Source organism: Alosa pseudoharengus, unplaced genomic scaffold (genome assembly GCF_046254945.1).
Source record: "Alosa pseudoharengus isolate Yale_2024_CS ecotype anadromous, Long Island Sound unplaced genomic scaffold, YU_APseudo_1.1 YU_APseudo_1.1_scf_4, whole genome shotgun sequence".
In the NCBI taxonomy this organism is placed as follows: domain Eukaryota; kingdom Metazoa; phylum Chordata; class Actinopteri; order Clupeiformes; family Clupeidae; genus Alosa; species Alosa pseudoharengus.
Genome location: NW_027468774.1, coordinates 42,383,734 through 42,499,919, shown reverse-complemented (window position 1 = coordinate 42,499,919; position 116,186 = coordinate 42,383,734). Strand labels below are relative to the sequence as shown.

Here is a 116,186-nt window from a genome sequence, read left to right as displayed (position 1 = left end):
CCTCAGCCTGGACCATTCTCCCTGGACAACACACACACACACACACACACACAAATGCACACACACACACACACATATACATATACATATATTTATAAATCTCAAGCCGATGAAGGCAGAGAGCAGGCTCCTGATAGAGGAATGTGTTATGATGACCTGTTCTGCACGGTGCTGAGTTAATGATTATAGCAGACCATGCCTGTGGTTAGCCCTTAGTCAGGAGGAGGAGCCAGGGCTAACACACACACACACACACACACACACACACACACACACACACAGCTTTCTTTAGGACATTTTGCACTTTATGAAGCATAGATAGAGATAACATGGGTGGTGCTGTAAACATGTTTTGGCTAATCTTGAATGTTGATAATCAGTGATCGAATGCTAAGTTTTATTATGTCTTGGCTGTTGGCTTTTTGGCTGTTGGGAGTTTGTGTATCTCTATGTGTGTGTTTATGTCTATGTTGGTGTCCTTGCGTTTGTACATGTCTGTGTGTGTTAGTGTTTGTGTATCTATGTGTGTGTTTGTGTCTGTATAAAGTCTGTCTGTATATGTCTAAGTATGCTGGTGTGTGTGCTTTGTGTTTGTATGTCTATGTGTGTGTTAGTGTTTGTCTATGTGCATGTTTGTGTCTGTATATCTCTGTGTGTGTTAGTATGTTAGTGCGTTTGTGAAGGTATTTGTGTGTGTGTTAGCGTGTTTGTGTCTGTATATCTCTGTGTGTGTGTGTTGGTATGTTTGGCCTTCCTTGTCTGTCTCCGGGGCCTGGCTTGGCTCCCCTGCTGTCCGTCCCTGTAGACGCTAAGAGGAAGTCTGGCCTGCCGGGTGTCCTTGGGAGCTCCTGACAGCCCTGACAGCACTCAGCCATAAACTCCAGCCTGGACATCGTCTTTGGGAGGATCCCACACACTCTCTCTGTCTTTCTCACTCCCTATCTTCCTCTTTCTCTCACTCACTTTCACTCTCTCTCTCTCTCACTCACTTTCACTCTCTCTCTCTCTCTCAAATTCAAATTCAAATTCAAATGTGCTTTATTGGCATGACTCAGAAAGTAGTGTTGCCAAAGCAGTAACATGACAATACAAACAGATAATATTTGTTTTAAGGGGGGTCATAGAAAGGAAACTTATAATACTAAACTAACTCTCTCTCTCTCTCTCTCTTTCTCTCCCTCTCTCACTCACTTTCACTCTCTCTCTCTCACTCACTTTCACTCTCTCACTCACTCTCTCTCTCTCTTTCTCTCCCTCTCTCACTCACTTTCACTCTCTCTCTCTCTCTCTCTCTCTCTCTCTCTCTTACTCTCTCTCTCTCTCTCACTCTCTTTTCCCATGACTATTCAGCTGTCGCACGTTCAGGCAGGCTCCTCAGCACCAACTCAGAACACATCACTGAGAACACTGCACCTAAAAGAGATGGGTAGCGCACACACTTGGTCTGCTGAAGTGCAGGCCAGTGGGTAGATAAACGCCAACTTAATTAGTATTGCATGACCATACTATAAAGGTTTTGCAATAGCCTGAAATTAAGAATGTTACATCACCCCATTTGATTAGTACGGAATGTTGTTTTAATCAGGTTTTTAATAAAAGCCATATTTGTTTGAGAATTTCCATGTTTTCTGAGAAGTTCCATGTTCTGTCATCAAGGCCTGTTCTGTTACTTTTACTCCAGATATTTAAGGCTCTTTCAGTCCCTGGTGTCCACAGGGACACAGGAAGTGGTATGCTCATCAGTGCACATTTGCACGCGTCGGAGAACGGCGCCATTGACTTGCGGTCTCAATTGTTGGGAGGCACACGACACCCCCCGCATGCGGCGTTGATGACGCAATTCTCGTCACACGCAGGACTATTATACCAGGCCTATTAGGCTGGACACAGAGGCTAATGACCTAACCCTCTTAGCGGTGATGAGGCGCTCTGAGGCTCGAGCCCGAGCGGGTTGTGTTGCTTGGGCAGGTTTAATGGGCTCGGTGGCCTCAGATGGAGTCTGTGTAATGGGCTAACTCAGTAAGACCGTGGAAGTTAATGGGCCTCTTTGGAGATGTGTAGGCTGCTTGTAGAGTTTGTGCTCAAGCTCTTGTTTGTGTGTGGATGGAGGAGGGACGGAGACTCGGGCGGCGGCTTCATATGTGGGAACTGCTGTCAGATGACACTGTTGTGGATGGATGGATGGATGGATGGATGGATGGATGGATGGATGGATGGGTGGATGGATGGATGGATGGATGGATGGGTAAGAGGGTGGGAGAGACATGTACACTAGTGATGAGTACTGGCCATATCCCATTTCTCCTACTTGTAGACTCACAAACGCATACACACTCTGTCTGCTTTTTCCCTCCCCGGGGGAAGGGTTATTGGGGGGGGGGGGGTATATGAAGGATATTGATGTGCTATAAGTGACTTGGCAAAATGGTCACAAAGCAAGTGAGGAATTTGAGAATATGGTGTACTGTACTCACTCAAAGGTGTGGGTGTGTGTGTATTTGGGGGTGTGTGTGTGTGTGTGTGTGTGTACGTAATTCTACTAATCTAATGGCCAATCACACACTCACACACCGGATGTGCTGTAAAGTGACTTGGCTGAGTGACGTGAGGGATTTGAGAATAATGATAGACCCACACACAAACACACACACACACACACACACACCCAGATAAACCCAAATCGGCAGTATCGACTAGCGGGTGTTCCAGGAAAAGTGAGTGCGTGCTGCAGAGCTTGTTGCTCCCAGGTGAGTTGCATGCAGCACAGTGCAGCAGCAGCACTGAGCCCTGCAGTGTATCACACATGAGTCAGAGAGAGAGAGAGAGAGAGAGAGATATCAAAGTAATGAGAGAGTGAGGCAGAGAGGAGGGGTGAAGTGATGGAAACTAATGAGTATCAATGGCAGCGCACTGACTGACCCAGCAGGTTGTGGGTTCACTAAGAGTAGCTCTATGTTCAGCCCACAGCCAGAGGGGCCTGTGTGTCAGTCTGTTACAGGTTGGACAGTGGACACATCTTTCTCTTTCTCCTGTTCCTGTAGATTTTACAGTCTATTTGGTGTCACCCAGTCAGTCTGTCTCCCACACTCCCTCCCTCCCTCCCTCTCTCTCTCTCTCTCTCTCTCTCTCTCTTTCTCCCACACACACACACACACACACACACACACACACACACACACACACACACACACACAGTCACACACCCACATTCATTTTCCTCTAAATGAGAGTCAGTCCCTGGAGACCTCTGATGCGTTATGTGGGGGGTGGGTGTACCGCACGCCTGCCGTTGTCGTGCCAACGTTCCGGCTCGGCGTGTTCCAGCCTGGGCCTGCTGTGCCACCTGGGCAGCTCCAGACGTCGGCACCGGTTCCGATGTGCCCACTGTTCCATTAAGCTGACTATCCCGCTGGGCCCTGATGTCTGTAGCGATGGTGACTGGGTCGGGTCGACTTTGTTCTAACTGCGTCTACTCTCCTTCTGTGTGTGTGTGTGTGTCTTCCTTCCCCCTCCCCTTGTGTCTGCTGCAGAGTGCCCACTTGGCACTGATGGACGCGCTGATGGCGGTGGGTGCCATGGAGACGGTGAGCACTGCACGGACGAGAGGAGCGGAGCTGCTGGAGGCAGGAGGAGGAGGAGGAGGAGGAAGCAGCGTCTGGGAGGAGCCCCTACTCCAGTGGGTCAACAGGGTAGGTCCAGCAGCTGGGAGCGGCACACTGCGTGTGTGTGTGTGTGTAGATTTCATTAGGGCTAGGATGGGCTAGTGTTTGTCAAAGCAGAGGAGGGGATCAATGCTTTATTACAATAGACCTGCAGGCTCATTTTTTCTCATGTTTACGTGCTGTGTGTGTGTGTGTGTGTGTGTGTGTGTGTGTGTGTGTGTGTGTGTGTGTCTTGCTTGCTTGCTTCCAGTTGAATCAGAAGCTGAAGGAACACACAGAGGGAGTGCAGAGTTCAGACACCAGCTCAGACCCACAGCCCGTCCAGCCCTCTGTAAGCACACACACACACACACACACACACACACACACATATACATATATATATATATATATATAATTCTTACAATACAATTCTTAAATGTGCAAGCTAATCCATAAATGCCAATCAGCTGCTTGCCTATATGCGTGCGTACACACACACACACACACACACACACACATATACATATATATATATATATATATATATATATAATTCTTACAATACAATTCTTAAATGTGCAAGCTAATCCATAAATGCCAATCAGCTGCTTGCCTATATGCGTGCGTACACACACACACACACACACACACACACACACACACACACACACACACACACACACGCGCTATTCCTGCAAGTCAGTATCTCTCTTTTCCTCTCACATTCCCTCTGCAATCTTTTCTCCGCCACCATGGCCTTTAATGTCTGTCCCCTCCTCTCTCCCTGTCTCTTCCCTACTTCCTGTCTCTTCTCCCTCTCTTTCCTCTCTTTCGCCTCTTTCCTTCGCTCCTCTCTAACAGTGTCCCACCCGCTGGTACTGGAAACTTGTTCCTGTAAGTGTCTCTCTCGTGCTTTCCGCCCTCTCGTCCTCTTTTCTCCCTCATAATTCCTCCTCCTCCATTTCCTGTCCCATTCTAAGGCCCCCTCTTGTCCTCTATCGCCCCCTGCTGGTGCTGAGTGCCACTGCTGCTGTGGCTTGCTGGGATTGCTTAGAGCTGTGTGCCTCCCCCCCACACTCATCCACCCCCTACTCTGCTGAAGCTCTGGCATGGGCCTGCGTTGGGTGTGTTCCTCTGCCTGAGTGGGAGAGCCCCCCCTCTGTCAGGTCAGAAATCTTATACGGTCCAGTGGGGGCGGTCGAGTGGTCGGCTCAGAGGAAGAGCTGTGGACATGAGTGAGTATGTGAAGCGTTACAATTCTAAGCGCACAGCTTGGCTTGAACCAAACCCCAGGGTTGTTCTTCCTCACCCCCACCTCTTCACTCCAACTCCTATTTTTGTTTTTTTTCTGTGGAACACTGTGGACTGTTGGACTGATTCGGGAAACGGAGACTATCCCAGTGAGACAGGTGAAAAATGGAGTTGGTTTATTTGCCAGCAACAAACAAAGCAACAGACATTTTCTTTAGTTTGGGTTTTGGACTGGATCTGTTCAGTTCAGCGTACTCACAGATGGTTTAGCCAAGCGCGTTGATCCACTGCTATCATTTTATGAGGACAAAGGCAGGGATCTCAGAAAGCCAGCAACATCAGAAGTCCTCACCTTTTAAGTGGATTGTAATGATTGTGTGTGTGTGTGTGTGTGTGTGTTTGTGTGTGTTGTGCGTGTGTATCAGGTGAGGGGCGTTCACACAACTGCCTCTGTTCAGCGCTCTGACCTGTCTGAAGTCTCGCCCTGCTCTCTCCTGGGACCTGGCTGTCCTAGTTTCCCTACCCACAATGCTCTTGCTGTTACTGCCTCCACCCTATCACACACACACTCTCTCTCTCTCCCATTACCTACACTACTTTCTCAGAAAGTATTGTCGCCTGTGCGTCTCTGTGTGACTGCCTTGTTCATGAAGTCTTTCATTCCTTCCTCGCCCTCTAAAGGGTTCCGCCTCACTAGTCACTCGACCCGCGTGGTTTGCATGTGCATCACATGTAAATATTTGTTTTTATTGGTCACGTGCAGCCTGCAATACCAGTTCAACCAGTCTTGGCTCCAAACATTCTGTCTGGCTTGTTTTATACCTCATCGATGGATTAAGTAGTAATTCATTTGCCTGAATGGGGGTGTGCGGGGTGGGGGTCGGGATGGGCTTGATCCTTTTGTTAGGGTCTGATCTGCGGATTGTAACACGTGCACTAACCCCCCCACCCCCCCACCCCCCTCCTTCCATTCTCCAGACACGGTACAGGAAGGATAGACAGAAGAAGCCCTGCTTCCCGCTGGTGAATGAGGTGAAGGACTTGAGCAGCGGCTGTGCCATCGGCGCGGTTATCCACTACTACTGCCCGGACCTGCCTCTGGAGGGTAAAGGCTCTTATCTCCCCCCAGCCAGCCTGCCAGCCAGACCCCCAACCCCCATCACATCTACCCCACCCTCTCCTCTGCCCCTGCCCCTGCTGCCGTACCCACCCTTATCTACCTGCCCCTCCCCCCATTGCTGCTCTGATCCTACACTGTCTAACTGCCTTCTCTATTATTAATGCTGACCCGACCACTGGGAAAGCACTTGCATTCCTCGACATACTCACCCTCTCTCTCTCTCTCTCTCTCTCTCTCTCTCTCTCTCTCTCTCTCTCTCTCTCTCTCTCTCTCTCTCCCTCTCTCTTCCTCTCTCTTCCTATGCTCTCTCTCTTTCTCTTTCCCTGTCTGTCTTTCTGTGTGTGTGACCTGCTTTCAGAGGTGTGTCTGAAGGAGTCCATGTCGGTGGCTGACAGCCTCTACAACCTGCAGCTGATCCGTGAGTTTTGTGAGCGCTGTCTGCGCAGCTGCTGCCACCTGGGGCTGGAGGACCTGCTCTATGCCCCACCCCAGCTACAGGTACGTACACGCACACGCACACGCACACGCACACGCACATACACACACAAACACACACACACGCGTATTCATACATACACACACACACACACACACACACACACACACACACACACATTCATACACACATACACACACTCATACATACATACAACAGACCTGCAGGCTTATTTTTTCAACATGTGTTTACATTGTTGTGTGTTGAATGCCATCAATAATAGGCAAGTTCAAAATGGCTGCTGTTGTTGTTTGTTTTTATATGATATTTCTACAATCTAAAGTATTTCTTGCCTGGATTTCTTTGTGATCTGGTTGGCATGTCCTCCTCTGTGCCATCAGAAATGTCACACATCACTGTGCCATCTTTGCTACTGTGGAACACCAGTGCATGTGTATTGTTGCCTCTGCTTTGCAGGTGAACATCTCGAGCTTTCTGGCAGAGCTCTTATGGTGGTTTGAGATCCAGAAACCAGAGTTTGTTCAGCCCCTGCAGGCAATGGAGTCGGCCGGTAAGTGTGTAGGCCAAGACATTTGATATGTGCCGCAATTGTATGATGTCATGTCAGGCAGTAAATCCTTATTATTAAAGACTCGTGTTTCGCAGATGGTCCAGGGAAAACTGATGGTGGGACATCCAGTGGGAACAGGTACGCATCAGTCTAATCGGAAACACTTGTTTCTCTGAAAGAATCCTGACTGGGATTATTACGTGTCTGTAGATACATTTCCATATTTGCCTATTGGATATGGTTGTGGTGGCAGGCTGTTTCAGATGATGTCATCTCTACTCTCTCAGCTCTCCCTCCCTGTTCAAGAAGCCCTTTCTGCCCATCTCCTCCCCCGTGTCACCGGTGCCAGGTGAGCCAAACGTCATGCCGCCACCCCATCAGCAGACTCCCTGCCCCCTCCCTGTCTGTGTCTGTCTATTGTGTTGGTGTAGACCTGAGCCAGTTGTGTGTGGCTCTATTATCCAGTTTAGGGATCTGTGAATCATTTGTTGTCGTTTGATTTTTTTATTTTTTTTGGTTTGCTTGCTTTGACACATCTTGTTGTTTGTTGAATCCTTTTGGTGTATTTACATTTCTGTGTGTGTCTCTGTCTCTGTCTGTCTGTGTGTGTCTGTATGTCTGTTGGTGCATGGCTGTTTGCATCTGTCTTTGTGTGTGTGTGTGTGTGTGTGTGTGTGTGTGTGTGTCTCTCATCAGGCTCTCTTACTCAGTCTACCTCAATGTCTCATGTAGAAGCTGTTGGAAGATCGTGGACAAAGAAACCAATCAGGTAAGAACAGCCTCTGGCTCATCATAATGGTCACTTTGTACAAGAGCCACTGTGTGTTTACGATGCTTCACTGAATTTCATTAATTATTAGCATTTGTTCCTTTATTCTGAATTGTAAAGTTTAATTTATTAATAAATGGAACTTTCTCTTTTCCTGTCTCTTTTCTCTGTGCCTCCCTGCCTCCTCTTGTCTCTTTCCCTCCACCTCTTTTTTTTGTTTTCCCCTCCTTCCTCTTCTCTTTCTTGTTCTCCTCTTTCTTGTCCTCTCTTTTCCCCTCTCCCTCTTTTTCTTGTCCTCTTCCCCCCCTCTCTCTCACCCTTTCTTTCTTGTTCTCTCTTTCTCTCCCCCTCTCTCTTTCTTGTCCTCTCTCTCTTGTTCTCTCTTTCCCTCCCCCTCTTTTTCTTGTCCTCTCCAGCCGTCCCCTGTCCGCTGTGTCCTTCAGCATCCCCTTCGGTCTGGACAGCGACGTGGACGTCGTCATGGGCAAGTCGGTGGGCAGCGCCATCACCCGCTCGGTCAGCTCCGACAACCTGAACCCGGCCAATCAGGGCCTGACGCGGGCGCCCTACACCCCGCCCGAGGACCTCACATGCCACATGCTGGGCAAGTCGCCCGGCGCCAACGGCTCGCACCGGGCCTCCTGGGCCTCGCCCACGCCCGCCGTGCCCCTGCTGGCCGAGGAGAACGGGCTGGACGAGCTGGACGCAGAGGGGGAAGCCGAGGCGGGCGAGCTGCCCACCATCGAGGAGGCACTGCAGATCATCCACAACCAGGGCAAGATGGAGCCGCGGCTGCACCCAGATGGCGCGCCCGACGGCTTCTACCTGCACTCGCCGGACGAGCCGACCAACGCGCGTCACAACGGGAGCCCTGCTGCACTGAGCTGCTCTGCCCCCTCGCGCTCGGGCGCGCTCCACCGGCCCCCGAGAGAGCCCACGCAGACCGCCGCGGCGGCGTCTTTGTCTCGTACCCGCCACACGTCGGAGGGCTCGCGCGACGATGACTCTGTGCTGCGCGACGGCAGCGTGGACTCGGACGCCTCGGAGGACCTGCCCAGGACTGCCCACTCCACGCCGGCCACGCCGCTCTCCAAGCCCCGGCCCGGAAGCAGCGGCAGCGGGGGTGACCAGACGCCCGACAGCGGCGTCCGCATGACCAGCTTCGCCGAAAGGAAGAAGAAGCTGCTGACCCCCACACCTCAGGAGCCTGACGCTGACCGCTCCACTGCCGCCACCCCGACCCCGACGCCCACGTCCACCTCTAACATGACCACGTGGGCGGCCAAGAAGACGGAGGAGAGCCCCGTGAAGAACCCAGCGCTGACCACCGAGATGTCGGAGCTGGGCGCCCGTCTGGAGGAGAAGCGCAAGGCCATCGAGGCGCAGAAGAAGCGCATCGAGGCCATCTTCGCCAAGCACCGGCAGCAGCTGGGCAAGAGCGCCTTCCTGCAGCTGAAGAAGGAGGGCGAAGGGGAGGACGGCACCAAGGGGGAGGTCAGCGCATCCTCCACAGAGGAGGACCTGAGCCGCCTGTCGTCCCGCGCTGAGCCCCCACAGCGGCCCCTGGTGGAGCAGGACGGTAATGCAAAAGCGCCGCCGGCCGCTAAGGACAGGGAGGCCGGGGAGAAGGGCGCGGCGCCGCTCGGCGACTACAACAACGCCGTGACCAAGCTGAACGCGGCGCTCACCTCGCTGCAGAGCGACATGCAGCGGCTGGCGCAGCAGCAGAACCAGCTGATGCACAAGAAGCAGACGCCCGCGGGCGGCGCCCAGGCCTGGGTCATCCCCCCGAGTCCCAGGTCCTCCCCCGGCCAGTCCACTCCACCGCGCGTGTCTCGCGAGGCCACCCGCGAGCTCCCCTCGGCCTCGTCCTCCCCCTCACCGTCGCGGAGGCTGACCCTCCACGCCACCCCGCCCAAGTCCCCAGCAGCCCACCGCCGGGCACAGTCTGCACCGCCCAAGAGCCCCAAGCACCACCAACAGCAGCACCACCACACGTCGCGGCCAGCTGACCTCAAGGTCCCGGTCTCCACCCGCGTCATCGTGGCTCCCCAGAGCGTGGACAACATCCCGCACCTGCGCCGCGTCTCGCCGTGGCAGTGCCGTGACCAGAGCTCCTTGTCTTTCAACATCGGTCAGCCGGCCTCTGCCGCTCTCCCGCCCGCTGACGCCACGTCCACCCCTTCCCGTGGGCCCACACCTACTCCCTCCGTGCTTCACATACGCACGCCCTATGCCCTGGACGATGACGATGCGGCCTCGGACGTCGGCTCGGCAGTGGGGGACCACGGCGGTGTCTTCAGCCTGGAGCTGGACGGTGCCTCCACGCCGGGTGCCGCCGGACGGAGGGATCACGCGCCGCTGACGGGAGGCAGCAGCTCTGGCGCACCATCCGAGTGCTCGTTCGAGAGCGACGTGCCCGCTGCCGCCTTCAATGGCAAGCGCAGCAGCCTGATCGAGATCTCACTGTCGGCACTGGAGGGGCCAGAGGACGAGGCTGACCAGGCCAATGACCCCTTCTCCGACTCCATGAGCGACCAGACCGAGCCCGAGGTCAAGCCCGGGGTCGGCTTCTTCTTCAAGGTCAGTGGACTGAAAGCAGTTTTTAGTGTTTGTTTAGTGTGTGTTTGTGTGTCTTTGTGCCTGTGTGTGTTTGTCTGTGTTGTAATGCGGTTGTGTGTAACCGTGTGTATTGTTCCCCCGCAGCAGGACGAGGCCCGGCCGGAGGATGAGATGGCCCAGCGGCGCGCCGCACTGTTGGAGAAACAGCAGAAGAGAGCCGAGGAGATAAAGAAACGCAGACTGGAGCAGGAGAGAGAGAGGGAGGCCAGGTGAGAGACACACACACACACACACACACACACACTGCAGGACTTTAGACACTATCATAATATTTGTACAGTCTACTCTGATGCTCAGCTAGAGGATATGATGTTAATGGCATTGATGAAATCTGTTTTTATGGATACGTTCCCCTTTGAGGTCTCTATTGTAGTGTTGTCTTTAGAAGTTTATTAAAAAAGCATTTTTATTCAAGGCTCTCAAGAGTTGTGCATCTGCTAACACAGGATGTATCTATAAAACCTTTGCTGAGAACTTATGACTTTTGTAGTCTGATCATTAGCTACACAGCAGGGTGTCAGACTGTCACCATATGTTGCTCTTAGTGAGCCCCAGATAGCTACGCTTTCTCATCACAGCTAATTTTTGTTGTCATCTTCTAGCCGGTCGGCATCAGGAGACGAGCTCCGACCGCAGACGCCAAGCACCCCTCCTCCTCCACGCAGCCCTTCGGCCGAGCGCACACGGCAGCGGCGCGACGTCTTCACGAGGGAGGAGTACGAGCGGCGGCATCAGCTGAAGATCATGGAGGACCTGGGCAAGGTGCTGCGGCAGAAGCCCACCACCGTGCGCGGCGTCAAGAAGCAGCGGCCCAAGACCGTGTTCCACGACGACTCGGCCCTCTCCCGCAGCCCCGCCAAAGGCCTTCTGGGTACGTTGCTATGCTATGCTATGCTAGGCTAGGCTAGGCTAGGCTAGGCTAGGCTATTCTATGCTATGCTATGCTATGCTATGCTATGTTAGGCTATGCTATGTTATGCTCTGTCTCTCCTGTTCTGCCACAGTTTCTGTAGAGTTATGTTTTCAGTAATCATGTTAAATGTATTATACCTCTTTTCTTCTACCTGTAGGCTCCAGGTTGAACAAAGTCTACTCTCATTCCACTATGAACCTGTCCTCTATGGCTAATGACAGTGGGACTCTGACAATCAGGAAGTCTCCCAGGTGGGTGTAACAGCATCCAGCGCAGTTGAGCGAATATCGGATAGCTACATTTGTCAACCCTTGTTAAACCGATCTTTTGGCTTTCTTCTTTTTCTTTTCCTCAGTCGTTCCCACTCGCCGTCAAGGCTGATGTCACCAGGTCGACTGTCGACCCATAATGGAGATCGGGACTGGGAGAACGCCTCCACCATTTCATCCCCTGCCTCCATTCCAGAGTATACAGGTGCTTTCTCCTTTGCACAGTGCTTATTTCTCCTTTGCAGTGCTTATTCATGTTTTTTTTTTTAAAGGAACTGTCGTCCGATAGTAACAGAAGTTAAAAGCTGACCTACGAACCATGATAAATGTGTGTCATTGAAATTAGAGATATACTGTATATGGTATATCTCTAATTTGTGAAATGAAAGTCTCACACACACACTTAATCAGTCTTTAGGAAATAGATGCTCACTGTCAAAATGTCATAAAAAAAGCTTTATTTACAGATGGATTGATAAAAGTGAAACTAGCCTTTATTGTAAATCAGTAAACTTTGTTATGTTGCATGCCAGGCCCCAAACTGTACAAGGAGCCCAGTTTCAAGTCCAACAAGTTCATCATCCACAACGCCATCTCCCGCTGTTGCCTGGCAGGCAAGGTCAACGAACCCCAGAAAAACAAGATAGTGGAGGTGAGAAACCGGCCAGTCTGTGACCTCTTTGATTTGGTCTTTACACTCAAACACACATTCCCTGGTACTGTCCTTCCCCTAGCCCTTATAGCCGACCTTACACCTTCCCCTGCCACTCTCTTGTGCATTTAAAAAGAAAATTTGACCCCTCCTAATTCATCTGTCCAGAGAGAGTGCATAGGATCCCACCATTAAAATCTTAATTCTGTCCATGTCCCACGTCGTCCATCTTGGCTCAACCAGTTTCTTTTCTCCACTTCTTCACTCTCCCTTTTCTCCCAAACAAACACATCTACAATGGCCTCTTTTTTCACTTGGTCCGTCTCTGTTTTTATTGTATTATTTTTTTATACTTTATTTTAGTTAATTTCATTCATTCTTAAGGCCATTTATACATTCTTTTCAAGTGTTTTTTTCTCCTTATGCACACCTGTGTCTATCTGTAGATTTACGGTAAATAACTAAATATATATATCCATCTTTGTTTGTAACCTCCTCACATACCTACCCTGTCCCTCCTCCTCACAGGAAATGGAGAAGTGCAGCGCCAACCACTTCCTGATTCTGTTTCGGGACAACAGCTGCCAGTTCCGGGCGGTCTACACCATGAACCCGGAGACGGAAGAGATGGTGCGGCTGACGGGCATCGGCCCGCGCGTGGTCAGCCCCGCCATGGTGGAATCCATTTTCAAGTACAGCTCCGACCGCAAGCAGTTCACCGCCATCCCGTCCAAGACCATGTCCATGAGCGTGGACGCCTTCACCATCCCCAGCCATCTGTGGCAGAGCAAGCGCCCAGGAACCCCCAAGAAGCCCAGCACCCCCAAGTAAAGATGTCCCTCACCACCTGGGCTCCCCTCTATTCAGCCCCCCTAGCACCACGCCAACACCACCCCAAAACCCCAACCCCCCCAACTCCCCATCCTCTGCTCCTGACATTCTCCAAAAGGTGGATCTCTCTATCTCTATCTCTCTCACTCTCTCTATCAGTGAGGAAGAGGAGGGTGTGCTCGTGCTGGTGAAGGGGTGGGAAGAGGGCGGTGGTCACCTGAAGTCCTAGACAACTCGAAGAAAAAACTGTGTCATCCCTGGCCTTTTTGAACATGGGCTACAGCACCCCCTGCTGCTGTGCTCAGGGCATTGCAGGCCAGGCTCACTGAGGGGCAGAAATGCAGGCCTCACACACATGGGGCCACACCCATGTAGGAACACCCAAAAATGAAGGCGATGAAGTGATTGTGCAGACGACAAAACAAATGTCAAGATGTCAAATTGTTGAATGAAAAAAAGAAGTAACCATGTCCAAATACATCCTGGGATGGACTGGGCTGGACATGTCTCTCTTGACTTAGTGTAAGGGCTTTGACAGGCCCTAGTTGCCATGTCTCCTCCTGTCTTAATCTCCACACCCTCCCTCAGCACAGGACGCTTTGAGTGGCACCAGGCTGCGGTCCACTGCCACGATCCGGACAAGCTGAGGAGACCTCTCATCTGTCACTTCATCTCTTAACTCTTCCTCTTCTCTCTTTTCCCACTGATGCTGTTTTACTGTTTCCCTCTCTGTGTCTTTGTCTCTCTTGCTGCTTCTTGTTCCCCCATTTTAAGCCTGTGGAAGAAGTCAGCTGGGAAGGAGTGCTGGTATCCACCACCACCACCACCACCACCACCTCCACCACATTGAAATGACCCATGGCACTGCTCTCTACTGAATGTACTGTGGGGCTTCCCAGCCTCCCACCCTCACACTATCGCTAATCAACGGGCTTCTTCTGCGATGTTGACTCCTCACTGGCCAGTCAGGATGTGGGGAGATACCACAGACAGCTCTTCCAACGGGGGCGATTTCCAGGTACTTTAGCCATGCTGCCATGCCTACATATCAGGATAACATGAAGGACCCAGACAACCCCCCCCCCCCCCTTCTCTTGCTGCAGTCACCCAGTCCTCCGTGCAGATCCGACATTGTGTACAATGAAGACATCTGTGTGTGTGTGTGTGTGCGCGTGTGTGCGTGTTTGTGTGTGTGTGCGTGTTTGTGTGTGATGTTTTTCTCTCTTTTTATCTTTCCCTCTTTATACAAGCTGCACTTTTGACATGTTTGTGTGACACATGTCAATCATCCAAGCCTTGCTGGGCCTGAGGAGAGCATATCTGCAGACTAAAAAGTCAGGTTCGGAATCATCTTCATGTATTTACACGCCCTCCGTGATCTTCAGAGTTTGTTTTTCATCAGAAGAGAGAAACTACCCCAGGATCTCTGTCCTAATCATAGTCAACACTACTGGAAAATTAGACCAAGCTTTGTACTCTGGCATTGACTTGACAAAGTGACGTTGGTGGACTTAAGACAAAACAACAACAAAATCAGAAGCAGATCGACAATGATTTCATATTTACTCATCTGAATCCTGTTTATTGATGATTCTTTTTGATTTTGACAATGATTTGTATAAAGTGAGGAGACTTTGTAAAGCTATCAAGCTAGCCTGCTGTTTCAGTTCAAAAGGATGTGTGAGTGTGTGGGTGTGCATGGGTGTGGGTGAGTGAGTGTTTGAGGAAAAGGAGTGAGCGTGTGCAAGAGAGAGAGAGAGAGAGAGTGAGAGTGAGAAAGAGAAGGAGACCGAGCGATAGAGAAAGAGAGAAACCAAGTGAAGGAACGAATGAGTTGCTGTCGAGTCCAAAATAAAAAAAAAACTTGATGATCTTCCCTCTATGTAGGGTGAAATAAACCCTGTGCTGAGCGAACAAGCCGTGTCCTCCATTTTGGGAATCAAATCTGCTCTGTCACATACACTTTTCTCAAAGGTACATTAACATGGAGAAACATCCATACATAAGTAGGCACAGGATTGTTAGACTGGCTCCTATCTGGAGCCTTCACTTGACCAAGTTTGCGCCATTGTTGTTTGTCTAACACTAGGCTGCTCTGTTTGTCCTCCTGGTTGTTGCCATACTCTCGGGCAGTGTGTAGAAGATTGCTTCCCATGGTATATTACGCTATAGCTGACCTGATCTGTCAGTGTTTGCCTGACAGTCAACCCTCACCTCACGAGAGTAGAGCTGATTCAGACACAATTATGTCCTGTGTGTCAGGAATGAAAAAACAAAACAAAACAAAAACACAGAATCGAACACTGCCTCCAACCACTTTGTTGTTTATAGAAGCGACACGATGAGATGTGAATATTTTTCTAAAACACTATGTGCAAAATGTCACCATTTAATGGTTTGTGATGGGTGAGTTTGTAAAGTCAGATGAATGGTGTGGAATGATTGCTCTGAGTGTGTGTGTGTGTTTGTGTGTGTGCTCTGTCACAAGTGTGAAGGTGATTTATAACTGGATTCTGTGCAATTTTCCTGTAGTTTGTCACCCTGGGTTGTATTTATTGGGTAGGGAGTAGCAAAATCTGTTTTTTTAATGTTTAGTTTCAGATATTATTTATGTTCTGGTTTAGGTGGAGATTTACATTCATTCATTTATTTGTTCATTTCACATTTATCATCTCCTGACACCGTCAGTGTCTTCACTGCCTCTTATGTTGTTGCCATGTCAGTGTCTGTAGTGATATCTATTATTTGTTCAAATTGTTCATGATTACAAAAATTATCCCAGGTGACTGGATCAAAAGAATAAATAATTTTTTAATCACCTTTATTTTTTCACTGTCATTCCCATCAATCTTCATGTGTTGCTTTTGGGTTATTTGAGTTTTTTTTTTTTTTTTTCGGTTTTAATTTAATATTCATCCCATGCATTATAGTGCTTATCCTGTTAACATTTATGAATTGAAGACCGAAACACACAAGAGCACTAGTTGTCACAGTATGCATTCCTTTCAACAGTTTATTCACAATTCTTTTCCAACAAATGCTTGCAAAAAGAATATATGCTTTGGCAAGTGAAGAGGACGTACATAATTTGGCAGTGTTTATTCCTTCCAAATGTGGATCTGTGAAGTGCTGAGGATATAGCATTGAGACAGCCACTTAGACTCAGTCTGTCTCTTCAAGGCAACAGTTTGAAGACCATCAGTATATACAGAGTTCAGTCCAGTCCATCTCTGTTGGTCCCAAGAACTCTTGTTCCTAGGACTCCATGGGTCACTGCTGGTTCTGGTTCTAGTTAACCTGGTTGTAAACGGTCAAGATTTAAACCCTGCACTCTCACCTCTGAATTGGCGCCATATCGCCTGGGCTCAGGTTCGTAGGAACAACACCTGAAAGATACAGGAGGGCCAGTGTATTTACATTCTTTACATTCAGTCAGTATAGGTTAATACTCTTCAGGGGCCGTATTCACAAATAATTTTAAGGCTAAAAGTAGCTCCTAACTGGCGAATTTAGGAGCAACTCCTAAAAATAATGGGCGTGTCACTCCTAACTTTAGGACTCCTAACTTTAGGACTAACAACAACCAAAACTACTCATTGTTAACATGTAAATTAAATGTAACGTTTCATTGTGAATCAAATTAAAATGTTCTCCTCTTTGCAAACGTAGGCATATGCTGACAGATTAATTTAATAATGTTGCAAAGATACTGCATCAATCCGTAGGCCTATGTTTCATTAGGCTACTAGGCTATTTGTTTTGCCTTAGGCCTACTCTTTGTTCATTTAGGCCTTTTTATTCAGATATTCATCATCTTCCGTCCTTCACACTACTTGTGTAGCGCACGCATTCTCAGACCTGTCACCTGTCACTCATCATCGTAAGGGAGGTGTTTGGAATCATTCCCGCATTACAATCATCAGCCAATCAAGGTGGCCACTTCAGTCAAGCTCGTGCATGAGTAATGACGTAATCCATAGCAACGAAGACCAGAGACTTTCTAATGTGGAGACACAGCACTCAAAAAATACTCCATAGAAATGCATGGGGCTAGTTTGTCACGCCAATATGGCCGTTGTCTACACATCCCACCCCTTCCTCGGCAAAACGTCGACATGTGAATACATTGAGCCAATCATATGGTGTGTTGTGAAGACATTGTGCCAATCATGTGTTGTGATCTCGCCGCTGGAGCAAGATTGGTGTTGTGAAGCCTTGCGCACACGCATTTCTGCCGAAATGGATGCCCGACGAGTGCCCAAAAAGCGTTGTCAAATGGCCGCCGAGTGGAGGAACTTGCCTAAAAGGACTTTGCAAAGAATCAGTCCTAGTTTAGGAGTTGTCATTTTTCCTTACTAAGAGTAGGTCTGAAAGGCTTTGTGAATAACTTTTAAGAGAAAACTCCTAGCTAAAATCTTTTAGTGAGATTTAGGAGTACTCCTAAAAGGCTTTGTGAATACAGCCCCAGATGGACGACAATCTCTCGGGCCGCCAGTGGTGAGTAGCTCTAATTGTGCTTGGCGTGGAGCATCTCGGTGAGCAGTGAGTTGCAGGGCAGGTCGCCCAGCAGGTGGCGCTGGTAGAGGTACTCCTCCACCTGCAGGCTGATGCTGCGCACCTCGGGCAGCCGCAGGAGCAGCTGGCCGAACTTGTCCGAGTGGCTGGGATGCGCACGTAGCGTGTGCTCCATTAAGGCCCGGTTGACGCGCTCCTGGGTGCGTTCCACCTGCTCACGGTCCTGCACCGACTTCACGTCTGGGACGGGGGAAGCATGATACACACAGGCATGTGGATAAGTAAACACACACATACATAAACAGGTAGGCATGCAAAATTGCAAATACAAGTAAACACACTGACAGAAAGACACACACACGTGCATGAAACACAGGCAGACGAGCAGACACTCATTCAGAAAAAAAACATGCACGCACGCACACAAATTAGCCCACATTCATTCAGAAACACTAAAAGGTTTTGGTTGGTGTTCAATCACAAGCCATGACCCCTGCCAAACGTGCCAGAGGCATGAACCCTAAGAGCTCACCAGGGTTGAAGAGAACCAGGTACTTCAGACACACAAAATCCTGCCTGTCTAGCTGCAGGGATCTTAGTTTGAAGACGAGGTCCTGAGTCCGCGATACCAGACTGCTCAGAGTGACACCAGCCTGAGTGAACACGGTCGAGACATCAATCTGAAGACAGGGAAGAATGTTATAGATGATGAATTTTGAGAGAGAATAATTTTAGAAAGACTCAAATAGTCGTGAATGTTCACACCAATGTTGTTGACAACTATTTCTATGTTAGTAGAAATTAACTACACATAATTCTATGTTTTGTGATAAACAAATCAAATGTGATCAGATCATCTGTTGTAGTTAGATGTTGGATTGGAAAAAATCATCTGCCACCACTACTGGAGTTCACACACAAACTTCTCATTGGATATCTCAGTGGCCTGGCCTCTGACGAGCATTAGCCAGTGGGTCAGTGTTTGTACCTGTTGTCCTGTGACCAGGTAGACGCAGCCCTCTTTTCCATAGGCCACCTGTCTGCACAGGTGATCCAGGACCAGCAGCTCACTCCAACAGGTCTGCAGCAGTGCCATCTGATCCTCCACCTGTGGGAGCCAGGGCACCAGTTAATAGGGGTGTAACGGTGCACAAAAAACACAATTCAGTACGTACCTCTGTATGGAAGTCACAGTTTGGTTTATTTTCGGTACCGTAAGCCCAGGGGTGTAGTGGTAAATAACAGGTGGGAAAACTATAGGAATTCTGTGATCACGGTAAGGTAGACTGCGCCATGCGGTATCAGATTTTGAAAAAAGGCATTCAGAGCATGTTTGATGATGAGGGAGGTTATTTAATGTTTATAACAATACCAGTGGTGTTAAATGGTTCCTAGTGTTGATGAGTGTACATATTGAGAATGTGGATAATACGGTGTGATTTTTGAATGCGCCCGTTGTCATCAAAACCAAGGACAGCACAAGCATATGGAAGTCGTCAGCCTACACTGTCAGCTTCCTCCTGCCCTCGACTTTCCAACACAGCCAGAGTCCTCCCCTCCCCACTGATAGTAGTGTAAGTTTGCACAGACATGACATGAAACATAGTCTGATAAACAAATAGAACAAATGTATAAAGATTATACATAGGCGGAGCAAGATAGTTCATCATAGTTCATGTCAATGGCCTGAAATTTGGATCAAGTCCTGTCTGCATAAAGAGGCTTGTCGTTGAAGTATTGATGAGCATACGTAGCAACCAGCCAACAGCAGCAGAAAAAATAACAGGCACACACCTATGGCGCACACCTGATATAAGGTCGATTTTCTCCAGACTGGAATGCTCAAAACATGCTAAAAAATGTACCTGAAAGATCATGAAAATGTGCCCAAAATTGAGGATCATGAAAACGTGCCCAAAATTCCATTCCTAACTCTAATGTCTTGCTCCGTCTATGTATAATCTTTGGTGTACCTTCCCTAACAGTCAGCTCTCCTCATCAATATCAGCTGCCACAGATGCCTGATGATGACAGCACTGTGCATATGTGTCAAATACACACATGTATTCTCTGCACTCACCAGAGGTGTAGGTGTAATATGCAACTTTTTTGTTGTGCTAAATACACATATTATTAGACCAAAATTATGTTGAAAAATATCATCAGATGCTATCATGTTCTTTTTCTAGGTCCAAAGAAAAAGCCCTATAAAGTCCAATAAGTCCACCGAATGAATCTAACTATTTTAAAACTTCTTAAATACTATGTATACAAAATGACATTATAGGTGAATGCTTTGAAGCATCTTTGTTTTGGACTGCAAAATCTACTTACTGCACCTTTAATGAACTGTGGGCACTCATGTTGTTGTCCATTACCTTGAGCTCTTTGAACAGGTCACTGTTGCGGGCCCATTCCACGAGTCCAAACAGCGTCTGGTCGGCCATCTTGCACATGATGCTGAAAGTGTTGAGGCGGTCGTGTTTGCCACGGCTGGCCTGCTCCCTCTGCAGGCTGGCTAGCACGCGCGCACACAGCTGGCCCTCGTCCGGCTCACCCTGCAGCAGCCCGTCCAGGAAGCCCTCCGAGGGCAGAGGATGAGAAGTGGCTGGGCCTGGCGTGGGCGTGCTGGGAGTGGACGTGGGCGTGGAGCTCGGAGTGGAGGTTGGTGTGAGGGTGCCCGCTGGCGTGCCCGACATAGGGGTGAGGATGGGCAGAAGTGTGGGCGGTGTGGGAGGCGACATGCATGCTGGGTTGCAGCTGTATGAGACGGGCCTCTTCTCCAGGGGACACCCATGAAACTGGGGGTGGTGGTAGAGGCTGGCGTAAGAGGAGTGGGCAGGGGGAGCCAGCACTCTCTCCCTGGAAGAGTCCAGCAGCATGGGGAACTCGGACTGAGCCATGCAGGGGGTGTGTGGCTGTGGGAGGTGGTAAGGGTCCGGGTGTAGTGCGGCGGGTGCGGGATTGGACACCGGCAGCCGGTGAAAGTCATGGGCCAGTGGTGTCAGCTGAGTTGGTTGTGATTCCAGTTTAATCCTGTAGGGGGCGCTGTTGTGCTGGTTGTAAACGCCTCTCTGTTGCTTCAGCTGTCTGTCCCGACGGTACAAAGGGCCAAACTTGTTCCGTCCTCCTCTCATTCGGTCTGCCCGCACAGCTGTGAAGAGGGACAGCACACACACATTACAAAAGCAACAATATGTTAACCTTAACCTGTACAACATGTACAATCTCTCTCTCTCTCTCTCTTTCTCTCTCACTCACACACACACACACACACACACACACACACACACACACACACACACACCACACACACACCTATGAATCTATACTTGGCATGTTTTCATTTTTACTTTTTTATGGTTTCTAGTAGTTCAGTGACCTCGCATTGTACGCAGAGAGAGAATTAGAACAACTTCAGACCATAACGCGTCAAGCTCCACCAGGAGCTTCTATCTGGGTCACTGTAGCCTGCAGCTGCGCTAGTTTATGAGCTCTCTGATAAGTCAACTGAGGGAAAGTGAAGGGAGAGTGAAATGAGTAATGCTAGACTTCAGAGACCTGTCTGACATGCCCCCTTAGCCAGTCTCAGCACACTGTTATATCTCATCACTTTTACAGACACAAGCAGAGGGACTCCACATGGGGCACTTAGCCCCTCGTGACTAAACTTTTGGGTACCTTGAGAAGTGCTATATAAATGCAATGTGTTGTTGTTGTTGATTAGATTCAGACGATGTGACCTAACCTATTACCTTTCAATTGTCCATACTTGTGAAAATGGTAGAAAACATTGGCAATGCATGCACAGAGACAACAATGCTTTTGCTGACTTATCTAACTCTAGGGGAGACGATGAATATGGTGGCGTGTTCCTTTAAGGATGCCTGTGTCTGCTGTGTAATTAAAAGACTCCATGCCCGCCTGGCTCACCCTCTCTCTTCATGCCGACAGCCAGGCACTTCTGGAAGCGGCAGGACGGGCATCTCTTCCTCTGGGCAGGATCCATGGGGCAGCTCTGTCTCTCCGCACATGTGTAGCGCTTGTTGTTTTGCACCGTACGCTTGAAGAAGCCCTGAGGGAACGGCAGGACGTAGTGCAACATGTAAAGTCTCAGGGATGTTTAACTTTTATGTTTAAGTCATGAGCGTCTGTCCATTTCTACAAGGGAATATCAGCATTTACTTACTAATAACATTAGATGCTGCTTTATTTGTATGTACAGTAACTATTGGAAGAAGAATAAACGTGAAAATGTACGCTATAAATGTACCTCTATTCAGAAAATACAAACAGCTTTGAGCGAGAATAATATTCTAAAATATTAATCTAGGATGATGACCAAAATTATATTGGACAACCACTTTAACTAAAAGAGCACATCTTTTAAAATAATGTTTACTCAATAGTTTGATTGAACATTCGACACAAGTAGTAGCAGTAGTTTTAGTAGTAGTGGCAGTAGTGGTAATAGTGGGCCTAGTATATTTATCAAGTTTAGAGAGAACTGGCAAAGAAAAGATTAAGGGCCTATTTTGGCATTCTAAAACCCAGCGCATAGCTATTCTTATCATGATGCAATATATTCCTATCTTACACTCGAATTTTCACCATACCTGTCTCTTTTATTGAACAATGCGCTCAGGGGTGTGGCAATTAACATAAGGTGTGGTCTGGCGCATTATCTAAGGGCATTTTCACACCTGAAAGTCTGGACCAAGGTCCGAACCAACGTTTGTGTTTACATTGATCCGGTTAGTTAATGGTTTCACATTGCAATTTTCTAGTGCACTTAAAGTGTATATGTCAGGTTAAAAAACAAATTGACAAATGAAGGGACATGAAGCAAGATAGTAGTGAGTAGTGATTTTTCTTGAAAAATCAACTTTAAATGGCCGCCGTGTGAATATGGTGAATAGAACAATATTTACAGTTATTTTTATAACTGAATTTATGAACATTCCAGACACAGTGATGACCTCATAAGAGGGAGTCCAGCAAAGTTGAGCATAGGGGAGAATGGGTTTTAACTGCATTTTCTTTTACACTGATAAGGCCAAAAATGTTCTCTATGACATATCAGTGGTTCATAAGCATGAGCCTGACTGGCAGGGACAAAGTAAAGACGAATAGGCTACAAAATTTAGGTAAATTATGGCCATCAAATCATCAGTGAGAAATTGATTAGGGGTGTGAGTAGGATTAGATCACTATTAGTATGTATCATGGCTTCAAAATGTCAGTTGTGTCATTTGACATCACATAGGCTTTCATATACAACAAGTTAAGTACAATCAGTAAGCAAATTAATAGTCTGTCAATAGCTAACATTAGTTGATAAGCAGATATATAAAGAGCAAATGTACACTGATGGTTTTATAGTCAGGTCTCTAAAGAAAAGCATATATGCCCATGGTTGGCTGAACACAGACTAATGAGTTGCTTACTGATTCTACTTAGTTTAGGCTATATAATGGCCTATATGTGATGGCAAGTGACACAACTGGCATTTTCAAGCATTGCTACTTACCCATATCACATTTTAAGATCAATAATGGTTGCCAGTAAAGAAAAAAGGTATCGGGATATTTTTATGTCAGGTAGGTAGTAGACTCTAGCATGACATACTGGAATGAAGTCATGTTTTTGGCCTCATCAGTGTAAAAAAAAACTACTGTGTGATCCCTTATCCCATGTGTTTTAATTGACCAACTTTGCTGGACTCCCTCTTATGAGGTCATCATTGTGTCTGGAATGTTCATAAATTCAGTTATAAAAATAAATAGCTGTAAATATTGTTCTATTGAATTTAAAGTTGATTTTTCAAGAAAAATCACTACTCACTACTATCTTGCTTCATGTCCCTTCATTTGTCAAAAATGTTTTTTAACCTGACATACGCACTTTAAGAACTTTGCATGACGTCCCTGCATCCTGTCATTACCACTTACTGACGCTGCATCTCTTTTTGATTGGTTTGTTTACAGGCATGCGTCTGACGTTGACATGTTGTCAATACAGTGGGATTTCTTACCTAAAAGCACCTTATTTTCTTATGGCTCCATGTACCTTAATATACTGCTGCCGCAGATTTTTTTAAGCTTTAGAATTCAGATAGCATTGCTTTGCTGTCCTTTGTATCCCCTCTCTCTCATCCTCTCCAAACATGTTGTAGATGTCGGTATTTTAATGCATTTTTTGTAATTGACTTTTAGACCAAATTGTCAGACTTCTAATTCAAATTCTAACTAAATAGGCTAGGCTATATGATCTCTTCTCCCCGTGTGCATTCGCGGCTCATTTTAGGCTATTTATTATCCATTATTTGGTAGCTAGCTGCCTCAACCTCCTGTAATTGGTCCAAAAGTCCGAACCATCCAAAAAGTGTTTTCATTCTGCACACAAACCGAACCATGGTTCAGTTTGATCCGGACCGAGACCACCTCTTTAATTCGGACCAAATTTTGGTCTTTTGATCCGGACTGTGGTCCATCTGTGGCACCTTTCTCACCTACAATTTTGGTTCGGACCAAACTGAAAAGTCTGAAGGTCCTGACCAAATGAGGTTTGTGTGAAAACGCCCTAAAAATCGCTATGTTACACTATCTAAAAATCATTACGCCACTGACCAAGAAAAACCTGGTCTATAGCGAAAGTTATGGATAAATGTCCTTAGGTTTTTTATTGAGTCATTTGAACATTATTGGTGTTACTTTTTTCAGACTTTGTTTTCTATAGTAACCCATTGTCAGTCAATAGTGAAAGTAATTCCCTGTGTATAACTGTTTTGTCGTTGACTATGACAGTGACACCACGGTGAAGTTAGTTCAAATAATAGACGAGTGTAGATGCATGTAAGCTATACTCTGCTAGGTTTTAGTAAAGCATGGCATAGTGGAATACCTGTTCCATACGGTCTCGCGTGCAAGCAGATTCATTCAAATCCGCCTCTGACTATCAAAATACCGATGCACTGTTTGAAGTTGCGCTGCTTGCTGTTAAAGGGAATGACAGATGTCATTTTCATTGGTTTAAATGATGTTACGCCCAAAACACACCCATGATTAATAGAAGAAACATAAGAACCACGGTTTTGCACCAGGTGCCCGATGTTTGATCATGTTTGATAACAAAACCACCCCCAATGTGGACTGGATAAACCCCTAAGCTATTCACCAGTGACCATGTGTTTTACATCGCTGAGATAGGGACCAAAGTAGAGGTATAGTAGTGTAGAGTAGGAGGTGTAGTACTGTAGAAGAGTAGATGTTTAGTGGAGAGTAGGAGGTGTAGTGTATAGTAGAGTAGTACTAATAGTGTAAAGTAGGAGGTGTAGTTGTGTAGAATAGAAGTATTAGTGGAGAGTAGGTGTAGTAGTGTAGAGTAGGAGGTGTAGAGTAGGAGGTGTAGTAGTATACCTACTATAGGTATACTATACTCTTATACTAGTGTAGAGTAGGAGGTGTAGTTGTGTAAAGTAGGAGGTGTAGTGTAGAGTAGGGGGTGTAGTGGAGAGTAGGAGGTGTAGTGGAGAGTAGGGGGTGTAGTGGAGAGTAGGAGGTGTAGTAGTGGAGAGTAGGAGGTGTAGTAGTGAAGAGTAGGAGGTGTAGTAGTGTAGAGTAGGGGGTGTAGTGTAGAGTAGGAGGTGTAGTAGTGTAGAGTAGGGGGTGTAGTGTAGAGTAGGAGGTGTAGTAGTGTAGAGTAGGGGGTGTAGTGGAGAGTAGGAGGTGTAGTAGTGGAGAGTAGGAGGTGTAGTAGTGTAGAGTAGGGGGTGTAGTGTAGAGTAGGAGGTGTAGTAGTGTAGAGTAGGAGGTGTAGAGTAGTGTTAATTTTGTCACCTATTTTTAATTTAGTCTTAGTCTTAGTCTTGTGACGAAATGTCCTTTTTAGTCTTTGTCATATTTAGTCATTCAAATATCATTTTTGTTAGTCAAGTTTTAGTCGACTAAAAGTCTTGTCATTTTAGTCTAGTTTTAGTCAAAAGAAAACTAAAGGTATCTTAGTCTTAGTCAGTTTTAGTCAACACATTTTAGTCTTTTTTTTATAACAAATTATTTCTGATTACCATTTGAGTCAAATAGTGTTTCACACATCTCAATTTTCCAACAATATTGTGTGTCCACAGGGCTACTCGTCTGTTATAATTACTCATTCTGATTTTTTGTCAGTCAGTATGTTTACATGCACAAGTAAGTCGAGCTACAGTTATAGCTTGGCTGGGATTTGACCATAGACAGTAAAAGATTTGACCGGACCACTGTCATATTCGTAGACCAGTGTTTCTTAAAGTGTAGGTCCGGGGATCACAGGTGGTCCGCAAGCTATCCCAAGTAGAACGCGAGCAGACGTGGTAAAATATAATATAGATGAGTTGTTTGCAATATTGAACCAATTTGTATGTAAAAACAGTTCTACAACACTGTCTATGTAAGATATGCCAGTTTAAATCATACAGTATGAATCCACACAATAAGCAAAGTGCAAAGACAAAAAGCAAGGTGGTTCAGTGAGTAGGCCTATTGTGTAGACTAATTATAGGCTACTGTTGAAGTAGGTCTAATCTTTTTTTTTTTAGCTAGGGTTAGTTAAGTGGTCCTGAAACTGAAAAAGTTTGAGAAACACTGTCATAGGCCAAAGTATTAATGTTTTACTCTGCCTCGCTAGATGGCGATATGCGCCCAAACACAACACATTCCCCAAACAAACTCTCCATCTTAGCCATAGCTAACTTGCTAGCGAACTTTCCATATTAGCTTACTTGCTAGCAAACTTTGCATCATCAGTCTAACTAGTTAAATAGTTGACATTACATGATGAACATTTTCGTATGGACATTCTGGGGGATGTTCATTTGTATGAGAGAAGCTTCAACTTCTGGGTATGTAGCATTGTGGTATAAAGCTTAGGTAGTTAGCTTGCTAACTCTGGCAGAAATCTCCAGTGTTCTTGTTCCATGTAGTTTCGTGTTGCAGCCACAGGGTTGCAGCAACAGCACGTAGACTAGCCTACAGGAAAGCTGTTGCGTATGAACTCATTCGGAATATTTTGAAAACATAAGCAGCTAGATATTCTGTCTTCTCATTTTGTAGACGAAAATGAAGAGAGATTTTATCTTAGTTTTTATTTCATGCAAAACATTTTAGTCTCGTCTTTTTTCGTCAACAATAATGCATCTTAAGATAGTCTTAGTCAGTGTTTCAGGACATTACTGCCGTCTCGTCATCATCTCGTCTTAGTCATGAAAAAAAAGGTCGTTGACGAACATATTTCCTCTCGTCTCGTCTGACGAAATTAACACTAGTGTAGAGGATGTGTAGTGTAGAGTAGGAGGTGTAGTGGAGAGTAGGAGGTGTAGTAGTGTAGAGTAGGAGGTGTAGAGGATGTGTAGTGTAGAGTAGGAGGTGTAGTAGTGTAGAGTAGGAGGTGTAGAGGATGTGTAGTGTAGAGTAGGAGGTGTAGTAGTGTAGAGTAGGAGGTGTAGTAGTGTAGAGTAGGAGGTGTAGTGGAGAGTAGGAGGTGTAGTGGAGAGTAGGAGGTGTAGTAGTGTAGAGTAGGAGGTGTAGAGGATGTGTAGTGTAGAGTAGGAGGTGTAGTAGTGTAGAGTAGGAGGTGTAGAGGATGTGTAGTGTAGAGTAGGAGGTGTAGTAGTGTAGAGTAGGAGGTGTAGTAGTGTAGAGTAGGAGGTGTAGTGGAGAGTAGGAGGTGTAGTAGTGTAGAGTAGGAGGTGTAGAGGATGTGTAGTGTAGAGTAGGAGGTGTAGTAGTGTAGAATAGGAGGTGTAGAGGATGTGTAGTGTAGAGTAGGAGGTGTAGTAGTGTAGAATAGGAGGTGTAGAGTAGGGGGTGTAGTCTGTAGTAGTAGGTGCGGACACACAGGCAGAGTAGGAGGTGTAGTGGTGTTGGAGAGTAGGAGCACCTTGCAGCTCTCACAGGTGAGCAGACCGTAGTGATAGCCCGACACGCGGTCCCCACACACTGGACATCTTTCCTCAGGGTTGGGCTGCTGGCCTGGCTCCACCTTGGGCTCCTGGGCTGTAGACCAGGACAGGTAAGAGTTAGAGTCTAACTGTTAGACTAATGAAAACAGGTTGCTTAATCAATGTTTTACAAATATTGGAGGGAGAAAAGAGGAGTCGATGTTGTGGTCAGCATGCTCTGTATATTTTGAAGACCAATGGAACTTTTTAAGGAGGTTTGGTAAAAATAATTCCGGGGATGATATAAATGGTATGGTCTGGTGTGGTATGATAATCGGTTCTCTTTGAAACAACATATAGTGGCCCCAGCAGTGGCGTGACTGGCTGGGGCACCTGCACCGTACGCCGGCGACCCGGGTTCGATTCCCGCCCCGTGGTCCTTTCTGGATCCCACCCGACTCTCTCTCCCACTCACTTCCTGTGAATCTCCACTATCCTATCTAATTTAAGGCATAAAAAGCCCCAAAAATATACTTTAAAAAAAAAGAAAGAAACTACATATACTAAAAAGTGGCCAATATATAAGTCCAGCAGGTTTGGTGATGGCAAAAACACAAAGGCCTCTAACTTCTGAGTCTTGTTTTGTAAGAGGTAAAACAAAAGAAGTGTGGTTGGCATAACGATACTGGAGGATGACTACCGGTAATTGTTGTAAAAATCGACATGAGTCACGAATCTTATGGTCAGGGTCATTTATCTGGCTCATGTGGTTGGAAAATGAGTGGATTGCATTAGCAGTCTCTTATCAAAGAGACTGACTATCTGTGCTCGGAACAGTAATCCTTATGTAATTCCCATGGTCTGAGCTTGACAGACATGCTTAATGACACACAATTTATGAACCAATCTCTTAGGTCTTTTAAACGATTGTATAATCTGACTGTTTAATCGTGGGAAATACACTTTATAACGGATGAAAGAATTGTAAGTGATTTAATATTTAAAACTCCCACGTAACCATGGTTTGTACAAATCATATGTGCAAAAACTGTGCCACTGTGTAGAATACGGTACACAGCCACAGTGCATAGGACAATGCGCTCTATCCTGCTGTATGATGTCTTGATGTCTTGAACTTACTGCACATTTAGATAAGAAGCAGTGACAGAACTCACTCAACGCTACTAAGCCATTACTTCCACGCACCTTCACACAAAATCACCTAAAGTGGGGCAAAGCAAACACACTTCACTAGATAAGAGAGACAATTAGAACCCAAACCACCAGGCCTGTCCAGATCAGATTGTGACCACTCCAAAGCCATCGTCTTCCAGTCAGTACTCACACATTGAAGGTCCCTCAAGTGTACGGAGGTCCGGTGCGTAATCCAAGGCATGAAAGCCCATAGACTGGGCCTGCTCTGGATGGTAGTGTGGGATGTTCATGTTGAATCTGGGCTGGGGTTGGGGGTCAAACCACCGAGCCGCTAATCACGCCGACATGTCCATGACAGCCAGAGCAGCCCATGGAGGAGACTTGAATGGGACGAGGACAGAGAGCGAGCGAGCGACAGAAAGATCGGTGTTGGCCAGAGGCCCCCGTCCCGGACTTTGATCCGTAGTGGGGGTAATAAACCTACCCCATGGCTGGCACTCCTTCCTGCCCCTCTGATCCGAAAAAAACAAAAAACACAACAACCCACAATTGGAATCTGGTATCTGACATAGTTTGTGGAAAAGCACTGGATAGACCAGCTCATCGCCAGCTTTGACACCGTCTGTCACAGGGACATGTAAAATGTTGTGAACATGTTGTGAAATGTTTGTCACCATAATAGTTATCAGGCCCATCACATGTCATTGGATATTCCAATAGAACTGGGGCTGGTTTCCCAAGTTTGTAACCTCTACCTTAAGCTCTACCTTAACATTGTCACATATTTTCCGAAAGGTACTTTGCTATGAATGTCTTTCGTATGTCGTTCATTGGTAAGATTTGTCTGGAGCAGTCTTAGAACTTAGAAGAGGTCATTACAGTAAGTCCATTCCCTGTATTTTGGCTCTCAAATCATGACTTAAAACACAATACAATTTCAACCTTTAAAATATTTAATCACTATCCAAATTCTGTCTCATAAACAATTCTGGTAGTGTGTTTCTGTTGTGGTTTATTTCATGTTTCATTATTTTACACAGTTTTGCTTTTATAGCCTCTCTGTACGTCACTAGTGTCTAGTCAGCACATCCAAAGAAATCTGTTTGGATCTAGATCATTCATTCAATGATATAAAAAAATCAGCCTCCATCAAAGAGATCATATAACAACCTCCTAATTGACAATCTACAGCCTCAATTATGTGCGAGTTGACGTCAAAAGAGATAAACCAGTCCAAGGGTGATTGGTTATCTTACCAAGCCATGTAACAACTGAATGAACATCATGGACACTAAGTATTGCCCCAGATAAAATAAACTCTATTGAATACAATGATTAGTGTTAGCCAATAAAAGTCTACAACATGTATGGGATTCTTAACTCAGATAAGAGTCTAAACTCTTTTTTGTAGTTGGTCAAGAAATCATAGACCAGAATAATAACACCTTTGTAAATGTATTGGTCTTGTGTAGCTATGTATTCACATTTGTATGTGTAGTTAATGTGAATGTGTGTATGATTTATAGTTTTCTTACTTCTCTTATCTGGCTTATGAATACATTCATGCAGTTTATGATCTCAAGATGAACAGTGCCCCCTACAGGTAATGGATAAACTATGCAATGACTTTCCTATGAACTTGCTCTCAGACCTGACACTTTTGCCACTCACTGTGAAAAAACCCATGTGAATGTGAACGATTCCTTCAGCACACATATAAGGCTTGAGAAACAATTACAACTTTATTTAGTTCCCAACACAATAGATACAATGGTGCGTTGTAGTGGTGAAGATCAAGATATGGCTAGACTATCAAAAGACATTTTACAAAAAGACGTCCTAAAACAGGACTAGCACAGAGAGTCATATTATTCCCTCTGCTCAATAGGAGAAACATGGCACAATGAATGGCCTCCTCTTCATCGGTGACAGCTCCCTCTAGTGAGAGTTCTTATTCAGCAGCTGCTGGACACACAGGCTCTCCCTCCACTAAGTACCACACCTCGTTGTGCCTGTTTGTCATCTTCATAGGGCTGGAACACACACACACACACACAAACAGACAAACACACATTGAAAATATTTTTTTCAATTCTTAATCCTGAAACATACAAGCCTGACACTCAAATAGATTCATCCTCACCTGTCATAGCCAACGTCGTAGTGGTAACCCTTGGTGTAGGAGGCATTAACAGCATCCAGTGACTCCCTCAGGCTGCGTGATTTCATTCTTGAGGTGAGACCAATCAACCAGCCCCCATAGCTTTTCACATACACCTTCATGTCTGGCATTACACCGAAGTACACCTAGGAGCAAAGACATTATTCACATTAAATCCAAATCCATGAACAAATGAGAGCCTCGTTAGAAAACCCCCTGGACAATTCCAACGCTGGACTATTGAACTTTCTGACACTAAATTAGGATTAATGCTTTATCATACCGGATATGTAATCATCCCACCTCTTGTAACTTTCAACTCAGGTGGCTTTAAAAACCATGTGCTATTTTCTACACCTGACTATCATATGCATTTGTCATGTATACAGACCTTCCTGTATCTGACCCTAGGCAGATGGGTCAGGCCCTTGAGTCATGGATCTGCTCGAGGTTTCTTCCTATATGCATCTCCAATTCTAGAGATTTTCCTGGCCCCTGTTACCCATGGGCCTTCTTTTCTTTTCTTTTTTTTCTCTGATTGTCTAACACTCTGTAAAGCGCCATGAGACATGTGTAATGTTTTGGCGCTCTATAAGTACAATTAAATTGAAATTGAAATTGAAAAAAATCATTGTTGTTACATCCGTTGTTCTATTTGTTTATCAGACTATGTTTCATGTCATGTCTGTGCAAACTTACACTACTATCAGTGGGGAGGGGAGGACTCTGGCTGTGTTGGAAAGTCGAGGGCAGGAGGAAGCTGACAGTGTAGGCTGACGACTTCCATATGCTTGTGCTGTCCTTGGTTTTGATGACAACGGGCGCAGTCATGTCAATCTTCATGCCTGCGGAACGAAAACAATGTGGTGTGAGCTGCACCTTGCAAACCAGTTTGCACAGATGCAATGATTAACTTCATCACAGCTCTGTCCTCTGTGTGTTTTACATTGTCCTGTTCAGTTCCAATCTGGCGCGCGCACACACACACACATACACACACACACACACAAACAAATATATATATATATATAGAGAGAGAGAGAGAGAGAGAGAGAGAGAGAGAGAGAGAGAGAGAGAGGGAGAGACATACACGCACACACAGGATCTCACCAGCATCATTCTCCCCCTGGATGTATTTGAAGAGTTTCCAGAAAGCTCTGTTGATGGCCACTTCCATAAAGACGGATTCCCCATCAGCAGACACCCATTTAGTGGTCTCGTAGTGGCGCACCTGAAACACAATGGGTCATTCCTTCTGTTCGCCGAGCAAGCTGCATCCACACAGGATTCATCTGGAATCGTATCTGGAATTGGAGCGTGGTGACATGTGGCAAATGACTTACCTCATACTCCTCACCTGTGCAGGTGAGGTTATACAGAAGACATTCCTTTGTCTCTGTGCATAAGCCGGATTCACTAGAATTACTGAGGAGGATGAACAAAAATAAAGTTTTAAACTTCTAACTCTGTGGAGCTGACAAGAGTAGAGTGCATTCTATGTGGATTGAGGGCAGTTGTTGGAAAACGTACCCAATTCTGGCCTCCACTGCCAGAGAAAACACCAGCACAACTATTCCCGCGACATAGACCCTGGAACAGATGACAGTTATTGAACAAATATGGTTGCCACAAACAATTGGTGCCTTGGCCCTTTTTGTCTGCAACAGCCTGAAATTTAGCTGTGTGAGTCTAGTGTAAAATAGTTGTTGTGTAAAGTTATGTGGGTATTGTAAGCATAATGTCTTAGTCGATACTCAAGCTCAAACAAATTGCCAAATATATAAAAAGCTTGTTCCAGGATACTCACATTTTCCGCAGTGGATGTTGTTTGCCCAGAAGTTTTCCCTCTGCATGTTGCTTATTCTTCCTTTTCTTTTATATAGTTGTCTTTGGTTATGAAAGATGTGTGCCCTCCCTCCCTGGACTCCTCCTACCACCCTATCTCTCACTCTCTCACTCATGTCACGGCTGCCAGAATGTTATTTGCAGTGTCATTTCAGTCAAGTACAAACATGAGCCTTTGCAAATCAATATGATCAATTGTCAAGTATGTAAAGATGTTGCCTCAAGTGTTAAAAACACTTCACAAGATCACGTGGTGTTGTATAACTTCCCTTTTAGTCACGTTGCGTGTTATGAAACATTGACTGTCAATCAAATAACTGTTATGTCTTTCATTAAATCAGAAGTTGGCCATTTCTCTATGCTGTTTTGTTCATTGATCCACTCTGCCAAATATGTGCACGTGTTTGGAAAAACATAGCAGAATCTAAAATGGTACATATGCGTGAGACTCCACAATCATTGGTGTGTGTTGAAAATCATATGAAAACATAGAGGGCTTGAAAATGTTTGAATGCACTTTGGCAAACCTGAACCCTTTTGCTCTGTCATCAAGCAACATTGAAAATACTTCCTTTGGGAGCTATATCTTGCAGAATTATCCCTAGGTTAATTTGCCTGTACTATTCAATTAGTATGTACATGTAAATAGTATATAGTTTTAGTGCCTCAGCTCTGAAACAAATGATTCCATTACCACCCATCACTAAAACATCAAAATAAAACTACACAATGAACCCCACAAATGTTAGTCAAGATCTGAAAGCCCACACCCTTCAATAGCTGAATTCTGTCTTGTGGTGACATAGAGTACTCTCTAGAGACAAGTCTCTCACCCTCTCTCTCTCTCCCTCTCTCTTTCTGTCTTTCTCTACCCTACAGAGACACAGCCTTTAGCCAACAAATACATTCAACCTCCTTTCGAAATTCTGGCCTGTGCATTACTGTAATATAGGTCAGAGGGTGGTAAACATCTAATACAAAGACTGAGTATCCTGTCTACTGCCTACTAGTACTGCCTCACACACCAACTCCTAAATGGGAACCTGAGTGGGTTGATGTCATGTGGGACAACCCTGTGAAGACATATGTGCCTGTGTTACTCCTGCTGGTGTGAAACAGTTGCGTAACTTCCTACAAAGGCAATTGGATTGAACTGAAGAGCTCGAACAAAGGCAAAAAAGTCTGAGGGGAACTGAGCCTTAACCCCAGAATCCACCTTTGTCTCCTGCCCTTTAACAGGGCCAGTCAACAGGCTTCAGATATTACAGTTTTTCTCGATCGTTTTGATACCTGTGTCAACTCTGAAATCACACTCTCAAAACAGTTAACACCTGTGTCTGAACAAAAGCACTCTGGACAAAATGACACATTTTGCTTGCAAAAGGCTGTTACTCTCTCAAAACACTTAAAACATGCAGCAAAAGCAAATCTTGCCTTCAAACTCTACAACTTGTTGCCAATTAAAAAACACTCTTTAATCAATCATTACACACTGGACAACAACATTTTTGCTATGTCTGTTGCATTACTTTCTCATTTTTCTGGTATCAGAAAAAAACTGTGAAAAGACAAAATGTACTGAATAAAAAAATAATTTATTAATTCCTCCCAAGATGTAACTGCCATTGACATGTAAGACATACAGTAAATACCTAGCAAGATACAGTAAATTTCATTGAACTACAACTTGTCATTTTTCATCGAAATAGACCTACAGTAAACACCTTTTGTACTGTTTTCTCCACCAAATAGGCAATACAGTACTTTGTCTAAATGTGCATTAGATCCATACTTGCAAATAGCAACACAGAACAGACATCTCTTATGTATAATGAATGATTGCTGATTGAAGAATTGTGCAAAGGAGTTTCACACAGGTGTATCAGAGATTCAGACTTATGCAAGGAATCTATACCACCTGTGAAAAGATGTTTTCCTTTAGTTTAGCATGGGAAAACCAATAGAGTTTGGGGCTTTTGAATGACACCTGTGTTAACTGTTTTGCAAAAGGGTGTGAGAAATGTGTGAACCCAATGAAAATGTGTGAACACATTCGCAAGAGATGACTTCTGCTGTGCAAAGAAAGTTAAGCAGGTAAAAGCAATCGAGAAAAACTGTATGTGATCTCACAGAAAGTCTGACTCTTGTGAGGATTGAAGGCCTTTCTCTACCAGGACAAAGGGTCATATCCGACCCATACAATATTGCAACGGAGACCTAGATCTCAGAGCACAGACACACAAGGCCATTAGGTCAAATTGTGTCAGCACTGCACAGTATGCCATATTGAGATTCAGTTTTGTCATTTTTCGGAAATATTGTATATGGTGTGTGGTGTGGTGTATTTGTGGTGTGTGTGTGTGTGTGTGTGTGTGTGTGTGTGTGTGTGTGTGTGTGTGTGTGTGTATGTATGTGTGTTTGTGTGTTTGTGTGTTTGGGTGTTTACTGTTACAGAACTTAACTAACAGGGCCACATCCCTGAGAAGACAAGTACATACTCAGGGTGCAGTCACGACATAATTGCATGCCAGGTCTAGTATCTCGTATAAATGTAGACAACTTACAACGGGCGAGGGGAGGATCCTTTCTCTGTAAAAAAAAATAAATTACAGTATATTACATAATACACCTACTGTGCTATTAGAGGGATTGTTTTTGGACTTCTTCCTCATTGTAATGTGGGTGAAACAATCAGCTTGGTCCCTGCACCCCCCCCCCCCCCAGACCAAAACAATTTCGCTATCTTATGCAGCAGTTTGGAGCTAGGCAAAGAGAGGGATTTCACCTTAAAGGTGTTGTACTCACTTTCATGAGATTATTCCCAGGGATACATAGAGTGGGTAACAATAAAGCATGTCTTAGGTGAGCTTTCACTGAACACACTGAATTGAGTTCATCCACTAGTGATATTGGAGTTAGGCTCCTTTGTGTTGCAGGACAAAGAATAGAAGACTGGCCCGATGGTCTCATCTTTCTATGGGCTAGGCAGTGTCTCACTGTGTCATAATAATGTAAACATAATATTTCTCAGAAAACCTGAAAATACTGCTCGGTTTTAAGTTAGTGCCATGCTTATATGTTTCGCTTTTTTCTATGTAAAATATATTTTTACATCAAAGTTGTAACATATTTAGCCAGTTAGTCTTTTGTAGCTAATGATTTATCATATCTTTTCATTTTTTCCCGTTTTCTTTCCCAGTTATGTCCTGTTGAATCCTTTTTGCTCAATTGTCAATTAGTTGAATCATGATTCATAGGCAATAATGGCATGGTTTATAAATAAACTCATCAATAAAATCTCAGACTGCAATCAATGGGGGCTCAGGGGATTTCACAATTCTTTCTGGGCTTTGACCTCTTTGGAGGTATAGACTCTCAGTGTATCACTGTTTTCCATAACAGTGTTGAAGTTCAGGCGGGTATTCCAAGTACGTGGTTTAGTGATAAACCTGGGTAAGTTAACTCAGAGTAAGTGGTAAACCTCCTACAACAGGGGTTCTCAAAGTTTTGATTGATGAGGGCCAATTCAGGAACCCAACATTGAACTGAGGAACACATTTTAATTCATAACTGAAGCTAAACCTGGCAAAACTTGTGAAAATCTTAAGAAAAATTGCAATGCACACACAATCCCTGGGGTTCTCTACCCTCAACAGACAAATGTGGGATAGAACAGTCCTGTGTGCAGTCCATTTCAAGTACAAGCTTATTTAGAACAAACAGTCTCAGTGGGCCTTGCTTCTTATCAGCATAGGCCTTATTCAGGGCCAGTTCCATCTACCAAAGCACCACAGGAAAACCTGACGGCCACTAAACACCACTAAAAGGAGATTCATTCTTTTCAAAGCACACAGTACAGTTGTACACTTTTAACAGTTTTACAGATGTTATCAGATGTTATCGCGGGCCGCCAGAAATGTTTCCGCGGGCCGCCATTGGCCCCTGGGCTGCACTTTGAGAACCTATGTCCTACAACAAGAGTCCTATGGCATTGTTTTGTTAGGAGAATGAAGCCATACAGCTCTTTACCCCTTACTCTGTGTTAACTTACCCAGATTTGTCACTAAACCACATACTTGGAATACCACCCAGGGCACTGATCAGTGTTTGTGAAGACTGCTCTCTAGTGGTCTGTCTTTACTACAGCAAACCCATAGATTACAGATCCTTGTGGGGCTACAGTACATGCCCACCAAGTTTTGTGCAACCCGGTCTTTCAGTGTCCCAGGAAAAGACAGTGGAGGTGTTTCAAAGTTTTTAATGTTGACAGACATTGTGACAGTATAAAGAAAACAAAGCCTTTACAAATGAAAAATAACCAATATACAGTAAAACATCCCTTGGTCGGAGCTGTGCACCACTGTACATCTTTCTATACATCTTAACTTTCCTATCTGTCAGGTTACATTTATTTATGCTAGTCAGACTATGGCAACTAGTTATGACAACTAGTTCAACACATTTGCATGTAATGACACAAGGGATGAAATAGGGCCAATTTGTTTAGGACTATTCAGCAGGGAACCAGTATAGTGCATTTTGACAAACATGACAGTAGCCATTGAAAAAACATTTGTACAAAAGAAGTTGCATGGATGTACTAGGTAAAGCATTGCTATTTGTTCAAGATGAGGATGGAGATGGGCTTCAATGAGTAATAAGATGATATGGAGTTTGAACAAAGAGTTTTGAGAATTACAATTCTGATCTGAGAAATGCACTAAGGCAACTGACCTGACCTGACCTTACCTTGCCAAGGCGGCCACTGCGTCCTGACACAGAACCATTGATTTTCATTTTGATCCGTCACCCACCCGCCACACCGGACCCCCCAAAAGGAGGGTAGGCCGGACACAGTTTTCTGTGAATATCTCGAGAACCGTAGGGCCAAGGATGACCTTTTTTTTGTATGTTGGTCTCAAGGGGCCATGTCAACCCATCCCATATCTCATTCTCTCACTCATTTAAAAATACCTAGTTAAAAAGAAAAAAGGAAAAACAAGGCATTGGAATCACAGGTATCTTTGGCTGACATTTGAAGTGTAGGGTCATTATGACACCCTCTGAATACATGCCAAGTTTTGTGGAATTCCATTCATGGGGGACAATACAATACACAAATATATGTGTACTTTTAGTGACTGTTCACTACACACGCACGCACACATGCATGCATAAACACACGCGCGCACACACTCACACACAAGCACAGACACACACACCCACACACACACACCCACACAGGAACGCACACACAGGTACACACACACATAGGTATGCACACACACGAACACACACACACACACACACACACACACACATACACTACCGTTCAAAAGTTTGGAGTCACTTAGAAATGTCTTTGTTTTCATCATTGCTGTAATGTTGTAAATGACTGTTGTAGAAAGAAATGGCTGATCTTTAATGCAATATCTATATTGCCCATTATCAGCAACCATTCATCCAATGCTCCAAAAGCACATTCTGTTTACTACAGTAATCTGATATCATTTTACAGTAAAAGGCTGAGTGTGTGACTGTGTGCGTGTGTCTGTGTCTGTGTGTCTGTGTGTGTGTTTGTGTGTGTGTGTGTGTGTGTGTGTGTGTGTGTGTGTGTGTGTGTGTGTGTGTGTGTGTGTGTTTGTGTGTGTGTGTGTATGTGTGTGACGGGGATGGGGGTTATGGATCTTGACACTGAAAATAATTATTCGATAGTCTTAGAAATGGGGATTTTAAAGTATGCTACAATAAGGCTTTGGTCTAAGCATTCAATTTTAGTGTGTAAGCAATGGGCAAAAACTGTAAGTGATCCATTCTTAATCCATAGGGTTTAAAATTACATCAATCCACCCTTTGCAGCTATAGCAGCATCAGGCCTCTGTGCAGTCGTACTTGTCTGACCGCATTGTGCCAAGTGTAAAGTTTGGTGGAGGGGGGATTATGGCGTGGGGTTGTTTTTCAGGAGCTGGGCTTGGCCCCTTAGTTCCGGTGAAAGGAACTTCAGCATACCAAGAGATTTTAGACAATTCCATGCTCCCAACTTTGTGGGAACAGTTTGGGGGTGACCCTTTCCTGCTCCAACACCAGTGCACAAAGCAAGGTCCATAAAGACATGGATGGCAGAGTCTGGAGTGGATGAACTTGACTGTAGTGAGTTGAGACAGAAGAGTTGAAGCTAATAGCTGCAAAAGGTGGACCGACGTCATATTACGTAAACCCAGAATGGGATGTCACTTAAGTTCATATGCGAGGCAAGGCAGGTGACCCAATACTTTTGGCAATATAGTGTATATCTTATTTGACATAATGAGCCAAATTCTACAAATGTTCCGTTACTGGACTTTGCTGAAGTTTAATTGAATATCCCTTTTCTATAGCATACTTGCATTAGATATATATGATATTTGTGTGTGTGTGGGTCTGTGTGTATGTGTGTATTTTGTATTACTAGTCAATTATTTATATGACCTATGTCTTGGCTACGTTATAGACGTCTGTCATTTTCCTTTTAATTGTAAAGAGGTGGATAAAGCTTGGCTACATTTTAAGTCATTGTTTTTGAAATCTGTTGACAAAGTTGCCCCAGAAAAATCTGTCAGAATTAAATGCAGAACAGATAGAGGGAGAGCAGATAGCTAACAAACTTTCAGAAAAAGTCCTGTTGGCAAATTTGAGGAAAAGTCGGTGAAGTGGCTATTTCACACAATTTAAGGGTGCTGAATTCAAATATTTTGTTTACCAAGCTCAATTTTGAGTTTTAAGCTTGCTAATTAGCATAATTAGCATAATTCACATACTTTTTGGTTTTGCCATCAGATATCATAGGAATTGCAAAAAATAAGGCATTAATATACTCAGATATGTTGTAGGACAGGATAGGAATTACCCCAATGACCCTCAAGTAGCAAGTGAAAATAAGCTGAAATTAAAATATAAATTGAAATAATAGATAAAAGTCAGTATGAAGTTTAGAAACAAAATAGATAGGTAACACTTTATAATAACTACACAATTCATTTTATTAAGCCTTTGTTACTTATTAGTTAATGGTTTGTTCATCATTAGTAATTTCTTGTTCATACATAATTTATCATCAGTGAAGCATTTGTTCACACAATTATAAATTGTTTGTTCATAGTAAATAAGCCTATCCAAAAAATATGTTTGTAAGTAGCCTACATGATTTACACTTAATAAGTAATGAAACAACCACTTATAATTAAATCATTTTCTTATTATGAACCAGTTGCAAACTATTACAAAATGCTTTGTTCATCATTTGTAAAGCATTGTTCCTATGTTAATTCTCATAAATAAAGTATTTGTACACACAGTTATAAATGGTTTGTTCATAGTAAATAAGCCTATATCTAAAATATGTTTATGAATTATTGTTAATACTTAATAAATTATGCAATAATATACACATGCACTAATTATTAGTTAGGGTGAGGATACATCTTTTATAAACCACTTCCTAATACTATAATTCATGATTAACTCAGGGGTTACAAGTGGTTAGTTAATGATATTTTGTGAGCTTATCTAAAGTGAGGACTTTCTATGCCTTGCAACACATTTTAAAATGAGTTGTGTAGATTACATTCACATCCATTCATTTAGCAGACAAGCGACGTACCCATGTCAATTAAATTACAGGCCATTGACATAACGGTGAAAGCCAGGAATCGAAACCCCAAATTTTCAGACTACTGCATGTTAGTCCAGCTCCTTATCCACTACACTACCTTGGCCCAGATAAAAACCCATACAACTACTGTTTTCTTCTACTACACACTGTTATTAAACATCTGTAAACTATTATTAAATGCTGTATTCTTCATTTGTAAAGCATTATTCCTACATTAATTCTCATCTGTAAATCATGTTTACACACAGTTAAAATGTTTTGTTCATAGTAAACACGCATATCTATATTATATTTTTGAATTGACTGTTGTAATACCACTGGGCAGAGGTAGTGTAGTGGATAGGGTTAACAAGCAGGAACCCATAAAGTTGGGGGTTCAAACCCCGGCATCCACCAATGTGGCCTTGCCCTTTAATTTCATTGACATGTGCTTTGGGTGAAAATGTTGGCTAAATGAATAAATGCAAGTGTAAACTTTATAACTCATTTCTAAATGTGTTGCAAGGCATAAAACGTCCTCACTTTAGATGAGCTCACAAAATATAATTAACTAACCACTTGTAACTCCTGAATTAATTATTAATTATAGTATTAGGAAGTGGTTTATAAAATATGTATCCTCACCCTAACTAATCATTAGTGCATGTGTATGTAACAACTGTTAAATAAAAAAATGGAAATATGACTTAATCAAAAACATATTATTGCATCATTTATTAAGTATTAACAATAATGTATAAACATATTTAAGATACAGGCTTATTTACTATGAACAAACTATTTATAACTGTGTGAACAAATGTTTTACTGATGATAAATTAGAAATTACTAATGATGAACAAACCATTAACTAATAAGTAACAAAGGCTTAATAAATGATGAATTGTGTGTAGTAAGTGTTACCAATAGATATATTGATAATAAATTGATAGAATAGTACTGTAGGTGACTGCTCATTTTTCTGTAGAAAGTCATTTGTCACTAACTATTATGAACAGTTGTCAGTCTTTACAGAGGATTTACACTGTATTTTTTTTTTACTGTAAAGGCGACTGTGCTTGCCTAGTTAAAACATCTCACTGCCGAAAAATGGAAGAATGTGCATGTTTGAGGAGTGCTGAAGAGTGCTATGGAGATTGCATAATTTGCAAAGAATTTAGACAAGATATCCTTTATAGTGCAACAAAAAGAAACATTCTCCAGTGCATCATTACTGCATATGATGCTGAAAGGAAAGTGGACCTAGGACAAATCCTCAGCTATGAACTGATTAATGTCCCTGTACTGTAGTTATTGCCAAGGGCGCGGGAAGGGGGGTGCTGAGGGTGCTGCAGCACCCCCTGCTGGCAGGAGATAGATTTTTAAAAATGATTATATATATTTTTAAATAATTACTAATTCGCTGTCTGACATTATTTATATTTTTGTATGTGAAATGATGAGTCAAATAGCAAAAAAGGGTTATGAATAGGTTTGAATATAGGCTACTAAAAATGAACAGTTATAGAGATCAACGTGAACATGAGTCAGTTACTGTAAGAACGCGTAGTTTCAGCTATGTGATAGCGATGAAGTGTGTAGGCCTACGGTTGATATAGGCCTACATATTCTATGCGATTTACACGTTCAAAAAAGCATGGATAAGCTGAAAGAAACTAATAAATGTATTTCTAGTGAAATGATTTCACTATCCTAGTCGCTAAGGTAGAAATTATTAGGACACACTTGCTGTGGAGACGACACACTTTAGGCTATTCAGAAATTATTTGCGAGATCATTGCAGCCTGATTATTAGCCTATATTTAAAGCTTATACCATGGTCTAGGTTGAAAAGGGTGTCATTTAAAAAGTGATATACTACACCTATAAAATTATTATGACGTTGCTTAACAACGCCTGAGTTAGTCCGCTCAGCTGTGACTTATCAACATTCCACAGCATTGCAAAAACAGCTGAAAAAACGAACGATTTTAACTCTAAAACTCATTTAGTATTAATAATTGATTTCATATTTATTTATTTCGTAAGTGATGAAGTGAAATGATGTCAAGTGCGCTTCTGTGGGGTTAGGGTGGGCGCAGTGGACTCGGAGTGCTGTCGCGGAACATTGGAATTTGTGGCTGCCCAGGACTTTTCTAAAACGTCTCGCTATCACCCGCACACCGCACTAAAATGACGTAGGCTATTTAGCAGTCAAAATCCGAAACATGTCCGGGGGGGGGGGGGGGGGGGTCGTCGGACATCCATTATTTTTGTTATTCAGCACCCCTGGTCAAAAATAGGTTCCCGCGCGCCTGGTTATTGCAGATAGTGATGGTTATTTGTGAAGTGGAAATAAGTCTATCCTCATAGGTGCTGTCAATGTGGAATGTCCAGTAGTGATCACTGCAAAAACTGCTCATTCAACACTGGTAATATATGCTCAAGATCTAGTTACAGTAGGCTATGTCTTTAGAACACCCATCTGACCACAGCACATTTAAGAAGTATGCAGGAAAGTTTGTGAGAAACTTTCGTATTGTTATTTGGTATTTGTTATGTGGTAGCAAATGATAGCAAAACAGATAATGGTGTATAGGCCTATCTGATTAAGACCTGAGTGGTTGAAACATACTTATGCTAGACTATCTTCACTTTTTTCCCCTTTGCAACTGTCAAAGAAATCCCATAAACACGGGAAGGCCTAGGGTCCCCACAGGAGACATCTTAATTGAATAAGGCTATATCACTGCCCGTTTCACCCCCCCCCCCCCCCCCCTCCAATTTGACCCCAGCCTCAAGTTTTTACCTGCTCTTAACTACACTGGAATCTACTCGGTCAACTGTGTCTCCATTTGGAATTAAGGAGACAATTTTAATAGCATTCTTCAAAAGGTAATTTATTGCCAAAACACCACACAATATAAATGAGCTATAACAAACAATAAAGGACTTAATCACACACAAACTACTATTTTGCTGACTACAAAAATAATAATTATGTAGAAAGTTTAGAAGTTTAAAACCCAGAATTGACCAAAAGTGCACCAAATTCAACAAAAATGACTCAATACACTTGGAGGAGGCCTGCGTCCTTTCTTTTCCAGATATTTTAGAAATTGGATATCGTTTCAGAATCGAGTATCAAGATATTTATGGCAGGCATTGTATCGAAGTCATACTTTTTGGTATCGTGACAACACTATGCCAGAGCCATTCTGTTTTCTAGATGTTGAGGATCGGAGGCTCTACCACCAACAAGTGATGCTGCTCAATGGCATATTAGAAGAGCACATTATCAAGCTCTAGTATGGAGGCAAGCACACATGGAGGCAGCCGTGGCCTACTGGTTAGTGCTTCGGACTTGTAACCGGAGGGTTGCCGGTTCGAACCCCGACCAGTATGCACGGCTGAAGTGCCCTTGAGCAAGACACCTTACCCCTCTCTGCTCCCCGAGTGCCGCTGTTGTTGCAGGCAGCTCACTGCGCCGGGATTTGTGTGTGCTTCACCTCTGTGTGCTGAGTTTGTTTCACTAATTCACGGATTGGGATAAATGCAGAGACCAAATTTCCCTCACAGGATCAAAAGAGTATATATACTTATATATATATATATATATATACCAAATCAAGTGTTACTGGAAGTAAAATGTTTTTTACTTGTCGGTTGTTGCTGACGCTAGATGCAGTTCTGCATTAGACTTATTTCCGCTATTTAAGTTCATATGTACTGTAGGCTATATTCTGAGTTGAAGGTTATCTGTGCAACTTGTTATTGTGATGAAATGCATTAAACACCACATGAGTGACTCACTATGTTAGCAATAAAAATTATGGTTGTGTTTTGATTAGAATTTCCGAGTTTATTACATGTTAACTGTAATCATGTTCCCATTAAATATGTTAATAAACTATAGTATGGCTTCTTTAATGCTCAAACATGTATTTAGAGAACACTTTTATTTGGTTTTAGTGATTACTTTTGAAATCAACCCAATTTAGGGAAAAATAAGCAAAGAAAAACGCTATTTTATGTTAAAATGCTGATTATGCAGCTTAGATCGAATTGAGCTTGGTAAACAAAATATTCAGAATCAGCACCCTCAAATTAGGTAAGAAGGGTGGTTTACCAACTTTTCCTCAAATTTGCCGTCAGAAGTTCTCTTCTGTGAAGCTGCTCTCCCTCTAAGAGCCTTGGATGAATTCTGACATATTGAAAGCTACAAAGATAAGAAATGATTATTTTAACAAATTTAGGAAGGCTAAAGATGAGCAGATATTTAGTGAGTATAAGAAACAAAGAAATGAGGTGAACCGAATGATTATGAAAACCAAGACAGGTGCTTTTTAATGACAAGATAGAGGAGAATAGGAACAACCCTAGAAAGTTATGGAAGGCACTAAAACTGTTAGGATACAGCAACAAAGTGAAGACAAAATCTTTCAACCTGAGTTTGGATATAGGAGGCACTGTTATATCAACATATATATATATATATATATATATATATATATATATACAAATTAAAAGTAGCAAATAGTTTAAACAAATATTTTACAACATAGCCAACACTTTGGTAAATAAGTTGCCCTATTCTATAGCTAGAATATCCACATTAATAGATAGACAAGCTCTTGAGATTCTTGCTGGGGCCCTAATACAATGCCACTTTGATTATGCCTGCACTTCATGCTACACAACCATTCCTGCAAAAACAGAAGCTGCAGACAGAAGCTGCAGACATCACAAAACAAATTAGTGAGGCTTATTCTTAAAATACACCCATACACACACCTCAACCCGGCTCATTTTAGTAGCCTTAAGTGGCTCAAAGTAGAGGATAGAGTAACATATATAAAAATGTGTATGGTAGCCTACATATAATAATAAAAATGAAGTACCTACATATCTTTGTAATTATTTTTCTCGGGTAAATGCTGTTCACAGTTACTCAACAAGCGGTAGTACCACTGACTTTGTTCTATGTAGATTAAGTTGCATGGGTAAGGGCTCTTTTCTGTATTCAGCAGCCATCATATGGAATTGATTACCAGCAGCATTAAAGTCAACAGACAATACTGATCATTTTAAGTCATCCCTAAAGAGCTGGCTGAGCAGTAGACAGTAGAATTGTTATTAGAGTTACATGCACTGTATGTACTGTACTTTCTTCTCTGTTTTATGTTGTATGTCTGGGGATGTTTGGGCCTCTCTATGTTACCATGTTTTATTTTTGTATTATTCCTCCACACACCACCAACATAATTACATTCACTTTAAGACATGCCTTCACCATATGCCTACACCTGCAAACACTGATACACACCACCAAATGCACACATTTTAAGGACCACAATGGAAAAAAGCCCTGTGGCTTTATTGTGTTTATCCTTTTGACTGATAATTGTACAAAGTCATTTTATTAATTTATTTATTTATATAAGACTCATCCTTTGTACAAATACATCATGTCAACAAAGATTTTCAATCAATCTATCAATCAATCAATCAATCAATCATTTCAAATGTGCTTTCATCTGATCTCCAAGCTAATTGTTTGTAGCTATGTATTTCAAGTTTGAATGTGTGCGTATATTTTTATGATTTGTCATCTATTTATCTGGCCTATGTCTAATGCTGTGTCCGATTTTGTTCCCCCCAAATGAGCAGTATCCGCTACAGATGGTAGTGGGTAAGGTGTGCACTGTGCAGGTCGCTCTCAGATGACATACTTTTGCCACTCCCTGAGAAAACCACCCAAGTGAATAACTCTTTTGACACACATGTAATGCTAAAGAAATTACAAAACATTTATTTTGTTTCCAACAAAATACAGTGTTGCAATGTTATGAATATCAAAATAAGTCTGAACTATCAAGACAATTCGACTTATTCACGCAGCGGCCATTGTAAACCTATACCTGTATATCTATACATTCGCCAGTAGGTGGCGAAAATTCATTGATGATATAATAATGTAAACTGTAGCCTCGTTTTGGTTTACACAATGGCCGCCGTGTGAATAAGATGAATACATTTGGAAAAAACGGTCCTAAAACAGGAATAGTGTATGGGGTCATACACTTCTCCTCTACAGAAGATACATGGCTCAATGAATAGTCCCTGTAACATCTAGTAGTTAGCTGATTTAACATGTGGAAAGAGCTCCCTCCTCCCTCCTCGGTGTCAACTCCCTCTCGTGAGAGTTTTCATACAGCCGAACACACAGGCTGTCCCTCCACTAAGTACCACACCTCATTGTGCCTGTCTGTCATCTTCATAGGGCTGGAATACACACACACACACAAACACACACACATACACACACAAACACACACACAGACACACACACAGACACACACACACACACAGACATACGGAAATGTATGAAACGAATTTTTCACAAATCCAGTTTTTCAATCCTGTCGAATGGTTTGCTTCATACCTGTTATAGCCAACATCATAGTGGAACCCAGTGGTGTAGGACGCACCAGCAGCACGCAGAGCCATCCTCAGCGCACTAGACTGCATCCTTGAGGAAATAAATGACATCCAGCCCCCATAGCTCTTCACATAAACCTGCATTGAAGGCGTTTCACTGAGGTAAACCTATGGAGCGAAGGTTATGCAAACATTAAAGGCATTTCATAACGTCTCCAAAATCATTTTGATGGCACATAAACTCTTAAAGGGCAAACAGCACTTCTGCTACACTTTGAGTAGGTCTTGTTGCATGTAAAACAGCCATAAGATGTTTGGTGTTCGGTTAGGAACACTGCCCCCTCTTTCTACAGACTACTGTCGGTGCATTCCCTCTAAATTGCATTTGAGTTATGTTCATACTTTGTTGCAAAAAATGCATATTTAGTTAGTTTATTATTGTGGTTGTAGGGGGACCCCGAGACCAAATCTTCTTAGGTGCTGCTTTAAAACATATTTCCGTACACCTGTTAACAAATGAGTGTTTCATAAATGTTTCCCTTTTCTGTCTCTTCATGATTACTGTTGCTGCTGCTGGTGCACTATGACAAATAGCTCATGCTGGAGGTCACAAGTTCCCACTCAGCAATCGGTCATTCAGAGGAATAACATGTGTGCATGTAATGTCATGTCTGTGCAGACGTACGCTGCTATCAGTGGGGTTGGGAATAGGAGTCTGGTTGAGCTGGAAGGGGGACGGCAGCAGGAAGCTAATGGTAAAGCCTGATGACTGCAACATGCTTCTGCTGTCCGGGCCTTTGATGATAACGGGCGCAGTCATGTCAATCTTCATGCCTGTGGAATGAAAACACTGTGTTGCTGAATTTGTTGATCAGATGCAATGATTAACTTTAATCACCTGTCCATCCTCTCTATATTTCACATTCACTTCTTGACTCTCCTTCTGTCTCTCTCTCTCTCAAACACACAAACACACACACACAGCGAGAGAGAGATAGAGAGAGAGAGAAACAGACAGACAGACTAACACACACACCCACACACACATACACACACACACAGCAGCTCACCAGCATCATTGGATCCCATGATGTATCTGAAGAGTTTCCAGAAAGCTTTGCTGATGGCCATTTCCATGAAGGCGGATTCCACATCGACAGACACCCATTTGGTCTCCTCGTACCTGCGCACCTGAAACACAACGAGTCACTTTCTCTGTCCCCCATGCAGGGACATCAGCCAAGCTGAAGCCTGGTCCACTCAAGCTCCTAAACCTACTCCTCTGAGCTTTGAGATCTGCCAGGTGTACAATGGTAGGTGTCAACAATGACCACAGTTACATACCTCATAGCCGTTCCCAGTGCAAGTGAGGTTATACAGAAGACATTCCTTTGACTCTGTGCAGAAGCTGGACTCACTAGAATCACTGAGGAGGATACAAAATCAATTGTTGTAAACGTCAAACTCTGTGGAGTTGACAGCATCATGTATTGTTTGTGGATTGAGAGCAGTTGTTGACAAACATACCCAACTTTGGCCTCCACTGCCAGGGCGAACACAAAAACAACTATTCCTGCTACGTAGACCCTGGAACAGATGACAGTTGACAGTGAAATAAACAAGAAAAAAGGTAGCTCTTAACATAAAAAGTCAAATTCAACATCATTAATTTGCAACAGCCTTTAAGTGAGCCTAAAAATGCTTGTGGTGTTTCATGATTATGTTGTGACGCATCACTAATGATGGATATAAAAATCTTAGTTGATAGATACTCATTTAAACTTTTGTAAAAAAAAACACAAATAGTGGTCTGAATTTGTATTACTCACATTTTCTCCAGTGGGTGTCGTTAGCCTGGGAGAAGTTTTGTTTATTTTTGTCCTCCAGTCTTCCGCTATTTAAAGTTCCCCCAGGTTATGAAAGTGCACTGCCTCCACCCGGACTCCACCCATCCTCCCATCCCTCGGTCATGTAATACTTGTATAAGCGTAGCCCACACAGTGTACACACAGGCTTTTCAAAGAAATTAAATACTCATCAAAGACGTTAGATTGCACGTTAGGTAACTTTTCTGTCCATAATAAACAAAGTCAGGCTCATGATTTTCTCTAGGTAACACTCCCTGTTCAAAAATGTCACATACACAAAGACCTCCACAATCAGGTTATATTTATGAGGGGCCGTCTAGGCCTTAATTCATACTTGGTCTTACACACACTATCATAGTCTTGCACATACACCACTCATGCACACTCACTATTATAGTCATTTTACATGTATGTATGAGAGGGTATAGTCGTGTATGTGAGAAAGTATAGTAGTGTATGTGAGAGAGTAAAGAGTATAGTAGTGTATGTGAGAGAGTATAGTAGTGTATGTGAGAGAGTTTAGTAGTACATGTGAGAGAATATAGTAGTGTATGTGAGAAACTATAGTAGTGTATGTGAGAGACTATAGTAGTGTATGTGAGAGAGTATAGTCGTATATGTGATAGACTATAGTAGTGTATGTGAGAGAGTTTGGTAGTGTATGTGAGAGAGTATAGTAGCCTAGTGTATGTGAGAGAGAGTATAGTGTATGCGAGACAGTATACTAGTGTATGCAAGAGAGTATAGTAGCGTATGCGAGAGAGTATAGTAGTGTATGCGAGAGACTATAATAGTGTATGCGAGAGAGTTTAGTAGTGTATGCGAGAAGTATAGTGAATGCAAGAGAGTATAGTAGTGAATGTGAGAGAGTATAGTGGTGTATGCGAGAGAGTATAGTAGTATATGTGAGAGAGTATAGTGGTGTATGTGAGAGAGTATAGTGGTGTGTGTGAGAGAGTTTGCATGAAACGTAAGGAGTTTGATTTCTCAGTTCCTGATTGGTTTGTCAATGTCACTTCTCTCTAGCTAGCCAATTAAAATCAAGGAAGGGGCGGGACCTACACTGTCAACAATGTTCGTGTAGACCTAGTGGTCGAGGAAAAAATCAGCCAAGTCCTATGTGACTAAATATTAAACTACTACTGCAAACCGAATGCAAATTAGGCTACAAAGACATGAGGGGTGCTATTCTATTCTATTGCAAACCGAATGCAAATTAGGCTACAAAGACATGAGGGGTGCTATTCTATTCTATTGTAATTGCCTAGGCTACCAGCTCCTTTTGTCTGGTGAAGTCATATTTTAGTGAACTGAGATCTGAAAGATTGCTGACATTGCAGTTAGCTAGTTAGCTAGCATTCCAGCAACATTCCAAAAAGGACGTGCATTACAGTTTGGCTGGCAGACGTTTTTGGTAACCTTGTCTGCTGTTGCCAGTGACTCGTGAGCCTGTGTCCACATCGCTATTTTTGCACTGGCAGCCAAAAATTCTAGAACAGAGCTCCAGACAGCGCTCCTTTCATAGTGCTGCAGGTCAAGTGTTTATTGTTGCTAGGTTACCAAACTATCTACCAGCAGCATGTCGTTGCTGCCTGGCTTAATGCTAACTAACTCATGTCTTTGTAGCCTAATTTGCATTCGGTTTGCAGTAGTAGTTTAATATTTAGTCACATAGGACTTGGCTGATTTTTTCCTCGATCACTAGGTCTACACAAACATTGTTGACAGTGTAGGTCCCGCCCCTTCCTTGATTTTAATTGGCTAGCTAGAGAGAAGTGACATTGACAAACCAATCAGGAACTGAGAAATCAAACTCCTTCCGTTTCATGCAAACTCCCTTCCATTTCATGCAAACTCTCTCACACACACCACTATACTCTCTCACATACACCACTATACTCTCTCACATATACTACTATACTCTCTCGCATACACCACTATACTCTCTCACATTCACTACTATACTCTCTTGCATTCACTACTATACCTTCTCGCATACACTACTAAACTCTCTCGCATACACTACTATACTCTCTCACATACACTACTATACTCTCTTGCATAGGCCTACACTAGTATACTGTCTCGCATACACTACTATACTCTCTCTCACATACACTACTATACTCTCTCACATACACTACCAAACTCTCTCACATACACTACTATACTCTCTCACATACATTACTATAGTCTCTCACATAGGCCTATACGACTATACTCTCTCACATACACTACTATAGTCTCTCACATACACTACTATAGTCTCTCACATACACTACTATATTCTCTCACGTGTACTACTAAACTCTCTCACATACACTACTATACTCTCTCACATACACTACTATACTCTTTACTCTCTCACATACACTACTATACTCTCTCACATTCACTACTATACTCCTTCACATACACTACTATACTCTCTCACATACACGACTATACCCTCTCATACATACATGTAAAATGACTATAATAGTGAGTGTGCATGAGTATAGTGGTGTATGTGCAAGACTATGATAGTGTGTGTAAGACCAAGTATGAATTAAGGCCTAGACGGCCCCTCATAAGGAGCAGCATGAGCAGCAAGGTAAAAATAAAACCTTACATTTGGGAGCAGATCTGACTAACTGGCTGTCGGCACACATTTAGTTGAGCTTTCGCTGATATGAGTATTACTTTAACTTCACCTTATGCTCAGATAAAGTATCAAAGGGGACTGAGGTATGCACTCTACCAAGTGTAGTTTGTTTATTGCTACTGAAAACTGGATGAAAACATAATTCAGGTTTATAGTCCAAGTAGTGAAACACACACAGCACACAGTGAACATACAGACACAGTGAGGTGAAGCACACACTAACCCGGAGCAGGGAGCTGTCTTGCTACAGTGGCGCACGGGGAGCAGTGAGGGTGGTGTCTTGCTAAAGGGCACTTCAGCAGTGGCGTAACTATAGTAGGTGCAGCAAGTGCAGTCGCACCAGGGCCCGTGACCTCCCGGGGCCCGTCGCTACCCCCGCAATGCAATTGCTGGAAAATTCTATACAGGTCCTTTCTGACTACCGGCGTGCCCTTGACCAGGCCAAGGCTACAGCGCAGACGCTCGCAAATTAATTGGGGGTTCAGAGTACATTTGAAAATGTTAGAGCACGGAGAGTGAAGCGAACTATCGGAAGATGAGCGCTTAACCGATGCAGAGAAATTCTTCAAAGTGCAGGTATTTAATGCAACTCTGGACATCATAATCAGTCAGCTCTCCCAAAGATTTGGAAGTATGCGGGAAACTTGTCATGTGTTTGAGTCTTTACGTCCTATGACCCTTGTAATTATCGCAGGTGATAATGAACTGCTTGAAAAGGCAAGACGTTTGTCAGACCATTATAGCAGGGACATTGCACCGACATTCCCAACACAACTCCTCTCATTCAGGTCTTGCTTTAAAGCAGAGATTCCACAGAAGTCATCTATTTTTCAACTTGCCAAAATGCTGGTGGTAGATTATGACAGTGTAACATCCACATTCGGGTAAGTGTGTACTGCTCTCATGTTGTTTCTGACATTGCCTGTGACTGTGGCAACAGCTGAGCGATCTTTTTCCAAACTCAAACTTATTAAGGAGCAGCATGGGGCAGGAGAGGCTCAGTGGGTTAGCTATCCATTGAAAATACGAGAGCAAGAGCATTAAATATTGGGAACGTCGTTAACGATTCAACGAAAGGCTCGTAAGATGGCCTTCTTCTAATGGCCTAATTCACGCATATTGGGGATTGTATGCATATGAATGATTTTATTTGGTTTCTGCACGGTTAAATAAGTTAGGCTACATTAAGTTTTGTTTCTGCGCAGTGCGAGTTTTTAAGCAAGCAACGCTTGCAGTTTCAGCAGAGGGTTAAAGAAGCGCATTGAGCGCATTGAGTGTTCCCATAATTCCATGCGAGTTGATGTTAATGCAGTAATATTAGATTACCATGGCCTGCAGGCTGTTAATAAAATTATTTTTTAATGTTTTCACATGTAATGCATCCTATATGGTCGTGTGTTTTTATTTGAAATTGTAATATGTAACTACTAAACTACTTCGGTGCCTCAGGCCCTTTGTATAAACAATTGAAGTCACCCTTAATGTGTATTGCATGTATCAGAGCTAATTCATCCTGGGCCTAAATATGTCGACATGGGCCCGCATAGTGCTCTCGCACCTGGGTCCACCATTGGTTTATTACGCCACTGCACTTCAACCATTGAAGTGGGCATAGGAGAGCAGTGCTCAACTGCTTCCCTGCCCACTTTTCTCCTACTGATCGGGGATCGAACCAGCAACCCTTCTGTTTCAAGCCCGAAGCCCTAACCAGTAGGCCACAGCTGCCCCAAAACATATATATAACACATAGACAATAGCTTGATCTTAGCCTCAATCAAACTCCAAAATAAGACTTGTGTATGAGTATGAAAGAACACCTTTCAATTGGGGAATCCAGTCTTCTGGTCAAGTCAAGTCTAGTCAAGTTTATATAGTATTTCATACACAAAGGTCATTCATTGTGCTTTACATAAATAAAAGCAAACAGTAATAGCTAATAAAACATAGAAGGGCAATAGTCAAAGAATTGTTTACTAATTAAACATCAGAAAACATAGGACACAAGGTAGAATCATTCAGAATTTGTAACTCTGTAAAGGTAGCAGAAAGCATCTAAAAACAGTTTGGTCTGAAGTCTAGATTTAAAACTGGCTACAGATGGGGCCTTTTTGATGTCATCTGAAAGTTGGTTCCAGAGCTGAACCGCATAGTAGCTAAAAGCTGCCTCACCACGTTTAGTTCTAACAGCAGATTTTACTCTGTTAGACTTTCTGGTGCCATGAGACTGTATCAAAAAAGATTTTAAAAAAGACACAAAGACACAGAAGGTTAGAGGGCTGTCAATATTAAACGTGATGAATGATTTTTGTGAACTAACTAGTCTGTTGCAGTGCCGTAGCCTACCGTTGACCTCTTAAGAGGACTCTGAACTTGGAACACGAGTGGCTTGTTGTGGTGTGCACCTGTGCTCCTCTCTCTGCCTCGCACACTGCAGGTGTGGGACAGTTGCTCGGCTACAAGGCCATTTCGCCCAGGAGCTCAGACAAAGGTGAAAAGAGTCCCATGGGCCCAGGAGTTTCGACACCGCTGCCGTGTGAGTGAGGTGCAGGGTAGCACGAGCATAATCAGTTTCTGTCTCCTGCCCTTTAAGGCAAACCCCATAATCACCGGGCTTCAGACCTGTCGTTTAACTACCTTTTGAGAAGGTGAGGACTCTCCATTGTTCCCTTCCTTCTCACACCAAGTGTAATCCCTGAGAGGAATGCTATTCTCTACCAGGACAAAGGGTCAGCTTCGTCCCACCCATGCAATATTGCAACCTAGATCTCAGAGCACCCAGACACACAAGAGACCACATGGGAAAATAGCATTTGTATTGCAAAGTATACATTCCATTTCCCCCATCAATCCAAAACATGCATCTGCATGGGAAACTTTTAATTAGGTGATACAGAATGAAACTAATAGGGATATACCCCTAACAACAAATAAGGCACATGTCATTTCTCTTTGCAGCCATTATATAATTGCACGCAATGTCTCACCAGCCACCCCACAAACCCTATCTTTTGTAATCACTCTGACAAACAGAGGTGTCCCATAATGAAGGTGTGGTGCTCACGTTTATGAGATTAACCCTGGGCGCATTAAGTGAATTACAAAAACAGTCATTAAGAAAGCACATTTCTATCTGAGGTGAACTTCCACAGAACATTCATTACATTGAGTTTGTCCACTGCTTTGTGCAAGTGTAATAGTCATATTGGATTTAGGTTCCTTTGTGTTGCAGGACAAAGAATAGAAGACTGGCCCAGGGGTCTCATCTTTCTATGGGCTGGGCAGTGTCTCACTGTGTCATAATAATATTATAACATTATACTTCTTAGACCATTTTTCTTTAGACAAATTCATATAAACATGGACACTGATAAAAATACACAATTTTGTATTGAAATCTAGCAAGTGTAAACAAAAGAAGAGGGGTATGACAATAACCTGAAAGCCGTGAACAAACTGTATGACGGATAAAATGGTCACTGCTTAATTCTTGCATAGAAGAACATACAGAAGGCATGATGTGATATTTGGTGGGAGCACAGAAACCTGTCATTTAATGTTTTGACAGGATTTTTGCACTGTTCCCTGATTACCTAGAGCTGTGTGAAGAAACGTATAATAATGTGTTTAAGACGTACCATGTGTGACTCTCAAGCCACAGACAGCGAGATGACTATTAGCTGCAGCATACGAAAGCCTCATCGTCTCTATCTGATATTGCCTGTGCTACTGTCGGACTCTCCCCCCTCCTCATCCTCCTCCTCCTCCTCGGTGTCCTCGTAGATGACGTCCTCCAGGTCGTCGCGGACCAGATCGTACAGGTCCAGGATGCTGCCCTGGCTCAGGCAGGTGTTGACGGTGGAACCAGAGCTGATGTGCGTGGCGCTGGCATTCACCACGCGGGGCTTGCGGTTCTGCTGGCGACTGCGGGGGTGGACGCACTCAGTCCCTGGAACGTGTGGTTCTGCAAGAACAGAGACCAGCAGAAGGAGGTTAGAGAGCCAAACCCAAGTGTATATTTACTCAACATAGATGATTTTACACATGTAACAATGTCAAACACAAACATAGTGGGTTTTAACACAAGGTTTGAACTCTTGTGTGTACTCATACTTGTGTATGAACTCCAGCTATCGTGTTGAATATGGGAGCACTGAGCTGACTCTAAGGTCTTGCTTGTGGTGTTAAATTACCAAATTGATTTTGCCTCGTTATTAAATTAGCTCTAGCTGGACTTACTTACGACTTTGCACTTTGCCTATCATTTGAATTAGGGCCCAGAATGTTAATCATTATGTTTTTACTGTAAGTATATACCAATAGTTGACAAAAGTTACATAACACCATTACTACATAGGTAAATTCAAAGTGTATCTGAAGCACAGTGATGGGCAAACTACTTAGAGAATGTAGTGAGCTAAGCTACCAGTTACTACAGTGCCCTCCAAAATTATTGGCACCTCTGCTAAAGTTGACTAAAAACCGGTATAAAAAATAATCTGTTGGTGATTTATTGTCATCTCACAATAAGGACTATGACACCCCATAAAGTTGGAGAATACAAAGTAAGGGATTTATAACCGTTTGTCTTTACAAAATCTCCCCAGATCGTAGGTTTCCTAGGTCTACACTTATGCATTCTCCTCTTTGACTTACCCCACTGTTTTTCGATGGAGTTTAGATCAGGGGACTGAGATGGCAATGTCCGAAGCTTGATTTTGTGTTCAGCAAACCATATTAGTTTTGATCTGGACGTTTGTTTTGGTTCATTGACCTGATGAATGATCCAATCATGACCAACTTTTAGTGTCTTGGCAGAGATTGACAGATTTGCTTTGAAAATGTTCAGGTTTTTCTTGGTGTTCATGATACCATGCACCTTAAATAGGTTCCCAAGGCCTTTGGGAATAAAAACAGCCCCACAATAGCACAGCCCCTCCACCATAATTCTCATTTGGCATGGGGTTCTTTTCAGTATAGTCATTCTTCTATGTAAGCCAAACACACCTAAAGTGTTTCTAGCCAAAGATCGCAATTTTCATTTCATCTGACAATAGACCACACTTCCAGACAAAGTCACTGTACAATTCAGTAACATTGGTAATTAAATGACTGGACAGGCTTTTACCTAGCATGCTCTCTAAATAATCTATTAGCAGTGAGGTCACTTTTGAATATTTTTTGGGGGACTTGGTGACCTCAAGATGATACCTTTGTCTGTAACTCTCCAACAGTGGTTCTTATGGAATTTTTTGCCTATCTTACCATCCTCCATACTGTACGTTTGGATACAGATAACCATGGGTCTTTGTCAATGCATGTTTGTCACATTTCCAGATGATTAGAACCTTTTAATCATTGTTTTAATTGTAAATATAGGCATTTTCAACAAAGTACCTAGTTTTCATAGACATTCTCTGACTTACAAATGTCAACGCACTTTCTTTTTATTTAAGTTTAGTGTATTATCTTGTCTTTCCGATGTTGAAAAATGACTAGAGGATTTAGATTCTGTGTGACTTTATTTTCATACCATAGTGAAAAAGAAAGTCATGAACTACAGACACTCTGATTAACTTAAATACACTGAAATTAGATAGGACAATAGGCTTCTGTTAGGTTTTGTATATACGATTTTTCAGTGGTGCCAATAATTTTGAGCAACGTGTTTTTGTTAAATATTTATTTCTTGATGAGATTTTCCTTTTTTTTCAAAATAAATTTGCTTCCCTTCAAGATTGGATTTTTCCATTTTTTGTGAGATTACAATACATCACCAACAGATTATTTTTTATACCGGTTTTTAGTCAACTTTAGCAGAGGTGCCAACAATTCTGGAGGGTACTGAAATGAAGCTTAACACAAAAGCTTCCTCTAGAGTCTAGACAAAATGTAGCTAGCAAAATGTAGCTAGCAAGTTACATAAATTTCACAAAAGTAGTTAGGGTAACACTTTACTTGACAATATCGACATAAGAGTGACATGACACTGTCATGACACATGAACCCTAACCCTAAACCTAACCCTAATCCTAACCCTAATTTGTTATGACAAAAACCAGAACAGAAACATTATGTCAAATGTTTATGACTTGTCTATGACACGTTCATGACAGTGTCATGTCACTCTTATGTCGATACTGTCAAGTAAAGTGTAACCGTAGGGTAGTTTACTACATCAGAAGCTACTTTGTATTTTTATAGAAAATTAACATGAACAAAAAAAGTGAACCAGCTTCATGCCAAGTCAGTGCTATTTCTATGAACTAGCCAATATAACTAAGTCAAACAGATACAGTAACTTAGTTAATAAAATAATAAAATAATAACCCTTGATTGTTACTCTCACAGCTCCGAAATCAATTTTGGGGGAAAAGGCAACATAATAGCAAATGGCAGGTACTGAGTGTGCATATGGCCCATGGGCATGCTCAATTTGGGCATTTCTTTGCAAGATGAACTGCAAGCTAACTTATATTCGGGGTACAATTGCAAAAGAATACACTATGGAACTATGCATGCATGCATGTTTGGATCATCATTGGACATTCATTTGGTGGATGTTTGCCTGTAAAAGCTTCACCTTCTCTTGATTATCTCACTTTAATTCCACTTGGCTGAAATTGTGGTGCTACATTTAGAAGTACAATTGGGCTAGCCAGTCAGTAATGTGCAAGTTAAAACTAATACAAAAAATGAAGCAAGGCAGCTCACTACGCCGGTGTGCTTCACCTCACTGTGTGCTCATTGTGTGTCTCACTTCACTGTGTGTTCACTGTGTGCTCTGTGTGTTCACTAATTCATGGATGGGATAAATGCAGAGACCAAATTCCTTGTATACGCAAGTATACTTGGCCTAGAAACCTGATTTATATTTACATTACAAAAGATAGATAGATAGATCAGAATGTAACACTGGTTGCATGTGATTGGTTAATTTCACTTCACCGGAGAGGTTTCACCCATTTCATAGACCCCGCCTTGACGTAGCTTTCCTCTACCTATATTGCCACCCAACTCAGGCCCTCAGTGTTGACGTAGCTTCCCTCTACCTATATTGCCACCCAACTCAGGCCCTCAGTGTCATATTGTTCATATTGTTGCACTTCGCACTTTTTGCCATATTGCACATTGTGTTGATTTGTATACCTTTTAAATATCTATTTGCACTTGTCTAGTTGTGTCCTATAGTCAGTCTTATGTTTAATGTATGCTTGTGTGTGTCAAATCTTGTTTTAATACTGCACATTGAAGTATGGGAGAAACGCAATTTCAGTCTACTGTGTAATGTACTGTTGCAATAAAGTTGACTTGAACTTGAACTTGAAGAGTAGCAGTTCAGAGCGTTGGTCAGTGTCAGCATTTGACAAGACTGCCCTCTAGTGGTCTGTCTTCATTACAACAAACTCGTACCTTGTCTGTTGTAGCAGTCTTCAGCAAGGCATCTGTGTGGGTTCTTTGTTCTTGGTCCATCGCCCATCACGTTGCGGCGAGGCGGTAAAATCTTTGTTGGGGTTATGACGGAGTGACAGCCATAGCAAGGCGAGCCCAAATCCATCCTTCCAAACCCCCTAATTGTCACAAACACATATAATGTCAACTCATATTACAATCGCCGAAGGTTTATCAGACTCTTATGAATAAACCATGTGGCGATGTAGGTGCAACGGCCAAAGGACTGGATAATTTGAGTTGCCAGTGTCCAAACCTGAAAGTGCGAGCACAGTTGGGGCAGTGGAACTCTCCAATGCCCCACATTTTGCCCTCCGGTACAGGGTCATACTTCCTCTTGCACTTATGACAGCGGGACACCTGTTGTGAGTACATACACTCAATCATTCGACAGCGTTATTTGGTTGGGTGCCTTAAATAAAGTGTTATCTGATTGGAAAAGCAGGTCAAAGGATACACTTGTTTACTTGCTTAAGGTGCTTTGTGATATATGAGACTAGCATAAATAATATAGAGCTATTAACATTTTCTCTACAGGATTATCTAAGAAGTTTGAATAGATTCATTAGTATTTGTAGCGAATGACAATTAACCTGGTAGACAAAAAAAACAAACAGACACAAAGCAATAACTAAGCTGGTAGAAACTGACCTGGGAGCAATACAAAATGAAAACTAATAAAAAAAAGACCATCTGCATACTTTGAAAAGAATGGGTCTCTTCACTATCTTAGCATTGGTCCTGAGTATTACGTCTTGGGCACATTTCCATTGATATTAGGCAAACATTTCTCTGGAGAACTTTAATCATCAGTAGGGAAACAATCATGGCCAGCAATACTGCTCAAAACGTTGCCCAATGTTTTGCCAACGCCTTAAGGAACTAAGTAACCTTAAGTGCAAAGGAAGTGTCAGAGGAAGTGGATGTCATACTGTTTTCCTCTGTGCGACGCGGCGCCACCAGTCATTGTCACACCGCTCACAGGCAAACTGGTGCAAGACGGACGGGATGAGGTCACGCTGCGCGTTGTCAAACATGCGCACATTCTCCTGTGTCAGGGGCAGCACACGGAGACGCTCACCGAGTTCCTGGAGAAACACACACACACACACACACACACACACACACACACACACACACACACAGAGTAAACAAACACACACAAACACACACACACACACACACACACACATTAAACAAACACACGCAAAAACACACTGATGCATATAAACCACAAAGTGAAAGACATACATAAACATACAACAAATACACAGGTAAACATTCAAACCACAGAAACAAACACATATCTCAATCCCATTTTAAAGCTTTAGTAATGAAGATGGGGTAAATTGTGTCCACATTTGTTTACTAATCAGCAACATTATTGTGCTGGTGCACCATGAGAGAGAAGTCACGATTAAATGGCTGTTTTTTTGTCAAGGATATGACAAGGGACTTCCTCAAAATATCAGTCCAATTCTGTGCTGTGAGCAAACGAACGACAACACATCTCTGTAGTGTACAATGTATAATCACAGTGTTATAATGTTATACCTAATGTTGTAAAATTCTTCGGATAATAAAAGCATTGACGTCATAAGAGATTACCTTATTACTTTATTAACTCACTTATAAACTCCAAATAAAATGGTTAGTAAAGAGATTGTGCCAACAAGCATGGCACAGTAGTTGTCAACTCCATTAGGAAGAGTAAGCTGTATCAGTCTGGGTTGAAAGGATGGTATTGCATTCTTCCAGCTCACTTCCCTGGCATACCTTGTCAACAGTGCCTTACTGACTACTTTGCATAAATACTGACCAGCACTGAAAAAGTGTCATGAGGCGCCAGCGTTCTAAAACATGTGGCCACTTTGTGGAAAGTGAACGAAACCAAGCCAATCTAAACAAATCCCCCACCTGGATGTCCTTGTCCTCATTTGGCTGTTTGTCTGCTTTGGACTGTGGAGAGGAGAAGATAGCTTAAGATAAGTAAATAAACAGCAGAGTGTCACAGGCAAAGTTCTGTATCCATCATGAAATGGAGGCAGAGGCATACACCGACCTTATTACCAGACTTGCGGGATCTGTCTTGTTTTAGGGCTGCCTGAGAGGGCATGGTGTACAGCTGTCAATATCTCATGTTACTGAATTCATTACTGCTAGTGTTAACATACACAATGGCAAGAATAATCATGTGCTCATATGGTTTTATGAATGGTCCAATTTGTACATCCTGTTGTTGAGGATTTTCCTACCTGGCTGGTAGAAGAATGGGCTTGAGACCTGGCTTCGTTCTTCTCTTCAGCCTTCAGTTTCTCCACCACATGCTGCCTCAGGGTCAGATGAAGGGGGAAACTTAGTCACAATGTGAGACATCATCAGGTGCCACAGTGATATATTGTGCTGCAATACTTCTACAATACAATTTGTGTCTGTTACAATCACATACCATTTTATAATGCGTTATGATGCCATATTCTGAAGTACCTGAACACCTTACCTTAACAATGAGATCATTCTTTAAATCATGTCTGTCTTCATCGTCAAGCTCTACACAGCAAGATAAAAAAGTACATCAAGGTACAACAGCTTTGTGCTCCTATGTTGGTCATCGTAAATCAATAAGAAAACAGAACAAAAAATATATTAAAATGTAGTGGCCTTAGATATGGCACTTTAGTTGTAGGCCTGTGATTAATATCAGTGACGGATTCTCTACCTCTATCTTTCATCAGTACAATCTCCATGGCTATGCGTCGATGGTCATTGCCATAGCGGCGCATAAACAGAGCTGCCTTGTCAATTGTAATCTTTCCATGAAATTTTTCTCTGAGTCTTCTGACACTGATTTCCAGCTGCAAAATAGATGTTTGGGTGAGACACATAAATAAGACCAAGTACTTTAAAACACACTTGCTGTACCTTAGGCTACTGTAGCCTAAATGTATCTGGGTACAGAGGGGGGGGTGGTAATTGAGAAGATATAATATTAGGGCCTACATTTTGGCCAATGGTGACAATTCTGGGGGGAAAGTATTTTCCCTGTACCAAAATCTACTGTCATACCAGATGACATTTACAACGAAACCAACTGAAACACACTTCTCCCTCATTCAGAGGCCGTGTGCACTGTAGGCAAATGACTCAGATCGTTAAACTGTTGACATATAGTCTTAACTAAAATAGCACACATCCCGTTGCGTGTTTATTTATTCATCAGTCTGTGTCCATAACTGTAACGGTGGGTGCAGTAGCATAGGCTACTTTGTTGCAGTCGGTAGTATTAGGAAGTAGCATAACATCCTCGACGACATGTTAGCCTACTGTAAAAGCTTTCCTTTGAATTCACTGAATATTCTGAGCATAAAAAGCTAACCCTGTCATTTAAAAGGAATTTAGGGTGTCACGCTTCAAATTCTCAAGTTAAATAAAATTACATTATCATACCTCCACCTCATCTTGAAGACGATTCATGTTAATATCAGTTTTAAAAAGACAAATCCCGAAGTTTTAAATAGGGCACATAGCCATGTATCAGTCGTTTTCAGCAGGTCTGTTGTTCAGATCGGATCAGTTTCAGTTTGATATCAAGACGACTGACGTAGGTTTGACTTCGACTGACCACCAGAGGGCACTCATAACTGTGACCCCACCCTCTCTCTCTCACTCTCACTCTCTCTCTCTCACACACAGACACACACACACACACACACACATAGCCAGATACACATAAACATAAACACATTTAGCCAGTAGTTCACATCATTGATCATTGTCATACAAATATAATTCTATTTGTTTTAGAACACATTGAGTTAGAAGAAGGGTTCAGTAGCCAGGTGCTAGGGTATAGCCTAATATCGGCAAACTTGCTTATGTTTGGAACTTCAATTCCCAGACGCCACACTGCCTCATGACCCACTTTTGCCCCCCCCCCCCCCCCCCCCCCCCCCCGACCTGGCAAGCTGACCAGTTACGTCGGTCACGTTACGTGACACCGTTCACTCTGTATCAGCAAAGTACCGCAAGTGTCACATTTCACTTCGGACCGACTATCTCTGAATAAGCCTACAGCAGGTCTTGCACACAGCCATGCTGGACATTTAACTTAAGGTCTGTATGCGGGTACGTTAAATTCTTTAGGCAACAGAATGCGCAATGTGATCATGTATCCACGAAAGGTGTGTGTAGTCTGTGTAACCGAGATAATGCTGTCCTATTGAATGTTAAGTAAACCTTGAATTAAGCTTCTCAATAGCCAGCTTAATGTGAATTATGGCAACTCTGAATGGCGAAGGAACGGGGATTGTCAAGGACATTCAGGAAACTTGTAGCCTAACCCTGCATTTATTATAATGCAGGGTTAGGCTATTAGAAATATTAGAAATATACCACAACCATGTCTATTGTTTGGTAGGCCTACAGAATACCATTTGGCTTTAATTGTCGATTCACTGGATGGGAGTTAATTCACAATAACAAACATTATCTTAGGCTAGGCCTACTTAATTGTTACAGAATCATTGGATGGGAACAAAAATGAGTGATGCTGTTTTTGAAAAGTTTGCAAGTGACCCATCTTAGATCCTAAACAAGCGATAAAGGGCACATAGGCAGGAAATGAATGGGAACATAAACGTGATTTCGAGAAGTAGGCCTAATCTGGATTAATCTGGATTATCTACGGCAAAATCACAGTAAAGTAGCTTTAAGGAGACAGCCCGAGACGTGCGCTCATAACGTAAAGTAAAAATGAGGCCACTTGTCATACAAACATCTCTAGATCTACTAGCCTATAATAATGTATCACACAGTCTTGAGAGAGAAAGAGAGAGAGCAGTGGAAATATTCTATTTCTTTGTATGCATGTGCGCAATATGCTATGCACATCTGTTCCATGTGGTTATTACACATGTGTTTACGTTTGACAAAACCACAAAAATGTCAAATTCAGTAAGGGGGGGGGGGGGTCTGTTCATCATCACTATCACCTTCATGTTTTTAATTCACTGTCATAAATACACAAATGTTCTAAATCTAGTTTGGGATAGGTGTGTGGTGTTGAGTAACATATGAGTTTAATATAAATGTTCTTGATTACAGCATTAGTCTCATCATTTTATAACTACACCATTTATGAATAATAACCACCATTTACCACTGCTAGCATTAGTCTCATAATTTAAAAACCACCATTTATTAACAGTAAGGACTTTTATCCTCATGTACTCAGAACAGCACCCTTGCTCTACAAAGCAGAAGGTGTTCACACACAGGAGGGTGGACTTTAGCCTAGAAATCTAGACGCACCCTAGCGGCTAGGTGGACTTTGCACTTTAAAAACAAAACAAACAAAAATGTTACTTCAGCACTGTAATGCATTTATAATATTTAGACCTAGTGTATTCATTTTCAGTAAACTGATGATTACATGAGGAGAGTGATCCCAGCATGTGAACAATGGCCCAGTGTTGCTTCCAGGATAACGTGCCTGAACAGCCGAGGCCATGGGAACCAGGAGGGTTCTGGTGACGGGCTGCTCCTCTGGAATTGGATTAGCTGTCGCGGTGCGTCTGGCCAAGGATGATCTGAAGAGGTTCAAAGGTGAGAGACTCCCAGGGCCTCTCCTGTAGAAAAACACCATGTCAGAGCGTCAAAATAAAGCTTGTGTGTGTGTGTTTGTGTGTGTGTGTGTGTGTGTGCGTGTGTGCGTGTGTGTGTGTGGGTCGTGGGGGGTATATTACAGTAAGCATAGTCTAGTGTGTTCTACACAGTCATGTTCTGTTTGTATTGTGTGTCTGTGTGTGTGTATTTGAGTGTGTGTCTGTGTGTGTGTATGTGCGCGTGTGTGTGTGTGTGTGTGTGTGCCTGCATGTGTGTGTGCGTGTGTGTGGGTCGTGGGGGATATGCTTGTGCATGTGACTGTTGCCTGACTGAGATGTGCTGTGCTGTTCTTGGGCATTGGGTGGGGGTGGTGGATGTGGCGGGGGTGGTGGGGGTGGTGATCAGTTGTGGCTACCATGAGGAACTTGGAGCGGAGACAGGCTCTGGAGAGGGCAGCTGGGGAGACGCTGGACCACACTCTGGAGATCCGCCAGCTGGACGCTTGCAGTGAGGACTCCATCAGAGAGTGTGTGAATAGCCTGCCAGACAGACGGGTGGATGTTCTGGGTGAGCACACACACACACAGACACGCACACACAGTTGCACACACACACACACACACACACACACACACACACACACACACACACCTCTATGTAGTCATATGAGCATGGATGCACATACTGTTGTATATGCACACACAAAACACATGCTGTATAAATGCAAACAGAGACCCAAACATAAACACAGAAGTGTGCAGAATGCGTGCACACAAACACAGACACACATACACACACACACACACACACACACACACACACACACACACACACACACACACACACACACACACACACACATACATAAACCAGAATTACACCACACACTCAGTTCACAGTAGAAAAGACCTATGTTTCTCAGTGCAGACCTGAGCAAGAGGCTGTATCCTGAAGGCTATGTATTCAGAGCTTCCTGTATGTGACAAACTTAATATGCCTAAATATCTTCAACCTCAAGGGCTGTACATGCTGCTAATGAGGAAATATAATTCATTACTAGAGCTGAACTTCTCACCATGGTGGGATGTAGAAGGGAAAGCTAGACAAGGAAGGGAATTGAAACACACCAGACACAATTAGTTATTTATGCCTATCCGCTCCACCCTGGCGCCCTATGACCACCTACAGAAACAAGTGGTCAAATAGCATGTCAAAAGGCTAGCATATTTTTTACTTCCCTGAGTCTGTACCTTGTTACTTTTACTGGAGTTAAGAAATTAAATCAATACTTTTACCAGAGTCTTTTTTAACACTGTAGATGTGTATTTCTACTTGTGTACGGAGAGTGTGTACTTTTGCCATCTCTGGTTCACACCCTCCTGAGGACTCCACAAGTACTTCAGACAGAGTTGTTAGCACATGCCCGCTAGCTCCGTCGAGTGACCCTTGGCAGTCTGCTCCTCTCCTAGTGAACAACGCAGGCGTGGGCATGATCGGTCCACTGGAGTGCCAGAGCGTCGGCGCCATGCAGGAGCTCTTCAACACCAACTTCTTCGGCCTGGCGCGCCTGGTCAAGGAGGTGCTGCCGGACATGAAGAGACGCCAGAGTGGACACATCGTCGTCATGAGCAGCGTCATGGGCATTCAGGGTGAGCGCCCTGAACTTTGTGCCATAGTTAGGTCATATGCCATCCCGAGAATATGTAGATATTTGTGTCCCATTTCATGCTGGGAGATTGGTGAGAGAAGGATCCAAAGCATCCTTGTAGTTGGTCATTGCTGTTATTTGTCCTCCCTAGGCCTGCTCTTCAATGACGTCTACTCCGCATCAAAGTTCGCCGTAGAGGGCTTTTGTGAGAGCCTGGCTGTGCAAGCTATGAAGTTTAACATAAAGTGAGTGCAAACATGACATTTATTTGTAAGTGCATGCATTTAATCACTTTCATACTTACTCTATACCCTCATAGACTTTACACTCACATCTTTTGATGTTGAATAAAATAATGGATATGTCTATCCGTGATAGTGGGATTTTGTTTAGTTTTGATGTTGCATTCCCCTCGGTGTGCAGGATGACGTTAGTGGAGCCGGGTCCGGTTGTGACTGAGTTTGAGAGGAAGGTGTATGAGGATGCTGCCGACATGGACCTGTCCGGGACGGACGAGGAGACGGCCAAGATCTTCAAACAGATTTACCTGCCATACTCACGCAAGGTGTTCACCTCGCTCGGACAGACCCCAGAGGAAGTGGCTGAGGTAATGAGGCTGTGTCCATCTCTCACCTTTTATATGACAACAAAAGAAATAATCAAGGTAGAGTGCGATAAGGACCAGTTAGTGCAGCAGTGAGTGCTACTTCCATACAGTCAAGTGTCAGTTCTAGTCAGGTGGTAAGTGCTAGAATTAGCAAGTCTAGTTGTTGTAGTGTTAGAAGAGATACTCTGAACAGCTGGGTGTTCAAGAGTTTACCTTGGGCCTGTCCACCCCCTCATTAGCTTTGGGTTTTTGCAGTTGTACTGTAACTATGGAGAGAAGATGCTCACCTTAAAGCAACACCAAAGAGCTTTTTGTACCTTAAAATGTTTCCAAAATCGTTTCAGTGGTTCATCAACTTGTAACAGGGCGAATGGCACTACTGCATTCGCTTCACAGCCCTCTATCGGCTATAACCGCACTATGTAAGTTTGCCAGATCGGGTAGCGGATCTGTAGTTCGATGTAATGAGACATAAGAAACTACAAATTTGACTTGCATCTGATGTCGCAATACATCGTACTTTCATAAATCGTGCAACATATTCTACCTTGTCTATGGACATCGTTATTTGCAAAGCCGGTGCTGGATAAACAAATAGCATGCATGCGACAGAGGGAAAGTTCTTTGGTGTTGCTTTAAAGACCCAATAAGCAGGTTAAGATCTCATTTTTTTATGAAGGAAGCCATGAAAGTGTATCACTGATATGGCTATGACCTGAAATTCATTGTTTTTGCTCATGATTTGCTGCCTTTAGCACCTTTAATAGTCTTTGTCAACGGTATGCATTTTGTCATTGGAGCATTAGATGAAACTTAAATGTGTAAACAGTAGTTTAATGCATGAGATCACCAAAACATGCAGGAATCTTATTTGCGTCTGTGTGTGTGTGCAGCAAACCTTTCAGCTGATTGTGTCCAGAGACCCTCCCTTCCGCCACCAAACCAACCGGCTGTACATGCCCCTGACGGCCATGAAGCACGCTGACCCCACCGGACGGCTGCCCATCGACACTTTCTACAAGTTGGTCTTCAAGCACGACCGCGTGTTCAACGCAAGCCTGAGCCTGATGAAGTTGATGACCAAGAGGACGGGGAAGAGTGGAGGATGAAGAGGCATGACGCGGGACGACAGCGAGACGTCTGGTCTGAAAAGAGGAATCAGCCTGGAGCAAACCCCTGTTTTCTTCATGTCTCTTCATATAGTTTATCTGTAGGTAGATTTGTCCCAACATACGTGTCACACCAATCACTGACTGGACAGCCTACACAAAACTGTGGTTGTTATTGAAGGGTTCATTGAAGAGGGATTGTCAGTAATGGTGCGGTCACAGTTGATGGACTGACAACATTACAGATTCATGAGTGATTGTTTTCAGTTGTATTTATTGTTGCTGAAGCTGACCAAGAATGTAGCTGCTTGATGAACTGGAGTTTATTATAGTAATTCTTTACTGAGCACGACTTCATTTCCAATACTGTAAAGCTAGTAGAAGAAGTCAACAATATAACTGAGGTAAACCTGCCTGATAGCACTAGATGGCAGGTTCAGTATGTTCAGTATGTGATTTTAAGAATGTAGCCGTTTCAATTAGTTATGATGATGCATTTTAACCTTCTCAGACTTGAGCCTGAACTAATCATGATTCAATCAAGGTTAATGTAAAGTTAGATATGCTTATAAAATAAAACTGAAAATCAAGAGAAGCTGAGATAACTGAGTCCTCGATAGCAAGGCTATCTATACCAAGGCATTTGCCCAGGTAATGCACATGGTCCTTCCCTGAAGCATGCGGTCATAATGAAACAAGACTTTTTTCTATTTAGTTATGAAACTCTTGAGATTTCCAGACTGCCTAAATATGTGGACAGATTTAAGTATATTTACACTGCTTATCATCATGTTTCCAAATATTTACTACTGGTAAGTCAAATATGAGTGAATTCGTTGTCCAAACAATTTAAAAAAGTTTTGTCAAACAAGGCTTAAGATAAAAAAAGACAACTCAAGAATGTAGATCCCTACTGTTTTTATTAGAAGTACCTTATTTTACAACTTTTGTTTGTAGAGAGAAACAATGTGAAAAGGTGTTTATATACAACAATATTTCTTTAAAAAAAAAACTACTTTTAAACAAGTATAGAAATTAATAATGAAACAGAAAATGTCTAATCCGATCTAATAAAGTGAGACCAATAAAATATCAGTCCTCTCAGCTTCGACAGTAAGGCTAATTGGAAGTACATTATCATTTTAGTACATAATCATTTTTAGCAACATAAGACTCTTAAACAAGTAGATCTAAATAAGACAAACATATTTACAGGTAGATAATGGGGTTGATGAAATGCTCTGGTACAGGAGAGGGGAGTGTTCAAAGGAATGAAATGTCAGAACAGAAACAGCAATGCAGTTGGGAAAAGAAAAAAACAAAACAAAACTAAGCAGTCATCAGTGCCCCAGGAATACAGAAACATGCTTTGAAATGCCAATTTCTGAGAATATCTGATAGTGGCAGAGTACCTATGCCTGGAGAGACAACCAGAAAATAATGGAAGACGCTGAAAAAGTGACTGATGACCCAACGCAGCCGTTCAATCAATCTTAAAAGTTGAGGGGCCTAGAAGATGAACTCACGAGAGAAGAGAACGCCTATACTTTTTACTTTTTCAATGTTTCTAATTTAATCTGGGAATCTGGCAGCACTACATAGCAGTGTTCCTGCTCCAGGATCCAGGGTCATCATCATCTCCAGTGCACAAGACGCCCTCTCCCTCCCGGCTGGTGCGGGGGGACGGACCACTGCTAAAGATGCAGGGGGGTGGGGGGGCAGGACACACCCTCACTCCCGGTACCTGCATGCCTTATAATGCCTCCCTGAGGAGTGACAGGGCACTAGCAGCCTCCGGCCCTCCCCAGCCACGGGCCTTCCCCACCTGGGCAGCCCTCCAGCCAAATGCAGCCTCCCAAAACTCCTGGAGGTGGAAGGGAGGAAAAACAAAACTATTTTTTTTATTTATTTATTGTGCCCTCACATGTGCGTTGGTCATCTACGTTGGTCGGAGAAGGAGGCATCAGAAATTGCGTCAAAAACAGACATTAGAAAATTTATCTGGTGGGAGGTGGAGAGGCCAGTAAGTCTCTCTGAGGGTACGAGAGGAAGCACTGGGAAGAGGGGACAGGCACAGTGCGGGTTTGGGTAGCAGCATACACTGCAGCTCCACACGAGCGGGGGATGGGGGATGGGGGCAGGAGAAAGGAGGAAGCAGTAATGTTTTCAGAAGACACACGGGTGTCACACTTAAGAGTGACAGCGAGCAGCAGCCAATAGAAAAAAAAACAACAAGAAAAAAAAATAGCTTAGTAACCATGTTTTCAGTAAAGATAAAAATCATTGTAATAAAAACAAATAAAAGAAATGAATAACAAAAACAGAGAACTATAAAAGGCAGTGATTTAGGCTGATTTAGTGGCAAAAAAATATGCTTGTCTATGCGGTCATAAATATTTATGCTGAATACTAAAGGCCAACTCTGGTACTGGAGCCCAGGACTGTCAGAGCCATGAGAGGATAAGACAGAGGGGCTGTTGGAGAGGGACATCTCATTGCATCACACCTGGCTTTCCTCTGACGGTTGACCTGGAGAGTGATGTGGTCACTGGTTTTACTGCAAGAAGGGAGAGCCCAGCTCACTATCGCCGCTCTCATGTTCGTCCCGACAAGTGCTTCAGAGATGCCCCAATACATTCTTACACGTAATACATACCTAAAGAAATGGTTTAAACTAAAGATAATTTTTTTTTGTTCAAAATAATTTGTAATCAGTGACAGTAACCTAGCATACGCCATTTTTGTAGTTTTTTTTTGTAGTGCCAATCAGTTTTTATGTGGCCAAAATAAATAACAAAAAGTGAGTGCTCTCTCTCCATCAGTCTATGACCCAATGCCACTTAACCCATCCCACCTCTGTGGGACTTCACAAGACTGGAATAAGGTGGATAATATGTTCGTTGAGTGAGGGGTGAGTCAGCTGCAGTTTGTGGTCTAGGAAAATGAACAAAAACGCCCAACGTAATCAATACTGGCCACTTCTGCTTCATGAATTAGTACAGGCCATAGAATTAGAAACAAACCTGCAGTACTGACTGAAAACATGACATGAATGAGAAAAACAAAAATGGCCAAAATAATAAATCACCTTAAGGAGGACTACATCCTCATATTCTGGTTTCATTTTTCAAAACAACATGAAAGTGTTCTGGACCTTACGTAACACTAGAGAATAACCGCAGTGCCTCCGCAGAGGCGGTGAAAAGTAACAGATCTGGACCGTGGAGTGACCATTCGTCTGGGACAAATAGAGAGAGAGGGAGAGAACGCCCCACCAGGCAGTTTCTTTTTCTTAAAAAGGAGGAACACAAGAAAACAATAAATAAAAAAGAAAGGAATTTCCTTCAACATTTGCTTTTTCTCTTACTCTACTTAAAGTTTGTTAGTTTCAGGAAAGTGTCCCCCAAGTCTTTGAAATAAAAGACGTGGCTTTCTTCATATACTTTTTTATAATAAAAAAACAAGTCCATCTGAGACAGAATAAGTCTTACTTCATCATATTGTCTTTTCTTTTAAGACAACAATAACAACAACAATTTTTCCCTTTACTCTTTTTGTTTATCTCTGCACGCAATATCAGCAGACGGTCTTCTTGACGCGACACAGTCAATCCGGATCCCAATTCAAAATCTTGGAAACTGGCTGACCCATAAAAAAATGAAACCAGAGCCATAACCAGAGCTCCCTTCGATTCTCGGTGGCTCTGGTACTTTCAGGCGATGGGGGGGAAAAGGGGGGGTCGGGGATGGGAATGTGTCGAAGTTGCGACGGCGGGGGGTCTCTCCTCACGCGAACACCTGCATCTTCCCGTTGGACTCCTGGACGTGGGGGATCTGGGTCTGCGCTGGGCCCGACACGGCCGGACTCGGGGTGGACTCGGACCAGTCGGACACGCACTGCGGGGAGGGGCTGGACCAGGGCTCAGGCGACTCCGGCGAGGGGGTCAGGTAGGGGTGCTCGCTGGGCAGGTGCAGGTAATGCTTGGGCGTGGCATCCATGGCGGAGGTGTAGCTGTGCTGCGAGGGCGGCGTCGGGTAGTCCTCCAGGCCCGTACCGCTGCCTCCGGGCTGGGCTGCCTGGGCCGCCGCCGCTGCTGCTGCTGCCGCCTGGGCCTGTGTGGGCTGGGGGGCCTGCTGGGGCTGCTGCGGAGCCTGCTGGTAGAAGGTCGGTGGGGGCTGGCTCTGCTGGGGGGTGGGAGGGGAGGAGGTGCCCATGCGTGCCAGGGAGTGGCTGTGGAGCTGCTGCGGCTGCTGTTGCTCGGCGATGGAGGCCAGCTTGACGGGGCTGATGCTGGTGGGGGTGGAGGAGACGAGCGTGGGCTGCAGCATGGTGGGCTGACCGCCGCGGAACATGGGCTGGTGCATTAGCAGGCCGCCCTGGGGCATGGTGGGCGTGGGCGGCATCAGGCTGGCCTGACTGCTGACGGGGTGCACCATGCTGACCACCGGGCCGCACTGCGAGGAGGGCGTCATGCGGCTGTGCCAGTCGAAGGGCACGCTCACGGGGTTCACCATGCCCATGCTCATGCCCAGCTGGCCCGAGTTCAGCACGTAGCTGTGCTGGTTGGCCGCCGCCACCGCCGACGCCATGGAGACGCGGGCCTGCATGGAGAGCCCGCCGTCGGCACCTCCGCCGCTCAGGTCGTTCAGCTGCGCCAGGGAGACGGCGAAGGGCCCGCCGCTGCCGTCCAGCATGCCGGCGTGCACCATGGGCGTGCCGGGCACCGACATGGACGTGTGGAACATGCCCGGCGAGGGCATGGCCACCGGCGAGGTGGGGTTGGTCATGTAGCCGGCGTTGCTGGCGCCGCCGTGCGGCGAGTCCAGTGAGTCGACCGGCGACAGCGTCACCGAGCTCTCCAGCAGCGCGCTCTGCATGTCCAGCGTCAGCTTCTTGTTGCGCGCCTTGGCCGACTCCTTCAGGCTGATGCTGCCGCCGTGCTGGCCGGCCATGCCGCCTGAGCCCTTGGCGCCTGGGCGCCGGCTCTTCTTGCCCTGCGGCGTGGTCTTGAGGCCGGACATGAAGCTGCTCGGTGGGCACATGAGTGGCGAGAGCGTGTGACCCGCGGCGGCAGCTGCCGCCAGGTGGTGGGCTGCGGCGCTGTGGCCCTGCGGGCTGCGTACCGTGTTGTACTCGTCCAGCAGCTGGACAATGTCGTGGTGCATGCGCTCCTGGGCGATGTCGCGCGGCAGCCGGTCCATGTGGTCGGTGATCTCGCGGTTGGCGAAGTGGGCCAGGAGCACCTTGACCGCCTCACAGCTGCCCTCACGCGCCGCCAGGAACAGAGGAGTCTCCTCCTGAAAGGGGGGGGGGGCGCAACAGATGAGAGATGGCGTCAGGACACGGACATCGGACAGTTTACTCAGTTATTAGTGAGGGAGGGAGGAGAATGGAGAAGAGATGTCAATGGACATCGGACAGTTTACTCAGTTATTAGTGAGGGAGGGAGGAGAATGGAGAAGAGATGTCAATGGACATTGGACAGTTTACGCAGTTATACCCATGTATTTGGTCAATCAGAAAGAAAGAGGGAGATAAGAGGTGGAAAGAGAGCGAGAGAGCGAGAGAGAGCGCGAGAGAGAGAGAGAGAGAGAGAGAGAGAGAGAGAGAGAGAGAGAGAGAGAGAGAGAGAGAGAGAGAGAGAGAGAGAGAGAGAGAGGGAGTGGTGGCGAAGGTAGAGAATATCAGCTTCACTGTTTACCTTCAGATCTTGCATATCTTTGTTGGCTCCGTTCTTCAGCAAGGCCATGGTGGCCTCCACGTTATTGACCGCAGCAGCCCAGTGCAGGGCAGATTTACCTGAACAAACACACCAGCACAAACACACAGTTCAAACCACCAAACTCAAACACCTCATCAACACCACTACAATCACGTTCGAAAAACCACCACACTCAAACCACCACGCCGCTTACCCAGCTCGTCGACGGCATTGACATCGGCGTGGCATGTGATGAGCTCCTCCACCATGCCCTCCACTGCCAGGCGGGCAGCCAGGATGAGGGCAGTGGAGCCGTCGTACATGCGGGCGTCCAGGTCAGTGGCACGGTTACGGATCAGGATCTACAGGGCGCACAGGGACAGGGGAGAGATTAGTCACATGGAGGAAGAGGATCCCTGGAAGAGTGTGTGTGTAAAGCAGACATAAGAGTACAAACTTCTAGGGAATGTCAGCTTAAAGGTGGGTAGAGATGTATATGTGAGCATATGTATAAGTAAGTATAAGTATATGTACATATACATGACGTTTGTGCATATATGCTGTATATATGTCTAAGAGCATGCAGTATGTATATTTGCATATTCTTGTGCATCTATACAGTATGTATTTGTGTGTGTGTGTGTGTGTGTCGTACCTGGAATACTCCTTGGGCATCAGCAGCCACAGCTGCGTGCAGCGGCGTGCGTCCGGTGTTGTCCTGTGCATTAGCATCCGCTCCGGCGTCCAGCAGCCTCTTAGCGGCGTCAGCACGGGCGTAACGGGCAGCCAGGTGCAGGGCCGTCTCGCCGGTGCGGTCCGTCTGGGCGGCCAGTGAGGCGCCCTGGTAGATGAGGTCCGAGATGATGTTGGCCGACGACTCTTCCTCCTCCTCCTCTGCCACCTCGGGTTCCAGGCCGCCACAGAACGACGCCAGCATGAGCGGGGTGAAGCCGTCTGGAGTGGACGAGACAAAAATAAATAAAAAAGGTCAGTCAAAATACGGACAAAGAACAAATACACACGCCGAATGGGAAAACAGAAAAGCAAAAAGAAACAAACAAAAAATATCCAGGTTGACCATTACAGAAAAAGAACTTGGGGTTTGGGATTGTGACTTACCAGGTCCTCGGACATTAACGTCCATGCAGTCGCCGTCGAACTCTCCCTGGGGAGGCGTGAGCGCCATAGAGGTGGGCATGCGGATGTCGGCGGCGGCCAGATGGTGCTGTGTCCACTGTCGGGAGTCCACTGGGTCGTCACTGTCCGACATCATGCTGGGCTCCTCCACCTATGAACCAGTCAGTCGGTTACACGTTAATCCTCTGGCCAGGCCATGTCCAACAAACTGCCCTCTCCAGTGCTCTCAGTACTCATCAGTATCTGCCAGTCATCAACTCCAGCGCCTACCTTCAATCTCTTGGCCTCGGGGCAGTCTGTGTCAATCCACTGGTCACTGTGGTCACCAAGAAGAGACTCCTCCACCGTCTTAGGCATGTGTCTGTAAATGGAGGGGGGAAAAAAAACAACACTACTTTACAATCCTGGATGCAGTGATGCAGCAATACAGTAATGCGGCAAAGTGTGTGAAAAAAAAACAAAAAAAAAACAGAAAAAACTGTTGGCATTGTGCGCTGGACTCACTTCATGCCCAGAGCGTCCTGGCCCACAGGCTCGCGGCGGTTCTTGTTGCTGCTGGCCTCCTTCTTGAGGAAGAAGCCCTCGGGGAACCAGAGCGTGCTGTGCTCCCGCTTGCGCCGCGCGATCAGCATGCCCAGCAACAGGATGACCATCAGGAAGAGCGCCGCCACACCCACCAGCAGCAGCTTGAGCCACTCGATCGGCTCCGGCGGCTTCGGCTCACCTGAGAGGTGAGGAGCGAGGGAGAGAGGAGAAAGGAGAGAGGGAGAGAACGACAGAAAGAGAGAAAGAGGGAGGGATAGATAGAGACACTCTGTTTACATTTTGAACACTCGCTTGCTACTTCAGCACAACCAGCGTACTTTGAGAAGTGTCCAGATGTAATGGTTGACCACACAGGCTCCAACTTACTGCGGACTTCTTTGATGGGGTAGGGGAAGCGCAGCATCTCGGTGGCGTGCAGGGCGCCCAGGTACTCCGCCGCCGTGTCGGCCGTGGGGAAGCAGTCCTCGGAGCCCTGGGAGCACAGCCGGTTGTCGATCTCCAGATACACGATAGATCTGCGGACGAGGAAAGACATGAGGTCAGACTCGCTTGAAAGGCTTCCAAAGCCAAGCCGCTCTCCCATGACCACCATGATCTCTCATTTATAGTCCTTCATATTTCTCAAATCATGCATGTTGACTTTAAGGCCTGCCAACAGATCTGCCAAGTTCATTTGCTGCCAGTTTGTTGTCAAGAACTGTGACATGTATGTGTGTGTGTGTGTGTGTGTGTGTGTGTGTGTGTGTGTGTGATCTTCACACACATAATTTAGCAGTCATTTTCTGCTGTTTTGTTGCCAACAACAGTCATACCTGATGTTCACAACACACACACACGCGCACGCACACATTTTTGAATGTTAAAAGCTGCAATTGGTGAATACACTTTTTTGACAGGTGGATAAACTCTATTTCTGAAATTTCAGTGATGGATAAATACTTGCATTTAGCCATCACTACATCCCTGCACACACACATGCACAGAGTCCCCGCATCCCTCCTGGCGGTGCCAATCACCCGATCCCCCCACTCACCCGATGACCTCCTGCTGCGGCTGCAGCTCGCGCTTCTTGAGGCGGCGCATGTAGGGCTTGATCATGGCCTCGCCGTTGTGGTCCAGGTGGAAGCGCAGGCTGGTGCGCAGGATGGCGCTGAGCTTCTGCAGGAAGGCCGTGCCTGTGCGCAGCAGCTCCTCGGGCGGCAGCAGGACCGTGATGACCAGCACGCCTTCCGCCAGGTTCTCAGGCACCTTCTGCGCACAGTCCAGGCCGTCCCAGCCGCACTCCTCCGTGTTGCAGCCCTGGTCGCAGCGCCCGTCGGCAAAGTGATCAATGCAGTACGTCTCATAGATCGGACTGTGGAGGTGGACGTGACAGAGATAATAGTTAAGATACTGTGACTAATTCAGTCATTTGACTAGTCTGAGTGGATTATTACAGTATAGTGCTTATCCCAAAGGAAAAAAAAGAGTTCAAATACACGGGACTTACTATCAAAGTGGAGCACCCGCCACATTTATGTATAATGGTGGCCATTTTGTATCAATGCGCTCACCACAATAGCACAGCAATGGCAACAGACAAAAAAAACAACAACTGACCAGTGGCGGACACTCACTTGCAAACCTTCTCCTTGCTGCGGCAGTCGAAGTTGTCGTAGAGGCAGTCGGCATGGTTGCAGCTCTCGTCGCACTGGCTGTTGTTGAAGACGCGCCAGCAGTGCGGGTCGGCGCACTTGGCCCACGGGTTGGCCGCCAGCGAGCAGTCGCCACCGTCCCAGCGGCAAGCGAAGGTGTTGCAGTCCTTGTCGCACACGCCGTCGTTGGCCTTGCCCGGGCAGTCGGCCAGCGGGCAGGCGGGCGGCGGCGGCAGCGTCTTGGGAGACGGGATCTGGGCGGTCTGCTGTTCGCAGCGCTTGCCGGAGTAGCCCGGCTGGCACTGGCAGTGGAAGTAGGGGAAGGAGGTCTCCTCGGTGCAGAGGCCGCCGTTGCGGCACGGCTGGGCCGAACAGCCCTCGTTGCTGCGGTGTTGGCACTGCGGCCCGGCGTAGCCCTGCAGGCAGGAGCAACGGGCGCCGCGTGTGGTCAGCGTGCAGCTGCCGCCGTTGTAGCAGGAGAGCTCGCGGCACGACATGCTGCGCTCACAGTTGGCACCGGTGTAGCCCTGCGCGAGGGAGAGAAGAGGAGGAGGAGAGGAGGAGAGGAGAGGAGAGAAGGAGGAGAGGAGTTGTTAGAGGGAGGATGGAAAAGAGAGGACAAAACAGGGCACTGCTAAAACATACAGACTGACCAAGACTGACCGATAAAGAGGGGGGGGGGGGGGTGGAAGAGAGGAGAAAGTCTTTATTGACAGAAGGAAGAGCTGCAGATTGCGGATGGCTCTCTACAGGACGTACCAGCTGACAGGTGCATGTGTATCCTGAGGCCGTATTGCTGGAGACCGAGCAGGCGCCTCCATTCTGACAGGGCTGAGATTCGCACACACTGAACCGGTTCTGGCACCGCCGACCTGCGCACAAAAAAAACCCCAAAACATAAACATAAACAAAAACATACTCAGGGCACCCACTTAAGACCCACTTCTGCAGAGAGTACTGGACCACATGAGTGGACTCAAATGGAGTGTGTGCGAGGCCTTACCCGTGTAGCCAGGCTTGCAGATGCACTGGTAGTCGTTGGGCAGCTGGATGCAGTCCAGGCTGTTGCCCATGTTGCAGGGGTTGGACAGGCACTCGTTGATGTCGCCCTCGCAGCGGTCGCCGGTGAAGCCGGGCGGGCAGTTGCACTTGTAGCCACCCACACGGTCCACGCACGTGCCGTTGTTCAGACACTTGGGGGTGCCCCGAGGCCTGGCCGGCATGGAGCAGTCGTCCTCGTTGATCTCACACAGCACACCTGAACACAAACACACACACACATCAGGTACATGAATCAGGAGAGTCATCCTATGGTGACAGGAATACTATGACTTGGTATGGCTGCACTGATGCTATACAGCAACGTCAGCTTTTCTTATTTATTTATATCTAACTACTGTAAAGCATTACCAATTATGGGTATAAAACACAATCATTATAATACAATTTAAATTTAATAGTAGGACGATGTATTGATGAAACTGAATAGCTTAGTAATTGATATTAGATGCTGCCATGCCAGGACTGCTGACTCTGAGCATCTGTTTCTTACCCAAAGTGCCAGGTGGGCAAGAGCAGATGTAATGGCCCACCAGATCGATGCAGGTGCCACCGTTCTGGCACGGGTGAGACTGGCACTCATTAATCTCCATCTCGCAGTTCTCGCCATGGTAGCCTGGCATGCACTGAGGGAGAGAACGAACAGTAAAGTTAGTCCACGTAGGCTTTCAAACATTTCTGTACATTAATGCACAGAAACTTCTTCATGGGTCTGTATGTAATGATCTGGGACTCACGTCGCATGTGTATCCTCCCACATAGCCCCTGCAGGTGGCGCCGTTACGGCAGGGCTTGTCCTCACAGTGGTCCACCTGGCTCTCGCAGTAGCTGCCCATATAGTCGTCTGGGCATTTGCAGTAGTGCGTGTTGCCGGTGTTGACACAGTGTCCACCATGGTGACACAGCTCGTCAGTTTGATAGCCTGCAGGGACCACACAAACACAGCTTACAGTCAGGAAATGGGACCCAGGTAGGGGGAGGAGTGCAGAACGGACACTGACTGGACACACAAATGCAGCCGCACAAAAGAGCGGTGATGGTGTCTTGTTTACGCACCTCTCTGTGCGGCGGCCACTTCGCAGGACACCCCAGGGATGTCGCAGTAGCGGCCCGACCAGCCACTCACACAGTCGCAGGTGAAGGCGGCGTCCTTCTGACGGCAGCGGCCGCCGTTCTGGCATGGGTTGGAGCGACGGCACCAGTCCACAGCGCTCTGCGGGCGGCACACGCAAACAAACACAGAGACGCTTTTAGAGTGCCCTTCACAATGGACGCACCGCGCAAGCCTTGTTTGCTGCCATCCCCCTAAGGCATCACACCAACTCCATGAATGGAAGATGAATGGACATACAGTAAATAGAAATGCTAATCTATCACTCTCTCTGAGTCTTCCGTACATACACTTCTATAATTTCACAAAATAGTTTTTATCCAACTCAACTCAAACCCTTTCAATTTTGTTCCTAGAGGGTTTCCAGTTGGCACATTCAAAACCAACGCAGACATACTTCAAAATGAAAATGAATCGGCGATTTAGCGTGATCCTCTACAAAATGTAAATGTTAAAACTTTTGATTTTTGTTTGTCCCCTAGTTACCATTATATTGTTTTCTGTGACCCCAGAAATACCTTAGGAGCCCCACATGTTTATTCAGTTCTAGGGTCTTTAAACAAGCTCCAAATTAGGCCTAGAGAACACCTACGGAACACCATAGTGACACCCAGTAAGGCTCTTTGGAGGGGAGGGGTGGGTCTCAGGAGTTGTTAGGGAGTGACTCACCTGGCACCTGCCACCAGAGTAGCCCTTGGGACAGGAGCAGCGGAAGGACTCGAGGGCATCCTGGCACAGGCCTCCGTTGAGGCACGGCTGTGAGTCACACTCGTTCACCTCGTACTGGCAGTGTGAGCCGGTGAACCCTGGGCGGCATGTGCAGGTATAGCCGTTGATCTTGTCCGTGCAGGTGCCTCCGTTGAAGCAGGAGCTGCAAAAAGTGAGGAACATTAGTCACGATCAGCACATACACGCACACGCACATCATCCACACACACACATACACACAAACACACACACATTCACACGGTGTCTAACATGCAAATCAGACCTTGTGCAACAAGAACAATAAACATGCGGTCTCTTATAAACAAATGCCTGTGGGAGTTAGTGAAGTTCCCCCTTCACTGTAAAGTGCATTGTTGAAAGAACTAAAACGGTTACATTGTATTTCTAATCATTCTGTTACAATGTACTCTGATTTGGGTGCCTTCAAAAGCGTTACAAATATGCAAGGTGTTGTTGTATGTAAGAAGAATTAGAACTCCTTTACATTCTTTTTTCTTAATGTTCTGTTACACTCCGATTCCGTTACCCACCTCTCTGTGCAGTCAGGGATGTTGGTCTCGCAGTGGATGCCCGTGAAGCCAGGCTTGCAGGTGCATGTGTAGCTGTTGACGTAGTCGGTGCAGGTGCCTCCATTCCTGCAGGGGGCGCTCTGGCACTCGTTCACCTCCACGGCGCAGCGTGTGTCGGTGAATCCGGGCAGGCAGCTGCACTGGAAGCTGTTCAGACCGTCTGTGCACGAGCCTCCATTCAGACAGGGGCCTGGAGGAAAGTAGGACAGGAAGTTAGTAAAGGAGAAATAACATTCAATTAGCAAATGCTTTTATCCAAAGTGACCTACAGTATCAGTATTGTATCAGTGTAGTATGGATGCCCTGAGTATCAGACCCATCCTTGTATATGTTGCTAGCACCTTTCTCTACCAGTTGAGCCTCAGGAAAACTAATTTAAACAAAATGAATAAAATCAAAAACAGGCCATAAACAGCTAGAGGAAAAGGAAATGAGGTCTTACTGGGTGAGCAGTCGTTGATGTCCGTCTCGCAGTTGGGCCCGGTGAAGCCGGCGCGGCAGGAGCACACGTAGGCCCCAAGTGTGTTGGTGCAGGTGCCGCGGTTCTTGCAGGGGTTGGAGGGGTAGCACTCATTCACATCCACATTACACAGCTGGCCTGTTGGGTGAAGAGACACACAAAGGGTCAGTCACCGCCCTGCTGATTCATTACATTGGTCCAAGGGGCCAACTACACAGAGCTTCGGTCACTGCAGTCTTTTTGGTGACACTCAAAGCTCAATCACTACACTCACACTACATGTCCAGAAAAGGCTACAGACACAAAAAGGTTGCGGTCAGTCTGACCCCCATCACGATCACTACACTTGTTGATACTCGGAGGGTGATGATTTGACTGGACGTCAGGAGCTTTCCCCTCACCTTGCCACCCAGCCTGGCAGCTGCACTGGTAGCCCAGGTAGTCGGGTGTGTGGAGGCACTGGGCGTGGTTGGAGCAGGGGTTGGGCGAGCAGGGCGTGAGCACCTCGGCACAGGTGGGCCCGCTGTAGGGCAGCTCGCAGAGGCAGGTGAAGCTGGCCACGCCATCCACGCAGGTGCCGCCGTTCAGACACGGACTCGACGAGCACTCGTTGATGTTCACTTGGCACAGATTACCTGAGAGAGACGGAGAGGTCAAAGAGGTCAGAGAGATCAAACACACACAAGATTGTTCTACCCTGAGCACATTGTCATGTTGAGACCCTGAGAACACAACTTCTGCAGCCTGCTGTTCCTAGAAGTAGCCACTAGGAGGAGCTCCAGCCTAAGTCAATCATGAGCTCTACCAGGCAGACATTTTAGATGGGATTCCTCAAGTGGCCTTTACAGAAGCTGAGGTCATTTATGGAAAATAAAGCATTTGGACGCTCAGTAATTTAGAGTTGATGCTGTCTGTACACATAGTGTGTTTGGTTGTTTATGATGCTCTTAGAATCTGTATATTTACACAGAAGGGGGCCTTCCAGTCGCCATTACGCCCACATGTTTACACATAGGCACTCCATTCAGTTTACACTGGCTGAGTGTTCAGAGGCTCTACTGAGCACGCTCACCTTTGAAGCCCTGGCGGCACTTGCAGACGAAACCGTTGAGCTGGTCTATGCAGGTGCCAGCGTTCTGGCACGGACTGGGAAGGCAGTCGTTGCGGTTCAGGTCGCAGTTCTTCCCCACCCATCCAGGCTCACAGTCACACCTATAGCTGTGGGGAGACGCACAGGGAAGGGCTCAGTCCCACAGAGCTCCAACATCTCACTTTTCAGACACCTTCCTCCCCCGTCCTTTCCAATGCAGCACAGATACTGTATACATTTCAATACGTGTGCCCCATGGACACTGGACCCATAAGCGTGGTGGTGTTAGCAACTTCCCCAGTTTAACTACAGGAACACACGGGCATTGCATAACTGTTAAAGCACCTGTGTACGCTCACACAAATACTCTTGTGGTCAGTGAGCGTGAAACTTCATTTCTATCCTTACCCATTGGGGTCTTCTCTGCAGGCTCCGTTGACACAGGGGTTGCTGGCGCACTCGTCCACCTTGGAGTAGCAGTAGGGCTCGTGGAAGCCCTCGGGACACTGGCAGTGGAAGCCGTTCTCCTCGTCCACACACGTGCCGCCGTTACGGCACGGATTAGACGAGCACTCGTCTATCTCCACATTACACTTCGGGCCTGAGAGAGAGAGAGAGAGAGAGAGAGAGAGAGACAGAGAGAGACAGAGAGACCGAGAGAGACAGTGAGAGACAGAGAGACAGAGAGAGCGAGAGAGAGAGAGAGAGAGAGAGAAACAGAGAGAGAGAGAGAGAGAGAGAGAGAGAGAAAGAGAGAGATCATTAGTCTTAAGACCATCTATGCCAACCAGGTCTGAGGCTTATTTGGACCATATTAGGATCGTATTTGTGTGACGTGTGAAGTCTGTGGGTGCACAAGATGGAAAGGCTCTCACCAGTGAAGCCAAGCTTGCAGACACAGTCGTAGCGGTTAATGCCATCCTTGCACATGCCAAACTCACATGGGTTGCTGGCACAGTCATCAAAGTTGAGCTCACAGTTAACACCTGCGTTTGGGGGGGGGGGGGACACACGATACATGCGGTCAGTCACCCAACAGACCACGACAACACTAACACCGACGCAAATCAAGCAGTGTGTCCGTTTCTCACCAGAGGTGCCGTGCAGACACTGGCAGATGTACTTATTGACCAGGTCCACACACTTGCCGCCGTTCTGGCAGGGGTTGCTGTGGCACTCATTGAGCTGGTTCTCGCAGCGGTAGCCCGTGTAGCCCGGCTCGCAGTTGCAGGTGTAGGTGGCGATGCCATCGATGCAGGTGCCGTGGTGGCACGGGTCGGGCCGGCAGTTATCGATGTTGCTCTCGCACAGGGGCCCCTCGAAGCCTGGACAGCGGACGAATGAAATGAGAGAGACGGAGAAAGAGGGAGAGAGAAACAGAGAGGGAGAAAGAGAGAGAGAGAGAAAGGAAGATCAATATTTGGGAAAGGTTTTTCCCAGGCTTTCTTAGAGGTGTTAGTGAAGAAGGGGATCAGGTGGCAGCGGAGAGCGTCTCCTCTTTATTTTCCATGGAGCGGGGCAGTTCCTGAGCGTCAGCTTTCATTTCCTCTCATGGTTCACCGGCGAGGGTAACCGCTGCAGACATATCAGACGCGGTCTCAAATTCCCAACCCATCAAGAACAGTCCGGCCTCGCCTTCTCTTTCAGTTTCTCCATGGTCTGTTCCTTGGGACTGTTTGGGTTGTCCCTTTGATATCTCTTTTTTTGTCTCTCTGCTCTGAAAACTTCCTTTTGCTTCATTGAAATTCTTTCGAATGGCCACCCCACCCCTTCAACTGCAGCTAGCACACAGACACACACAAACATAAGCATACAGTCACACAACCCCCCCCCCCCCATCTCTTTGTAAACTTTCTTCCACTTTCCTTGTTTCTTTTTTCCCCTCGCTTTTTTTCCCGACTCCATTTTTTCCCCTTTCTAAATCATTCTACTTCCTTCACATCCCTTCTTTCTCTCGTGTGAAAAATCCTGAAGTCCTGTCTGAGTCTCAGTTCTCAAGGTTTCCATGCCGACAGCCTGTAGTGTGTGCTTCTGTGTGTGTGTGTGTGTGTGTGTGTGTGTGTGTGTGTGTGTGCAGGGCTGTGTGAGAGGGATCGGGGAAGGGCCATCTGTGCTGAGGAGAGAGCAGGCAGGGACTATGGAAGGGGAGAGAGTGCGTCCTCCAGCTTTTGTCCCCAGCCAGCAGAGGGAACAATGGGCCGCCTCACGACGAGAGGGCCCTGCTCAGCCGAGTAGAGCTGGAGCACAAGGGAACACCGAGCAGCTGCCTCCCTCCGCTAACAATGCAAACACACTCCCCCGTTTACAACCGCCACCTCCACAACACCACAACCACTACACACACACACATCCACTAATGCATCCTCTTCAGTAAAAAGATATAAATATAGAGTTGCACCCAGGTGTAGGCTACTTTTGGGAATGGGAGTGCGGTGAGTGCGAGAGGGGACCCGCAGATGTGGCATAAGGTCCTGTGTGAGCGTGCATTGTGGGGGTACAGCTGAACAGATGTCGGGGTGACGACCGAGCGTAACCCCGGTCCCTGCCAGCTGCCGGACCCTGGTGACCCCGTGATCCTGGGGTCCGGCTGGGGGGAAGAGGGGGATTAAGGGCCCCTCTCTCTCGTCAGTCTGCCTAGTCATCTGTACACAGACGCACACAGAGAGAGAGAGAGAGAGAGAGAGAGAGAAGGAGGGAGGGAGGGAAGGAGGAAGAGAGAGCTCGAGAGAGACAGAGGGAAAGAGAGCTGTCTGACCTTGAGGCCCTCAGAGGGTGTGTGTATGTGTGTGTTGTTGGGGGGGGGGGATGGATGCTCTTCCCAGACTACAGGTGTTAGTCAGGGCCAGAGATGCCTGTGTCCAGCAGATGAAGTGCCACAGCACACAGCACTGAACTTTGCTGCTGCTGAAGACACATGACCACACCACAGCAACACCACACCACGGCAAGCCTTTTACACATCTTACACATGACCACACCACGGCAAGCCTTTTCCACAACATCTTACACATGAACTCTTCCCCTGGAGAGGAGGCTTACCTTCTGCGCAGCGGCACTCGTATCCGTTGGGCCGGTCGAAGCACTTGGCACCGTTCTGGCAGGGCGTGCTGGCGCACTCGTCAATGTCGATCTGACACATGGTGCCGGAGAAGCCTGGGACATGCAAACACAGAGGCCAGGGGTCAAACTAAAGTAGCGGTAGAGAGGTCCAGGAGGGAGATCAGGGGGGTCACTGCGGCCACCTTAAAGGGGCCAAAAGGTCTCCGGCCAGGCCCAGGGACGTCTGGACAAGAGCAAAGAGAGCCTCTCTCTGAACTCGGATTATGACAAACAAGGATGATTCTTAGAAATGACTTTGATGGATGCGGGATTGTTGGTCTGGTCTGGGATGCATCTGTCCCAACACTACGTGCTGTCATGTCTACATTTACCCCCACCCCCCCTCCCCCTCTCTGCTGGAACGCCTTGTGTGAATTTACGTTCTGGTATGGCTACAAATCCATTTCATGGAATGTCTCCAGTAGCTCTGTTGGAATGTGTACCAAATAGCATTCTGGGATGTCTATCAAGCAAAAAAAGGAGTTTACATGGCATGAAGAGAGATCCTGGAACATCAATGAAAGATAGGGGCCTAATGTGTCCAGTCCACAAGCTTTCTAAATCCTGAAATGAAATAAAAATGGTGCGATGCATAAGGGAACATGGTGTGATGCATTGCTACATGAGGCGATGAAACCATATTTGGTCGCTTTTTTTCTTTTTCTAAAAACTGAAATTTCTCCATTTAAAAATATATTCTGGATTGTTTTTATCAGACAAGGTTATTAGAAAGTCTGCCAATCTGAGTTTTTCAAATGTCCATAAAAAACAGTGTTTGGAATGTTTGCTCAGTATCATATTCTGATCTGCTCCAAGGCACTGTTTTGATTTATTGGTGTTATGTTTTAGATATAAAAGGAATGACTGGGTTACATTAGCGAGAGTGCGTCTGACAGAGAGAGCGCGCTTGCTTTGTTTCAGACTTTCTGGATGGGGTTTTCAATGCCGAGTTGTCTAGACAATGTGTGGCTCTCAAATGGCTTCCCAAGACCAGCGTCTCTTTGGGAGCTCCAGTGAGCTGGCATCCGCCCAGCAGGATTAAACCACACGGAGCATTTCCCAACAGTGCACTTGGAGCTTTAGTTTTTGTGGTGGAGACACAACAAAGTACGCATTTCGAAACGTCCCAAAAGCTTGGGGGGAAAAAAAAAAACTCACCTGGCAAGTTGTCTTTGACAACTAAAACAAATTCATAAATAAATGAGTGAGAAAAAAAAAAAAAAGAAGGGGCCAGCAGCCCCATGGACATGTCAGTGGCTGGCTCTAAGGAAGACTTTGTGTTGATTAACAGTCTTGGGATGGGGTCTGTGCTGATGCTTGGGGCAGGAGGTTATGGAGGAGGGGGGGGGGGGGGCAGTGGAATTGTTTTCTTTCTTGGGGCAACATCCCCCCCACCCCCTGCGCTTGCTCCACGAGCTCAATAGCTAGATGGGGGGTGGAAGGGGGGGTTGTCTGCCCCAGATGTAAATTGCGGACCTGGAAAAGAATCTCATTAGCAGGACTGCTGCCCCCCCCCCCCACAAAAAAAAAAAACTGGAGGAGGGGGAGGGGTGCTGTCCCTTCTACATTTCTAGGCTGAGTGTGTGTGTGTGTTGTGGGGGGGGGGGGGGTTGGGGTCACAATAGTGTCTTTGTTCAGCCAGAGAGAGATAGGCCGCCACGGAGTTCCTGCCTTTTTTAAATAGTTCCGTCAAAGCCCATTGCACAGGGGAGCTGGGCAAATTTCAGCCCCAATCTCAATCAACATTCTTGGCCATTTTGCGATTAGATCTCACACCTAAAGATACGGCAGTTACTCTTAAACCTGCTCATAGTATGGCCCGTAGGAGCCATGGGGCAGTTGAATGCTAGTGCGATGGGAAGGGAGGGGCTCCTACCTGGCTGGCAGGTGCAGGAGAAGCCGTTGACCATGTCTCTGCAGATGCCGTCGTTCACACAGGGGTTGCTCTCGCACTCGTCCAGGTCCACCTCGCAGTATGTCCCAGTGTAGCCTTAGTGGACACAAACAAGGAGAATGAGACACAACCAGAACACAAAAGCTGAAATGACCAGACACACACACACACACACTCTTCCAGACTCACACAAAGCGCAGATGCCACACACATATGAGGCACCCCCCCTCCATTCTCCCCCAATAGGCCCTATACTTCTGCAGGGTCACATTTGTATACAAAACTCCCATTCCGTCATGTGATGGGGTGGTGCAATAGATTTCTCTATTGAGCACAATGGATTATGAATGCATAGTGAACGCTCAGAGAGAGAAAGGGCTGAGAGAGAGAGGGAGAGAGAGAGAGAGAGAGAGAGCGCGGCTTGGAGGTCCCAGGGGCTAATTTCTCCCTTTTGACCAGGAGCATGTCTCATAATCGGCGCACTCAGGCTGCTGCCCCTCAGCCTATTGGGGTGAAACCGAGTGTGTGGGAGCGCTGAGAATGGCGGGGCAGCGGCTGTAGGCACACAGGGAGCGAAGAAGAGGAGGCCAAAGAGGAAGAGGGAGAAGTGGAAGTTTGTGTGTGTGTTTGTTTGTGTATGTGGGGGGGGGAGAGAAAGTTTTTTGAGGGGGAGGGGGAGCTCTGGGAAAAAAAGTTCTCCCTTTCCCTTGCTCGCTCTCTTTCTGTGTGTGTGTGTGTGTGTGTGTATATGTATTTGTGTGTGTGTGTGTGTGTGTGTGTGTGTTTGTGAGTGTGTGAGTGTGTGTGTGTGTGTGAGGGGTGCAAAGTGGAGCACAGAGGGGCCCTATTGTTTGCCTCCATTCCCACCACTCCGGCGCTCATTAGTATTCCCGGCACACTCCTCCCCCTCGCCGCTCCGTGCCCTCGCTCCCATCCAGCCCTATAGAGCGCACTCACACTCACAGCCCCGCAATTGTGTAGTCTCGCACACACACACACACACACACACACACACACACACACACACATAAATGGAAGGGCCTGGGTGCAGGGGTGTGTGCGTATGTGTGAGGGTGTTGCAGGGAAGCAGGAGCGTCGTGGGGGCAGCTGGTGCCTCTCGCGAGTCGGCATGGCAGTGGTGCCAGTTAGTGGTGAAGGCCAGACCCGTTTCCAACCAACACCCCCCACCTCCCATCCCTTTCCTAGGCCAAGGGTGTTACGTAACAGCAGCGGACTCTGTTCTGCTTGGGGGAGCTCTGGCTTTGGGCAGTGACTGGGCATCTTTGACTGCTGGGAGATGCTATCTGGGGAGACTGAGAAATGAACAGCCCACCATCTGTTCAGTTGGTAGCATTGAGTGGGTGCTCAGAGGGTGCGAGCGTCTGTGTTTTGGTGTGTGTGTGTGTGTGTGTGTGTGTGTGCTTGTTGTCTGCTGGGTTTCAGTAGCCACAGCGTGGGTAAAAAATGCCAACCTGGCATGCAGATGCAGGTGAACTCCCCGATGCGGTCGAGGCAGGTGGCGTCGTTCTGGCAGGGCATGGACAGGCACTCGTTGATGTCGATCTCGCAGCGTGGCCCCGTGTAGCCGCGGCCGCACTGGCACTGGAAGGAGCCCTCCGTGTTCACACACTTGCCAAAGTGCTCGCACGGATTCGCACCTGACGGAGAGGCAAAAAAAATGACGGTCAAATAAGGTCCTTCTCAAGTATGTGTTAACAGAGAGAGAGCGAGAGAGAGAGAGAGCGAGACAAAGAAAGAGAGACAGACAGACAGACAGAGACAGACAGACAGAGAGAGACAGAGAGAGAGAGAGAGAGAGAGAGAGGAAGGTCAAGTAAGGACAGAGGACAGCATGAGTGAAGAGGACTGATTTCTCTCACCGATAGAGCACTCGTCCATGTCCTGGTTGCAGGCTCCACCGACAAAGCCGGCAGGGCAGGTGCAGATGGCTCGGCCGTTCAGGGGGTTGGTGTCACACACGGCTCCCTCGTTACATGGGTTGCTCACACACGCATCATCCAGGTGACACAGGAGACCTGACAGCACACACACACACATTATATATGAATATGTTGATTATACATTACTTTATACATATTAACACAGCACAACAGAAGCCATTTTACCACGACTAGACAACATGACTAACAGCAGCAACCATAACGTGTCTTGGCTGGACGACAGTACGGGACATACCAGTCTTGCCCACTGGGCACTCGCAGAAGAAGGAGGCAACGCGATCATGGCATGTGGCACCGTTGAAGCAGACAGCGGTGGCACAGTCGTCGATGTTCTCACTGCAGTCGTCGCCGGTCCAGCCGTTGACGCACACGCAGGTGTGGCCGCCGATGGTGTTGAAGCACGTGCCGCCGTTGTGGCAGGCGTTGGGCTGCATCAGGCACTCGTTCACATCCTCGGCACAGTACTGGCCTGCAGAGACATGGACAGACAGAGACATCAGTCTAGGCCCATAAACAGGTTTCAACCGCACCAAACACGTTGGTAGCCTGAGGAAGAGCCAGGGGCTCAAAACCTTTCAAGGGAGCTATATATGGTGTGCGGATCACTCTCTTTTTTTGAAATCAATAAAGTATCTATCTCTCTCTCTTTTACTTTTCAGCCACACCAAACAAAACGTATTGTTTGCTACTCATTGCTGTTGCAATATTGCATGAAATCAGCAAACCTTGAGTTAAAAAGACACAAGGGGTTTTCCTCACCTGTCCATTCTGGAGGGCACTGGCAGTTGTAGGTGTTGACCCCGTCCACGCATATACCCCCATTCATGCATTTGTGCCCAGGGCAGTCATCCACGTTGGTCTCACAGTTGTGGCCTTCGAAGCCTGTGGGAAAGACAACAATGACAGGACACGTTAGGGCGAGATATCCAGGAAGAGGTGAGAGTGTAACGGCAACAGCGACTTCATATCCCCCTTGATCTCATCCAAACATACGCCACACACACACACACACACACACACGGGCTGGCTGGGTGCTCCTTCCCATAGCCCTGTGTGCATTGCGGGGGCTACAGAAGGCAGCTGGTCTGTCAGGAAGCCGTTGGGAGGCCAGCAGTGCGGAGTAGTAGCGCGGCGCAGCCAGAAGCCGCAGGGTGTCGGAGTGTTTACATGTTCTCATGGCCGTTCCCACAGTGGCAGGGGCCGAGCTGCGCTGGGCTGCGCTGGGCTGCGGGGGGCAGTGCGGGGAGGCTCCAGAGGGCCGCGCCTCCCCCTGCCGTGTTTGCTTGTTTTATAATCTCTCACAGTTTCAATGACTTCCTCTCCGGCGAGGACATTTCCTGTCCGCTCCCTCGAGGGAAGAGCTCAAGGGCCCATATAGATTCCTCCTTTTTCTGTGGCGCCGTGACTGACCCTTCACTCACTCATTCATGCTCCCCCTCTCCTCTTCTCCCTCTCCCCCTCTCCCTCTCTCCACCTCCTCTCTCCTCCTCTCCCTCTCTCTCCCCCATAACTTTCCCACTCTCTCCTTGCCGCCCACGCTGTGCTATTTATAGAAGCTGGGGGGTCTGACCTGGAGAGGGAGACTAAATTGTTCCAGCACCGTGCACAGCCTGGGAAAACCCAGAACCCAGCGTGCCACGGTGGGAGTTTACAGCTATGGGAAGGAGTGGGAAAGGATGAGTGTGTATGTGTGTGTATTTGTGCTATCTGTGTGTAGCTATCTGTTTGTGTGTGTGTGTGTATATGTTTGTATCTGTTTGTGTGTGTGTGTGTGTGTGTGTGTGTGTGTGTGTGTCTGAATACATCAGTGTGTGTGCTCTTCTCTGCGCATGCATGTTTTTTGTATTGGAGTACCCCAATCTGTGTCTGAATTCAGGTATAGTATTCAGCCATTCAGTCTTAAAAATCTATACATTATTCAAGTTTGTACATGAATACTGAACGTGTATGCTAAACATGTGAGTGTGTATCCATACCTGGCAGACAGGCACACTCATAGGCATGGTCGCTGATCTGGTGGCATGTGCCCCCGTTGAGGCACTGGGAGGGTGCGCAGGGCAGGGTGACTATCTCGCACGTGCGCCCGCTGTAGCCCGGCGGGCAGCGGCAGGTGTAGGAGCCGTGCGTGTTCTGGCAAACGCCGCCGTTCAGGCACTTGCCCGGCTTGCGGCACTCGTCGATGTCGTTGCGGCAGTTCTTGCCCTGGTAGCCAGGCGGGCACGAGCAGTTGTAGTGGTTGTTCCAGTTGACGCAGCGAGCGCCGTTGGCACAGGGGCTGGTGGCACAGGCATCAATCAGGGAGCAGTCTTGACCTGTAAAGAGGAAAAAGCCAGGACTGCATTAAGAACGTTATCTTTTACCTTTTATCTTTCAACCTTTTAATAGCCGATTAACTGTTTTAATACACTCTTCCTACAAGTTATTTTCTATTTTTCTTCTGCTCAATTGTAAAGTACTTTGTGCATGTCCTGTGCTACATAAACAAACTTGTCTTGCCTAATAAGGCAGATGTTACCTGACCTTTCTGTAATGTTCGGAATATTCTGGAGATTTCTTTTTGCTCCACGTACCTCGGAATCCTCGCTGGCACACACAGGTGTACTGGGGGATGCCGTTGGCCACCTGGCTCTTACAGACGGCTCCGTTGAGGCACGGCGTGCGGTGACACGGGTCCAGGTGTTGGCAGAGATTTCCGATGTAGCCGGGCCGGCACCTGTGACAGAGACAGACACAGAAAGAGAGGGACATGAGTTAGCCGGCCTGTCAGCCAGTGAGCGGGGGTTGTCTGAGTTGAGGTATTTGACAGACCGGTGCGAAACGGCTGCAACTCCACTAAAAAACAAAAAAAAGAGGCAAAATCCCCTCCATTTTCTGGCGCCCACCCTTCCTCCCCCAACAGTCGATCTGGCAGTGGCCTCGCGTGCTGGCGCTCGGACCGACGCTCCCTGCCTGGGCTCTCTGGCACGACCATGGGCAGTGGGTGGGTGCGAAGGAGGGTGGGGTTGTCCAGACCCTCTTTGTCTTGGCCAGCAGTGAAAAGTATCCACCACAATTTGGACATGGATATCACTGCTGCGCTTCATTCGTCTCTGGCGATGCAGTTTGTCGACAACACACTCGATAAACTGCTTGTCTTCAGAAAGACCTCTCTTAAATGACTGACACACATACACACACACACACACACACACACACCCCTCCTCTCTCTCCACTTCCCAGCTGGGGAAGCTCTGCGTCTCCCTCTCCACACCAGTTCACATTCCTCTGACATTACTCCTCTTCCGCACTCGTTCTCCCTCCCTCTCCTTTCCTCCCTCCATTTCTTTTCAGTGAGACCAAAATGCACACGTCAGACACATCATTTAGCAAGATACTGTTCATCATAGTGGAGGACCCCAGACATGACTTCATTCATGAAGCAGGGAGTCCAGAGACAGAATAACATTACAAAAAAAAAAAAAACCCTTCCAACTGACAATCTCCCATTTTAAAGAAAATACTGAGAAGGTCAAATTTGACCAGAGAATTGGAGCGAATTGGAGAACTGGGCTGCGACAAACTCGATACACTGCCGGACCTTTCCTGTTTGTGTCCTCGGACCAAAAGGAGCTACATTGTATGGCCAGTTGGCTCGGCGTGACCTAAAAGCGAGCCGGCTAGATAACATACAAACAGGTTTTTTTTTTAAATGTCCTCCTGCTTTCTTGCTTTCTCCCCGGGGTCCCATGGGCTGGTACAGCCACTGATCCTCTCAGCCTGGAGAGGGGGGCCAGTGTGTGCCGCGAAACCCGACACCCACGCGGGATGGGATGGGTGGGGGGGGGGGGGGCAGCGTTGCCACAGGACGGGCTCGGACATCAAACGGGGCCCGTTTGAAGCCGATGACAGGGGGCCTGTGATGACTGTTCCCCTCCGAGGCTCCCCCAGGCCCTCGCTCCTTTCTTCACTGTAAAACAACCCCTGGACAGAGACAACAATGGCTTTTCCTCTTTTCAGGATGGCCACCCCCCCCTCTTTCCTTTTTACATCTCTCTCTCTCGCTTGCTCTCTCTCTCTTCCTCTATCTTTCTCCCTCTTTTCTTACACTCTGCTATCTCATCTATCCTTTGTCCTGCTTCTCTTTTTGCCTCCTCCTCCCTCGGACGCAATCTGATGGTATTTCTCCCTGACCCCGAGGCCAATGAGCGATGAGAGAGAGGGGCCAAACCTCTAGGGGGCGCTGTGTGAGAGCCCTGCAGAACAGGCTAATGGGACACCTCCTCCATCCTATGCACGGTGCTCCCCTGTTGCTCTGCTCCATAGGAACAGCACTGTTCTGGGGTGCTGGTATTTCCCCCCCACCCCTCCTCCTCCTACTCAGCCCAACAAGACAATGGGCAGACGAGTGAACCGCGAGGCCCCCTCTCTGGCTAACGCAGGCAGACCCACAAGAATGTCCAGCAGACTGCACAGGCAGCACTGGAAAACAGGAGGATGGGACAGGAGGAGAGAGAAAAAGAGAGAAAAAAGGAACAAAAAACTAGAAAAGAAGAGTTTGACTAGACTATCGCCCAAAGCACAGAGAGTGGGAGTGGGAGTGTTTGTCTGTGTGCGCAAACAGCTGCGGATTTCCCCAAACACAAGCCGGAGCCATCTTTCCCTGTTAGCATACTTTCGGAATGACTACTGAGCAAAACTAAACTGTTGATACTGATAGGATGACTTGTCTCTGGGGGCGCGTAGTACACCTGCCTGCCACCCCAGCTGCATTCTCTGGCTGGCCCCAGCTACTGGGTCTTCATTCCTGGGCTCAGACTTGGTGCCAAAAAGAAGAATGAGAATCAGAGAGAGAGAGAGAGAGAGAGAGAGAGAGAGAGAGAGGAGAGAGAGAGAGAGAGAGAGAGAGAGAGAGAGAGAGAGAGAGAGAGAGAGAGAGAGAGAGAGAGAGAGAGAGAGAGAGAGAGAGAGAGAGAGAGAGAGAGAGAGAGAGAGAGAGAGAGAAAGTGTGTGTGTGTGAGCAAAAGAGGGAGCATAAAAAACACCCCACACAGCCAGAGGAAAGAGTGGCTAGCGCAATAGCACTGTGCAGAGAAATGCTAGGAGGAGGAGGAGGAGGGGGAGGGGGAGGTGCTGTGTTCAGTTACCACGGCTACTGCTCTGGCCTGGGAGAGCAGGCCAGGGCCGGGAAGCAGAAGCCTGCAGTTCCCACTGATCGATCCCCCTCCCTTCCCCTCCCCTCCCTCCCTCCCTCCCTCCCTCACACGCTGAGGGGTCAGGGGGCAGAGGGCAGCAGTCTGATTGTCATGATAATGTCAGTCAGCCAGCGCACAGCACAGCAGAGAGGAGAGGAGAGGAGGAGAAAGGAGAGGAGGAGTGGAGGAAAGAGAAGAGGAGGAGAGGAGTGGAGGAGAGGAGGAGAGAGGAGTGGAGGAGAAAGGAGAGGAGGAGAGAGGGTCAGCCCAGCCTGTCTGTTAAGAGTTGGGGGTATGTGTGGGTATGCATAAGTGGATGAGTGTGTGTGTGTGTGTGTGTGTGAGCATGTATGGGTATTTGGGAGAGGGTAGTCAAGAGAGAGAGAAAGAGTAACACAAGTAACTGTGTGAGAGAAAGAGAGAGAGAGAGACAAAAAACAGAGTGTGTGTGTGTGTGTGTGAGAGAGAATGTCAGAGAAGAAAAAGGAGAGAATGCCATGTCATATTTCCTGTAATCCCTCGTCTCCTGCTCTGAAAACACCCGCTAACTCTCGCCCAATCCCAGATCTGCGTTGTCCTGGCAACCTCACAGACGAGCGAGCAAGCCTGCCACCCCACCAATCGCCCCCTACCCTTGGCTATTGGTCATGGCTTGGCTGGGTTTATTTAGAGGCAAATTAACTATGTCTGGAATCTCGGGTTGTCACCAAAAAAAAATATGACACTCCTCTCTGTGGCATAAAGAAAAGGGAAGGGGAGGGATCGGCCTCAGAATGTTCCGTGTGACACGCACTTGGGGGGCGACTAGCAATGTGTCCATTCTGCATATCGGCGGATATTTAAAAAAGCAGAAAGGGGGCAGTTGTTCTCCACTGAAGATATTTACAACAGGAGATGGACAATAACTTACAGCCGTGTTAGGGATGTAGCCTTTGTGTGTGTGTGTGTGTGTGTGTGTGTGTGTGTGTGTACCAGATGTGATGAGTGAGTATGGGAGAGAGCAACCAAAGCAGTCAAAACTTCCAATAGCTTCTTAAGTTAACTACTGCCACTTCTGGGAACTCTTAATGTTTTAAGTGTGGCAGTTGAGAGTAATTGGAAAGGGAAAAGAGTCTGGTGGGGACTCTGTGGGAAAGCCTCTGGAGGATTGAGATTTGGGATTTCTGTCCCATCCCAAACCGGAAACACGGAGGGTGTGGAAGCCTGAAGCTGCTGCTGGTAGCTCCACACACCCAATGCTACAATGTGTCTACGTGTTTCAGTGTGACCATGCCTGTCAGTGTAGGCATCTGTGTGTGTGTGTGTGTGTGTGTGTGTGTGTTGAGGCAGCACATACAATTCCTCCTCACACACATCGAGCGCAGCAGCCAAAACACACATTCTTTTGTCTGGGCCTTGGCTGTGTCCAGCATGGCACTCGTGAGTGGCAAGGCCGCGGGCGCTATCGTCCAGAGATAACTCAGCTGGAGGAGGTCACGCTCCCACGCCACATCAGTGCACCGCCCATCCCCACCAGCTTGTTTGTGCATCCGATTATGAGTACGGAGGTGTGTGTGAATGTATGTGTGTTTGGGGGGGTGGGGGGGTGGCACATGTTTGTACTGGGGGCAGGTGTAAGGGGTTTTGCAATCCCCTTCCTCCACCCTCCACCACCCCATCCAAAGCCTCTGGTGGGTCTCCAAGGAGAGGAAGGAAGAGTCGGAGGAGGAAGCCGTGAGTGGTCGGAGGGCCCCAGGACAGGACAGAGCGCTTAATCCTCCGCACGTCACATCAGGGCAGCTGAAGGGCCACGACAGCTGCAGGCTCCAGGCCAGCCACACATCTGTCCACATCGGTCAGTGCGAGAGACTCAGTCCGTCTGCCCCTTTGGCGCACTGGTCTGCCTCTGGCAGGGGAAAGCCGCGCAAAAACAATGGGCTCTTTCTGCCCCTGAGGATGAGCTGTGATGCGGAGCTCTTATTCGAAGCATAAAACACACAGACGTGCACACACAAGCTGGGCACACCTGAAAACCGGGAGAGGAAAGAGTTCCCATACATAGCAGAACACACTCATGCATGCTACCGCACACACCCTCTGCACATAAACACACAAACACACACACACCCAACACACACTTAAACACAAATGCAAACTAACACACCTACTATGATAATATTTGATTTGTCAGTGGATATGGGTTAGCAGCAAATTGGCCAAACACACACACACACACACACACACACACAATACAGCTTTAATTAAAGAGGTGAGTGAGAAAAAAGTCAATAGTGTCAAAACAAAAGCAAGGCTGATAAGCCCTTAAATCAATCCCATGCACACAGGAACCAACTATACACACACACACACACACAGCAACCACTGCAACCAGCACATGGGAAGACTTACACGCACCCTTCCAGGGGAAGTGCTGGCAGAAGCATGAGAGCCGCCACAACAGGTGGGACTCTCCTGAGAATGAGCTACAAGAGAAGGAGGTGAGACAGAAGGACAGTCGAAATAAAACTCTTACTCTCTCTCTCTCTCTCTCTCTCTCTCGGACAGAAAGAAAATCAGCTCTGGCATTTAGTCATTTTATTGATATCACACACCAACACATGGTCTGCGTTAAGGCCATTGTCAGAGATGAATGGGACCATGGCGCCTAGATGATGGAGTGTTTCTATGTACACACACACACACAGACGTGCTCAAGGTTCCGGAGATGCTGCTCTCCATGATTTATGTGTGTGAATCTCAGCACCTCCGCGCCACTGTCGTAATCCGACGCCACTTTTCCTGCTCCGGGGGTCAACCGTGGCAGGTAACGAGACACCGGCCCCATCTTGGGACAATACCAGCAGAGGCATCCTACCACAGGACAGGGGTCACATCACCTGTGGACCCGGAGCGAAAACACACCGCCCCTCTGCGACAACATGCTTCAATCCGGTCAGTCATGGTCCATAAGGCAGCGGGGATGAGACTGCCCCACCCCCTCCCAAACTCCGCAGGCACCCTGGTCCCACAAGCCCCTGAGTCCAGACACAAAGACACCAAATTCCTCCGGGCAGACATTTCACTTTGTGTCACAGGAAGCGCTCTTGTTGTGTTTTTTCCCCTCTCTTCTATTTTACCCTCCAACTCACTCAATTCTTTTGTAGGGTCACCAACCATTCAGGTCAGTTGGAGCAAATACGTTTTTCTCTTTCTGCCGTGTAGCTAAACGTGGGTGAAAAGATGCCCATCAGGGCTCATTCAGAGGCAGTCGAGGCATGTTTAGAGACTAACCCACCTCGCTTTGCTGTACTGTGCACAGCACACACACACACACACACACACACACACACACACACACACACCAAAGAATACACACAAGGAGAACTCGGCTCCATGCCTATTGTGAGAGTTCATACCGACACCACACTGCCAACAAGAGCCTACACCCACCGTCTCCCATACACCACCAACACCACCCCAAACCCCTTCCCTCCCACCTCTCTGCTCCTCTCCTCTCCTCTTCTCCAACCCCCCCTCCCTCTCTCCCTTTTCTCAGAGAGCTACCAAAGTGGGGGTAGGGGAGTGTTTTGTGGCCCAAATAAAAGAGCTAAAGTAGTCAGAAGCCCTTTGTGTGAGGGAGGCTCTGCGAAGAGGAGGAGGAGGAGGAGGGGGAAGGGGGAAGGTGGGGGTGGGGGGTTGGGACGGTGACCCAAACAGCCCGGCTCTCAGGCCTTTGCTTACACGGACCAACAGGCCTTGTCTGTAGCCTGGCAACAGTAACCCATGGCTGGTGAGCAAGTGAGTACGTTTGGGAAAAGGGGGGAGGTATGCATAAAACACAGGGTTCTGTGAGGACAGTTTCAGATAATCATCTCCTCAAGAAAGGTGAAAAAAAAATACTCAACCAACAGCTTTCCCTGGGAAGCATATAGCTCAGAATGTTCTAAAAGAGCCTGAAGAAGTCTTTAAAATTCTCCCCGTGTTTAGAGTTTAGCTGTTGAGGACAGACTTTTGACAGACAATGGAGCCACTGAACTCTATAGAGAGGGAAGCCTCTTGTTCTCCCCTCTGGCATGAATATTAACAATGTGACCATTACGAGCAGTGGTCACCTCCTCTGGGAAGGAGCAAAAAGGAAAATCGTGGTTAATGGAAAAAGACCATCTCCGAGCTCTGTGGTCTCCTTGCAGTCAGGCTTACCCTCATTCTGGAGTTATCTCCACGTTCAGACACTGGCCAGGGGTGTGGTGCAACTCTTTCCTGAAGAAATAATCATACCGGTATTCCCTTGTGCTCTGCGCAAAAAGCTAAAGCTTGAAACACTGACTGAACACAAAGGTGGTTAACAGATACTTCATCATGTCAAACAGAGCAAAACAAAAAACACTTTGGTGAAACTCAACAGCTTGGCAAGAAGTCTATTTTTACACATACATGTACTCTCCTGCAAAACATTATCCAAACTGTCAATATTAAGGGGGGAGAGGGAAAAAAGAGGAATGTCTGGTATTTAAAAACAGTTGACCAGAACCCACATCGCATGTTTCCCAAAGCTCCGGACTTCCAAGACGTTCCTCAAGTAAGCTTCACCACAAAACCCCACCCCAATACCTAAACTGATCCAGGCCTCTGGGAAGCTCATGGAAGAAATGGTGACTTCACTCACAAAGGAGCCTGACTCATTCTACCACTTGGCTTTGTTTCAGCAATTACAGGGGGTCAGTTAAACGTATATGTGCAGGACGTTTGAATCCCTACAAATAGAAATGTCAGATAGAGATGGTCTGTTAGCCTGTAGGAATGAAATGTGGAGAGCAAAAAAACCTGCCATGCATAATGACATTTTAAATGTCATGCTTGAAAGCAGCAATTGAAGTGTGGGATTTTTTATTTCTCCAATTATGTGGCATGGGGGTAACCATGAACCCAAGGACTAACAGTGACATACGACGTGTTGACAGGAGTAATGAATACACACGGTTGACTTTGATGAGTACAAAGTCAGGGGGGAAAAAACATTTGACATATTCCTCTTTTGGGTGGAGGATCTGTGCTGACAAAAAAAAAAAAAACACTGACATACGATACGGTCACTTGGAACATTGTAAATGTCCTCAGCTGGGTTTATGTCAAAGATCTCTTTTAGGTTAAAACTGTCACCATAGTAATGGGGATCAAACCAAGCAAATGGCTCAAGCGGAATCCTTAACAACATTTTTAATGGTTGAAAACCCTGAAGAAAGAGTCCGTCTGTCTTACGAGTTGTGAAACGTTTTTTTTATATGAGCCTCTAAAGCTGCGACCAGAGTGCAGAAGAACGGAGACGCTCCGATAAGCTGTGGGGAGAATGCAAGGAGAAAGGCCAAAGAATGTCCGCTATCTTCACCACAGTCACCAATAAACCACCAAACAGCTGAAGACAAGGGAGGGAAGGCCCTGCTCATCGTATCTGCTCAAACATCAGCTAAACACCAAAACAAACACAGGCCTCTCTGTGAAAATTCTCCATTTCACTCAGCTCTGCTTCTTAACAGCTCTGTACTCTGTGTTTAATGAGAAAAAACCACAGTGAATTGAGAAAGGGGGCCTGAAAGAGACAAGAGCAAGAGCGTTTTACATTCGAGTGATGACTTCTGTCTTTTAAAGGGTGGTGCAATGAACATGAATAGGACCAGGACTGTTCATCATCTGAGAATCACTCTGCATGCTGAGGCTGACTGAAGTCAATTATCCAGTGATGTAGAGTTGTGACACCGAGGACAGTAGCACTGTTGCTGTAATGTGACCCAATGAACACAGTGTGAGAGTGAGTGAGTGAGTTAGAGAGATGTGAGAAAGGCAGCCCGATCATAAGCTTTCTTGAGGGGGTCTGACATACAGGAAGTGAGTGAAAAGAGCGAGGTCAGGAGTCACCACTTCCTCCGATAGGGCCTGGGAACCACGGCGACCAGCTCCTGATCTGACAGACCCCCGGGCTACAGCCACTGTCCCCCTCACTCAAGAAGAAAACAAAATATGGCTACTCTTTTAAAAAAAAAAAAAAAAAAAAACTCAAGAGACTTCATGGAAGCAGGGCCGGCTCCCTGGTCCCAAATGTCAGACAGCTTAATCTGTCGGTCAAGCAGACGGCCGTGAACCATCACTCCTGAATGGATGTTAGCTTATGACCAGGGACTGGCACTTCCCTGCGAATGAGTCCAGACATTCCAGTTGCCCCCCCCTTCCCTACTATCCACACATACCCTGCTCCACAACCACTACCACCCCCCACCCCGTTTAAAATTGGCCCCGGTTGAGAGCATTGTCTGGGGCATTCCTCAGATGACTGTCTGGATGAGCTGAGCTGGAGGTGAGCAACAATGCGGTGACTGCGATAGAGACAGAGGAGGGGAGTAGAGGGGGTGGTGGGGGGAGGGGGGGGCCTTACGAAGCATTCCTGACTAATCCACTTGCTCAAGTACCACAAGAGACAGGAGAAAGCACAGCTCCAGGACCCTCACTCTAAATCCACTGCCCCGTTTGGCATGTTCCTTACACGCACACAGGGGCACTACGTGCTCGAAAACGCACGCAATGCTAATCAGACTGAGGCGCTCTCTCTCTCTCTCTCTCTCTGGGCCGTTAAGTGTAAACCATAACAGACGCGCTCAAGAAGTTTACTGGCTTTGGAGTGGCCGCTCATAACAGAACACAGAGCTCGCCGACTCCATCCATCATTCCGCTAAGAAGCAGGCAGTCTCCATGGGTCATTAAAACACAACACTTACAATTTACAGGCTCACTCTGCCACTGGGGGTCAAGACGATGCTATTCAGAACACAGAGACACCCTGTATCTAGTCCCTCATGTATGTGTGCCCATGCACATACATACAAACAAAGAGTGGCTATATGTCTACACCACACACACACACACACACACACATACACACACATACTATATCTCTCTCAAAACAGGAGAGGCTGACCGTTCTTATGAATTGGTGAGTGAGGACAGAAGGAGCAAAGAAAGTCTCGGGTCCTCCGCCTGGATGAGCATGACGCAGAAGACAAAGGCCCCAAAGGCTCCTCGCGTCCTCCTTGCGTCCGCCTCTTGCCTCGTGTGAGCATGTGCAGGGCTGGGGGCCCGCAGGCTGCCGGCTCCATTCCTCCACGAGCCTGTCTGTCTCTGCATGGGGCCCGCGGGCAGCTCAATGGCAGCACCTGGCCCTCCACTCCTCCATTGTGAGGCTGTGACTTCACTGGATTACCATCACAACATCCACCAGCTGTCCCCCGCATCACAGCCCCAGCCTCCCCCACCCACACCACCCCAGGCCCCAACCCCCCTAGCAAAGAATCCCTAACCCCCCCCCCCCCCACCTTCCCTCCCCTTGAAAACCCCTGATTCTTCCAGCTGGATCCTTTCTGAATGACACCCTCTCAATCTGCCTAATTATCTTTCCTCCATGTTCTGTGTTCAGTGAGCGCTTAGGGACACAGAGACTGGCCTTGCACACTCAGCAGATAGGAGACGGGACAAGCCCAGGGGCCCTGCTACACTTTAACCAGACTTCCTGACTCTTCATCCATCCGAGACCAGCAACCCCCCCCCCCCCACACACACACACACACACACACTCTTAACCTACAAGTGCACACGTCACTCCATGGCGTCTTCACAAGAGAACAATGCCACTGCAACATATGCCCTGCGGCCCGAACTCTCGTGTTCCCCAACACACAACAGGTGGTTTTCACTTTCAGAGAAGAAGTCAGGTGGACACCAACACCTCATCCTTTACACGCACACACACACACACACACACCTCAAATCAATCCTTGCAGGTAAAGCATTGCAAAACCACCCTGTGTGTTGCAATTAGATTGCAGCAATCAGACTGAAGAGTCCTCGCGGGTCCCTTGCATTCTCCCCCCTTCTTTTACAACGGTTCAATATGGTTCCCTTGAATGGGCTCGCTGAGGGGAGCAGGCCTCTAAAGGATTACCCCTGTAATCTTCTAACAGCTACACAGCAGCCTCAGACCCCCACTCAGGACTGATCACAGCTGAAGTCCTCACAGGTGAGCAGGGGGGGAAATCTGAGACCAGATAGGAGCAGGGTTTTTTTGTCTTCAGTCTCTCCTCCCCCAACCCCCACACAAACTTCCCCCACCAACTCAGGGTAAGTAGAGGTATGGTGTTGTGTGTTTGCCAACAGATACGGGTATATCTAGGACAGACAGAGACCAGGGGCCACGCTTAAATAATATTACCGATACCGGAGAGCTTTCACACTGCAAGGAAGGAAGAAAGTGTAAAGTCATTGCTCAACCTATCCGCTATCACCTGGCTCTCATCCAATAAGGAAAAACAGCCGGAGAAAGAACACACACACACACACACACACACACACACACAAAGAGTGAGAGAGACTCATGTTGAACAGGTGGAGCGTTAACAGCCTAAAGGTTGTCCTCTGAGAATCGCACTAATAAAGACGAGGCGGAAACCTATATTGGTGTTTATTAGTAACATGCACCTGTTCGGCGTGGGCCTCCTTTTGGTGCAGTTACCTGCCAGCACGCTACTGGATTTCTCTACTGGCTCTTTTCCCTCTTGTTCTGTTCCTCCCCTCTGCTACCCTTTCTGTTCCTGCCCTCTCTCTTTTTCCCCCTTCTCTCGGTTCTCTGTCCCAGTGGTGCCTTGTTACAGGGAGGTATCTGGGGAGAATAAAGGCCCTTTTCTGCTGTTTTGGATCTCTGGTTACGTTGGTATCCCGAGGGGAGTGAGGGAAGTGAGTGAGGGGGAGGTGGGGGTGGGATTGAGCAGGGTCGCCCCAACCTCCTACCGCACAAGACTGGTCTGACCACTCTCTGGTTCCTGAGCCACTCTTCAATGGCACGGTTACCACCTTGTGTGGTATGACATTTTATAGTCCCCCATTTGGGAAGAAATCCTCGCTTTCCTCTAAAGAAGTGTCATTCGTTGTTGGCATTGAACCAAGAGGGCAATTTCAAATAGGGCCATTTCAAAAAGTCCTCCACGCCCCTTTGTTATATACACACAGAATGGCTGAAAGACTAACCACTGGCCCTTACATGTAGGAAAATTAGGGGAGAGAATGGACAGAATGCTCTGATTTAGAGGTCACTGGCGAAAAACGAAAGGACTGAGGCAAACTCGGACAAAGGATAGTAAATGAGCGAACAACGCAGGGCTGTAAAGGCTATTACACATTCACCCACCTGCTGCCTGAACGCCACGCACCCTGATGTGCCTGGGTAATGATTGGACAACATAGTCATGCGTGCTCTCTGTACTGACACACAACCTATATCTTCAGACCCAATCACTTCCAACTTCAAATGGATGAGTGAGTTTCTTCTTCCTTTAGCATTGCTAGCACAGTCTGAATAAATTAAATCTCCCCCATTTCATATGTATAGGCACCCTGGACTTCTACGTTCATGTACAACAGTATTTTGAGAATTATGACGAATTGAAATTTGCTTCAATTCTATTCACTACACTATGCTACTCCTTCTTTAAGGATATAAGGGGTGAAATGTATGAACAACCCTCATTGGTATGGGAACAACACTATACTTCAGATACAGCACTAAACGAGCCTTATAGTTTTGACAACAATGGACTATCATTACCTGGCGAACATGTGAAAAAGCACACCTCAGCCAATGAAATTCAAAATGGTGGGTGAATAAAGAAGAAAAAAGGGAACAATAATTAGGAGTAAGCCAAGGCATTTCTTTTGACCACATAAAACACAAGAATCTTTTTGTGGGAGGTGAGACAAACTGCTCTGCTGGCTGTGAAGGTATTTTTCCCATGTCAAAGGGTGTACCGTGCACAATCTTTCGCCAGGCTGCGACCTCTTCACTGAGGGCTAGGGAGTGGTCACAAACTATAAAGTAATAAAAGTTACTGTAGAAAGGGCCCGAGGTGGCAAGCCAGCCACAGAAAAATCACAAAGAGAAACCCAGAGAATCCTTCCTCTTTGTCTTCTCAAAGATCTACCCATTTGCCAGGGGAGGTATAGCTTCCATTTCAATTGGGTTAATGTACGGTCTTTAGTTAGTGCAAAAGAAGCCTAATAGCCCTGGACCGTGATGGACTTATCAGCAGAGTGTTTTTCCCACGTAGCTTTTCCTAATGGAAAAAGAAAACTAACCAGCCTGAATGAGGGGTTTGGGAACACACACAAATTTCCAAATCAGGCGGGAAACTAAAAACAACAGCCCCAGGGCTTTCATGTGATAACAATCACTTTGCATTAGAATCCACACACCGAGGAGAAGAGTGGCTGGGGGGGGGGGGGGCAAAAACTAATGAGACACACTGCACAGGACTCAAGAGAAAGCACACACTCACACCACGGGATACTCTCTAAGCCAGTAATTTATGTTTCTCAATTCCCCCAGACAGGTGCAAGTGGATGGTGTGTCATGCAGCCTGTACGAGTCATGGCCTGACTCTGATTCCTTTTTATTTTTTTGGTCACCGTGCTGAAACATTGCAGTAAAATCACACACACACACACACACACACACACACACACACACACACACACACACACACACACAATGGGAAAAGCCTTTTGCTGCCAAATAGTTGAGACACTTTCATGCAAAGCTCAGAGTGGTGTGTGTTTGCCCTCTGAAGATGCAGAGAAGAGTGATAACCGTTCCCTTTTGTTTGGCCAAATTCCAATCCCTTTCTCTGGGGCTGCGCAGCTGCAAGTGTATCCATGTACTCAATCTGCCACTAGTTACCAAGGCTGAACAATTGCCCTGATACACAAGATCATTGCGAACAAAATTAACCATCACTTTCTAAAGAGAGTCTCTTTATCCAAACAATAAGCTAACGCATGGAATGGGATAAAACCATGTACAGGAGAAAGTGAGGGGGTAAATCAACACAGAAATGTTCAAGACCTAGTACAAAATCAGAGCTCATTGTAAAAACCTTGTATTGTAGAAAGATAAAAAAAACAGCACGAAACTTACATGCATTTTGAGTTTGAACATATTCCTCCATTCTCACAGGGTCTGTATGAGTCCACACAGCGGAGACCTGTTGGAAGGCAGAGGACATTGTGTGAAGAATCTGAATGAGGTAGCCCTACTTCCACAAGAAACCTTTTTAGATATTTAATGTATTACAAAGCATATAGTTTTACCACTGTAATGTGTAGAGTGTATTAAACATTTTTGTGAAGTTTGTGTGTGTGACAGGGAATTGCTAATATCGAGTTTGGGCCTAGGCTCCTACTCTAAAAAGCGGTGGGGACATTAAGTGTTGTAAGAGTCAAAAAAGATGAGTTGCGGTAATGACAGACAAAATGCCTTGCACCTCCATCGTTCAAACTCCATCATTTTATGGAGATGAACCTTCCCACCTTTCCCGCTTCTTTGAAGACATTTTCACATCACCGCCGGCACTCTTGGGTAAGCTCGTGTTTACTTTTCAGCTAGCGAAGATAATACCTTATCAGCAAGAGTGTAGATGCATGCTGTGATGGGTGTACACATGGAAATGAGATAGGATTCAAATTCTTTCACACAGATTCTTGATTCTCTGATATGGGAATAGGGTTTCAATTAAATGTACCACCAAAATCCCTGCCATTAGCCTACTTGCAGTTTTTAATAATTTAAGTGGATAAACGTGTTTAGAGCTAACTAACTAATTCGAAAATTAGTAGGCCTGAGTGACCAAATTAAGGCCAAAATGAAGGTGATCCTAGTGCATTTTAAAGTTATATTCTGTTAAATGAATAAAGTAGGCCTACGTTGTCTTCATTTGAACACAGTATGCTTACTAAACACAACATACTTACTAAAATAACAAATGAATAAAAAAAAAAAACTTTGCACCTTGCACCTGCGTCGTAGGTGCAGGGCCTATGTTCGTCTATTGATATTATCACCATCATTAGCCCATCCCCCAATCTGATGAAAATGTTAATAGCTCTTTGTTCGTAAACGTAGGGGGTAACGCCGGAGCTCATCAGTGTTGCTCTGACACAAGCAACCAGCAGCCTCTAAATTGAAAAAAAAACAAACCATGAACTAAACTATTTAGGCCCCGTGTCACTAAAAACTAGATAGCCCACGCAAAACAGCTTCAATACTGTCAGATTGTAACATCTCTTCTCTAGGCTGAATGCAACTTGTTGCCCATTTCATCTGTTGCTTCCCTGCGATTGCAGTCACAGCGCTGTTCAGCAGCTAGTCCTGTTCTCACGGCCCCGCCGTTCATAATCACGCACATGCCCAGACCCATTTAAAACAACGGAGTAGTGAGCCCAAATCGTGTGGACAAGGAAAAAGCGATTCACAATGGAGAGCATCTGCAGACAATGCAGTTCCCTTGTAGGTAACGCCATACATGTTAACAGCTCATCACACCAGTCATTCTAATAAACAAAGATCGTGCTTATCTGAATGGTCCTTCTGTGTTTGTAACCTACATGCAATTTTGGCACATTTTAGCCTGAAGATGGTCTCTCAACTTGCAGCACATGTAAGCTAGATGCAGGCTTCACAGAGCATCCCTCAAAATATTGCCAACGCTTAAGACAAGATGTAAATCGGAGTCATCGACACACAAAATAGCCTAATCAATCTATGTCTAATATATATATATATATATATATATATATATATAATGCACAAGACACTTCAGGCCGTGTTGTTGAATGAGACACTTAAATAATTTAGTCTTTATTGGCTAGGCCTATTTCGTCTCCTCCAAAGCGACTTTAAAACATTCAGCTAAACATTTCACTTTCATAGACTACCAGAGAATAAGTATGTCTAGCCTATGTTTTGATTAATCTTACCAGCCTGAATCAAGGAAGGAGTCGCTAACACACAAATTCCTACAGCCAACATAAAGTTTCTAGTGACAATTTTCTCAGTCATTTTGTTTAGTTAAAAGGACGCAGCTGCGCGTGCAATTCCACAGTCCATATTACCAAAATTAAAGAAACGTTAATCTGGGTAAATGTTTTCTTACCATCGATATGTTGTACAACACATAAAAATGATAAAAATATCCAAATACTGTAAATCCCCATTTCTTGTTCCAACTCTTCTTCAGAAGGGTTTTCAATAATACATCCTTCAAAAAACGAACAGATAAAAGGTCCCAGAAACCTCGATACGTAGCGTCATAAAGTAGATTTAAAATCTTTTCACATTAACTGAAAACATAAAATGGTGTTTTAAAATAGATCCAATAGGGATTCTCCGCTGCTCGGACGGGCAGCAGTGCTTCTTCAAACACCTCTAGGAACTTTTGAAAACTTTTCTTGCCTCTCTTCGAACTGAGGGGCAACGTCGTATTACTCCGCCCACTCTATACAATCCATTCCGCATAACCCACTCCTGGGTCGTGTCCTTCCGCCTAAGGAAAGTAGCGCCCAACAAAAGGACAAGCGACGTAAGTGGGGATGTCGGTACTTCTCCAGCATGTCCTTATGGCTGTTTAATGGTGTTATGTTCATACTTAAGAAGTCAGCAGCTACACTGGCTGTCCTTTCACCTGAGAGTCTTGACATCAGTTGTGTGAGACCGAACACCAAGTTAATCTCGTTTTGAGGAATCCAAAATGTATAACTCAATAACTGGTTTGGAATTATGTAAACTATTTCCCTCCAAGTCGTAGACCTACTGAATTTGGCCTACTTTAATTGTAACTCAAAGTGTTCTACAGATATACCATATTCTTAGGGCACCACACGGTCTGTTTTACTTTGATCAATTTAATTTCAATTAGCCTACTTGATCAATTCTTAACCATTTTCTTAATGCATAACACATTCTGAGTGATGTCATTTGGATTTGCTATTCAGTCTGCAGCATCGAAATGGAGCTCACATCTGAGAATAATTTACAAGCTTCTCTAGGCAGACTCTAGTGTTCCTTGGAGTCAAAAGTGTTATTTGATAAAGAAAAAGCTAATGTGGCTGTTCTTACCATGCACATAGCTACACCCAAATGCCTGTTCTACTTATGGAGAACCTTTTAATTTATTTTCCAAACAGGCTGATCAGATACTGTTCTGAAACACTGGGGCCCTTGTAATCCAAAAAGGAGTGTGTGCGCATGGGTGCTTGTTTGTTTGTGTGTTTACACCCAATGCTGTCCTGATAAGAGCATGAATTGTGTTTACATGATGGAAATGAGAGCAGACATTTCTGTTACCCCCTCCAACCCCACCCCATGCCACTCCACCCAAGCTGTAAGAAAGTGCTCTTTCTGTTGGGGCTTTAGGGCGGCCTGTGCCGGGCGTGCTCGTTTTGTGGGGCGTATAGTGCCGCAGTTGTTTCCAGCCTCGCTGCGGAGCCGGTCTCTTACAGAGACAATGCCTGCGATTTGAATGAGAAAAGGAGTTCTGCATTATGACACAGTTTCTCTCCGCAGGGGGGCTTGGAGGAAGAGGGGGCAGAGAACTGACATTCAGAGATGTTGCAGCCACCCCCCCCCCCCTGCACCCCTCCCTACACACACACACACACACATACACTCACTCACTCACACACACACACACACACACAGACACACACACACATACTCACACACACACACATGCACACAAATGCACACTCTCAATCTTTCGTCCTGTCCTTGAATAAATCACAAGCAGGCCCAGGACTGTGAACGCAACAGGCTCATTCCGTTATTGAGAGTGACGTCAAGTAAGACTTACACAAGGACTTGCTTGGTCTATCAGACACCTGGAATATAGTTTTGTTGCCATACATCTGAGTTCTATACAGCAATCAGTCAAGGACTGAGAAATATCCACAGAGTACTGAATACATCTCAGGAGGTTATGCTCTACATATAGGTTCAGTACGTATACATTGAGGCATATGATATATCTCAGACTCTGGCCACTGCAGAGGAATTAAACCCGGCTCTGTCATACTGACTGTAATCCGCCTGGAGTGTACACAAGAGCTCTAAGCCGTTGGATTTTGAAAGCCATACTATGGCATACAGCCTTTGTATGCACTGTAATAGATTGTCTCAAATCTTTCTCTTTGTGGGCCATATGCCAGCTCCTTAGGGGGTGTTTGTATCTGTCTTTCTATCAGACATGCTGTGTACATGTGTGTGTGTGTGTGTGTGTGTGTGTGTGTGTGTGTGTGTGTGTGTGTGTGTGTGTGTGTGTGTGTGTGTGTGTGTGTGCAAAAGTGTGTATGCATAGTTGTATAGTTAACTGTGTGCAGAGACCTTAAGGCCCCAGTCCAAGAGAAAAGCAGGTAGCGTCCCTAAAGGGTGTGTCCCTAAAGTTTGGCCATTGTTGCGTGTGTACTTTTTCCCAGTGTGGATTAGCAGGTGCACCAAAAGGCTTGAGTGGCCAGCCTTGTATGGGAGTGCAATCTAGGGTGTGTCACCATGAGGTCACCACTCTTGTGGTTTGTGCAGAGTGCAGACTCGGGCCACTGTGCATTCTGGGAAGTTTTGCAATATCCGCTGTCTGCCTTAAAAGATGTGAAGCATCAAACTAGTTCACAGAGTGGTGTGTTGTGTTGTGTGCTCCCACTCGTCTCCTGAGCAGAACTCATCCCTGTGTCAAGCCTGCGCTCCTCAGCGAGGTCAAACTCCACACTTAACCCCTTGTTAGGAGCCAGCATTCACCACGTCCCCTTTCCCTTCACATCTCTGAGGCGTGCCGGAGTGGCCGACTCTTTCTCTCTCTCTCTCTCTCTCTCTTGCCACTGGAAGTGAAAGATGAAAGGAAAGGGCAGTCCCACCTCTGGTCCCGTTTTTTTTTTTGTCCCTCCACCCGAGACGGCCCTTTTGTTTTGAGTTTGTGTTTGTGTGTTGTTTTTGTTGCGGTTGATTCATGCATGGCCACGGTCTGCGCTGGCTTGGCGTGGTGAAGCGATCGGCGCAGCTTTGTTTGTCTGTCTGTCACCCTGCGGTTACCGCTGGCAGCCGGCTTGGCACAGTTCCACAGAGGTGGCTCCGCTGCGACATTCAGCTTTGATGATGATGATAGAGGTGACACATTATCAGTGTCGACAATCACAGGAACCGCCGGTCACTTCACAGATGAACGGCAGTGCTAAGAAACATCACAGCTTGTTTAATGGTAGTTTTTTTTAAAATGCTGAGCTATGTGTGAAAGCTCCTGGAGCAGAACCTTGCCATTTTTTCAGATGAATTGAGTGTCACTCTAATTGGGACAATGCAATGAGATCTGACAGCCTTAGACTGTTTGAAGCACCAGGGGTCCAAGAAGGGCCTGCCTGAATAAGATGGTAATTAATTTACGGTGCAGTCTCATGGTGCCAAAATATAATCACCATGAAACAAGGGTAAGACAAGATAAAAGCTTTTCGCAAAGTAGGGACAAATTGTTATTGGTGTTATTTAAAGGTCTAAAATATTTAGGTATGTTTTTTGAAAATATTTAATCCTTGATTAAACATCTAAAAGAAAGCCTTTTTTCTTGATCTCAATCAAGTTGTTTACCGTCTGTCACACAGAAAGCTTCTGTTAGGATGTCTCGCGCGCAACTGCCAGGAAAAGTTGATGTTTGCATTTCAGGGAACAGTGAGTGTACTTTTGTCTAAGGAAGCCTGAGCCAAGTTGGAACTGCAGGGACACCAGTCTGCCTGTGAATGCTCGGCTTACATATTGTATGTATCTCAGGGTGATTTCAGGGATGGTTGAAATCACTGAATCCCTCTGAAAGTCTCAAATTGGCCCATAATTTGGGTTTGCCGTGCCAGCACACACATGTATTTGGTGTTAAGGCCTTCATTCAACACAGTAGCTTTATTTCTGTCTTTCTGCAACATTAAGTCTTAAACATACAGTACATATCTTTTTCTCAGTTCCTTTCATTCACTGTTTCGGCTGGCTTGCTTGGTGTCAACATTTGCTATTTTCAACACACTACATTCCAGCTCTGATCTGACACTGTCTTTTTCTCCGTGTAAAACTGATCAATTGAGCTGCCCATATGGGGGCATGGAGGTGGCAATCAGCACATTCCTCATTTTGTCTGGCCTGCGGAATCCGACCCCTCAAGGAGATCTTTTCATAAAGGAATGAAAACAAAAAAAACCCTCTTGACTCTGTGCATGTTGTACAGGTTCCAGTGAAATTGTGTGTAATGGATACTATGTGAGGAATTATGAATGAATGAGAGTGTATGTGTGTGTGTGTGTGTGTGTGTATGTGTGTGTGTGACAGAGAGAGAGAGAGAGAGAGAGAGAGAGAGAGAGAGAGAGAGAGAGAGAGAGAGAGAGAGAGAGTGTGTGTGTGTGTGTGTGTGTGTGTGTGTGTGAAAGAGGGAGAGAGGCAGACAAGGGAAAAGCAGGTGACAGGATTCTCGCAAGGCCCAGCAGGGAAGTAAAATCAGACAAACAAGAGGATGGCGACGGCAGTGATTTATAGCCCTGGCGTCTGATGGGAGGAAGAATGAACTGTCCTCCTGTGAACTCTTCACATCACAGCGGTCAGCAGTGCAGCACTTTTACATTGTGAAACACAAACTCCCAGTGTCTCTCTCTCTCTCTATTTCTTTCCTTTTTTCTTTCTTTCTTTCTTTCTTTCTTTCTTTCTTTCTTCCTTTCTTTCTTTCTCTCTTTCTCCCTCTCTCTTGCACTCTCTCTCTCTCTCACTCTCTCACACATACACACACACACACACACACACACACACACACACACTCACATAAACACTTAAACATGCCCGTACACAAACAACCCAAGTCACATAAAAAATGCGAATTCATTGAAAATCATTTATAATTACGGCTTGGAAAATTCTTGCCTCATACCTCCCAAAACACAGTTTATTCAGCTGCTCTTAGCCATCATGTAAATATCTTGTTCTAATATTGTTGCAAGACCAAACATCGGCCACATGTTTTGGCTGCTATTGTGATGCAGCACAGGCCAGTACGTGGGTCTGTAGCTTTTGTATGTGCCTTTGTGGCCCCTGAATGGTACTGTATGTTTGCCCTGTGGCGAGTGAAAGCTGGGGGTTAAACCCGCTCAGTGAAAGAGGACCACCCTGCGGAGAGAGAGAGAGGGCCCAGCCACACACCCTCACCACCACCCCCCCTTCTACTCTCCAGCCCCCCAGCCTCTCCTTAGCTTCTTAACCCTCTCTATCTTTTTCTCTCTCTCCCTCTCTCTCTCTTTGAGACCCCAGGGGACGGTCCTGATATCCCGGGGGGGTCAGTCAGGAATAAATAACGAAGAGAGCGACATTAAAGACGATTACACTAACAAGTGAGGTCTGGGGGTGGGGGGGGGGGGGTATTGGGTTGGACAGTGTATGACAAACACTTAGTTTTAACTTGGCAAGGAGTTTCTGTGTGGTAAGAATTTTCAAATTAAGCAACACTGAACTTCCCCTCTTGGGCTCAGATCTGTAAGATCAAGCAAGCCATTGGCTTTGCAAATAAATTGTTATCACTTTGAGAAAAGTTGATTGAGTTGAGCGTGTTTGTATAAACAGTCTACAGTCTCCCGGGGGCTTGCGAGTCTGGTGTGAACTGTGTGTGCTAACATGCTACATGACCTCTGAGCGCTAACAGCCCCTGTGGACAGAGAGGATGTGATGACTTTACCACCCAGGCCAGGCTGATTTATGTGGGAAAAACCTCACAGCGCCCGCTGAGAGTGTGGAGCAGATTAAGAGTCCCCCTCCAGCAGACCTGTCACGGCCAATCAGGAACCCTGGCCCCCCCAACTGACGCGCGTCGGGACCAATGAGGTGGCTGCGTTCATATTCGAGTTCACTCCCCATAACCAATCTCTCGCTCTTATGTTTTCCTCTGATTAAAGTGTTGTCCTCGTGGTGTGACTCTGGTCGTTGTTAATTACATTAAATTATAAATGCGCTAAGGGACAGATCTGCCTTTGAAGTGAAGGAGAAGGTCAAAATAGCTGACTTGATCACTCACTGCGTTTGAGAAATTAAAGGACTGTTTTTATAGTAATTAGAGGAATCTGAGGCAATGTTTGTCTGGCCGTCTGTTTTCCCAAATGATGGAAATTATTATTGATGGAGAAAGTCCATCTATATCCAAGTCCAAGAGGTGTGACAGTGCCCGGACACTTCTCCAATGATAACATGCACACTCATAATCACACACACACACAATCTGCTCTCCTACTGTACAATGCGTTCTTTGACCTTACACACACACACACACACACACACACACACACACACACACACACACACACACACACACACACACACACACACACACACATGCACGCACGCACACAGACACACACACACACACACACACACACAATCTTCTTACTGTCTCACAACCGCTCTTTCTTTACAAACACACACACACACATACACACACTTCTCATACTGTGTTTCACACACTCTCTTTTTACACACACACACACACACACACATACAGGACCTTTTTCCTGTATCGATAAGGCATCTCTTGTTCTGGTTTTCAGAGTGGAAACTTGTGGTTCATCTCCCTGGGCAGAGACACCTCTGCCTTTCCCAGGATGATAAGTGCACGCAAGCCAAAATATCATCTGGCCTTTTGTCCCCACTTGTTGCTGTTTGTCCAATTTCTCCTCGACATCCTTTCTCCTGCACCCTGAGAAAATGCAGCCAAGCCCTGAGGGATTGTCTGTGAACAGTCCCATGCCTGGAAGTTATGCTGTTTCATACATACAGTGAGTTCATGATAAATGTTTGGACATATAAATCTGGCCCACTGTCAGGCTGCAGTCCGCACCAAATGGTCTCTGTTGGTGTGCTGATTTGTTAACAGTGATAAAATGACAAGCTGTGAGGCGTGGGCACAAAGTACTTTTTTGTATTTTTGGCAGATTTCCTTCTTATTACTTACCTCCTCTGTCTTTCCTTTTTTCTCCTTTCAACCAACCCCCAGCCCTGCTTCTTTCTTCCGTACACACACACACACACACACACACACACACACACACACACACACATACACAAACACAGGCAGACACACAAGAACCCTGGGGTCTGTTGTCTAAGGTAAATACATGTGAGTGATGGATCTCTCTCCCAGATTGTGGGAAAAGGTGTTTGACTTTCACACAAACCCTCTAAACGGTTATTAAAACTCGGGCTGGAGCCCGTGTGTGTATGACTTTGTGTATGTGGGAGCGAGGGGAAGTTTATGTTTAGCCAGATCAGGGAGACATTTTCTTTTTCTGGATCACTTCCCACTTCTTTTCTCCCACTCTTTGTCTCTCTCTGCTTCACTCACTCTGCTCTTTCTTGCACACCCCCATCCACCCCCCCCCCTTCTCTTCGCCTGGGCTGCATCCTCGGACTGGAAGTGATCCGTGGCTCTGTGAGTGGCTTTAATTGTTGCGCGCCTGGGTACAGCTTGGAGCCTACGAGACCTCAGGGACTGTGGGATCCGCTTAAATCTCCAGTCAAGCCTGCCTAAGAAGGGCACAGTCACCCCCAAAGCATTTCAGCCTCCCCCCCCCCACACACACACACACACACACACACTCCAACCTCCACTCACCCTCCAAGGTTCAAGATTAATCCCCAATGTATTCTGCAGTAAGGTTGCACAACCCCATGGGGTTTTGTTGTTGGTGGAGGGGGGCATTAGGGTGACGTGGGGGGGGGGGGTATCTATTTGGGATGGATCCTGGAGCACAGGCAGCTGGAGGAATTCAGTGTGCCATAGCTGTGTTTCCGTGTGAAATAGCTGGTTAAGTCCACTGCGAACAGCTGCCGGACAGTGGCCCCTTCCCCTCCTCCTTCTCCCCCCTCCTCCTCCTCCTCCTGCCTCTCTCCTCTCGTCCTCATTCTCCTCCTCCCCTACCGCTGTAAATCTCACTGGAGGACGGGAGGCACTGGCGACCTGTTGAAAAGGCTCCTCAGAAGGTTCCTGTGTGTGTGTGTGTGTGTGTGTGTGTGTGTGTGTGTGTGGAGTGGGGGTCAGTTCCTGAAGGCAGGGTGGGTGGGTGTATAGTTGTGCTGTGTTCGTGGGGGTCAGGCACTGTGTTTAAAGGGCCCCGGAGTCGCAGCTCATCCCAGATACTCACAGATAAGCCAAAGCTGTAGCCTGGGGCTGTGGAGCTATCTCTGCTGTGAAGCACCATCTGAAGGGACGCAGTGGTCACTCTTCTCCCTTTAACCCTCGCAGGCCAGCCGAGTTAGGATAACAGAGGCAGGCGTAGGCTGATAAATAAGGCAGTATGCATCGGAATGTCTGGGGTCACTTGCGCTAGTCAGTTGTCAAACGCCGCGTCCAGATCCGAGCGTAATCTGACAAATAATCGAAAAGCAAACAACTGTCGGAATGCATTACCTCCCCCCCCCGGGGCCGTGGTTAAGGGCCCTTTGAAGACGGTGTTAAGAGTGGCATATGTTCGACCAGAAATGTCAGTACGAGACATATTGAGAAAAATGACTGAATTACGAGTTCAATTGAACCCGTGCGCTCGGCGAGGGGAGCGAGAGGAGAAAAGGCCCCTGGCGCGCAGAAAGCGCTCCGCCGGGTCCCCTGTCCCTCCCTGAGCCAATTGTTCGCGGAGCCCCGTGTCAAGCCCACGCCATCAATCACCCCCTTTTGAGAGGAGGAGAGACAGGCCGGGGACACGCCCCCCAGGACAGGGGGGTGGCAGTTCTCATGCCCTCCTGCGCCTCCGACAGAACTCCGACAGCTGGTCTGGCCATTAGGGGTAGGCCGGGACCTGAGGGCCCCTGCACAGCAGCGACAGCTGCCAGCCCACTGCATCCCCCTTAACCCAGCCCCACCCAACCCAAACCCCAGCCCAGCACCCCCAACCTGGGCTCCACCCATCCACACCCTGCCCCCCCCCGCCTATGATGTTGTATAATATCTATCATCTATTGTTGCTCCTCTTCATCTTTCTCTACACGGCTAACCTACTGCGGAATCACACAGTCATGCATGGTAGAACTGCATAATATAGATATTAATTTTATCAAAGTGAAAGTGAACATTTATGCAGCATTATTAAGATGACCTGCATGGATCACTTGTAGTCATTTATTGTCTAAAGTTCAAATGACAAGGTTAGTTTTTCAATGGATGTTATGGGTGACAAGGTTAGTTAAAATTAATGTTATGGATGATGACATTTCACTTGCAAAGACATTTGTCATTAAAAGTATGAAAAACTTCACAGAGAGAGCAAACAAGGTCACCAATGAGGCAGAACCCAATAAACAAGGGTGTTGTGGTTTGTCAACACGTTAGACTGTGGGTGGCATTTAGATGGCGGGTGGGGTGCTGTCATTGTAATACTAAACTATTCAAAATATTCAGCACATATTGTGTCACAACCTGTCTCTGTGTTATCTGAAGTAACTGTTGTACCCATGTCTGCAA

At 46.0% G+C, this 116,186-nt stretch overlaps 7 protein-coding genes across 13 annotated transcripts in view; 2 read left to right on the top strand and 5 right to left on the bottom strand.

Annotated features, from left to right (window-relative positions):
- The window catches only part of camsap3 (calmodulin regulated spectrin-associated protein family, member 3), a 29,510-nt gene extending 13,612 nt beyond the window's left edge, over positions 1-15,898 (top strand). Inside the window, exons 3-17 of one of the 3 annotated variants that reach the window (XM_076266397.1) lie at positions 3,531-3,689; positions 3,913-3,993; positions 5,874-6,000; positions 6,374-6,513; positions 6,929-7,022; positions 7,118-7,160; positions 7,310-7,371; positions 7,755-7,791; positions 8,208-10,374; positions 10,498-10,622; positions 11,016-11,284; positions 11,484-11,577; positions 11,682-11,800; positions 12,129-12,247; positions 12,776-15,898. In XM_076266397.1, the coding sequence (XP_076122512.1) occupies positions 3,531-3,689; positions 3,913-3,993; positions 5,874-6,000; positions 6,374-6,513; positions 6,929-7,022; positions 7,118-7,160; positions 7,310-7,371; positions 7,755-7,791; positions 8,208-10,374; positions 10,498-10,622; positions 11,016-11,284; positions 11,484-11,577; positions 11,682-11,800; positions 12,129-12,247; positions 12,776-13,078 (3,939 nt within the window). In that variant the 3' untranslated portion in view covers positions 13,079-15,898. Of the gene's footprint in view, positions 1-3,530; positions 3,690-3,912; positions 3,994-5,873; positions 6,001-6,373; positions 6,514-6,928; positions 7,023-7,117; positions 7,161-7,309; positions 7,372-7,718; positions 7,792-8,207; positions 10,375-10,497; positions 10,623-11,015; positions 11,285-11,483; positions 11,578-11,681; positions 11,801-12,128; positions 12,248-12,775 lie in introns of all 3 variants that reach the window. The other 2 variants (XM_076266396.1, XM_076266395.1) reach the window with 2 other exon arrangements.
- A 1,687-nt stretch (positions 15,899-17,585) lies between these two features.
- Positions 17,586-28,954, bottom strand: nr5a5 (nuclear receptor subfamily 5, group A, member 5). The gene is made up of 7 exons (XM_076266410.1): positions 28,855-28,954; positions 27,509-27,624; positions 21,527-21,668; positions 19,972-20,747; positions 18,582-18,701; positions 18,126-18,273; positions 17,586-17,833 (listed from the first exon to the last, which is right to left on the bottom strand). Exons 1-7 carry the CDS (start codon positions 28,952-28,954, stop codon positions 17,586-17,588), a joined length of 1,650 nt encoding a protein of 549 aa, XP_076122525.1.
- Positions 28,955-30,393: 1,439 nt separating this feature from the next.
- LOC143102673 (heme-binding protein 2-like) lies at positions 30,394-32,734 on the bottom strand. The gene is made up of 7 exons (XM_076266438.1): positions 32,633-32,734; positions 32,356-32,415; positions 32,169-32,250; positions 31,936-32,056; positions 31,525-31,670; positions 30,808-30,971; positions 30,394-30,697 (listed from the first exon to the last, which is right to left on the bottom strand). Coding segments are annotated over exons 1-7 (657 nt in total). The 5' UTR covers positions 32,635-32,734; the 3' UTR covers positions 30,394-30,615.
- Positions 32,735-46,141: 13,407 nt separating this feature from the next.
- On the bottom strand, positions 46,142-48,926 carry LOC143102674 (heme-binding protein 2-like). The gene is made up of 7 exons (XM_076266439.1): positions 48,571-48,926; positions 48,269-48,328; positions 48,086-48,167; positions 47,812-47,932; positions 47,427-47,575; positions 46,746-46,909; positions 46,142-46,585 (listed from the first exon to the last, which is right to left on the bottom strand). Coding segments are annotated over exons 1-7 (654 nt in total). The 5' UTR covers positions 48,573-48,926; the 3' UTR covers positions 46,142-46,509.
- A 5,125-nt stretch (positions 48,927-54,051) lies between these two features.
- shfl (shiftless antiviral inhibitor of ribosomal frameshifting) lies at positions 54,052-62,287 on the bottom strand. Of its 2 annotated transcripts, XM_076266430.1 has the most exons (10): positions 62,150-62,287; positions 61,422-61,557; positions 61,203-61,252; positions 60,958-61,029; positions 60,765-60,806; positions 60,620-60,661; positions 59,635-59,790; positions 58,959-59,062; positions 58,664-58,821; positions 54,052-55,214 (listed from the first exon to the last, which is right to left on the bottom strand). In XM_076266430.1, exons 1-10 carry the CDS (start codon positions 62,174-62,176, stop codon positions 54,958-54,960), a joined length of 1,044 nt encoding a protein of 347 aa, XP_076122545.1. In that variant the 5' UTR covers positions 62,177-62,287; the 3' UTR covers positions 54,052-54,957. The 2 variants fall into 2 exon arrangements, with proteins under 2 accessions (XP_076122545.1, XP_076122546.1); XM_076266431.1 differs by lacking the exon at positions 60,765-60,806.
- A 459-nt stretch (positions 62,288-62,746) lies between these two features.
- LOC143102671 (retinol dehydrogenase 8) lies at positions 62,747-68,464 on the top strand. 4 transcript variants are annotated; one of them, XM_076266434.1, is made up of 7 exons: positions 62,747-62,815; positions 64,184-64,306; positions 64,712-64,873; positions 65,776-65,955; positions 66,106-66,199; positions 66,378-66,561; positions 67,455-68,464. In XM_076266434.1, the coding sequence occupies exons 2-7, from the start codon at positions 64,210-64,212 to the stop codon at positions 67,668-67,670; spliced, it is 933 nt and encodes a 310-aa protein (XP_076122549.1). In that variant the 5' UTR covers positions 62,747-62,815; positions 64,184-64,209; the 3' UTR covers positions 67,671-68,464. The 4 variants fall into 4 exon arrangements, with proteins under 4 accessions (XP_076122549.1, XP_076122547.1, XP_076122550.1 ...); XM_076266432.1 differs by having other exon boundaries at positions 64,119-64,306; XM_076266435.1 differs by having other exon boundaries at positions 64,119-64,306; positions 67,481-67,691.
- A 210-nt stretch (positions 68,465-68,674) lies between these two features.
- notch3 (notch receptor 3) lies at positions 68,675-107,098 on the bottom strand. Its single transcript, XM_076266389.1, has 33 exons — positions 106,833-107,098; positions 104,819-104,885; positions 91,231-91,373; positions 90,637-90,972; positions 89,420-89,542; positions 88,896-89,129; positions 88,580-88,735; positions 88,172-88,357; positions 86,682-86,795; positions 84,746-84,859; positions 82,798-83,031; positions 82,582-82,692; positions 82,115-82,307; positions 81,689-81,834; positions 81,018-81,251; positions 80,599-80,754; positions 80,118-80,346; positions 79,528-79,729; positions 78,804-78,960; positions 78,485-78,669; positions 78,241-78,373; positions 77,692-77,946; positions 77,448-77,560; positions 76,671-77,215; positions 76,088-76,408; positions 75,421-75,569; positions 75,013-75,232; positions 74,779-74,869; positions 74,491-74,659; positions 74,027-74,325; positions 73,586-73,733; positions 73,372-73,469; positions 68,675-72,967 (listed from the first exon to the last, which is right to left on the bottom strand). The coding sequence occupies exons 1-33, from the start codon at positions 106,891-106,893 to the stop codon at positions 71,456-71,458; spliced, it is 7,434 nt and encodes a 2,477-aa protein (XP_076122504.1). The 5' UTR covers positions 106,894-107,098; the 3' UTR covers positions 68,675-71,455.
- Between the last annotated feature and the right edge of the window lie 9,088 nt (positions 107,099-116,186).

Coding starts and splice junctions, on each gene's coding strand:
- LOC143102673 (XM_076266438.1), bottom strand. Junction 32,251..32,355: donor GCAGTGGAGGCCAGAATTGG/GTACGTTTTCCA, acceptor CATCCTCCTCAG/TAATTCTAGTGAATCCGGCT. Junction 32,057..32,168: donor GCACAGGTGAGGAGTATGAG/GTAAGTCATTTG, acceptor ATTGTGTTTCAG/GTGCGCCACTACGAGACCAC.
- LOC143102671 (XM_076266434.1), top strand. CDS start 64,210: ATGGGAACCAGGAGGGTTCTGGTGACGGGCTGCTCCTCTGGAATTGGA. Junction 64,307..64,711: donor TGATCTGAAGAGGTTCAAAG/GTGAGAGACTCC, acceptor GGTGGTGATCAG/TTGTGGCTACCATGAGGAAC. Junction 65,956..66,105: donor CAGCGTCATGGGCATTCAGG/GTGAGCGCCCTG, acceptor TGTCCTCCCTAG/GCCTGCTCTTCAATGACGTC.
- LOC143102674 (XM_076266439.1), bottom strand. Junction 47,576..47,811: donor CATGGGATCCAATGATGCTG/GTGAGCTGCTGT, acceptor TTCATTCCACAG/GCATGAAGATTGACATGACT. Junction 46,910..47,426: donor CCAACCCCACTGATAGCAGC/GTACGTCTGCAC, acceptor TTCGCTCCATAG/GTTTACCTCAGTGAAACGCC.
- notch3 (XM_076266389.1), bottom strand. CDS start 106,893: ATGGGGATTTACAGTATTTGGATATTTTTATCATTTTTATGTGTTGTA. Junction 76,409..76,670: donor AGCAAGGAGAAGGTTTGCAA/GTGAGTGTCCGC, acceptor CCACCTCCACAG/TCCGATCTATGAGACGTACT. Junction 73,734..74,026: donor ATGCCCAAGGAGTATTCCAG/GTACGACACACA, acceptor TGCGCCCTGTAG/ATCCTGATCCGTAACCGTGC.
- nr5a5 (XM_076266410.1), bottom strand. CDS start 28,954: ATGAACATCCCACACTACCATCCAGAGCAGGCCCAGTCTATGGGCTTT. Junction 20,748..21,526: donor TGTCGGCATGAAGAGAGAGG/GTGAGCCAGGCG, acceptor CCCTCTTCACAG/CTGTGCGGGCAGACCGAATG. Junction 18,702..19,971: donor ACCTGTTCAAAGAGCTCAAG/GTAATGGACAAC, acceptor TGGCTCCCACAG/GTGGAGGATCAGATGGCACT.
- shfl (XM_076266430.1), bottom strand. CDS start 62,176: ATGAATCGTCTTCAAGATGAGGTGGAG. Junction 61,253..61,421: donor TGTACTGATGAAAGATAGAG/GTAGAGAATCCG, acceptor CTTGCTGTGTAG/AGCTTGACGATGAAGACAGA. Junction 61,030..61,202: donor AGAATGATCTCATTGTTAAG/GTAAGGTGTTCA, acceptor ACCCTGAGGCAG/CATGTGGTGGAGAAACTGAA.